The sequence below is a fragment of the Astyanax mexicanus genome, chromosome 13 (genome assembly GCF_023375975.1).
Source record: "Astyanax mexicanus isolate ESR-SI-001 chromosome 13, AstMex3_surface, whole genome shotgun sequence".
In the NCBI taxonomy this organism is placed as follows: Eukaryota; Metazoa; Chordata; class Actinopteri; order Characiformes; family Acestrorhamphidae; genus Astyanax; species Astyanax mexicanus.
The window spans coordinates 46,925,080-47,069,258 of NC_064420.1; the positions used below are offsets into that span (position 1 = coordinate 46,925,080).

A 144,179-nucleotide genomic window follows, 5' to 3' on the forward strand; every position below is an offset into this window, starting at 1 on the left:
CTGGTATGTTTAAGTACTTTAAAAGGAACATAATTCAAATTTAAAGAAAAAAAAAATAGGGCAGGGGTCGGCAATAGGCGGCCCGTAAGCATGAAACATCTGAGAGAAAGAGAGAGAACGAAAGAGAGAAAGTAAAAATAGAGAGAGAGAGAAAGAAAGGGAAAGAGAGAAAGCGAGATAAATTGAGAGAAAAAAGGAGAAAATAGAGAAAGAGAAAATCAACGATAATGAAACAAATAATTAATAAAAAGCTTCTCTGGAGAGCTTATGTTTACATTCCTCCCCTATAGTCTCTCTCTCTGTCGCTCGGTGTGACTTTAGTTTCCACTCATTCTCGTTTTTTCCGGCTATTCTCGGGCTCCCTATCTCCTTAAAAGGGCGTTTTTCCCGGCCGTGTCCCAATTTGCTAGCCAGGGCAGTGGTAGTGTATTGGAGCGCGACCCTGACGACACGTGTTCAATCCCGCGTGAGGAGCGGTGTGTTCATTTATTTATTTATTTATTTTTTCCTTTCTTCTTGGGTTTACCTGATTTGAGATCAACTGTTCTGCAATTGGGTTCAACAACCCTCTGGGCTGGAGAGCTACTAGTCTGTAGCACTCCATCACATTATACTTCATTTTACAAAACAGACTTTTATTTTTTTTTGTGGCCACCATGTAATGGCTTGCGAAATATCTGTCCCGCAGCCAAACTTAATTTCAGACCCCTGGTTTAGGGTTTAGTGGCTCTTTAACCTTTAAACTGCAGAGCAACACAGAAATGCAAATGTAGAAGAAGAACTACAAGAAATAAAAAATCAATAATTCACTGTTCGATTTAATATTTGAAATAAAACTCAAAATCCTGTATTTTAATAAGGGCATTTATTTCGCAAAGTCTGGATAAACAAATATTACAAACAAAGCATCTTATAATGTGGATTCTTAGAAGGCAGGAATCGTATAGTCTGATATACACACACACTTACACACTCTTATCACACACTCCTTCTTCACGAGATGAGGGACTGGCTCTCTGCCAATAAAACACAAAACAGAAACTCGCACAGAGGAGAGGAGAAAAAAAAAAAAAAAAAAAAAAAAGGAGCGATACATAAGCTGAGGCTGATCATTAAAAACAGAGAATTAAACAGAATTAATGAAGCGATTTCCTCATTTTATACCCGACGCTGCAGTCTCACGGCCCACAAATCAGATTATGGCTCCAGAACCCCGCCCACTGAGGTGAGCGGGAGAAAAACGAAACTAAAAATAATAACGATATTTAAACAAATCAAATACAAAAATGAAAATAATTCACAATTCACAAAGATCGTACTGCGAGAGATCACTTCTGCTGCACGGCTCGAACACACAGCACTGTGCACAAGCTTCAGGCACCTGTACATTTAATATATAATATTTAACATTATTAATATGAATTTCTCTCAGTAATATGAGAGTATTAATAGTTTGGCACCACTCTAAAGACGATTTTATATAAGACTACCCTTACAATGGCTGTATAAATTAGATTATTATTGTTATTTAGATTATAAATCATGAATAACCATTTAAATCATAAAAATAGAAGTAAAGTAATTGTGAGCCATCATTCACCAAATAGTGAACACTCATTCATTTATCCTGTTTTTTTTTTATCTTAATTCGTCTTTACCATATTAGTTAATAGGTTTTATTAAATGTATTTTATTTAACTGCCCAGATCAATTATTTAATCATTAATGTGGTCTACATTCACATATTAAAAGATCAATTGACTTTATTTATTATTTGTATTATTATACTCTATATTATTATTATTATTATAAATAGCTATTAGTGAGTTTTAAAGCATTTATAACCCAATTAATAACCATTAATAAGCTCCTTTATAAACCATTTATAAACTCTTTGTAGGCGTAGACTTATTTTAAAGTGGTTTAAACTGCAGAAACTTCAAAATATAATTAGAAAAATTTAGAATATAATTGAAAAAAGTTACTTTATTTCAGTAGTTCAGTTTAAAATGTGAATCTCATATATTATTTTATAGACATATTAAACACAGAGAGATCTATTTTAAGCTTTTATTTCTTTTATTGTTGATTATGGCTTACAGCCAATGAAAACCCAAAAATCAGTGTTTAAAAAAAAAATTAAATATTATATAACTAAGACCAATTGGTACTTTTGGCAGTGCTGTGGGCAGTGTGCCAAGTCCTGCTGGAAAATGAAATCTGCATCTCCATAAAAGTTGTCAGCAGCAGAGGGAAGAAGCATGAAGTGCTGTAAGATTTTGTGGGAAAACAAAACTGCACTGACTTTAGACTTGATAATAAAACACAGTGAGATGTGGATTTCATTTTCCAGCAGGACTTGGCACACTGCCCACACTGCCAAAAGTAGCCATACTAAGCCATAATCATCAACAATAAAAAAATAAACATATAAAATAGGTCACTCTGTGTTTAATACGTCTATATAATATATGAGTTTCACATTTTGAACTGAATTACTGAAATAAAGTAACGTTTCAATGATATTCTATTTTTTTTAAGGTAAAAATATGCGAAAATTAACTGGAATCTGTAATTCTGAGGAAAATAGTTGATACTTGTGATATTTTGTGAGCTAGAGTCTAAAGATCAAAGCTTTGGAGATGTTTTAAGGAACACACCGATGTAAAATCACCAGTTTTCGTATTAATTTTTATTCAATTTTTTTTTTATTTTTTATTCTAAGTCATGCATTGCCACGGGACGGCTATGTGGTTTTAGTAAACTGATCATGTGATCCAAGTGTTGCCTCAGCTTGGGACGGCTCGGGAACACCCACAGCTGTTTAAGTTGTGAGGTGCTATCTTGTGAGTGAGGTTGAACACCGGAACACTGGCCAGTGTGCTCATGGCAAGGCGACATGAATTATGGGAGTTGGAGGGCATTTCAACAGATCACAGTGTACAGTAGTGCAGTGCGAGGGGGTGGTAACGATGGTGACCGGCAGTATCTGGCTCGAATTTTCCATGTGAATGGATAAGAGGTTTATATGCCCGACACCAAACACACACATATCCCACAGGTTAACGTTGCTTTCTTTAGCTTTTTTTATTGGATTTGGCAAAAGTCATGGGACAGGATACTAGTTCCCAGTCCCTAGTCCCATGACTTTTGGCATGTCAGTTTTTTTTTTTTTAAATAGGTGCCTGAGACTTTTTCTGCACAATACTGTATATGTCCATATATACTGTATATTCTCCTTTCCTTCAGAAGAACTGCTAGTGTGATCCAGTAGTAGCAGTAGGTGATGTTTAGTAATCTGGTGATTATCACAAATCAAGAATCGTACTTCAGTCGTTTCACATCAGTCGAGGAGGGAAGCTGCACAATTATTGGCTCAAAAAATCAAACCCAAAGGCATTTCTGGTCTTCCAAACAAACAGTAGAAACAATATCACAGGTTAAACAGACTGGCCGAAGTTTTTTTTTTTTTTTTCTCGCAAAAAGTTCGTAGCTAGGACGGATTCAGTGGTGATACTCTTCACGATAGAACGCGCTACACCGCGGAGATCAGACAGTGTAACAACAGTGTCGATATGCAGTGGTGAGCACCTTTGCTGCACTGGAGTTAAGATTTATCCTGAGTTTCAAAAGATTTCACCAAAAAAAAAAAGAAAAAAAATTATAATCAATCAAACATTATATATAAAAGAATAAAACACACTGCAAAACTAAATAAAATTAACTAAGGCTGCGTCCCAATTGAGCACTAATTAGTGACACTATCCATATACATTATAAATGAACACATAAGGAATCATGTAGTAACTTAAAAAAGTGGTAAACCAAAATACTAGGTGCTCTTATCTGTGGAGCTGGTTAACTCTTGCTCTTCCTTTCCTGAGGCAGTCCTGATGAGTGCCAGTTCCATCATCATAATGATTTTGGTGGTCTTTTTTGTGACTGCACTTTAGAATACTTTCAGAAGTATTAGAAAAATGATGCATATATAATGATGCAAGCTTCACCACTTACTGTCAGTACAAAACCCGTTATACAGTCTATACTTTACTTTATAGCACTAGTGTGTAGTGCACAATTGGGACGCAGCACAACAAACTAACAAACAAAACGAACAAAACCAAAAAACGATAACATTTGCTATCATTGGTTATTGGTAATACAATGCATATGAAGGCAAACGCACACAAAACATACACAAACACACACACACACACACACTCTCTGACATAGTACAGATCTGCAGTGCATCGACACATCCTTATAAAACACACTGAAGCTCTAATTCACAATCACTCACTCTACCAGTGCAAGCAAATACCCTCAGCTCCTCTCTTCACACTGAAGGCACTTCTGAATGACGGACGCTTCTGTCGCACGAGTCTCGTGCTCATCTGGAGTTGTAGTCCGGTGAATACAGGCGTAACTTCGGGCTGCTCTTCACACTCGACGCCATGCTGTGGTTAAATGGGTTCGAGGCCGGAGAGGCTGGACCAGAAAACAGACGTGAAATGATCAGTTATGGCGTCACATCAGTGTCAAAAGTGGGGGGAGGCAAAAAGTACCAAGTGAAATTTTTTTTTTAACATTTCGTATGTGTACATTAACTTCTCGTGAGCACAAATGTGAAAGTTACAAGCAAAAAAAGGGAATTGTGTGCGTTCCCAGTCCCTAGTCCCATGACTTTTGGCATGTCAGTTTTTTTTTTTTTTTAAATAGGTGCCTGAGACTTTTTCTGCACAATACTGTATATGTCCATATATACTGTATATTCTCCTTTCCTTCAGAAGAACTGCTAGTGTGATCCAGTAGTAGCAGTAGGTGATGTTTAGTAATCTGGTGATTATCACAAATCAAGAATCGTACTTCAGTCGTTTCACATCAGTCGAGGAGGGAAGCTGCACAATTATTGGCTCAAAAAATCAAACCCAAAGGCATTTCTGGTCTTCCAAACAAACAGTAGAAACAATATCACAGGTTAAACAGACTGGCCGAAGTTTTTTTTTTTCTTCTCGCAAAAAGTTCGTAGCTAGGACGGATTTTTGTGGAGGCAAAAAGTATGTGAATTTTTTTTTTTAACATTTCGTATGTGTACATTACCTTCTCGTGAGCACAAATGTGAAAGTTACAAGCAAAAAAAGGGAATTGTGTGCGCGCTAAACAGAAAATCGCTTGAGCTTTTTTTTTTTTCATTTTCCGCTTGAATTATTCAGTTGTCCTCTCGCGCCATAAGAAATGACCTGTGGCTGCAGTTTTACCTGCGCTTGAGTGAGTTTTTAGCATTCGAGTTTTAAAAGAGGTGGTTTTGACAGTTTGGGGGCTTTCCCCTCCGCCTCATGCTTCTCAGGCAGCATCAGCCCGTCACTCACACAGAGACTACTACTTCTACTTCTTGTGTCAAGAACCAAAACATTTCAACATGACATGTTTAATTTAACTGGCTTAAGTGACATCGAACAGCTTGCGATGTGACTTTTGCGCATGCGCACATCACGATGACGATGCTTAAATGATATACTGTGCAGCACTAATATAGTAGGCCTAAAATGAATCTGATAAAACTGTTGACACACAATCTCAGATCCTGAAAACTCCACTGTGTAGGCTTTAAAAATGACTGATCTAACTCAGAGCTGATGTATTTGTAGCTCAAAATAGATTTTCTTCGTTGATGAACAGAAACACAGGCATTTGTAGATCGAATTTCCATGACTTTTCCAAAGCTTCCTGGGTATTTTTATTTTTCCAAAACTCATCCAGGCCTGGGAAATGCTATTTTTAAATCCAGGTTTTTCATGACTGTATATGAATAATTAAGTAAGTAAACAGACCCTATTAAAATTACAAAAAAAAAAAAAAAAAAAAAAAAGCCTTGGCATGGTGGGGATGTGTTAGGGCTGTCATTCATTGTACACTACTATGGTTAGTTAGTTGTTTTTTTTTTAAAAACACTGTGTTCTTCTTGCTGTGTTTATTTTCTTGTGCCTGCGCTAGACAGCCCTGGCCAATCAGAAAAGAGAATATAATTGCGTGGTCTATTGGGGCCCATTTTGATGCATTTAACTTTTGTCTTTGTGTGAAAACAAACCAAATCGAAGAGGAAATGCTCCAAGTAAAGAAACTCATCTATTGGTTAGGAGCAGAGCTTCAAATAGAGAAACTGAAGACACTACCAGCTTGTTGAGTACCTGGTGAAGGCGGAGAGTTCTGGATGAAGGCGGGGTGAACTGCCTGGTCTCTCGGGGAGAAAACTGCATGGCACACTGAAAGAAAAACAGACACACACATCCCTTTCATTTAATACAGGATATAATGTAAAGTGTTGCACAATATACCGATACTAGAAAATTATCTCAATACTTTATCATTAAAAACGATACAATACCCCATTTATTTAGTAGTCGTAAACTAATCAACACACAAATCACACATTGTTGTTTCTCGTCTTAAAAAAGAATGCCTCAACACAACAGCATAAAGCATAAAAAGGGCTAGAAATATCTAGAATTAAATCCTACCGTTTGTAAAAACTGCAGCTCACCGGTGAGGATCCGTGATTACGTTTCTTTCACAGTAACTTTCCTGTGGCTGTGTACTGTGTACCGTTTTATTTCTCAGTATAACCCAGTGTCTGAGGAGAGCTCTGTGCCGTCTCTGAGTTTCCCCCGCAGTTGTGTTCATGTTTACACCAGTTCAGAGTTTCATATCAACACACAGGCTTCTAAACAATCCTTTGAATCATTGATACGAATTTGCACTCGATTCCTGAACTGATTCATTCAGTGAGTCGATAGATTCTACACTCAACCCATCAAATAAGTTCCTCGAAGTTTCCAAACTCCACACAGATCACATGATGATTCATTCGAAATGTGAGCAGATTTTTATTTCATTTTATTTTTAAGTTTAAATGTACCTTATGTTTTAAATGCCTTCTTTTCTAGGTTACCCTAACTGCTAAAGAATTAAATGTGCCATATAGGTGCCCTTACATTGTATGTAAATTGTTGTCAATAATGGCACAAAGTTAAAAAACTCATTGCATTTAATCCACGCATTTATATTGTCAGACCACACGTGTAAAAATGTTATAATTGTAATTTCATGCCAAGTTTTGTAGAAATCCAGGTGTTAAATATACTAGAGCATCTTAAAAACCTAGAATGTCATTGAAACTTTACTTTATTTCAGTAGTTCAGTTTAAAATGTGAAACTCATATATTATATAGATTAGTATTAAACACAGAGTGATCTATTTTAAGTGATTATTTCTTTTATTGTTGATGATTATGGCTCACAGCCAATTGCTTCCCTCTGCTGACAACTTTTACAAAGATGTGGATTTCATTTTCCAGCAGGACTTGGCACACTGCCCACACTGCCAAAAGAACCAACTGGTCTTATTTATATAATATAAACATTTTCTGAGAGACTGATTTTTGGGTTTTCATTGGCTGTAAGCCACAATAATCATCAATAATAAAATAAATAAATGCCTAAAATAGATCACTCTGTGTTTAATACATCTATATAATATATGAGTTTCACATTTTGAACTGAATTACTGAAATAAAGTAACTTTTCAATGATATTCTGTTTTTTGAGATGCACTAGTATTTAGTAGCAACTGTAGGATAGAATCTGGACTAGACTAGACTATCCTACAAAGAGTTTACAAAATGGTTTATAAAGGAAGTTGTTAATAGTTATTAATTGTTAGTAAGAGTTCAGAAATCAATATTTAGTGGATTAACCCTGGTTGGTTTTTAATCACAGTTTTAATGCATATTGGCATCATGTTCTCCTCCACCAGTCTTACACACTGCTTTTGGATAACTTTATGTTGCTTTACTCCTGGTACAAAAATTCAAGTAGTTCAGTTTGGTGGTTTGATGGCTTGTGATCATCCATCTTCCTCTTGATTACGGTATATTTCAATTTGGTAAAAGACTCTTACCGAGAACAATCACTGCTGTTCCAGCCAGAAGAGCGAAGAGGGTGAAGAGCATCACTTGGTAGGAGTTCACAAACTGCTGAACGATTCCGGCTCCTTCACCTCCAACAGCAGCAGAGACTGTAGAACAGAGCAGCAGTTATTTAAACCTGTTCCCCGAGCGATACAACTGACCTTCCCTTTACAACCAGCAGCTTATATATATCATATATACATATAATCATATATCTCTAAATTACGATCAAATAAAGACATTTATTCAGGCATGTTTTTAGATCACAGGCCAAAACTGTCTAAAACAACATGCTGGAACATGTATTTTTGCTCCAGGGCTCCCCCTACTGTGTAATTAAGTGAGTAATTCACGTTTACTCCACTGCAATAAATACAAAACATGCTTTAAAGGAGAACTCTGATGTAAAATTGACTTTGGGTGTAGCAAAACATGATAAAGAGTACTAAACCCCTCCATTCTCTTGCAGCTTTCTGAGATTTAGCAGCACTTTTATTCAGTTTGTTCAAACAGGCTTTAGAATGGGTGATATGGGGCATATTTTTCCCCTGCAGACAAATCGCTTTTTACACCGTTACCCCAGGCATTTAGCTTAGGCGACAGGTTGTAAACAGTGTTTTTCAAGTTATTAATGAATCATTTTAAATGCCAGAGCTCTCTGGATTCTACCAATGATTTATGGAGCTACTTTGAGCTGGATAACTGTGTAAAAAGTGTAAAATTATGCCCCATATCATCCAGTCTAAAGCATGTTTGGACAAACTGTAAAAAATTACTGGATCTTAGAAAGCTGCTGGAGAACTTCAACAAAGTTAAATCTAAGTAAACTCCAATATGTTTTACAAAACACTAAAAGTAAATTTTACACCAGAGTTCTCCTTTAAGAGTTCTTCCCCCAGTAAAGAGCGCGCTGTACACGTGCATTTGTTGACAAGCTGAGAGATAAGGAAGCAGCACCTGATGTTTTAAGGTAGAAATTATGCATAACTTGGCAAAACTCAGCATGAGAACTTAATTATGTGATTATTATTATAAAATAATATGTAATGCACCTAAAATTCTTTAATTTTCCCCAAAAATCAAGAGCGCACCTTATAATCCGGTGTGTTTTATGTATGAATTCTAACAGTCAGTGAAGTTTCTCCAGCACTAAGGCTGGGTGCAGCAGCATTAGCATTAGCCGCAAACCACAGCGCTAGCTCTTTCACAAATTCAGAGGCGAGTATAGTGGATATATATTGTAGTCTGAGTGCTTGCTGCATTAAAACAAGCTATGTGGTACGAGCTGATAGCGCCCTGAGCTACCAGAACACTCAGGGTTCCTCAGTCTAGGTTAGTGGCTAATGCTAATAAGGCTAGGTGCAGCAGCATTAGCATTAGCCACTAACCTAGACTGAGGAACCCTGAGTGTTCTGGAGAACACTCACTAAAAACTCACCCTTAGACAAAATATTGGAAATCTAAGCTTACTGTAAATAAACTGAAGTGCTTTAATCAGCGTTTTCAGGAAGTAAAAACTATACAGCGTTATAAGGGTAAGTTTTCAGTGAAGTTTCTCCAGCACTAAGGCTGGAGCAGTATTAGCATTAGCATTACTCACTATCCGCAGCGCTAGCAAATTCAAAGGTGAGTACAGTGGATATATATTGTAGTCTGAGTGCTTGCTGCATTAAAACAAGCTATGTGGAACAAACCGCTAGATGATGGCACCCTGGAACACACAAGGCTCCTCAGTCTAGGTTAGCGGCTAACGCTAATGCTGCTGCACCCAGCCTTAGTGCTGGAGAAACCTCACTGAAAACTCACCCTTAGACAAAATACTGAAAATTTAAGCTTACTGTAAATAAACAGAAGCGCTTTATTCACCCAAATAAACAGTTTTCAGAAGAGAAATCTGTGTAGATTAACATCCAGCACTCGTTTGACTTTGAAAGAAAATGTTTTTTTTTTAAGAATTACAGTTTTGTTAATTAGGCGCTTCTTTTCCCCAGTTTCACCATTAGAAGGGAAACATGGCGACACCCTTGCTCACTTCGATGTAGGCATCCTTACTAGTGTCACTTAATGCACCTTTTTATCAGTCAGGTATTAAGGACCAGTAAAGCTGTTTCGCTGAAGTATAGAGTTATAAGAGAGTTTTCAGTGAAGATTCTCCAGCACTAAGGCTGGGTGCAGCAGCATTAGCATTAGCTGCTAACTTAGGCACTTCCCCCAGTTTTACCATTAGAAGAGAAAACATGGCAACACCCTTGCTCAGCATCCTTACTTGTGTCGCTTAATGAGCCTCATAATCCAAAAAAATACTTATTAGCTGTAATGCTAACAGCTAGGTCTCTGCAGGGTTGAAGTTTTCTAGTAAAGCCTCATTAACTGAACTGTAAATGAATTTAAAATATTCACAAACCTTTCATGGAGGTTCCCATCTCTCCTGTGTGTATGATGGTAACAGGTATAACCAGCACCTGGCCGGTGGAGGAGCTGGATATAGACACGGTGGCAGACGTCGCCCCCTGGGGGCTGAGCAGGTAAACGGTGTATTTGATGAAGCTCGGATAGCTGTTAGAAACCTCCTTCTCCTGAACCAGAACCGACGAAGAGCTCGACTTTACCTGATAATAAAAGAAGAAAACAAGAAGAGGAGGAGATTTAAACACGGCTCAGATTAAGAACTTTAAAAATATGCAGATACTGGATGACAGGCCACACTTGAGACCACTACCTTACTTAGCAACACCATAGCAACCAGCACAGAAAATCACAACAACCACCAAGGATACCATAGCAACACCTTAGCAACCACCTAGCAACATCTTTGCAACCACCAAGCAACCAATTTGAAACAACATAGCAACCAACATGGATACCATAGCAACCACCTAGCAGCCACTTAGCAACAATGTATTTGTAATCGGATTTATGCCAATACCATACTTAGCAACCACCTAGCAACACCATAGCAATCGCCAACAATATCATAGCAACACCTTAGCAACCACCTAGAAACACCTTAGCAACCACCATGCAGCCACTTAGCAACACCATAGTAACCAGTACGAACACCATAGCAACACCTTAGCAACCACCTAGCAACACATTAGCAACCACTCAGAAACATAGCAACCAACATGGACTCCATAGCAACACCTTCGCAACCACCTTGAAACCGCTTAGCAACAATGTATTTGTAAAATTTGTAAATCGAATGTCTACGTAGCAACCACCTAGCAACACCAAAGCAACCAGCACAGTTGCAAACGCTTTCCTCATATTTTGGATGAATTTAGTATTTATTTACAATGCAGATAAATAATTAAAACAAGCTACATAAATAATTTATAAATATATAATAATTTATAAATATATACAACATATAATTCATTTAAATAATTACAAACCACTGAATTTAAGGTGTGTCCAGACGTTTGACTGGTACTGTATGAAATATGATACAAAATAAACATCCCATATAGTGTTTCTTATTAATTTTTTTAAATAATTTCTCAAATAGACGCCAAATAAAGTTACTAATAAAGAATAAAGATATTCTTTGAAATTATTATTTGTATTATTTTTTTAAAATTAGAGCTGTTATTGTTTAATAAGCACATGTTGTGGGCGTGCACTATATATATATATATCATATCATATATATACTCTCAGACTGCACTGCAGATCTAATGGTTCAGATAGATAAAGGACAGTTAGATCAGGTACCTCCAGGTGCTGCAGAGCCGCCGAGGCTCCGTAAACGGTGAGGTCAGCGGAGCTGTGCTGGCTGCTCAGGATCAGCTCCGTCTGATCGGCGTAGAATCCCGGATTTACAGGCAGCTGAGCGGAGAGCTGCTCGCCGGAGAAATGACTGCCCTCCACCGCCGCCCGCACCACCACGTTCGTCATGGACATGCTGAGAACTTTAATCTGCTGATCCGTCATGGACCGGAGGTTCAGCACACAACTGTAGAAACCTGCATATAAACAACAGAAAATCAACAGAATGATAAAAAAGGATACAGTACACTGAAAATAACTCTCATTCTTATAATACTTATATTATCGATAATTTTATTTAGATATATTTTAGTCAACTATCAATTTATGTTCTTTTGCTGTCCAACTTTGGGTTGGAGAGTGACGCAATTTCATTCCTCTGTTTGTCCTGTACATATGCAGTATTAACAGTAATCTACCTAAAACTTAAAACTGGAAACTTAAATATATATATATATATATATATATATATATATATATATATATATATATATATATATATATATATATATATATATATATAAATATTTAAAGCAGCATTACGTGAAAATTGGTGTTTCCTGCTCCTCGACTCCCCCTACAGTAAGAAAGTGGAATTCGCACTTGGAGCCAACACTACAGGGCATGTTGAACACATGCATTTCTGGACAAGCTGAGAAATCCAAAAGCAGCATCAGAAGTGGGTGACGCAGAGATGTGAAATGTGGTAGAGTATAGCGTAATATTGCGTAATAAGGATTTTACACTAATATGACACAGATTAACACAGTTCTCACAAGTGTTGTCCCATCCACTTCACCAAAGTTACATTGTGCTGTTAGCAGTGCTTTGAGCTTCGGAAGCAGCAATGATAGAGATCCTACTCTCACAATTACAAGTCACTAATGAATAGGGGTGTGCCATATCGTATCGTACACGATAATATCATCAAAATGTTTAAATATCGCGAACGATATTATACCCTAAAATATCGTGCAGATTAAATCTGTCCAGTATCATTTATTTTACTTTAATCCTGGATATATGGATTATATATATGGATATATTTGGAGTGTATTATTATTAGTATCATGACATTCTAGATCATTGACATCTGTTACAAATCTGATACAATACTTGTATTTTTTCCTCACTTAGGGGTGTGCATATTATATTGTATGTATTAATTAAAAAATATATATTTTCTTGCAGTGTATAGTGTATTTTTGTAATTTTTTTTAAAAAGTGTTTTGTCATATCGCCAAGGGCCAGTTGTTCAAAGGTAATCTGATCGGATTTTGGTTATCGGATTGGATCAAATCTGGAAAACGGGTTGTTCAAAAGGGAAAGAAGCATTCTGAAATCGGATCAGATCACGTAATCCAATCCTAGTTTGTAAATGGATCAAACCTTCAGTTTCTGTTGTTCAAAACTTTTCAGTAGGATTTGGATAACTTTGATCCAAAAAAACAGGATTACCCTGATCCCAACAAGGAGTAGGATTTCAAGGGGGATTTCAGGAAGTAAATGTGGCAAAACTTTCAAATCAAAGTTTTAAAGTAAAAAAAAAAATACATTTGTACAATTTAGTGTATATACATTTACTTCTATTTTGCACTTGACCTGTTTAACCGTTACAGTAATAAAGTAGACATTGGCTACCAATTAAGCCTTTTACTATAGTAACGTAAAAATAACGTAAAAATAACGTAAAAATAAAAACAATAAACCCCCCAAAAGATTTCAATAACAAACAAAAATAATATATTCATTTTTTCATCTACGTCACTGTCATTCATCACTGTATATTAATGTCAAAGAAACATTTATCAGATATGAAGCTGTCAAAAAATATTTCGAACAATTGCAAAGAACTCCAGAGTTTGGTCTGGTTCTTCAACAGGCTCAGGTGCATCATGAACATCACAGAGAGGGACATTGCGTCTGGTAGCAACATTGGGCAGGACAATACATGCAAGTGTTATGTTGCATGCTCCCTGTGGTTCGACTCGCAAATAGTTAAGTCATGCAAAGCGTCTCTGCAGAACGCTCGATTGCTCGTATTGTTTTGCAATAAGCAGTATCTTGTTACTGCAAGAAAAGGAGTCATCAACCCCCGTTGGTTCTTCTATCTGTTTTTTACATAGCTAGTAATCCGGATTAGGTAATCCTGAAAACTGTGTTTCTGGATCAGGTTGATCCAATCCAATATTGCTTTGAAAAACTGGCTTAAAAGTAAGACAGATCACCTGATCCTGGATAGCAAAAAATGTGATTACCAAATCTGGATAATTTTGATCCGGATTACATTTTTTGAACAACTGTCCCCAAAAGTATCGTTATCGCGAAAATACTATCAAGTATCGTGATATTATTTTAGGGCCATATCGCCCACCCCTACTAATGAATCAACATGATTCTTGAAGCAGCTTTTTTATGTCATGTCAAAATGCTACGTAATATTGCTTTCAAAAGATATATGAACAGAAATACACTAATTTAAAGAAACAACGCTGACTGAGAAAATCCAGCCAAGATGTGCAAAACTGTCTAATCTAAGCAAGAGGTGCTACTTTGAAGAACATAAAATATAAAAAAAAAAACATATTCTGGTTTGTTTAACATTTTTTTCTTTACTAAATTATTCCATGTTTTTTTTTATTAATAGTTTGAATGACTTTAGTATTAATCTACAATGCAAAACATTTTAAAATAATTTAAAAACACTGAATTTAAGGTGTGTCCAAACTTTTGACTGGTACTAGGGGTGGGCGATATGGCTCTAAAATAATATCACGATATTTCAGGGTATTTTTGCGATAGCGATATACTTGGCGATATAGGAAAACTAAAATAATTAATTCATTTCAGGAATATAGTATAATAGTATAACAGTATAATCATAATGTGGCAAAATAAATAATATAGCATAAAATAATATAATGCAGCAAATAATATTGCAGAATATTTAGTGCATGCATATAAACTGCAAACTAAAACAATTATACAATAAATACACCTAAAGCTTCACAGTGAATAATAGACTACTTTTAAGACAGAACATCCCTATTATCACGATATGGATTTTTAATATCATGATATTTCTGTGTCACGATATATTGTATATGATATAATATTGCCCACCCCTTACTGGTACTATAACTGCATGCAGTTTTTCAGCAATTCATGGTGCATCGTGTTTTTGTTAACTCGAGAACAAATCAGAAGATAAAGAGTGTCCTAATTTAGAAGTTCAGTGTCGACTGCTTTGTTAATTAATCTGTGCTACAGCTCAGTACAGGCTGGATTTAAGAGCTTTCTGCACACAGCGTTCAGGACTTTAAATAGGCTGCACTCCACTGCTTTAGCCCCCTGTGTGAGCTGCACTTAGATTAGCCAACGCAGCACAAAAGCCCTCGCTAACACAATTAGCTCTCCCGCAATCCGGCGGCTAAGCTAACGCCGCTATTATAACCCTGCAGCGCTCGCTCCACATGAGGCCCAATCGCTGCCATTCATGAGCCGCTTCAAACCAGTTACTCGCCTATAAAACCATGTTTCTATAGACAATGCATGGCCATTTTATCAGAAACACCTGCATTATTAGGATGGGATTGTGAATACTGAATACCAAATATGGATTTTCACAGGTGTTCATTAAGTTTTTTTTTTTTTTTTTTTAATTTTTCACCAATTTGTAATACATTAGAACGCCAAAATGTAATGATAATTTTTAACATACAAGCAAATACAGATAACAAAATATATGGTCGATTGCTCATTATAAAGTACCGTTTTTAATTTTTTTAATTTTTATTAAATGCTTTAATTTTCCCCAAAATCATCAGTGAGCCTTATAATCTGGTGCGCCTTATGTAATGTCTCATCTCACGTCTCATCTCACGTCTCATCTCACGTATTATCTCACGTATAATCTCACGTATAATCTCACGTATTATTTTACGTATTATCTTACGTATTATCTTGTCTTCAGGGTTATACTGATTTATCAGCATAGGATATATTCTTAGAGTTTAGTCATATAGACCAATAAAATAAAGACTAGAATAACAACAAAATTACTACATTTTGCGCTACTAAGACATTTTCTATATAGACGTAAAGTATTAAGACACCCACTTATTCACTGCTGCTTCTAAAATAAAGGGCTTTAAGTGGAGTAACTGTTTCTAATCTCTAGAGAAGGCTTCCTAATAGCCTTTTCAGAGCATTATTGTGAGGACCTAACTGAACTCACAAGAGCATTAGTGTCCCTTTCAGACAGCTTCCTCTTACAGCGTCCACAGTTAATCCTGTTGGATGTGGTTGGTTCTTCTTGGTGGTATGCTGACATTACCCTGGATACCGTGGCTCTTGATACATCACAAAGACTTGCTGTCTTGGTCACAGATGCTCCAGCAAGACGTGCACCAACAATTTGTCCTCTTTTGAACTCTGGTATGTCACCCATAATGTTATAGTGTGTATTGTAATATTCTGAGCAGAACTGTGCTCTTACCCTGCTAATTGAACCTTCACACTCTTACTGCTCTTACTGGTGCAATAATGTGCAATTAATGAAGACTGAACACCAGGCTGCTCCAATTTAGACATGAAACCTCCCACACTAAAATGACAGGTGTTTCAATGTGTTTGAAGTTGTGCTGTGGATCACAGACCTGTTGTGGTGTCGAAGGCGGTGTGGATCTGGTAAACGTCGTGAGGAGAGAAGTGCACCGAGTCGCTGGTGAACTGCAGATTGCAGCTGATGGAGTTTTCTGGGTGCAGTGAGCCGATGCTGTCCATCTGCGCAGCCGAGCAGCTTCCTGCATCAGAGAGAGAGAGAGAAATAAACAGTATTCTCATTAAAACAACAACAGGATCAGCAGAGATGAGAGAAAAACATTCATCCAGAACTGTTATGATTCTGCCACTGACCGCACATTTTTTACATTGAAATCTTTTCCCCATTTTCTCTTAATTTAGCTAGGCTACTCAGCTGTATATCCATGTATATCAACACAATTAAGGTAATTCTCCGACACATGTGAAGTCAGCCACCGCCTTTTTTCAAACTGCTGCTGATGCAGCACTACCGAGTAGCATCACAGTGCTAACGCTCGGAGGAAAGTGCAGCGACTCGGTTCTGATACATCAGCTCACAGACGCAGCCTTGTGCTGATCCACATCACCCTAGGAGTGATGAGGGGAAAGAACAGCACCATCTACAGTACCCAGAGAGAGAGCAAGGCTAATCGTGCTCTCCCAGGGCTCCGGCAGCTAAGGGCAAGCTGTATGACCGGGATTCGAACCGATTCGAAGCGATCTCCCGCTGTGTATTGAAGGGCGCAGACTGGTCCAGTGCGATAAAGCATTGCCACTATGATCATTATCACCTTCATCCACTTTATCATTGCCTCAGTTCTTTTTCTCTATTATCATCTACATTGTCTTTATTATCTTCACCACCTTCTTCATTACCATCCTCTTCTTCTACAAACCCCTTTATCTTCATTATGAATCATTATTATATCTTCATGAATATCATTACCATCACTTTCTTCATCACCCTCTTCATCACCATCGCCACCTTCTTCATCTACTTCATAATAACGTGTTCTTTTCTTCATCCTCTTGATAAAGTTGATTCTTGATTGTACAATACCATATCAGAATGCTGACTATTGATGACTAGAGGTGTAACGGTACGTGTATTCTTAACAAACAGTCATTGTACGGGGGGTCACGGTTTGGGGGTCACGGTTCGGTTCGGGTAAACACACGCAAAATACACAGTACAGCCTTGAATGTAACCCGGAACTAATGTTTGCTGCACTGAAATCGCGCCCTCCCATAGGACATGAATAGTCGCCTGTTGCTTTCCAGTGTGAACGCAGGGTTAGGCGCTCGTACTCTTGCTTTCTCTCGCTCGCTCGTTCTCATTTCTGCTTCCTCTCTCTCTCTCTCTCTCTCTCGTTCCCATTTGTTCTGCCTCTCTCTTCATCATGCGCTTGCTCTCTCTGTCTTCTCTTAAACAATATATAAAAAAAACATGATTATAATGAAGATTCGTTATTATTAAGATAATAAAGGTGAAGCTGTACACAATTCCCAGCCTGTTTATTTTTCCCACCAACCGCAAACGAAAAAATACCGAACCCAGTGGGGTTTATACCGAGGTGTGAATTGAACCGTGTATTTTCTGTATCGTTACACCTAATAAGGACCTCCCTAAATTAAATAATAATCATCACCATCATCCACTTTATCTTTATTATCTCCTACATAATGATCATCTTGACCACCTTCTTCAGTGCCATCCTCTTCTTCTACACCCCTATGATTTTCACCACCACCACCATCACCATCACCATCATTATCATGCGTACAGTTTTGTATAGTGCAGTGGATAACACTCCCTGTGTCCTTCTGTTGTTCAATTCCTTTACTAGAAGAGTCTTTAAATAACATCTTTAAATCTCCTGTCTGTGTACTTAAATATACTACAGGGACGTTTTAAAGCATGACCAGCTGATTCAGCACTTTATAATCACTTTAATATGATTCTTACACTCCTAAAACCATAAAACAACTATCCAACAAAACAAACCAACAAACAGCACATAAATAACACAGCTAAAAGCTGGAACACAGTGCTGACGCTGCAGTTTTTAGGGTGGGAAGTTACTCACCAATCAGGTTGGTTCCTCGCTCTCTGGTGGTCAGCAGCACTCTGGTCTCTTTATCAGTTTCCATGGCCCCTGAGGGAACCATGACTGCAGTTCTGGAGGCGCTGTTAACGACGACCTGTAAAACACAGAGAAACACAGAGATACAGAGATTCACAGAGATCAGGACCTCCAGGAATAATACAGTGAGTATTCTGCAGGTCCTTATTACACCATTTATACCTTTATAAAAATACAGGACAATACAAGACCTCAGCAGAAACAACAGGAGATAAACTAAAAGCAGCTAATTCTTTTCAAGGATGGTATAGTATCCCCCAGGTGGTTGCTGTGGTGTTGCTATGTGGTTTCTAGAAGGGTGCTGTAGTGTTGCAATGTAGATTCAGTGGCATGGCTTAACAGTATTTAGGATGCTATGGTTTCCCCCAGGTGGTTGCTGTGGTGTTACTAAGTGGTTTCCAGATGAGTGCTACAGTGTTGCAAGGTGCCTGCTGTGGCATTGCTAAAAAGTCACTAGATGAGTGCTATAGCATTGAAAGGTGGTTGCTGTGGTGTTGCTAAGTGGTCACTAGATGAGTGCTACAGTGTTGCAATGTAGATGCAGTGGCATTGCTTAGCAAATAAAATCAAATTTATTTGTAAAGCGCATTTCACAACTGGTGTTGGCACAAAGCAGCTTTGCAGTTTTTAGGATGGTATGGTTTCCCCTGGGTGGTTGCTGTGGTGTTGCTAAGAGGTCACTAGATGAGTGCTATAGTGTTGCAATGTAGATACTGTGATGTTGCTTAGCAGTATTTAGTATGGTATAGTTTCCCCCAGGTGGTTGCTGTGGTGTTGCTAAATGGTCACTAGATGAGTGCTATAGTGTTGCAATGTAGATGCAGTGGCATTGCTTAACAGTATTTAGGATGCTATGATATTCCCCAGGTGGTTGCTGTGGTGTTGCTAAGTGGTTTCTAGATGAATGAGAAAGTGTTGCAAGGTGCCTGCTGTGGCGTTGCTAAATGGTCACTAGACGAATGCTACAGCATTGCAAGGTGCCTGCTGTGGCGTTGCTAAGTGGTCACTAGACGAATGCTACAGCATTGCAAGGTGGATGCTGTGGTGTTGCTATGTGGTTTCTAAATTAGTGCTATAGTGTTGCAATGTAGATGCAGTGGTGTTGCTTAACAGTATTTAGGATGCTATGGGTTTCCCCAGGTGGTTGCTGTGGTGTTGCTAAGTGGTTTCTAGATGGGTGCCATAGTGTTGCAAGTTACAGGTAGTGGTGTTGCTTAGCTGTATTTAGTATTGTATGGTTTTCCCCAGGTGGTTGCTGTGGTGTTGCTATGTGGTTTCTAGATGGGTGCTATAGTGTTGCAAGTTAGAGTCAGTGGTGTTGCTTAGCAGTATTTAGGATGCTATGGGTTCCACCATGTGGTTGCTGGAGTGTTGCTAAGTGGTTTCTATATGGGTGTTGCAAGGTGGTTGCTGTGGTGATGCTTAGCAGTACTTTGGAGACTGCTAGCAAGCAGTAAACTGCAAAAACACCAAATTACATCTATAGAAGAGCTGCTGTATATTCTGCTGTATATTCTGCTGTATATTCTGCTCCTCCACAGCTGTGATACAATCAATCAGTGTTTGAGTGCTCCGGTTCAGACTGCAGAGTGAAGATAATTAAAGCTATCTGTGTAATGCTCGTTGGGAAACAGGGGATTCTGGGAAACGGAGAGAGAGAGAGAGATATATATATTACACTGCACTGATAACATCAATCCTCTCGCTTTACTGTAGATACACACCTCTACACACACCCCCTGCTCAGTGTAATGATCTGCAGACAGTTAGAGACGTTCTAAAAGAGCAGGTTAGAAACTGAGTTTAATGTGTATGAGGTCATTTCCCCTGTGATTATACTGTATTAGAGAGACCAGGACAGGTCGGGTGTCGCAGCATCTCTCTAATTCCTCATAACGAGCCTCTAAAGACTGGTTCTGCTGATGATCCAGGTCTTACCTCTCTGTAGGTGCGCAGCTGACCTGCGATCTCGTAATAAACCGTCACAGTTCCCGTATCTCTGGCTACAGCTGTACCAGTTTTCGGATGAATCTGCAGAACAGCATCGGAGGAGGAGCTCCACGTACCTGAGAGACCTGCAGAACACGGACACATGCACAGAGATAAGAGACACTGCACAGTCTGGATGGACAGGGACACTTAATTATATGGATTTAACCTCATTACTGTATTTTTCGGACTATATGTCACACCTAAAATCCTTTAATTTTCCCAAAAATCAAAAGTGTGCCAGGTATTAAGGAGCATTATACCATAGTTAGGTTAGTTCTGACCCTGCAATGTGATTGGCTGAAACATGTTATATGAATGCCGTTATCAGCCGGTAATGCACTGCAACCGAAGCTCTCTATGTACAGTATTACTCCGCCACATACAGGTAACCTAGGAACCTAGTGCAGCGCTTACAAACCAAACAGCGCAGCTACAAACAGAGCAGCAATGGAACTATTTTAACTCAGGGGGTGTTTATTTTATAATCAAACAGATCCTATTTTCTCCTCCTCTTTAACTCAAAATCTTTCAATAAACAGCAATAATAGAACTGCGGTATAATCGCAATAATGTCGCAGCCTCGTGCCTACGACCACAGCACAGCAGCGCCAATATTACACGTTATAGCACCTCGAGTGTAATGTTGCTTAAGTAAAGCCACACTGCTGAAGTACAGCTTTATAAGGGTGAGTTTTCAGTGAAGTTTCTCCAGCACTAAGGCTGGAGCAGTATTAGCATTGGTGGCTAACCGCAGTTCAGAGGAGAGTACAGTATATTGGACTGTAGTCTGTAGCATGTTTGCCGTGTTAAAACAAGCTACGTGGCACGAACCGCTAGCTGATAGCATCCTGGATTAGCAGAACACTCAGGGTTGCTCAGTGTAGCGCTTTATTTCCTCAGTCTAGCATTTACATAGTGCTAATGCTGCTGCACCCAGCCTTATTGCTGGAGAAACTTAATCGGAAACTTACCCTTAGACAAAATATTGGAAATCTAAGATTACTGTAAATAAACTAAAGTGCTTTATTCACCCAAATAAAACGTTTTCAGGAGAGAAATCAGTGTAGTTTAACATCCAGCGCTCGTTTAAAAGAAAATGTTTTTTTAAGAATTATAGTTTTGTTTACTTGTTCACTCCGATGTAGGCATTCTTACTAGTGTCGCTTAATGCGCCTTATAATCCAGTATAATCTGGCTCCCAAATTACAGCGGTGGTGCTCAAGAGTTTGTGATTCCCTTTAGAATGTTCTGTATTTCTGAACAAATATGACTATTTCCCTATTTCCCCGTTCTCGGCCTCCCTACCTCCTTATAAGGGCGTTTTTTCCTGGCCGCGTCCCAATTCACTAGCCGGGGCAGCCTTTCTTCAGCCTTTCTTCTTGGGTTTACCTGTTTTGAGATCAACTGTTCTGCAACTGGGTTCAACAACCCTCTGGGCTGGAGAGCTACTAGTCTGTAGCACTCCATCACATTACACCTTTTTTTACAAAGCAGAATTTTTTTTTGTGGCCACCACGTAACAGCTTGTAAAATATCTGGACCGCGGTCAAACTTAAATGCGCCCCCTGGTGTGAAGTCCTCACCCTCAGGACTGATGATCTGAGCTGAGAAGCAGATGACGTCTCCCACAATGAGGCTCTGGGCGTCGGCCGGGTGGATGGCGTGCTGAACGGGCAGAGCGATGTAATCAGCCAGACCGGCCTGATCAGAGTCCCACACTCCCAACAGAGTCAGACCCACGTTCACCGTCCGAACAGTCAGAGTACCGTTACTCTGCCCTTTACCCACCTGCACCAGATCATCCCTGCAGAACAGACAGAGAGAGAGAGCGAGAGACAGAGAGAGAGAGAGAGAGAGAGAGAAACAGAAATTCAGCTCAGTTTATTGTATATACACTTCTTCGTTCACATGTCCGAGACTCAAAGCAAAGTGGTTGCTATGGTATCTGTGACATTGCGGTGTTGTTGCTAGGTGATTTCTAAGGTCTTGCTATGGTATCCGTTGTGGTTTGTAAGTGGTTGATAAGGTGTTGCTATAGTATCCATGGTGGTTTCTATGGTGTTGCTAGGTTGTTGCTAGGGCATTGCTATGGTATTCATAGTGGTTGCTATGGTGTTGCTAGGTCATTGCTAAGGCATTGCTATAGTATCCATGGTGGTTTCTATGGTGTTGCCATGTTATTGCTAAGGCATTGCTATGGAATCCATAGTGGTTGCTATAGTATCTGTGACATTGCAGTGTTGTTGCTAGGTGGTTTTCAAGGTCTTGCTATGGTATCCGTTGTGGTTTGTAAGTGTTTGATAAGGTGTTGCTATAGTATCCATAGTGGTTTTTATGGTGTTGCTAGGCTGTTGCTAAGGCATTGATATGGTATCCATGGTGGTTGCTATGGTGTTGCTAGGTTATTGCTAAGGCATTGCTATGGTATCCATGGTGGTTGCTATGGTGTTGCTAGGTTGTTTTTGCTAAGGCATTGCTATGGAACCCATGGTGGTTGCTATGGTATCTGTGACATTACGGTGTTGTTGCTAGGTGGTTTCTAAGGTCTTGCTATGGTATCCGTTGTGGTTTGTAAGTGGTTGATAAGGTGTTGCTATAGTATCCATGATGGTTTTTATGGTGTTGCTAGGTTGTTGCTAAGGCATTGATATGGTATCCATGGTGGTTGCTATGGTGTTGCTAGGTTATTGCTAAGGCATTGCTATGGTATCCATGGTGGTTGCTATGGTGTTGCTAGGTTGTTTTTGCTAAGGCATTGCTATGGAATCCATGGTGATTGCTACGGTGTCTGTGATATTACGGTGTTGTTGCTATGTGGTTGCTAGGTGGTTTCTTAGGTGTTGCTATGGTATACGTTGTGTTTTCTAAGTGGTGGCTAAGGTGTTACTATGGAATCCATGGTGGTTGCTATGGTGTTGCTTAGCAGTTGCTAGGTGGTTGCTTAGGTTCTGCTATGGTGTCTGTGGTGGTTGCTATGGTGTTGCTAAGGTGTTGCTAGGTGGTTGCTAAGTAACATATTTGCATAAATTGGGTTATGATATGTTTGAATGTTGCTGCGCAATGAACAGCAATAATAATAATAATAATATTAATAATATTAATAATAATTAGAACTCATTCTAACTCCGATAAATCATGCTATCTTAACATGAGAACACTGGCCAGCGGTTAACTCCACGAGTCATTCCCTGAGGTAACAGTTCATGAACAAACTCTCACACTGCTATCCCATGACTTCTGGCACACCTTAAACTTAACTTAACCTCAAAAAAATGTTTTCAATCAGAAGAGGTTCATAAAAAACCTGAGCCTCTTAAGTCCAGACCAATCAGAGCCAGTTTAAGAGCTGGAGTCAGAAAGCCATCATCATCACCACAGTGCCGGGGGTCCTGAGGGGGCTCATCACGGTCAGACCCCCACCCATACTGTCCTGCTGCTCTCATTCTGATTTGCTCTTCCTATGGGCTGCCGGGGGGCTTCAGAGAGCAGACTAATAGAATGAATTTAATTTAACGTCGGTCAGGTTTAGGGTCTCCCCTCGCCTGCAGTGTGGTAATACCTCTTATCTTCCTCACTTTTTTCCCCATAGACTTCCATTCACACTTTTTTCAAACTGCTCTAAAAGTCACAATTTTCAAGCTAGAACCACGAAATTCACAAGACATACAGAACTTGCAGAGGTGTTTCAGACGATATGCTGATCTCACCGATACGATTTACGGTTTTCGTAAAATTATCGTACGAACTTTCCCCATAGGAATGAATGGGCGGAATGTTGGCCATCTCACACACACCAGCCGATCCTGCGCACGGCCCCCCTCTCTGCCCTGCTCCTCAGTACTGTATCTGTATGGAGAAGAGACTGCTGAACACAACCCACACCAGAACCAATACAACACTACACACACCCCACACCACACACACGCACACACCACACACACTTCAAACCACACATACCCCACACCACACATACCCCACACCACACATACCCCACACCACACATACCCCACACCACACACCACACACACTCCACACACTCACCACACCACACACTTCACACCCCACACCACACACACTCCACACACTCACCACACGACACACAGTCCACTCCCCACACTCACTCCACACCACACAAACTCCACAGTCCACACCACACACACTCTACACACCACACACAGTCCACACCTCACACTACAAACACTCCACACCACACCCTACACACATTCCACACCACACATACCCCACACCAAACACACTCCATCCCACACACCATACACACTCCACACCACACAAACCCCACACAACACACAATCCACACCACACAAACCCCACACCACACACACTCCACAGCTCACATAGCCCACACCACACACTCCACCCCACACACACTTTAAACCACACACACTCCACAGCTCACATAGCCCACACCACACACACTCCAACCCACACATACAACACACAATTCACACCCCACACCACACACACTTTAAACCACACACACACTTGATAGCTCATATACCCCACACCACACACACTTCACACCACACATACCCCACACCCCACACACTCCATACCATACACACACTCCACAGCTCACATACCCCACACCATACACACTCCACCCCACACATACCACACACACTTCACACCCCACACCACACATACCCCACACTCTCCATACCACGCATACACTCCACACCACACATACCCCACACCACACACACTCCACACCTGACACAAACCCCACACTCCACCACACCACACACAGGCCACACCCCACACACAGTCCACACTCCACACACACTCCACACACATTCAACACCCCACACCATACCCCACACACTCCATACCATACACACACTCCACAGCTCACATACCCCACACCATACACACTCCACCCCACACATACCACACACACTTCACACCCCACACCACACATACCCCACACTCTCCATACCACGCATACACTCCACAGCTCACATACCCCACACCATACACACTCCACCCAACACACTTCACACTACACATACCCCACACCACACACAAACCCCACACTCCACCACACATACACCACACCACACAGGCCACACCCCACACACAGTCCACACTCCACACACACTCCACACACCACACACATTCAACACCCCACACCACACCCCACACAGTCTAGACACCACAACCCACACACACCACACCCCACATTACACACACTCTACACACCACACCACACACACCCCACACACAGTCCAAACGACACCCCGCACCACACACCCCCCACACCACACACAATCCACACCCCAGACCACACACAGTCCACACCCCACACACACCTCACTCCACCAAACATACACCACACCACACACTCCTTACACCACACATACCCCACACCACACACACTCCACACCACACACCCTCCACACCACACACATTGCACACCCCACACATAGTCCACACTTCACACCCCACACACAGTCCACACTCCACACCTCACACACCCCACACTCTCCATACCACGCATACACTCCACAGCTCACATACCCCACACCATACACACTCCACCCCACACACTTCACACCACACATACCCCACACCACACACACTCCACACCTGACACAAACCCCACACTCCACCACACATACACCACACCACACACAGGCCACACCCCACACACAGTCCACACTCCACACACACTCCACACACCACACACATTCAACACCCCACACCACACCCCACACAGTCTAGACACCACAACCCACACACACCACACCCCACATTACACACACTCTACACACCACACCACACACACCCCACACACAGTCCAAACGACACCCCGCACCACACACCCCCCACACCACACACAATCCACACCCCAGACCACACACAGTCCACACCCCACACACACCTCACTCCACCAAACATACACCACACCACACACTCCTTACACCACACATACCCCACACCACACACACTCCACACCACACACCCTCCACACCACACACATTGCACACCCCACACATAGTCCACACTTCACACCCCACACACAGTCCACACTCCACACCTCACACACAGTCCACAATCCACTCCACACCCCACACACTCCACACAGTCCACACTCACTCCACACCACACCAACTCCACACACCACACACACTCCACACCCCACACTCAAGACACCACACCCCACCCAGTTCACACACCACAACCCACACACCCCACACAGACTCCACACCACACCACGCACACTACACTCCACACCACACTCACAGTCCACATACCACACACTCCACATCCCACCCACACACTCCACACCACACACACTCCACAGCCCACACCGCAACCAGTTAGCAACACCTTAGCAACCACCTGGAAAACGTTAGCAACTGCCTAGCAACCACTTAGCAACCATGTGGAATACGTTAGCAACTGCCTAGTAACCACTTAGCAACCACTTTAGAAATGATAGCAACTGCCTAGCAACAACTCAGCAACCATGTGGAATATGTTAGCAACTGCCTAGCAACCACTTAGCAACCACTTTAGAAATGATAGCAACTGCCTAGCAACCACTTAGCAACCACTTAGCAACCATGTGGAATATGTTAGCGACTGCCTAGCAACCACTTAGCAACCACTTTGGAAATGATAGCAACTGCCTAGCAACCACTTAGCAACCATGTGGAATATGTTAGCAACTGCCTAGCAACCACTTTAGAAATGATAGCAACTGCCTAGCAACCACTTAGTAACCACTTAGCAACCATGTGGAATATGTTAGCAACTGCCTAGCAACCACTTAGCAACCACATTAGATATGATAGCAACTGCCTAGCAACCACTTAGCAACCATGTGGAATATGTTAGCAACTGCCTAGCAACCACTTAGCAACCACTTTAGGAATGATAGCAACTGCCTAGCAACCACTTAGCAACCATGTGAAATATGTTAGCAACTGCCTAGCAACCACTTAGCAACCATGTGGAATATGTTAGCAACTGCCTAGCAACCACTTAGCAACCACTTAGCAACCATGTGTAATATGTTAGCAACTGCCTAGCAACCACTTAGGAAATGATAGCAACTGCCTAGCAACCACTTAGCAACCATGTGGAATATGTTAGCAACTGCCTAGCAACCACTTAGCAACCATGTGGAATATGTTAGCTACTGCCTAGCAACCACTTAGGAACCATGTGGAATATGTTAGCAACTCCCTAGCAACCACTTAGAAACCTTGTGGAATATGTTATTATCTGCCTAGCAACCACTTAGCAACCACTTTAGAAATTATTGCAACAGCCTAGCAACCACTTAGCAACACCTTAGCAACCACCTTGAAAATGTTAGCAACTGCCTAGCAACCACTTAGCAACCATGTGGACACACCACACACACTGCGCACACCACATACACTCCACACACCACACACACACTCCACACCCCACACACTCCAAAGCCCACACCACACACACACTCCAGACCCCATACACACTACACACCCCACACCACACACACACACCACACACTCCACACACCCCCACCCTTTACACACTCCACACCCCATGCACTCCACACACACACACCACACTCTACACACCACACCACACACACTCCACACCACACACACATACTCCACACCCCACACCACACTCTCTACACACCACACCACAAACACTCCACAACAGACACACTCCACACCTGATACACACAACTCACCACACACTCCACCACACATACTCCACACCACATTCCAAACACTCCACACCACACACACACTCCACACCCCATGCACTCCACACACACACCACACTCTACACACCACACCACACATACTCCACACACCACACCACACTCTCTACACACCACACCACACTCTCTACACACCACACCACAAACACTCCACAACAGACACACTCCACACCTGATACACACAACTCACCCCACACTCCACCACACATACTCCACACCACATTCCAAACACTCCACACCACACACACACTACACAACTTAGTAACTATTTGACAAGCCAACTTAAAGTTCGTTCACGAACTTTGCCTTTTCTAGTTCATATAGTGATTTTTACTACTGATGTTCTGAAAAAGCAGATTCACAGAACATACAACATACAGCAAATATATATATATATATATATATATATATATATATATATATATATATATATATATATATATATATATATATATATAGTGTATGTTGATTACACTAATTAAGGCAAGCAGACGAAGTTTCATTCTGGGAAAAAAAATCCTTTTTTTGTTTATAATTTTATTTCAAATTCTTCCCATTTTTCTCCCCAATTTATACGGCCAATTACCCAACCCACTCAGTAGGACTCCCCCAATCACTAGTAATACCCAGCACACCAGGAGGGTGAAGACTAGCACATGCCTCCTCCAATACATGTGAAGTCAGCCACCACCTCTTATCGAGCTGCTGCTGATGCCGCATTACCGAGCAGCATCACAGCGCTAACGTTCTGATACATCAGCTCACAGACGCCCTGTGCTGCAGACATCACCATAGGAGTGATGTGGGGAGAGAGTGCCATCTACCCACCCGGAGGGAGCAGGGCCAATTGTGCTCCCTCTGAGCGCCGGCAGCTTGATGGCAAAGCTGCATGAGCGGGGGTTCAAACCTGTGACCTCCTGCTCATAGTGGCAGCGCTTTAGACCGCTGGACCACTCAGCGTAAAAACTTACTTTTAACTATTTTTCCTAGATTTTCAAACTTTAAAATGGGTTTATTTTTAGCCATTTAGCTCCATTTACCCTCATTCATTGAGGACTTATTTAAGGGCTCCCTCCAGCAATTTAAAGTAAAGATTTTTAAATATAACAGTGGAGACAGGAAGTGATGGATCCTCCATTCCACTAAAACTGGTGCACACACAGACTGGTTTACGGATGATAATGCAAGTCTAGGAATAGTCTAGGAATGTACCTGTTGGTGGAGAAGGTGAGGTGGGAGTTGTGGGCGTGTAAAGCTTCTCCAGTGCTGTCGTGAAAGTGAACGGTGAACGTCAGGACCGTGCCCAGCGGGACGGCGGATAACGTCTCTCTGTTCGCCGTGTGCAGCACGGGACTGGTGCTCAGCCTCATGTACGACACCGTCACCACCTGTATGCAAAAATATAAAATTTAAATAAAATAAAACTCTAAACAGTCCGAAAAATACCTTTTTTATTATATTTATTAAAGCAGTGATATACTGGGATCTTGCTTTTCCATTTTTGCAAGAATTGTAGCCGTGAATTTGATAGATAATGTAAAAATAGATCGCACAACACCAAGCCCCACTACTAGTCCTGACGTTTAACATGACATTGCTGCTGTAGGAACCCAGACTTTATCAATACAAGGAATTATTACCTTGACGGCGAGGATGATGGTCTGATTGACCCCGAATGTTTCCTGAGAGGTGATCTGCAGGGAGGCCATGCCGGTCAGAGAGCCTGAGGACAGATATCCCTTATCATCCACCTGAATCAGCGCAGCTTTATCTGGACAGTCCAGCACCCGATAGGACAGCGCACCCTGCCCATCCCTGATCATGAAGAAAAAAATATATATAAAAAATGTATTTAGATTAATCATGACAATATTCTGTGATTAACTGTTTTATGTTAGTGGTGTTAAAGGGGAACTCTGGTGTGAATTGGACTATTTTGTAGTAAAACATGATAAAAAGTTCTTATCTTGGATGAATAGCACACGTTCTCCCACAGCGTTCAGAGATCCAGAAATTTTAACAGTTTGTCCAAACACCCTTCAGACTGGGTGATACGGGGCATAATTTACCCTGATAAATCTCTTTTTACACCGTTATCCAGCTCAAAGTAGCTCCACACTTCCTTACTAGAATCCAGAGAGCCCTGACATTTAAAACAAGGCATTAATAACTTAAAAAGTGCACAAGAAGCTAATTAAACACCTCTGTTTACATCCTATAACGCTAGCTTTAGCTCTGAGCGCCGCCATCACTGTACTGATAATGTCATAGACATATATATATATACATAGACTCCACATAGCGTAGCAGCCGGCGCCAGGAGGCAGGCTATGCAGAAGCTATGTATATATATATATATATATATTAATATATATGTCTATGCCATTATCAATACAGTGATGGCGGCACTCGGAGCTGAAGCTGGCATTGTTATAGGATCTAAACAGTGTTTTTTAATAAGCTTCTTCTGCACTTTTTAAGTTATTAATGCCTTGTTTTAAATGTCAGAACTCTCCAGATTCAAGCAAGGAGGTGTTTTAGCTACTTTGAGCTGGATAACGGTGGAAAAAGTGATTTATCAGGGTAAATTATGCCCCGTATCACCCAGTCTGAAGGGTGTTTGGACAAACTGTTAACATTTCTGGATCTCTGAACGCTGTGGGAGAACAGAGGTGTGCTATTCATTAAAGTTAGGTACTTTTTTATCATGTTTTACTATAACAAAAGTCCATTTTACACTGTTACTAAATACAAATTAATCACATTTAGCTTTAACATCGAAAGCCCCAATAAAAATTATTATAAATAAACAAGTAAAAATAGCATTACTAATTACTAATAGCAAACTAACTATTTATCTTCCTATTATCACCACAGATTAACAAGAATGGTGTAATACCGTATCATCACTGAATTATAACGAGTCATTGTTTAATATATGCTGTTTCCACAGGAGAAACCATAAAGAAAAACTCAGAATGCAGTTCTCTAGCCTTTAGCCCGAATCTCTGCAGTGCATTTACCTGTTAGTCTGGAGTTTTAATAAGGAGTTCGGGGACATCAGAATCTCCTCAGCCGCCACTTCTGGGTTCAGGAGGTGTAATTTCTCATAAACCTTATTAAAAACAAGATATAAAAAACAAATGTTCAGTTTTCTTAGTAAAAACATCACCACAAAACCTCATATAGAAGCATTTATTTCTCTATAGAAGTTACTTACTACAACTGGGTGTTGTCCCAGACCTAGTCTTAGACTAAACAACATTTTGAATGGAGATTTTCCATAGGAAGAGAAAGAAGAAGAGGAAGAAGACGAAGAAGAAGAGGAAGAAGAGGAAGATGAAGAAGAAGAGGAAGCAGAAGAAAAAGAAGAAGAAGAAGAAGAGCAAGAAGAGGAAGATGAAGAAGAAAAAGAAGAAGAAGAAGAGGAAGCAGAAGAGCAAGAGGAAGACGAGGAAGAGAAAGAAGAGCAAGAGGAAAAAGAGCAAGAAGAGGAAGATGAAGAAGAAGAGGAAGCAGAAGAAAAAGAAGAAGAAGAAGAAGAAGAAGAGCAAGAGGAAGAAGAGGAAGAGAAAGAAGAGCAAGAGGAAAAAGAGCAAGAAGAGGAAGATGAAGAAGAAAAAGAAGAAGAAGAAGAGCAAGAGGAAGATTAAGGAAAAGAGGAAGAAGAAGAATTATGAAAACCCAGAATTACATCCAACGTCTGTTGCCATTAACAGCTTCTTTTCTATTGGCTTCTGTCACAATCTATTTGCATACTGGGCATGTCCAACAGTTTGTGACTAACACTCACCATCAGTGTGTAGTGATTCCCCCTGGGCTCCCTTAGAAATAAATCAACTTCCCCTTTAGTTGTAATAACTTGATGTTTTAATTTAAAATCAGCTTCCTTAAAAAAGTTAAGTAAACTCAACTTATCTGGTCTTACAGTATAACTAAAATAAAAAAAAGTTAAATCAACGTCTTTTTTAGTTGTAATAACCTGATGTTTTAAGTTATGCTAACTTAAGTTTTCATTACCCATTACTTAAAGAATGTAAGGAAACCGGTTGCCTTAAAATATTTAAGTAAATTTAACTTATCTGGGCTTACAGTGCACAAGCAAGTAAAAAAAAAAAGAAAGATGAGACAGAAAAACGTATTAGTCTGGAGTAGGGGTGGGCGATATGGCCCTAAAATAATATCACGATATTTCATGTTTTTTTTTTGCGATAACGATACTCTTGGCGATATGACAAAACACTAAATTTAAAAATGATTAAGAATACACAAAATAAAAATAAAATTGTATTATTACATACAATATGATATTACACACCCCTAACTGAGATATTAAAAAAATACAAGAATTTTATCAGATTTGTAACAGAAGTCAATGATCTAGAATATCATGATACTAATAATAATGCACTCCATATATCTCCATGAATCCAGGATTAAAGTAAAATAAATGATACTGGACTGGAGTGGGTGATATGGCACGATATTTAAGGGTATAATATCGTTCAAGATATTTAAAAATGTTGACGATTTTATCGTGATATGGCACACCCCTAGTCTGGAGCCCATGTATTTTCATTGCACACCATACACCGTAAACCTCCTTACTGCTGCAACACCCTTTAAAGCAGCATTAGGTGAGATCAGAGATAAGTACCTGTATCTGAATCTCATCAGAAAGCTCCACAGCGTTGTTCTCCAGGTGACTGGCCTCAGGAGCCACCGCCCTCACCACCACCTTCAGACCCGTGCGGCCCTTACTGCGCCCCACCACGCTCATCGCAAAGTTATGCTCAGCAGAGAGCTGCAGAGACGCCTGCAGAACACATCACAGAAACAGGGTTACACTATAGTTCAGAAAAAAACTCAGAAAAAACAAAGTTAAAGCAGAGGAATGATGTAGTAAATGTAGACGTTTAAAACTAACCAAAACACAGTGGATCAACACCAGCAGATGACATGTCTCTCCAAACCATCACTGATCATCAGTAAATTTTACATTTCATTTAAAGTAAATCAAGGGAGCAGAGTCTGGAGGAAGAGTGGAGAGACACACAGTCCAAACTGCTCGAGGTCTAGTGTGAAGTTTCTACAATCAGTGATGATTTGGAGAGACATGTCTGTCATCTGCTGGTGTTGATCCACTGTGTTTTATTATCAAGTCTAAAGTTCAGTGCAGTTTTGTTTTCCCACAAAATCTTACAGCACTTCATGCTTCCCTCTGCTACTGACAACTTTTATGGAGATGTTGATTTCATTTTCCAGCAGGACTTGGCACACTGCCCACACTGCCAAAAGTACCAATTGGTCTTAGTTATATAATATTTAAACTTTTATAGATGCTGATTTTGGGGTTTTCATTGGCTGTAAGCCATAATCCATAATCAACAATACAAAAAATAAACGCTTAAACTAGATACAAGTTTCACATTTTGAACTGAAATACTGAAATAAAGTAAATAAAATAAACGGTGTTACTAATGCGTTACTTTTTTCAGTAAGGAGTAATCTAACTAACTACTCTGACTGTAACTATAACGCTGTTACCATTACCCCATTACACCCCGTTACTGCACGTTACTTTAGCCGCTCAATTAATTCTTTTTTTTAACTTCGCGCAAACAGACAAAGGCGCAAGTGTGTGTTTGTACGTTGTGTGTGTGAGTCACAAGGGAGGGGAGGATGAGATAGCCGCTTAAGCAATGATTGGCTAAGGTATAGTAAGATTACGTCTTCAGCCAATCAGAGGAAATAGGTGGGTGGGTGTTTAGAGCGTATGCATAGTGGCATGAGTTTACAGCACATAGTGAGAGATGGAGAGTGAGGAGGACTCCAGTGGAAAAACAGTTCACATTATGTCCCCAAACGAAAAATGTATCATGGACAAACCTCTATGCAGGTACTTGTCTTTGCTGTCATGCACTCTATTCATCTGGCTGATGAAACACGCTCTGAGAAGGTGGGGGCCGGGGGTGGGGGTTACGGGGGCGAGTAACACAAAAGTAACGAAATAGTTACTTTTACTGGTAACTAGTTACTTTTATAGTGGAGTAACTCAGTCAGTAAGTCAGTTATTTTTATTTTTATTTTACAGTAACTAGTAACTATAACTAATTACTTTTTCAAAGTAACGTGCCCAACACTGCTAGTATTAGGGCTGCACGATATTTGAAAAATTTGACATTGCATTGTTTTTTTCGGCAATATATATATATAGCGATATTAAACAATGCTGGAAAACAGCAAAGCAATAATAATCAGGCATTTAAACGGCTTTTTAAAAGGTAAATAAGAGCGTTTGTTTTTCTGGGATTAAAAGCGTGAATTCAGCTGTAACTGGAAAAAATATCTGTGCTGCAAAACTGTGCTGGACTGAGGTGCACAGCTTTCAACACGTGCTCACGTTTACAAGCACGTGCCCAACCATGTGGATGAAGGAGGCCATGCGGTTACCTCAGAGTGGCGAGTGTGGAGCTCCAGGATGTCTCTCTTGGTTACAGACCAGTGGAAGGTGAGGCCGGGCAGAGCGTTCCCAAACGAGAACGGGGTCTGAGTACTGGTCAGACCCATCACATGAACCGGCATCTGAAACAAGATTAAACACACACACACACACATAGGCTTACACACAGATCTCCAAAATAGAGGCTTTACCTGGACAAAGGGGGTTCCATAAATTATTTTTTTTGACACAATTAAAATCCTTCATGTCGTGATATTGCGACATTCTTGAACACAGTCTATTACGTATTGGCTTTCTGTATTGGAAATGTAGTGTATTTGTTTTTACTTGTTTATATGCACGCACTTTAGCATTGTGATCGTTTTTCTTTTCTTTTTTAGGTATTTATTTAATTATATTATATTTGTATACAAAAAAATAAAATAACGACAAATATCACTGTTTTCGAAATAGACAACACTGTTTCTACTCAACGTAATATACTCTAATATTTACACTAAATCAAGCATATTAATATTTATTTTGTTGCCATAAATATATGGGTAACACTTTACATTAAGTGTTGACTAACTAACATGAATTAATTCGTTAGTTACCATGAATAAGACATGAGGTAATACATTAACAATGCTTAGGTAATGTTAATTAAACACGGAACTACAGCATTAATTAATGTTAAGTGAATCATTAGTTAAGATGAATAATAAATCATATACTTTATTTTAATATACTTTACTAATGTTAGATAAACAAGTAACAACTGCAGTTGATATTAGTTTATCTTCCTGTCATTTGCTTGTATACTGCAGTTATGCGTACAGTAATCGTTAAATATTTATATTTAAAGCTCACCTTCCGCGAAAATCCGATTTTTCTTGTTTTTTTGTGGAATACAGTAGGTCTCTCCGAGTTGAATGTGTACACCTGCACATTAAACTGTTTTGCAGCCCCCATTGTCTGCAGGAGCTAAGCAAAGAAATCCCCCCTCCCCCCCTCCGAAAAACGGGTGAATTTTGAATGATCTTTCTGCCTACGTAGGCAGAAACTCACAGACCAGCCCACCTTGGCTCGAGAAACTCCCAGAGGCGGAGCTGAAGCGACGCAACATCACCGCTCATCAGTTAGGAGGTGGGAGGCAGTGAGCGGCAGAGCAGCGGAGGGGCGTCGCAGTGCTCCTAGCCAATCAGAGGAGAGATATTTGCATGCTGTTTGCATGTATGAATATTCATGAGCAAAGCTGGAATCCGGTCATTTTGGACACACCCCTAAAACAGTCCATTAAAAAAGAGCTATACAGAGACACCTGAGCACTTTTTTTTTTACAAAAACGGCTCACATGTCATTCATTCATACTAGAGACCACAACTAGACATTTAAAAATGAAAGAAAAAACGACGGAAGGTGAGCTTTAAGTAAATCTATTCTGGATGGTGCTTATGCTTCATTTCATCGTTATATATAAATATATATGTGTGAGTGAGTGTTTGTTGGAATTCAACTTGCATGTAGAAAATTGTAAATATAAACCATGATTAACCAATGATGCCTTCGTTAAGCATTATTAACATCTGCTAAACATTAAGCACTTATACAGACAGCTCTGTTCAGAAAAGAAATATACCTGATGTAAAGTGAAATTAAAATGATTCTAATTCATGTAGAGATGTACTGTATTTCCAATAGAAGTTAAAAATGTAAAATATATAATATTATATTAGTTAACTGACATCAGTAAATAAAGCAAGTAACTGCATAACCACTGCATAAGTGTCATCACAAATATATTTATACCAACTAATATTTAATTAATAAATATTTAACAAATACTGTATGCATAACTGCAGCATAAAAGCAAATGACAAGAACAGCAGTTGTTACTTGTTTAATTAAGATTAGTTAACATTATTAATGAAGTGTATGATTTATATATTTATTGTTCATTTTAACAAATGCTTTACTTCTAACGTTTATGTGAAAGTATCTAAGCATTGTTAATGTATTACCTCATGTCTTATTCATGGTAACTAATGCATTAATATAATTCATGTTAGTTATTCAACACTTAATGTAAAGTTTCGACATATCTTTAAGAATATCGTTATCAAAAAAAAAAATGCCTAAAATATTGTGATATTCTTTAAGGGCATATCGCCCGACCTCACAATGGACATTGTGTTTTTTCTACTTTCTTATTGTAGATTTGCTCTTAACACTAATTGAGACCTGATATCCACACACTCGTTAGTATCTCAGGGTGTTTGTTTACCATGGTGCCGGATTTCAATCTAGTGATCGGAGCTCGGATACGGATGGCCTTCAGCTGGATCACCTCCACCTCCACCTGATCCTGTAAAAAATAACAGAATATATATGTATGTTTGTTTATTTTATGTTTATTTTATTTTATTATTATTTTTTTTTTGTTTGTTTGTTTGTTTTTTGTTTAGTTTTTTTTTTTTCTTTCTTCTTCTTGTACCCCCCTCCTGTACCTCACACTCCGATCCTTCCAACCCTGAACTCCCATAACTATATCCACACAAAATATATATATATATATAAAAAAAAATATATAATAATAATAATAATAATAATAATAATAATAATAAATAAAAATAAAGTATTAATTGTCCTCCGAAGAGGGGGGGGGGTGGTGGTTGGGCCAAAAAAAAAAAAAAAAAAAAAAAACAGAATATAAATTACAGGAAATAAAATCTGAAGGAAAACAGTGACATAGGGAAAATTAGACCAACAACAAAAATGATTTTAAATAAACCTTTTTAAACTATTAATTATCCAGCAATTTAAATAAAATCATATAAACTCACTTTTTTAAAGGCGCTTTCACACCTAAAATCCCCCCAAAAAATTTGCACAAAGGTATGTCTGTTTTTGTTACACTGTATTTACCGTACCTGATCTGTTTAGTTTCGGTTTCACACTGTAATTTAGTGACTTATTTCCCCATTCCCCATGAGGTGATTATAATCGGCCTGTAATCTGCTGTTAACCCCTGGATAGCACTGCTGGAGCAGCATTAGCATTACCCGCTAACCACACTAAGCGTATTATACTCTTATATTTACTTAGATTTACTTATTATTATTATTATTTACTTATATAACCGTACAGAGGTGAGTATATTTTGGCCTGTATTCTGCATGTTTATCGTGTTAAAATAAACTATGTGGGACAACCCGCTAGTCAATATCACCCTAGGTTACCAGAACACTCAAGGTTCCTCAGTGTAGAGCAGTATCACAGCACTAGCCACTAACTGCTAGCACTTAGCCGCTAATGCTAAAACTAATGCTCCAGCCTTAGTGCTGGAGAAATTTGGGAATCTAAGCCTACTGTAAATAAACGGAAACACTTCACTCACTCAAACAGTTTTCAGGAGAGAAATTTGTGTAGGTTAACATCCAGAACTTTTTTTTAATTACAGTTTTGTTTACCTAGCTTATCTTTAGTTAACTTCCTTATAGTGTCTGTTATAATGCGCCTTATAATCAATTATCACCTTATAAAACTAAAACTAACATACTAAAAGTCTTTAATAAATTACATGTACACTGTTCCACTGGTCCATTTTCATGGTATTGGTTGTTTTTGTGATAACTATTTTTTTAAATAAGGGACAAATAATTTGATTATTAATATGGTTTATACTAATAATAATGATAAACTGCTCTACAAAAATTTCAGTAATTAGCAGATTCAGTAAAAGGTGATATCTGTCATCAAAAATGTTCATGTTAACATTTACAGTATATCTAAACCAGTATATCCAAACACAAACATCTACAGAACAGAATTGCAAAAAATATTTTGCTTTATCTTTTTTTCTTAAATCTATCTATCTAAATATTATACAGGGCTACGGGAGGTTCAGCAGACTAAGGTGCTATATCGCTATGATCGGGAGATCACTGGTTCGAATCCCGGTCATGCAACTTGCCATCAGCTGCCGGAGCCCTGAGAGAGCACAATTGGCAGGCCTTGCTCTCTCTCTGGGTGCGTACAGTAGATGGTGCTCTTTCTTTCCCCTCATCACTCCTAGGGTGATGTGGATCGATTAGCACAAAGCTGCGTCTGTGAGCTGATGTATCAGAACAGAGTCGCTGCGCTTTCCTCCGAGTGTTAGTGCTGTGATGCTACTCGGAGTTCAAAAAGAGGTGGATAAGGCGTGTGCTAGTCTTTACCCTCTTCAATTCCCCAGATAAATACAAAGAAAAACTATATAAAATTATATATTTATTACAATTACCACACTATTCTGCAATTTCCAAACACTTTGATAAAGTATATGATACAGAAATCTTTTAAAAACCTTTGTAGTCACGATTTATTGTATGTTTTAGACAAGCTATCCCAAGACAAGCATCCTAAATCACTCTGTAGTCTCAATAGATAAGAAATGATTTTTGTTATAAAGTTATTAAGTTATAAAGTTATTATAAGCAAGGTTACCTGTGAAACCACTACGAGTTTTCCGGACTCCGTGTCGACCGCCTGCACGACTCCAGTTACAGTCATGTTCCCCACAGCCACCCCCCGAACCAGACCCGTACTGTTAACTGAGGCGATCTCAGCATTACTCAGAGAGAACAGGATGTTGGACTGGGGCTGAGGACCTCCTTCTGATGTGATCTATAAACAACATATAGAAACTCATCAGCAGGGAATAGATACTTCTGGTGCTTTCTGAGACTAAAAAAAAAAAACAAAAAAAAAAAAGATTGTATTAAACAGCAATACATATTAAAGTCATATTTTAAAGGCCAATCTGTAAGTCCAGTCAAAAAAAAGAAAAAAACTGCAAATAAGTTAAACTTATATAGTTCTTTCAACACTTCACTGCTTAAAAAATTAAAAATAAGAATATTAAATATATATTATACTATCCAATGTGATAACATACAATACAATAAAATACTAATGCTATACTATAATATACTGTACTATATAATACCATACAATGCTATAATACACTACACTGCACTACACTACACTATAACATGTATTATATTATACTACAATATACTATATTATACCATACAATGCTATAATTTCATATAATTTACTATTTATAACTATAACACTATATAATACATTATACAATACTATACATATTACACAATATATTACTATAATTAATATACATTGTATACTATACTATACTACAACATATTATTATATAGAGTTCAATGATGGACACATCCACAGAGATGCTGGCTTAAGAGAAATCTGGAACTGAGTTTTATTCTCCAGATTGGATTATTTCTACCTGCATCCGTTCTAATGGGATGTGAAGTTTCTACACACTAAACTCTTTCTCTCTCTCTCTCTCTCTTTCTGCATTAATGAGATAAAGAGCTGCAGTGATGATTAATTAATGAATGTTTTTTAGGGGAACATCTGTCCTTCACCAACACAAGTAAACAGCAGATTACCTGCATCACTGCACCGATAATCAGAGTGACTTTTCTCGGAAGCAGCCGGAACGGAGGGAAAACCTACAGAGAGGGAAAAAGCCCAGCAAATTAGATGAATTTTACATGCTAATCAATTAGAAAAAGTGTTATGTATTTATTATTTATTATACCACAGTTAGTTTTGGCTGAGAGGCGTTCTATGAGTGCCATTATCAGCAGTTAATGCACTGTAATCGAAGCTCTGTAATACTGTGTAATATGGTGGACCTTTTTCTCCCAAAGACTGTATATAGCTGGACAGAGCATCGTCTCTCAAAAGGCCCATCCCCATAGGTTTCAATGGCAAAACAGACAAATTCCAATCACGATTTTTTTTCCCCCCAATATACTGTAATTCTACCTCCATTATTAAATGCAGCAGCTAGTGTAACCTCTGCTTATATTGTCCAATTTTTATATCCCCACAGAATTCGTTTTTTAAAACGTTATTCAGCTCTGTTAAAAAAGGTGTGGTTATTGTTAAAGGGCTGGGTTACACCAAACCTAGGGTGGGACTAATGACTGTATGGGCGGGACCATAGACTGAGAGCTCTGTGGATGCAGCCCTCAGGGGCGGGGTTATTTAAATGAGTAGGCTGTCTCTCCACAGTCTTTCTTCCTCTTCTGGGGCCTCATGTACTAAGACTTGCGTGGACTTCCTACTAAAATGTTCCGTACGCTCAGATCTGAAAAGTTCCGTACGCACAAAAAAATCCGGATTTATCAAACCGTGCGTAGGCAGAATTCCACGTACTTTCTCTTAGTACATCACAATCAACTTGAAATCAAGCGCAAATGCACGAAAGCATCACACTTGCCACGACTCCTCCCTCAATTACGCAGAGTATAATGTTATATTATTATTATTATTATTATTATTATTGTTATTATTATTAATAACAATAATAATAATAATAATAATAATATTATATACGCATAGCGTATAATTACCATGTTTTAAGTTTTATTATTCTAAGATAAATGCTTTCATTTAAATGCTTTAAATGAGTTGCCTACCAAAAAGACACACGTCACGCACTCAGCTTGTTTTCTTATGCTCTTGGAAATCTAAAACTGTTTATAAGCCAGTCATCATCATGGGCCAAAAAAAACATAATGGTCACGGAAAATGCGCGCTCAATGAATTCGGCCATTAGCAATATTTTCCAGTAATGCCAACGCTGCATCTCCAACAACTCCAGCGCAAACCTGATCTAGGCTAAGTGGAAACACGTTAAACGATTATTTCTGTAAGACAATGAAACTGTCTGATTAATTTACTTTATTTTACCCAATAATGCTTACTTCAATGTGTGCATAGAGGATATCTTAATAGTTGTAATTTCAATGCATCGCCTCTAAGTGTCGCCAAATGACAAAAACACAATACATACGCACAAAAAAAAGGCGTACGCCCAAAACAAAACTTCCGTGGGGGAACGCACTTTCACACGTTCAAGTCAAATTTAGTACATCAGACCGTGAGCGTGAAATATGGCGTACGCAATGTTTTTGTGCGTACGCACCTTTAGTACATGAGGCCCCTGGTCTCTACTGCGCTCTACAGACTCGGGTTTCAGGATCGCCAACATGGAGGAAGATTTTAGCTTCATTTCATTGAATGAATGGAAACAGCGACACGGCATCCATCTTTTTTACAGTCTCTGTTTTCTCCATATCTGTAGCCAATTTATTTAATTTTATTTAGATATATTACCATCTGTTTAGTGCTAAAGCAGCAGGAATGGACGTACCTCGATTTGCTGTGGTGCAGATGTAATTCTCCTGCCGTTCTTGTCCATCACCACTGCAGACACGCTGGTCTGTCCAATCACGAGGCCTTTCACCAGGAACGTGGCCGTGTCCTTCTCAGAGTACTCCAGCAGAGGCCTGACCAATCAAACATCACCAAGCGCTCCCTCACACTTTGTTTTATACTAGTGCATCTCAAAGTATTATCAGCCAATAAAAACCTAAAAATCAGTGTCTCCAATCAGAAAATTTGAATATTATATGAATAAGACCAGTTGGTGCTTTTGGCAGTGTTGGCAGTGTGCCAAGTCCTGCGGGAAAATAAAACCCACATCTCTATAAAAGTTGTCAGCAGCAGAGGGAAGCTGTAAGATATGAAGTGCTGTAAGATTTTGTGGGAAAACAAAACTGCACTGACTTTAGACTTGATAATAAAACACAGTGGATCAACACCAGCAGATGATCAGCATGTCTCTCCAAACCATCACTGATCATCAGTAAATTTTACATTTCATTTAAAGTAAATCAAGGGATCAGAGTCTGGAGGAAGAGTGGAGAGACACACAGTCCAAGCTGCTCGAGGTCTAGTGTGAAGTTTCCACCAATCAGTGATGGTTTGGAGAGCGGAAAATCCCTCTGCTGATAACATTTTTTTATGAAGATGCGGATTTCATTTTCCAGCAGGACTTGGCACAAGTATCAATTACTCTTATGTAGTACTCTAATTTTCTGAAACACTGATTTTTGGGTCTTCATTGGCTGTAAGCCATAATCAATAATCAACAATAAAAGAAATAAATGCTTAAAATAGATCACTCTGTGTGTAATACATCTATATAATAATATATGAGTTTCACGTTAAATTGAACTGAAATAAAGTAACTTTTCACACATCCCGCTCTAAACTCACTGCAGAGAAACGATGGATGATGCTGCTTTCAGCTTCAGGTTCATGTGGGAGAAATATTTGGCGAGGAAGGGCTTCTTATTGTCGTCCAGAACTCTGACGTACGCTCTGACCGACTTCCCAATCTCCACCTGAAACACACAGCAATACAGCACACAGCTTTACTATCTTATTTATTGTTTTCACTACTGTGTAGTTATATATTTAGTAGTCGACTAATTGTTAAGTTAGTCGATTAGTCGTGATTATTTTGTCATGCCCTTTATCAGTACTTCCTACTGGAGAGGGTCCCAAACCAATGCCTATATATATATGTATATATCTTCCTTTTCTATTTCTCCATTCTTTTTCTGTAAATATTCCGATCTATTTTTTGTTGTTTCCTAATATTTGTATCTTGTTTGCTATAATCTGTTTTTTTTTTTGTTTTTTTTTCTTCTTCTTTTCCCCTCTCCTTTTTCTCTTGTGGTTTACAAATTGTTCAGTTATTATTATTATTATTATTATTAATTCTCTTTTTTCTATGTATTAATTTCTTTTTTCTTTTTCCCCCCTTTCTCCACTATCCCCCACTTCTTATTTTTTTATTTATTATTTATTATATATATATACATACATATATATATATATATATATATATATATATATATATATATATTTTTTTTATTATTATTATTATTTTTTTTTTTTCTATTATATATTTTTTTGTTTTCTTCTCACAATGCCCACAGTACCAAAAAAAAAAAAACTCTGTATAAACACTAATAAACAATAAAGTTAAATTGGTCCTCGGAAATAAATAATAATAATAATAATCTATGTGTGTGTGCGCGCACGTGTGTGGTTACTATAACATCATTTTAATGGAGTTGAAAGAACACAGAATCTCTTTAAAACACAGGGGTCTCAAACTCGCAGCCTGCAGAACGAATACAAATATTATAGAACTACATAAAAAAATCTTAAACTTATGATTGACTACATCTGTTGCTTCATTGAATCAAAAGGTCCCGAATACGCCCACGTGGATACGAGCCGAAAGAACCGGTGTTCTGTCGAGTTGTGCTACCCTGTCAAACTGTGCTACCCTTTTGTGTATATTTAAAGGTAAAAATATAAAAAAGAAGCAAAATATTAGAGCATATTTCAAGTAGAGGTTCATGTACTATTTTTGAAAGGCCTAAATCACTGTATCAAAGTAAAGCTATGGTACTAAGGGTTTATTATAATCAGTTTATTTTTAGGTAATATTTTATCATTATTATTATTATTAGGATTAGTAGTAGTAGTAGCAGTATTATTATTATTATTATTATTATTATTAATTGTCATTAAACTCAGACGGTGTAATGACAGTGAGTCCAGTTTAATAAATGCACAAAGAATACTAGAAAAACAGAATTTTTAAAAACACATGAGAAATAATAAAAATATATATATATTGTGGTAGGCCCCTGGGGTAGGGGGGCGTGACCACTGTGACCCGGAAGGAGGAAGCTCACAGAGAACACAGACACAGGGAGTAAATGAAACTCAAAGCATACCTTTATTTTCTTTTGACGCCCTCCACCACACCCAAAATAACTCAAATAAACAGAGCTAGGCCCTATGGGGCTCTAGAGTCCGTAGAATTACTTAGTTGTCGGTTAAAGGTCCGTGCGGCCTCAGCTCACTCCTCCCAAGTCCAAGTCTCCCCGAGTGTGAGCTGAGGCAGAGTTTTTATGCCTGTCCCAGCTGGCGGCTTAATCAGTCCTGATTAACCGGCTGGGACAGACATGGCTGTGAGTTCCAGCGTGGGGCGGACCCACGGTTCCCCCGCCTCCTCACGCCACAATATATATATATATATATATATATATATATATATATATATATATATATATATATATATATATATATATATGTAGGTTAGCGCATGCGCAGTGTCTTTAGGAAGCACATATCAATAGGTAGTATAATTCAACAGAACACCGGTATGGCAGAACACACGCAAAATTTTAAAGGGTTTACAAATATAGTGCACCACTCTTTTTTTATTTAAGCTTTATATAATATTAGTAATGCAAACACAACATAATCGACCCCCCCCCCCCACCCCCACCAAAGAACAGAGACGCCTACTGACCTTATCCACCACCCGGACGTAGACCTCCAGAATGTCCGAGACGTGAACCGTAGCTGTGGCGGGGGCGGGGAAGGTCAAGCAGAGGTCATGAACCATCACCTGCAGGACGCCTGGTCGCACCGGCACCACCTGCAGAACATTACAAAGCATACAAAACATTAAAAACTGGTGGGTTTTTTTTTGTCACTTCATAGAGCCATTAAAATACCTACAGGCATTCCAGCAGTTCAGGCTCATATAAAAAGGGGTGGAGCTTTTTAAGCTATATGGGGAAACGATAGGATTTCGGCTCTTGCTCATGAATACTCATACATGCAAACATATTGCATCTGATCCAAACTTTTGACTGATCAACTTATTGTACACGACAGACAGAAATGAACTGCTTGAGTTTATTTTTGCACCAGAAGTGGTATTAGATCACCCAAAAGCAGTGTGTAAGACTGGTGGAGGAGAACATGATGCCAGGATGCATGAAAACTGTGATTAAAAAACACCAGGGTTATTCCACCAAATATTATTTTCTGAACTTTTAAAACTTTAGTATTACTGTTTCTATGTGAATATGAACTTGATTTTATTTGAAAGCACTGCTGCATCTTTTTTTTCCCTCTTATTTTAACCATTTCCTCTTTTTTTCTGCTAATAAATTTCTTGAATGACAATTTTTTTATTTGGAATTTGGGAGAAATGTTGTCTGTAGTTTATGGAATAAAACAAAAATGTTCATTTTACTCAAACATATACTATTAAATTGGAAAATAAATAAAGAAAAATAAATAAAGATAAAGTGGTATCTTAATCGGGATGATCGGGAGATCGCTGGTTCTAATCCCGGTCATGCAGCTTGCCATCAGCTGCCTGGAGCCCAGAGAGAGCACAATTGATACTTGCTCTCTCTGGGTGGGTACAGTAGATCAGGCGCTCTTTCCCCTCATCACTGCTAGGGTGATGTGGATCAGCACAAGGCTGCATCTGTGAGCTGATGTATCAGAACCGAGTCGCTGCGCTGCTTTCCTCAGAGTGAAATATTATAATATGATACTTTAAGGTAATGATTTTCTTTACCCAAGCAGATATAAATGGGAGTCTCCACATAAATAAAAGCAGAATAAATAAAAATAAACAGTCTAAAGTTACAAAACAGGTCAGCTAATCAATTCCCAGAGCAGTGAAGAGTTCTGAACTCTGGTTCTGAAAAGTTCAGTAAAGTTGTAAGGCGCTCCTGCAGCCTCTCGGCCTCTGGCAGTAATAAAAACCCACCTCAGCAGTTCCCTGAGACTCCTGAAACACGACTTCAGCTATTCCCCCCACACTCGCGTTCACGAAGAAATAACCCGAGCCCTCCTGCAGGGTGAGGTCAGCCTGCAGAACAGAGAGAGATAAATGAATAAATTACAGACAGAACCAATCAGATCAGAGGAGGATGCAGAGCTGCATGATACAGACACTTACATCCAGAGAGATGGATAGATATGCACTGATATATATACTAAAAACATAAGTGAGTATTAGGGGTGTCACGATTCTCTAAATCCTCGATTCGATTTCATTTTCGATTTGAGGGTCACGATTCGATTCGATTCTCGATTTTCTTGTTTTTTTTTCTTGTTATTATTTTATGCCTCATAAAATTTAAATAATATATTTATTATTATTATTATTATTATTATTATTATAAATATTATAAATATTATTATTATTATTTATTAAGATATATATGGTAATGCCATCTAGTGACTTTTTTTGGTAGCAACAGTGTGCACTATTAAAACAAGCAGTTTATCAGAGCTGTGTGTGGATGGCTGGTGAAACTGCTCATTACATGAAGCTGCAGTTCTTCATCCAACCACTAGCAGCAGCAGCACAAGCCCCGCTCTCTTCACTCAGTCACTACTTCAGTACAGCCCAGCCACGGGCTACAGAGCTCAGCCAGTCCGTTTTTACTGTTTCTGTAAACAAATAAAGGTTTTAACCCCACTAACCGGATAATACAGCTCACTACAGTTCATCTTTCAGCCCAAGCAGCTAACAGCAGCAGGTTAGAACAGCCGACACGGAGGCACTGCTCGGATTACATTAAAAACAGGTCAGTTAGCGCGCTGCTAACCTCAGGATGTTTATAACTACGGAGTTTAGTGGACACACCACGGCCGCCAGGTAAGTCTTTTAAAGGCTACTGAAGACTATTAAAGGCTATTAGAGTGTAACCCCTGGCTCCCAGGGGTTACAAGAGGTTACTGAAAGCATTATTGGGGGGCAGAAATCAGTACAGGCTGGTTAGATAAGTGATGTGGGTATTGTCTTATAAATATTTACACATAACTTATATCTCTCCTGAAAAGCTTTTATTTTAGTCAGAAACACGCTTGTGTTTACTTTATCTGAGAGAAAGATGTTTTTTTAATTCAATGGAAAGCAACAGGTGTAGTCAATTATAAGTTTAAGATTTTTAATCCACCTCACTGTGATCTATAGTCAGTGTTCTCAAGTCACACTGACACACGCATTTCAGCGAGTTCACACGCTCTCACCTGCGCGCACCCACCCCTCCGTTAGATACGGATACAAAACCTGCGCGCCCAACCCCCGCCCCCCCTCCCCCGTTGGACAGATAAAAACAGTGATCACACTCCCGCCGACTGCGCTCATGCAGTGGCTATCTCTATTTAAATGAATAGGATGCGCTGTGTTGGTGCCGCGCCATTTGCGTAGCGCGCTGCGCTATTTGCGTAGCGCGCGCGGGAGGGATCGTCGATCCTCTTTTTGACTTCGATACTCGAGATCGTGACCTCATTTCGATTCGATTTCGATAAAATATCGAGATCGTGACACCCCTAGTGAGTATACAATGTGCAATGCTAATGAAATAAACAGGATTACAGATAGAACGCAAGTATAATGTGTTAATTTCAATTAAATAAATAATCAGTATTTTTATCTTAATCAATATTTAACATGATTAATATCTTATCACTGCTTAATTCTTTTCAGTGATTCACATATAACCATGGATAAAAAATCATATGTGCATGTGATGTGTGTGATATGTGCTTTTAATATTTGTGCGTGAGATATGCGCGTGAGATATATGTGCGTGCAATATGAGCGTAAGATATATGTACATGCGATATGTGCGTAATGTGTGTGATATCTTGTGCACATCCCACGCACATGTGAGCGTGAGATATATGTGTGTGAGGTATATGTGCGCAAGATATGTGCGAGATGTGTGCACATCATGCACAACTCATATGTGCATAAGATATGTGTGTGGGACGTGCATGAGATATGTGCGTGAGACGTGTGCGAGATATATGTGCGTGTGATGCGTGTGCGATATGTGTGCGAGATGTGTGCACTTTGTGCACATCTCATATGTGCACAAGATATGCGTGGGATGTGTGCGAGATATATGTGCGCAAGATTTATGTGCGCAAGATATACAGTATGTGCGCAAGATATATGTGCCTGAGATATGTGCGTGCGATGTGTGTGACATATATATGCGTGAGATATATGTGCGAGAATCTCATATGTGCATATGTGCGTGGGATGTGCTCAAGATATATGTGCACGAGATATATGTGCATGAGATATATGTGCATGAGATATGGACAGGATGCGTGCGTGTGATATATGTGCGCAAGATATATGTGCGCAAGATATACAGTATGTGCACAAGATATATGTGCCTGAGATATGTGCGTGCGATGTGTGTGATATATATATGCGTGAGATATATGTGCGAGATGTGTGAACATCTCATATGTGCATATGTGCGTGGGATGTGCACGAGATATATGTGCACGAGATATATGTGCACGAGATATATGTGCACGAGATACGCACGAGATGTGTGCGTGTGATATGTGCGTGTGATATATGTGCGCAAGATATACAGTATGTGCGCAAGATATATGTGCGTGCAATGTGTGTGATATATATATGTGCGAGATGTGTGAACGTCTCATATGTGCATATGTGCATGGGATGTGCACGAGATATATGTGCACGAGATATGCACGAGATGTGTGCGTGTGATATATGTGCGTGCGATATTTACACAAGATATATGTGCACCTCATGCACATCTCATATGTGCGTTGGATGTGCGCGAGATATGTGCAAGCAAAATATGTGGGAATGATATATGTGTACGAGATATATGTGTGTCAGATATGTGCAGTACGTTTTAAAATGCAATGCATTTTAAGGCTTTGGGAGATTAATTAATGTCTTTTTGATAAAAGGTTTTGACTTAAAAGTCCTGTAAAATTACTATTTTGGTGATGATTGGGAAAGTTTATGCTCGACAGTATATTTAGATAAATCTATATGAAAAGTCAGTCTCAGTTATCAGGACAGATATATGTGTGTGTTTAGTGTAGAGCAGACGCAGGCTCTTAGTGAGTTGTGTAGAGATGAAGAGAGCAGCTCCTACCAGAACTCCAGGGTGGTTGTATATGGTGACGGATTCTGGGCTCACGCGCACGTCCTCCACCAGCAGCAGATCCAGCGTAGCGGAGACGGGCGTCAGAGGCTCGAACTGAAACAGAGGAGAGTACGTTAATATATCAGGATAAACAACAGCAGCACAGAAACTGTACATATATTCATAATCAGTCTTTAATATAATGTAGAACTGTACACCAGACTGTGTGGAGTCCCACAGGGCTCTATTTTAGGGACTATGGGACTATCAAATGCATTATTATGATTATTAATCTGAGCTAAAGGCTAAAGCTGCTGTTTTCATGTGGGTCAGCCAGATGTGACTCTTCCTGTAGCAGTTTTTTTCTCCAGTTTCTAAGAGTCTTTTTTTGAAAGGAAATATATATATATATATATATATATATATATATATATATATATATATATATATATATATATATATATATATATATTTTTTTTTTTTTTTTTTTTTTTTTTTTTTACTTAAATTACTTTTTTCAGTTTTTAGTTCATTTACTCTGTACATTGGATTTGGTACAATTTCTAATTTAGTGGCTGTTATAAGTTGATAACCAATTACTTGATCTTTGATTTTACCAAATTGAAAACCTCTGGAAGATGGATGATCACAAGCCATCAAACCAAACTGAACTGCTTGAATTTTTGCACCAGGAGTAAAGCAGCATAAAGTTATCCAAAAGCAGTGTGTAAGACTGGTGGAGGAGAACATGATGCCAAGATGCATGTTTAAAACTGTGATTAAAAACCAACCAGGGTTATCCCACCAAATATTGATTTCTGAACTTTATAAATATTAACTTGTTTTCTTTGCATTATTTGAGGTCTGAAAGCTCTGCAAATAAATGCTCTAAATGACATTTTTATTTGGAATTTAGGAGAAATGTTGTCTGTAGTTTATAGAATTAAGTAACAATGTTCATTCTACTCAAACATAAACCTATAAATAGCAAAACCAGAGAAACTGATTCAGAAACTAAATGGTTTCAACTTTTCTCAAAGCTGTGTATATATATATATATATATACATATATATTTATTTATTTATTATTATTTTTTTAAATATATATTTTTCTAAGTTTTACTTAACTCTGACAGTTCACTACTAACTTTTGTCTCATTTAAGTTCTTGAGTTTTGCACCATTTCAGGTTTTTACTGGACCTGAAGAGTCTTAATGGTAAAAATAAACGAAAAACTAATTTTGCCCAGTAGTGTGATTCCAGCTCTAGGTTCAGTACTGTCCTCGTCCGCCCTGAGCTGCATCACTGAGTCTCTTAATGATCAGGATTGGTTGGTTATGGTGCTGATGTTACTCTGCTGGTTACTCTGCTGTTTGTTGTTGTGGTCCGTTGGCATGGCGACGCTGAGGGAGCGTGGCGTGGTGAGCACACTGCGGCCCCACCGCTTCCTCCTCCAGCTTCAGAGGAAATTAAACTGAGCTCCTGCGCTAACGGCGTAGCGCGCTAGCTGAAGGAGCTGATGCTGAGTGTGATGAATCAGCTGAGTGATTATAGATATGAGTTATAATAAAGTATCTGCATACCCCTCTCACCACTCCCGCTGCCGCCAGGTGAGACGACTGGTAGCCCACCGCCGTCACGGTGATCCCAGCGACCCCCGACTGGTGATGGACCAGCACTGTCTGACGACCTACAGACAGATTACAGACAGGATTACAGACAGGATTAGACAGACAAGATTAGACAGACAAGACTACAGACACGATCAGACACAGATTACAGATAAGACTACAGACACAACTAGACAAGATTACAGACAGATTACAGACAAGACTACAGACAAGATTAGACAAAATTACAGACAGATTACAGACAGAATACAGACACGACTACAGACACGACTACAGACAAGTTGGAACGGCCAAAATTAGACAGACAGATTAAAGACACGACTACAGACAAGATTGAACAGACAAGATCAGACAGACAGAATACAGACACGACTACAGACACGACTACAGACACGACTACAGACACGACTACAGACACGACTACAGACAAGATTAGACAGACTACAGACAAGACTACAGACACAACTAGACAAATTTACAGACAGATTACAGACAAGACTACAGACACGACTACAGACACAACTAGACAAAATTACAGACAAAATTACAGACACGACTACAGACACGACTACAGACACAACTACAGACACGACTACAGACACGACTACAGACACGACTACAGACACGATGGAACAGCCAAGATTAGACAGACAGATTAAAGACACGACTACAGACAAGATTGAACAGACAAGATCAGACAAACAGAATACAGACACGACTACAGACACGACTACAGACAGGATTACAAACAAGACTACAGACAAGATCAGACAGACAGATTACAGACAACTATAGACAAGACTACAGACAGGATTACAAACAAGACTACAGACAAGACTACAAACAAGACTACAGACAAGATTAGACAGACTACAGACAAGACTACAGACACAACTAGACAAAATTACAGACAGATTACAGACACGACTACAGACACGACTACAGACACGACTACAGACACAACTAGACAAGATTACAGACAGATTACAGACAAGACTACAGACACAACTAGACACTAGACAAAATTACAGACAGATTACAGACACGACTACAGACACGACTACAGACACGACTACAGACACGACTACAGACAACTACAGACACAACTAGACAAGATTACAGACAAGACTACAGACACAACTACAGACACAACTACAGACACAACTACAGATAGACAAGACTACAGACAAGATTAGACAGACAGATTACAGACAAGACTACAGACAAGATTAGACAGAGACTGCAGACAGGACTAGACAAGATTACAGACAGAGACTACAGACAAGACTACAGACAGATTATTGAGATTCTCAGTAATTTATGAAAAATTTTTGTCCTTAAAATGCCCATCCTAAAATATCAATAAAAAAAGAAAAAATAATGAATCGCCGGATTTAAAACAAGCTGAAATTAAATGTTATTATTAAAATGACTGTTTATTTACAGTAAGTTTAGATTTCCAATAATTTGTCTAAGGGTGAGTTTTCAGTGAAGTTTCTCCAGCACTAAGGCTGAGCGCAGCAGCATTAGCTTTAGCCGCTAACCGCAGAGCTAGTAAATGCCACATGATAGCGCTAGACTGAGCTCTATTAGCTAGCGCTTCGTCCCACGTAGCTCGTTTTAAAACGGTAAACACGCTACAGACTACTATCCGATATACTCGCCTCTGAATGGCAAAAGAGCTCTGCGGTTAGCGGCTAATGCTAATGCTGCTGCACCCAGCCTTAGTGCTGGAGAAACTTCACTGAAAACTCACTAATAACGCTGTACTTCAGTGGAGTGGCTTTACTGCTCCTTAATAACTGACTGGTAGCATTCATACATAAGGTGCACCAGATTATAAGGAGTAAATTAAAGAATTTAAAGTGTTCATTTTAGTCCCAAAAACACAGTAACCAAATATTTATCCTTAACTAAAGAGAAAAAAATATTTGTAATTATTTTTTACATATAAGACTACAGACAAGATAAGACAGAGACTACAGACAAGACTACAGACAAGATAAGACAGAGACTACAGACAAGACTACAGACAAGATAAGACAGAGACTACAGACAAGACTACAAACAAGATAAAACAGAGACTACAGACAAGACTGCAGACAAGATTAGACAGAGAATACAGACAAGACTAGACAGAGACTACGGTAAAAACTACAGACAAGACAGAGACTACAGACAAGACTAGAAAAGACAAGACTACAGACAACTACAGACAAGATAAGACAGAGACTACAGACAAGATAAGACAGAGACTACAGACAAGATAAGACAGAGACTACAGACAAGATAAGACAGAGACTACAGTAAAAACTACAGACAAGACTAGACAAGACAAGACTACAGACAACTACACAACTACACAACACAACTACACAAGATTACAGACACGACTACAGACACGACTACAGACACGATTAGACTACTGTAGTCTACTGTAGACTACAAATTACAGACTACTGTAATTTCCTCCTTTTTTTTTTTACTTTTTTTTTTTAACAAAAAAAAACAGCATGGTGGAGAGCTGTAACTACCGTGAAGCTTCTTCTGCTTGTTGCTGTCCTCCAGCAGGTGCAGCTCCATGGGCTTGGTGGGCTCAATACTGGCCAGGCCCACTTTAGAGGACTCCCAGACCATGCTCAGAGAGCTGAAGTTATCAAACTTCCTCCCCTGCTGGTCAAAAGCTGCCAGATCCAGCTCAGGATTGCGGTAATTAGACACAGGAACCTGTAAAATGCATAGAAAACACTGTAATCATCTACTTCCTGTACGTACAGGAACTGGAAATCAATACAGAACCGATCATGGCTGCTTAATGCAGCGTTTGTGAATAATTTAAATGTTGCTATATTGGCTTTAATGGAGCCTTAATAATTTTTTTTTGAATATTCACTGCATGTTGAGAACATCCTGGTAGACTCAGACCCAGTAGTTCAGAATGCTACTGAATAGTGTGGGAGAGAGACAGCAAACGGCATGTTTAAGTTCATTTTTACATACTTTACACATATAGAGCTCAGTATCACTTTACACTCAACATACTACCTCGTCACTAACTCTCAGTTACTCCAGCTGAAATATGGAAGCTGTACAGAACTAGGATAGTAAATTTATCTAAGCTAACTTAGCTTTAGCATTGGTTTGGTTACCAAAGATTTGGTAAATTTTACTCACATATGACTTGAGTAATATGTATAATGAGGTATTAGAATAGCGCTACTGAAATAAATATATAATTAGGACAGCAGTTCTGAGGTAATCTACGACTATAATAGCACTGCTTGGTAAATATGTTGTGCTGTGTTGGTACAGCTTTTGGAATATAAAAAATGTTCAGCGTTTTTACTAAGTATTTTTAAATTGTAGCTTTTTCATTTGCAAATATATTTTTCATTCGCACTATAAGGCGTATTATGAGGTGCACCATCAATAAACGTCTATTTTCAAACATAAGGTGCACTTGATTGAAGGGCCATTTTAAGAGACACTCTAAGGAACTTTTAATTCAGCAACTAAGCCAAGTAAACAAAACTGTAATATAATAAAAATAAAAATAATAATAAAAATAATAAAAATAAATCTTTCTTTCAAAGTTAAGCGAGCACTGGATGTTAATCTACACAGATTTCTCTCCTGAAAACTGTTTATTTGGGTGAGTAAAGGTACTTCAGTTTATTTAAATTAAGCTTAGATTTCCAGATTTCCACTAAGGCTAGGAGCAGCAGCATTAGCATTAGCAGCTAACTGCTAGCGCTAACCGCCCCAAAGTGCTACACTGAGGAACCCTGTGTGTTCTGGTAAGCCAGGGTGATATTAGCCCACGTAGCTTGTTTTAAACAAGGGTAAACATGCAGACTACAGTCTGATATAGTGAACTCTGAATGATGTTAGCGCTTAGCACGGTTAGAGGCTAATGCTAATTCTGCTCCAATCTCAGTGCTGGAAATCTAAACTGAAACTCCTGTATAACTCTGTATCTGACTGATAAAATTCATACATACGGCACACTGATGATTTTTGGGAAAATAAAGTATTTTAAGCGTGCCTTAATAGTGTGAAAAATACGGTAAATATGTTGTGCTATTTTTGAATTGTAGCTTTAATAAAAAAAAAAATAATTAAAATCAGTACAAAACTGAAAAAAGTATTGTTTGCATCTCCAGTTTTGTTGAATCATCGTTTTCACATGATTAAAAAACGGTAATGTAATTTCATAACATCCTCTTTCATCACACTGATCAGCAGTAATATAAGTAGAAGCACAGTGAAGAGCCTGTGCAGCTACAGTTCAGGAACAGCACAGGTATCTACCACTTGTTTGTTCTGCTGGAGCAGGGGGCAGGACAGGTCCAGCTGGGGGTTGGTGTAGACGGGGACGAGGGTGAGGCGTGATGGAGGGGCACAGATGAACTTCACCACAGCTGGCTCCACAGCTGGAAATGGGTTGGTTACAGTGGGCTGATTCCCCACGGTCACAGCTAACACCTGAAACAGCACAGAGTACCAGCACAGAGATTAAAACTGCAAAAAAAATGTAATTAAAAGTTAAAATATGCATTTACTGAAGGAAATACAGAATAGTGGTTGCTACTTCCAGCCAGGTCCAGGCATGACTGTTTTCTATGTGCCTGCTATGGTATTCCAAGTGGTTGCAATGTTCTTGCTAGGTGGTTGTTATGGTATTGCACCCCACATGGTCGCTATGATGTTGCTTAAAAATTCCACATGGTCGCTATGACGTTGCTTAAAAATTCCATTTGGTCGCTATGGCATTGCCTAAAAATTCCACATGCTTGCTATGACGTTGCTGAAAAATTTCCCATGGTCGCTATGATAATGCTTTAAAATTCCTTATGGTAGCTATGGCGTTGCTTAAAAATTCCATTTGGTCGCTATGGCATTGCCTAAAAATTCCACATGGTCGCTATGACGTTGCTTAAAAATTCCATATGTTCGCTATGACATTGCTTAAAAATTCCACATGGTCGCTATGGCGTTGCTTAAAAATTCCATTTGGTCGCTATGGCATTGCCTAAAAATTCCACATGCTCGCTATGACGTTGCTGAAAAATTCCACATGGTCGCTATGACGTTGCTGAAAAATTTCCCATGGTCGCTATGACGTTGCTTAAAAATTCCACATGGTCGCTATGACGTTGCTTAAAAATTCCATATGGTCGCTATGACATTGCTTAAAAATTCCATATGGTCCCTATGGCGTTGCTTAAAAATTCCACATGGTCGCTATGACGTTGCTTAAAAATTCCATTTGGTCGCTATGGCATTGCCTAAAAATTCCACATGGTCGCTATGACGTTGCTGAAAAATTTCCCATGGTCGCTATGACGTTGCTTAAAAATTCCATTTGGTCGCTATGGCATTGCCTAAAAATTCCACATGGTCGCTATGACGTTGCTGAAAAATTTCCCATGGTCGCTATTTGTAACACTGTGATGGCCATAGTTCCTAAAGTTTCTAAATTAATTAAGAGTGTGCTCACCTGTTCTCCGAGGGCTCGGCAGGTGGCCTGCACCAGGTGTCTGAAGTAGCTGCGGGAGGCGGGACCTGTGAGGGTCAGGGTGACGCTGTTGGGGTCCTCAGCCGTCAGGTTCCTGAAGAATTTGGACGGTTCCAGAACCCACGGCTTCGGCCCGCCCTCAAACAGCATGTCTTTAGATGAGCCGAGGGTTACCACGGCAACAGAGGGAGGATCCACAGCCTGTCATATTACAGATTAAAGATGATAAATTAATAATAACTTATTTAAATAATAGTAAATAATTTAAGGTGATAATATTATTGGCAATATAAAAAAAAAACACTGAAAAATATATAATTAATTTCTAGAACATAGTACTGCAGCTAAATAAATGAAAACGTAATTTATTTGAATAGAACATTAAATATTAATTAGAAACCATTATTTGTTACAGTAACAAAGTCTGATTTTGTAGCAAAATATAGCTGGACAATTTATATTTAAATTTACTGATATTTTATTGTATTGTGATACATATAAATTTTATCGTATGGACAGTAGCCAGGATATCATTAGTGCTTAAAGGACACTGACCCACTTGCACATTTCATTACAGATAGTTTAGAAAACCCTGTTAAAATATTCTGATGTTTAATCAGAAGTTTAATATGTACTATACATGAAGGAGTATTTATATAGGAGTTTTAAAGAATGCTACGGCTACTGCTGGTGCATTTTATCTGAAAGTTTTGTCAAACACAAATATATACTGTATTATCACTTTAAACTGCTCTCAAAACACGTTAATATTATCATAATATAAAAATATTTAATTGTTTTATTTTTATCATAACGATATTTGCTGTGAAGAAACCGATATAGCACACCCCTCATCCAGACTAGAGTAATGTAGTAACTTAAAGAGCCACTAAACCCGAAACCATATTTATTTTTCATTAGGAGCTAAAATGTGCTCGCCTAAACCCATACATCACCTAATACATCACGCATACATGCCCCTCCCAAATACCCATCACATTTTTTAGCTGTGGATGGAGTCAGCTAAAATCAGGGGGTTAAGATACTCTTTAATTCTCTATTTTAGGGGTTTATATACTGTAGTGTACAGTAAAGTGACTCACTTTGAGAGGAGGGTAGGCGGCGATGGTGATCTTGGCGTTGAGGTGAACGTTGCCGTGGGTGTAGCTCACCAGCACACTGGTGTATCCTGGAGCCAAAGCCTGGACTCGTACCCCACTGCAGTGGTCCTGACCTGGGGGCACTCTCTCTGAACACATACAAACAGAACACACTTGGGGGCACTATCTTACACACTGTGCAAGGTGTATCACAATGCTTATTGCTATCTTACACCGCTTCTTACTCACTTCTCTATCCTTTAAATAGCAACAGTGCTTGTGAATATAATAATCTACATTGATGGGCGTGGTGGTCTGGAAGTGAGGTGTGTTCAGGTAAATTTCTGACGTATTGCTATCTTGGCAGCAGAAAACACAGGTGCTCCACTGACTGATTAAAACCCTGACAAAAGTCAGACTTTCATATCATGTCCATGCACGTGGTTCTTAAAGGGAATGGTAAGTGACACACTGATTGGTTTATTTCAGATTACACCCAAAACACATGATTAATGGAATTAAGAGAATTAGTACATGGCTTTTGTGTTTGTTTCGATCTGCGCAAGGTGCACTTTTCCCATCGTTACGATGGCAAAGATACTTTGACACAGCCTAAATCAAGCTGTACTAGTGAGCAATTAACGACTCACCTATAAATAGGGCCCACAATATTTAAGCAACTTGGAAATTAAATTTAGTTTAATTTAATAATGCAGTGCAAAAACACAATCACACCCAGTAATTAACACCTGTAGAAACCCAATTTCTCCCAATTGTTTTTTTTATATTTTTTTCAAATTTCTCTGTATATCCTCCATATCACTAGTGATGCCCCAACACTAGGAGGATGAAGACTAGCACACGCCTCCTCCGATACAAGTGAAGTCAGACTCCGCCTCTTTTTTAACTGCTGCTGATGATGCATTATAGTATAGTAGCATCATAGCGCTAACGTTTGGAGGAAAGCGCAGCGACTGGGTTCTGATACATCAGCTCACAGACGCAGCCTTGTGCTGATCCACATCACCCTAGGAGTGATGGGGGGGGGGGGGAGAGCACCATCTACTGAACCCACCCAGAGAGAGAGCAAGACCAATTGTGCTCTTTCTCGGGGCTCTCCGGCAGCTGATGGCAAGCTGCATGACCGGGATTCGACCGGGACCACCTTAGTCAACTTAGTCAATCTGGAGATATCCCTATGACCATAGGGATAAGGTAGATGGTCAGTAATGGATGCTGGTGATCTTCTAGCCCTCAGGTGGCACTTCACTTATATATTAAAACCTAAGTTTATTTAACCTATTTTTTATCGGTATAACTGAATATATAAATCCATATATAAAACAGTCTGACTGGCAGTGGGTTTGGTTGTACGCGGCTCACCCTCCAGCAGCTGGAAGATGCCGCTGTTTTCCATCTCCACCTGCAGGTCGAAGTGCGAGCAGTCGCTCAGAGTCACCCTCTCTCCAGCCTCCCAGCTCAGCTGACCGAAGATCCGCAGAGGAAGCTCCAGCCCGAGCCCCACCCTCGCCTCCACCGCACACGGGCTGAACTCCATCCCCACCGGCTCGATCACAAACACCTGCAGCAGCAGCAGCACAGAGAAACACGGCGGTGACCTTCATTTCCTGAAGTATTTTGTTCTTTACTTGATAAGTAGTTTTTGCCATAATATGGATCAGAAGTTGACAACTGATGCTCTAAAACACATTAAGAGGCAAGAAATTCAAGTAATTAACTCTTGATGAGTTCAGCACAGCTGTTAACAGCTGTAAAATATAAATCATTTTTTACTAAATAATTTAAATGTGGTTTTTTTTCATAGTTTAGAAAACACTGAATTTAAAGTGTTCAAACTATCAACTGGTACTGTACATTTAATTATACCACAGTAAGTGGCTGAAAGGCATTCTATGAGTACCGTTATCAGCCGGTAATGCACTCCGCCGCATACAGGTAACCTAGCAACAATGCAGCGCTTACAAGCCAAACAGCGCAGCTACAAACATATATACATATATATATACATATATATACATATATATATATATATATACGTATGTATTACACGTGAATATTACATGTATTACGTGCACATGTATTACGTGTATATTACAGTGGTGTCGTTCGATTAAAATATTTGATTAATCACAACAAAATTCTGTGATTGACTGCGATTGATTGCATTTTTTTTCTTCAGACGCAAGTTTTTATAGTGGATATTTGAAAGTAAATAAAATAACGAATGTAAGAAATGTAACATTTCTTTTAACGCAATTATATGTATATTAGTGGTGTCAATTAAAATACTAGTATGTTTGAGGGGAGAAGAAAAATCAACGCAGGGTGCCGGAATAAAGTATGCATGAGAATGACTGAGTAAGTGACAGAGAAGCTGCCTGTAAGTGTGAGTGTTCTGAGCAAGTGCTAGATTTAGCTGGTTAGCAATAACGTTAGCTTTTTGTTGTTTTTCGTCGTGGTTGCGGCCAACAGCAACCAGTGCTCCAAGTATGCAATAAAGCGACTTAAAACTGCCCTCTCGGCCCTTCTTTCAACGTCCAGCCGGATTCTACAGTAAACACTGTCCCTTTAAAAGACTCTCAGGCTAAATTCATGCTTAATGCTAAATTAATGCTGCATTGTTTCATGTCTGAATTAAAGAACAAGATAGTGGAATACCGCCAGGGCAAGTCCGAGTGTCCTACCTCCTGCCCTAGAGCTCTCTTCATTGGCGGAGAAAAGAGGGAGTGAGACAAAGAGAGAGAAAGAGGGAGGGAGAGACAGAGAGAGACAGTCGCAGAGAGAGAGAGAGAGAGAGATACAAAACAAAGCGTAGAAATGAGAGAGAAAGAGAGAAATAGAGGGAGAGAAATCAAACAAAGCTCTTTAACTGGGTCGGAGCTGGAGGTCTAAACTGTGTTACTGCTGGACACCGTAAGAGCTCGCCGTTCAATCAATTAGCCAGAAAACAGATCAGTGTGTTGGGCGGGGCAGATTACAGCTGAAGTAGGGGTCAAACTTAGTGCCTTAATTAACTTGCGTAAAAAATGTCTAAATAAAAACTGGGTTTAGATCTGAGATCTCACCTTCATCTCTCCGTAGTGCAGGGGGTTCCGCAGGTCGTGAGCGTAGATGGTGCTAACACCGATGTCTCGCACCGTGGTCATCACTCCTTTAACTGTGACGGTGGCCACGGCTGTGTTGGAGGAAGACCAGCTGAAGTTCCCACTTCCTCCTGTCGCCTGAAACACAGAGAAAAGAAATGAACTAAAGATAAATAAACAGATTTATATATTTACAGAGCACACATAGTGGAACGCTCAGACCCTTGATAAACTCTACCTTGATGGTGTACTGGTACGCTCCCTCTTTGGGCTGCCAGGGGAAGGTGAGGATGGAGGGGGTGAGGACGATGGGGTTGTAGATCTCCACGTCCTGCTCGTTCCTCACCGGAACAGGAAGCAGACGGACGCTTCCTCTCTGAGGAGAAGATCTGATTAGAACAGTAAACTCAGCCGTACACGAGTTCCCACAATCCCACAGTCAGAAACGCTGTGACACACTGATTTATCTGCTTCTCTCAGCTGTAGATCATCCTACCTGATCCACCACGGACTTCAGCGTGCCGTCGATGACGGTCTGGCCCTGTTTCAGAGCTTTCACTCGGTGGTAGGAGCCGTTCTGAGACGACTCCAGAACCTCGAAGTACTCCTTGGGGAAGGCGGTTTCGATCCGAATGTTCTGGTGGAGAAGAGGAACATGTGGTGGGTTTAGAAAAGCCGCTGTAAAGCCCTGTAAAAGATTCTTCTCTCTTATAAACCTCTTTTACAAAACACAGACGGAGAACCCTCTGTTCCATAACCATTTCATGGCCCTTTCAAGCACCTTTATTAATAAATAATAGGGAGGTAACGGTACAGAAAATCCATGGTTCTGTTCTTTAAGATATATCAGCATTAGATTGATAAAAATAAATATATTATTGATGTCAATCACTTAAATATGATTTAAAAATCACGATTAATTATTTTAATGCTGGAATTTCTCAGTATTATTGTGAGGGACAGTAATAGAGAGTGAGAGTGAGAGAGAGAGAGAGAGAGAGAGAGAGAGAGAGAGAGAGAGAGAGAGTGAGAGAGAGAGAGAGAGAGAGAGCGAAAGAGAAAGAGAGAAATAAAGAGAGAAAGAGAAGTGAGAGAGAGATAGAGAGAGAAACAAAGAGAAAGAGAGAAAGAGAAGAGATAGAGAGAAAGAATTAAAAAGAGAAAAAGAGAAAGAGAGTGATACAGAGAGAGAAGAGAGTGTGTGAGAGAGAAAGAAGAGAGAGAGAGAAATAAAGAGAAAGAGACAGATCGAGAAGAGCACAAGAGAGAGTGTGAGAGAAAAAGACAGAGAGAAAGAATGAGAGAGAAATAAAGAGAGAAAGAGAAGTGAGAGAGAGAGATAGAGAGTGAAACGGAGAGTGAGAGTGAGAGAGAGAGAGAGAGAGAGAGAGAAAGAAGAGAGTGCATGAGAGAGAGAGCGAGAGAGAGAAAAAGGCAGAGAGAAAGAGAGAGAGAGAGAGAGCGAAAGAGAAAGAGAGAAATAAAGAGAGAAAGAGAAGTGAGAGAGATAGAGAGAGAAACAAAGAGAAAGAGAGAAAGAGAAGAGATAGAGAGAAAGAATTAAAAAGAGAAAAAGAGAAAGAGAGTGATACAGAGAGAGAAGAGAGTGTGTGAGAGAGAAAGAAGAGAGAGAGAGAAATAAAGAGAAAGAGACAGATCGAGAAGAGCACAAGAGAGAGTGTGAGAGAAAAAGACAGAGAGAAAGAATGAGAGAGAAATAAAGAGAGAAAGAGAAGTGAGAGAGAGATAGAGAGTGAAACGGAGAGTGAGAGTGAGAGAGAGAGAGAGAGAGAGAGAAAGAAGAGAGTGCATGAGAGAGAGAGCGAGAGAGAGAAAAAGGCAGAGAGAAAGAGAGAGAGAGAGAGAGCGAAAGAGAAAGAGAGAAATAAAGAGAGAAAGAGAAGTGAGAGAGAGATAGAGAGAGAAACAAAGAGAAAGAGAGAAAGAGAAGAGATAGAGAGAAAGAATTAAAAAGAGAAAAAGAGAAAGAGAGTGATACAGAGAGAGAGAGAGAAGAGTGTGAGAGAGAGAGAGAAAGAAGAGAGAGAGAGAAATAAAGAGAAAGAGACAGATCGAGAAGAGCACAAGAGAGAGCGTGAGAGAAAAAGACAGAGAGAGAGATAGTGCGAGAAAGAATGAGAGAGAAATAAAGAGAGAAAGAGAAGTGAGAGAGAGAGATAGAGAGTGAAACGGAGAGTGAGAGTGAGAGAGAGAGAGAGAGAGAGTGAGAAAGAAGAGAGTGCATGAGAGAGAGAGCGAGAGAGAGAAAAAGACAGAGAGAGAGAGAGAGAGCGAAAGAGAAAGAGAGAAATAAAGAGAGAAAGAGAAGTGAGAGAGAGATAGAGAGAGAAACAAAGAGAAAGAGAGAAAGAGAAGAGATAGAGAGAAAGAATTAAAAAGAGAAAAAGAGAAAGAGAGTGATACAGAGAGAGAAGAGAGTGTGAGAGAGAGAGAGAAAGAAGAGAGAGAGAGAAATAAAGAGAAAGAGACAGATCGAGAAGAGCACAAGAGAGAGCGTGAGAGAAAAAGACAGAGAGAAAGAATGAGAGAGAAATAAAGAGAGAAAGAGAAGTGAGAGAGAGAGAGATAGAGAGTGAAACGGAGAAATAGAGAAAGAGTAGAGATACAGAGAGAGAGCGCAATAGAGAGAAAGAGAGATAGAAGAGAGAGTGAGAGAGAGAGAAAGCTGATCACAAAACTGTGATTCTGAGATACTTTAAGTACAATTCTCTACAATACTTTAAAATACTCCTGAATAAGAAAATACCAGGAATTATGGATTTATTGGTGTCAGTTTCATATAACTGCAGGTAGAGTGCCTATAATTCAATAAAATATCCAAATTTGATGCCACATAGATACAATACAACTAAAACAATACAATATATGGTAATAGATATATTATTCCACCCCTATTGTTCTGCATTTCCCCGATTGACTTACATCAGAGAGGTAAATCTTGTTGCTGGACTTGTCGAACACTTCAATACTGATTTCATAGATTCTGCTGGTCTCCAGAATCCAGCGATCTCCAGGATGAATCTTAAACACTAACCAAACAAAGAAAAATCAGGCAGATATAATATATTGTAATCTGATGTGGGATAAATAATCTTGAAAATAATAAAATAAGTATATTGGTTAATACAAACCTAAGTATCCAGGCTCGACTACGTATATTGTACCGTTCGGAAGCCGAGATGCTCCCTTCATACCCAGACCTGAGAGGTTACGATTAAGGAAAACAATATACAGAAAAATAATAAACAGATAGATACAGGCAGAGACACAGGCAAACAGACAGACACAGAGACAGACGGCACACAGACAGACACAGAGAGAGACAGAGAGACAAAGACAAAGGCACACACAGACAGAGATGCAGAGAGACGCAGAGAGACAGACACAAATAGACAGAGATAGACAGAGGCAAAGGCGCACACAGACGACACACAGGGAGACACAGAGAGACACAGAGAGACACAGAGAGACACAGTGAGACACAGTGAGACAGACAGATTGACAGAGACAGAGGCAAAGGCGCACACAGATGGCACACAGACAGAGACACAGAGAGACAGCAGACAGACAGACACAAATAGACAGAGACAGACAAAGGCACACATAGATGGCACAGAGACACAAACAGACACAGAGACAGAAACAAAGGCGCACACAGAGAGACACAGAGAAACACAGACACACAGAGAGACACAGAAAGACAGACAAAGGCACACACAGACAGAGACACAGAGACAGACAGACAGACAGACAGACAGATGGACAGAGACAGCAACAAAGGCACACACAGACAGCACAGAGACAGACACGCACATAAATGCATCTAAAAAGGCAGGTTTTTCATTAGGAACCTTACCTGCACTGCTTTGCTTTAATAATCGTCTGAATCAAATATTAAAACACATAATAAAATTCAGCAAACAGTTATATCCATCTCTTCAGCACTTTTTTTAAAACTATTCTCACACAGTTTTCCTGCTTCATATATTCTGAAACCAGTCTGATGTAAAATGAGGAGAAATTCACCTAAAAACAACTTGAGAGTGCTTCAGAGTAGATATGGACCGATCTGTGTTTTGGGGTCGGTCACCTGCTGACCTTCAACTCGATTAATACCAATCTAACCTTTACAGGCAAATTTAATAGCTTCACCTCATTTTGGCCACCTCTAAACAAACTTAAGCTGGGTGTAAATAACTGGAAGTGATTTGGTCACCCAAATAATATATATATATCTATTTTTTTTTTCTTTTCAGAATAGGTGTGTGTAAATTAATGTTCAAGTTAAAATATTTTTACTGCATGAATGGGGAGAGGAGCTTCTGTAATACACTGTGTATCATCTCTCAACATTAAATATATGTTTTACGATCAACCACATTAAAAACAGTGCAAGTCCTACACTGTGGAGATTAGAGAGGAAACACAACCGAAAAGAGCTTCTTGTCCAGAGGTAAAAATGTTTGATGTGGTTAGTGGTGTTTGTTAGCTCTGCTACTCTGTTAGCTCAGTCCGGGCTGATAGCTGCTCTGTTAAGGAGGGCTGCAACTAATGATTATTTTGGTAGTCGACTAATCTAATGACTATTTTTCCGATTAGTCGATTAGTCAACGATTATTTCTGCACTGTCCTCCACCTCTATGCTAGAATGATAAAACGATAGAAACATAGAAATGTCTAGATGTTGTTAAAATGTGGAAATTACTAATATTTAGGGGTTAAAAATGTAATCTGTAGAGTTTGGGCACTTAGCGTGTAGTGTGCTATTGTCTCCAGCACTTTGTGTAATGCACTACTGTTACAAATTAATGATAAGTCGACAATAAAATTTGTAGTCGACAAATTGAAATAATCGATATTGTCGATTATATCGACTAATCATCGTAGCCCTACTGTTAAGAGCAGTATTATTGGGTTGTTGGCCTCAATGAGTTTTAGCTACACAATCCACAAATATGAACGTCAGGAACTCAAGACTGGCTGAGCTAGAGCTGGTTGCTCCAGCCCTGATTGGCTGCTGACAAGCGAATAGTAAACCTGATAATTAGCCATTACCAATACATAGCCGATCGATTTTTCCATCTCTACTTCAGGGTGAAAAGCAATTAAAAAAGGACAAACGGGTGAATGCTACAGCCAGCCTAGCGATTATAACAGATACAGGGTTCATACACCTTTCACAAGGTAAGATTCAAGCACTTTTTAGGGCCCATTTTCAAGTTTTTCCAGCACCTTTCAGCTGTGGTAAATTAATGATAACGGTGATAAACTATTTTCCACACCTTACAGTGACTATGCTACTGAGAAAAAAAAAAAGTAAGTAAAGTAAGTAGCAGGAATTTTGGATTTAGTGGTGTCAGCTCCACACAATCTAAATACCAATATTCATTTGATTGAGCTGTTACTGTAGTATGTCAAATTTGGGGGTGAGTTGAGAGCATTTATACACATGTATAAATACACTCAATTATTACACAATTATTGATTTGCTTTTTGTCACACTGCAAGAGGTGGTATTAGAGATGGTAATAGCAAAAGGATAAGAAATTAAAGCCTTTTTTTATTTTACGCTCTGCATTTTTTTTTGTTAACCCCTTAACGCCTGTTGTTGCAAATATGCGACTAACCGTTTGATTCAATCAACCTGCCAAGATAGCGCCTGCATTCCCCCAATGCCTGTTAGTGCATATTCGCCACGGACCTAGGAACCTTTGACAATTTACAATTCAAATGAATCTAGAATTCAAATGAATGAAATGTTTCCTGTAATATTTGTGTATATTGTGTTGGTGACAGTAATTGGTGTTATTTATTATTGAATGCCTGCTGTTGGGTGCATAAATAAAACATTGATTTTTCACTGTTATATTACTCTGTTATTGTTATCTTAGTATGGACCATTATGTCTGCTGTAGCAAATTTGCAACATACCAAATTTACCCCAAATAGACCATATTGCCTGTTGTTGCAAATTTGCAACATACCAAAATTTCTATTTATTTTTGTGCAAAAGTGAAATTAATAATCTCAACAATATTTACTATCTACTTAAAGGTAAAACACACATGAAACATTTTTTCATATACAGCTACATTAATTCAGGCGTTAAGGGGTTAAGCAAACTTATTTAGTCAGGTAGTTATTTATTGTAAAGTAAATGTAGTTAAAGTTTCAAGCATTTTCAAGCACTTTCTCCAAAATTCCAGCACTTTTCAGGCCTGGAAAACAGAATGTTAAAATGTAAGCATTTCACAGGATTTCAAGCACCCGCACGAACCCTGCAGACAGATTCCTGTAGTGAAGGATACTCTTGTGGTCTAGGACGATGTTGGTGTGTCCGTGCTGCAGGGCGAGGACTGTGGAGCTGCTCTGCTCCAGTTCTGCTACAGCTGCATCCGGGTTTCCTCCAGCAGAGACCACGCTGTTCTTCAGGTGCAGCTCATACTGATCGCACGGCATCACCACCTCTGAAACACAGACAACCAGGAGGAGTCTGAAAATATCATCCATAACAATATATATATCATCAAAGTGAATAAACAAGATGTTAAAAAAAATGTTTTTACATTATAAATGAATAGTGAAGTGATCTATCAGACTATGAAGGAACACATAAGGAATCATGTAGCAACTTAAAAACAGTGTTAAACAGTGCTCTTATCTGGGGAGCTGTTAACTTGTGGTTTCTTCCTGTGCAACAGAGGGAACTCTCGCTCTTCTGTCCTTTCCTGGAGTGGTCCTGATGAGGGTGATTCTACCTCATAAAACTGACTGAGAAAATCCAACCAGACGTGTCTAAACCAAAACTGTCTAATCTAAGAATTCTGGTTTATTTAACTCTTTTTTTTTGTTTAGTAAATAATTCCATATGTTTTTCTTCATAGTTTGGATGACGTTTAAAATAATGAAAAAACACAACATTTAAAGGTGTGTCCTAACTTTTGACTGGTACTGTATACTAGTTATCTGTAATAACCTCACAGCACCAGTATAAACTACAGTTAATCATACCTGTGATCTTCCCCTGGCGGATTTTCTGGACCTTGTACTGGATGGAGGTGCCGGCGAGCAGGTAAATGTCGTAGGCGGGGCTCAGGAGGATGTTCTCCAGAATCAGCAGCCTCACTTCAGCAGCTCCAACGTTCTAATAAAAACAAATAAGATAAATACATGCATATGATGACTGCTTAGATCTTACAAATGTTAGGTATTAGTTTGCATCATTAGTTTTTTTTGTTGTTGTTTCACATTTGTATTTTTTGACACATTTGATGCAAATCCAATTTAAGACTTAATTCTGTGATTCTTTCTACATTCTCTGCAACATGTAAACGGGGGGTCGGCAATTAAGTTTGGCCGTGGGCCAGATATTTTCCAAGCCATTATGTTTTGTAAAATGAAGTGTAATGGGATGGAGTGCTACAGACTAGTAGCTCTCCAGCCCAGAGGGTTGTTGAACCCAGTTGCAGAACAGTTGATCTCAAAGCAGGTAAACCCAAGTAGAAAGAAATAAAAAAAATAAACACACCGCTCCTCACGCAGGATCGAACCCGTGTCCTCAGGGTCACCTTATAAGGAGATAAGGAGCCCAAGAACGGGCGGAAAAACGAGGTGGAAACTAAAGTCACGCCGAGCGCAACAGAGAGAGAGAGAGACAGGGGAGGAATGTAAACAAAAGCTCGTCAGAGAAGCATTTTTCATCTTTTTTTTATTTAAATAATCGTTCATTTTAGTTCAAACTACCTCAAGTCCCTACATCTGACGATAAAAATGTAGAATTTGATTGAACTGTCTCTAAATTTCTCAGAATTTGTAATTGCAATAGAGAAGCTTTCTTGCATGCTTAGCTTCTTTCTTTCTTTTATTTTCTTTATAGTGACTCAAATCTTATCTCTGCCTTAACATGACGCATATCTGATTTTTTTCAGGGCTGTGTAGACATGTCAAATCAGATTTACTAGTGCATCTCAAACTACTAGAATATCTTTGAAAAGTTACTTTATTTCAGTAATTCAGTTCAAAACATGAAACTCATATTATATAGATGTATTAAACACACAGAGTGATCTATTTTAAGCTTTTATTTATTTTATTGTTGATGATTATGAAGCTTACAGCCAATGAAATCCCCAAAATCAGTGTCTCAGAAAATTTGAATATTATATACAGTAAGACCAACTGATACTTTTGGCTACAGTGTGGGCAGTGTACCAAGTCCTGCTGGAAAATGAAATCTGAATCTCCATAAAAGTTGTCAGTAGCAGAGGGAAGAAGCATGAAGTGCTGTAAGATTTTGTGGGAAAACAAAACTGCACTGACTTTAGACTTGATAATAAAACACAGTGGATCAACACCAGCAGATGACAGACATGTCTCTCCAAACCATCACTGATCATCAGTAAATTTTACATTTCATTTAAAGTAAATCAAGGGAGCAGAGTCTGGAGGAAGAGTGGAGAGACACACAGTCCAAACTGCTTGAGGTCTAGTGTGAAGTTTCCACCAATCAGAGATGGTTTGGAGAGACATGTCCGTCATCTGCTGCTGTTGATCCACTGTGTTTTATTATCAAGTCTAAAGTCAGTGCAGTTTTGTTTTCCCACAAAATCTTACAGCACTTCATGCTTCTTCCCTCTGCTGCTGACAACTTTTATAGAGATGTGGATTTCATTTTCCAGCAGGACTTGGCACACTGCCCACACTGTAGCCAAAAGTACCAACTGGTCTTATATAATATTCTAATTTTCTGATTAGAGACACAGATTCTTGAGTTTATCAATATCAAAATAAGTAAAGAAATAAACACTTAAAATAGATCACTCTGTGTTTAATAAATCTATATAATATATACACATTTTTTCACATTTTGTACTGAATTACTGAAATAAGTTACTGACAGTAACTTTTCAATTATATTTTGATTTCTGAATGATTTCTGCGATGCACTGACTGAATGATGATCTCAGAGCTGATCTGGATGTTCTATTCTCTACACATTCAACCAACATTTTTTAGAGAGAAAAATGTGGAGCCAGTAATACTAAGAAAGACCAGCTATTAATAGCAACTCATCCCACTGGGGAGGAAAAAGCCCAGAACTGAGATTTTACAGAAATAAAGTTTCCCTCTCTCTCTGATGCACTCGTTCTCTCTTTTTCTCTCTTTCACTCTGAGAAGAATCAGAAAGGATAGAGCTTTAAAAATTCAGGAGGAACAGGAAACAGTGAGGAAGACACTCAGAGGACAGAGAGAGAGAGGAGGAGGACGTACCGAATAAAGCGTCTCCTGGATTTTAGCTTTCAGTTTCGCATGGCCAGTTTTGATTCCGGACACCAGGATGATGTCCCCCTGCTTTCCCACCCTCTCCATATCCGAAATGTAGCTGGGAGGGGTGTAGGTCGACTCGGAGAATTTGAGGACTCTGGAAAAATAAGTACATAATCAGTTAATTACATATGAATCATGCATTTAGCTGGTACTTTCTCAAATGCTCATAGTGACCACGTATCTACACAGCCACAGAGAAACACACACACCGATTTATACTTTAGAACGCAGATTTTTAAAGGGAAATTGAGAAATAACGCACTAAACGAAGTGCACACAAAAGAAACTTTGAAGGAGAGATTATTATTGTTTTTCACAATTAATCAGAGATCCTCAATGGAAAGTGATGACGCTGCACTTTTTAGAAACGTTAGGATTTATTTCTAGATAAATATATCTAAAAAGTTCTAGAACAGTGCTGTAATTTGGTTTTTCGTTACAAGCTCAGTCCTCTGACGAAATGTTTAGAAAATATGCGCGGGTTAGTCTGTGTGAGGCACTGATAACCAGGGTATGATGGATAAACACTTCAGAAATGACGAGCGTTTTCAGGTGTTTTAGATTAAAAAGATGAAATGTCTGTATGCAAAGATGTAAAATCGCGATTACTCAATTTCGAAAATCACATTGAAACTGTAATTCATATTAACCAAATTAATCAGGAAAATCGCCAAGCACTAGTTCATAGCTATGCACCTGAACAGCCGTTTAGCTGGCGTCCTGAGGGCTCTGATGAAGGACTACAAACTGTGCAGCATCAGATTCAGATCTTCTTTCTCTCCATTGTCTAGACATAACACCACCTACACCACCACCCACCACGCCGCCAGTGCAGTCACTGCAGTGCTGAAAATAATCACCTACCTGCACTTGTACACTTTTTACAACAAAAGATGGACGATCTCTCAATACTTCCCTAATTATCAGATCTTGAGAGCTGAAGTTTACTGCAGTGTCGTAGTGGCTCACTGGCTACAGGAAGCTGCAGTTCCTCATTTAACTGCTAGATGGAACTGTGGAGGTCCTGCGGTTCATATTTGTGGAGTGTGTAAAATTTGTGGAGAAAAGAGAATAAAGGCTTTTATCCCTAATAACCGGATAATAGCGCTCTCAATAGTCCCTTTTCAGTGCATACTGTGAGTTCAAGAGCTAACAAACATCACTAACCGCACCAAACAGAAAGCAAACATTTTAGCTCCGACTAACCAGGTCTTTTACGGATGTGTTTCTACTTTTAGCTCTACAGTGTTGTACCTACAAGAGATTCTCAGACTCTCTCGGCTGTCCCTTACAAGTTTCACAGTGTTTTTATTGTGTTTGATTGTAAAAATTAAAGAGCATTTCATGCTGAGAGACGATGCGTGGCATGTCGCACTAATGGCACCCAAGTAAACGAAATCATAATTATCAAACAAACTATTCTGTATCGGCAATCGGCCGATAGAGTAAAAAGACAATCTGTAATCGGCCACAAAACACAGATCGGTCCATCTCTAACTGCAGATAAAATCCCAGATTAACGATATTTACATACCTTAATGAGTTGTAGGAATCAGGATACGTAGCCATCTCCGTCCCCTTCACCAGACTCCAGTCGAACACCAGACCAGCTAACGTACTGAAGGTGTTTCCTGCACAAATACAAACAGTGAACATTTACATTTAACATAAAAAAAAATCATAAATCTAATAATCTGAGTCGATTGAGTTCACTTCTGACACCAATCTTTACATTTTAACTAATAATTAAAAATCAATGCCCTTTTTTTTTTTTAACTGTATAGTATTGCAAAACAAGTTATTTTTACACTCCCACTCTGTATGTGGTGTAGTTTATTCAACCTTTTTCTCAAGCCAACGCAGGTTTATTTCTATACAAAAGTAAAGATTTAAGACATAATAGAATAAATAATTAAGAACAAATAGAAATGTAATTTTTTTTAAAAAATCGCTTAACGTGAAATTTAAGAATTTAATTTATAGATATTTATAGATATTTAAATACAAGAAATACATATAACATGCTAGGCGCTAGCTCTTTTGCCGTTCAGAGTATATCAGCCTGTAGTCTGCGTGTTTACTGTATTAAAACCAGCTTTATTAAAACAAACCGCTATCTTATATTGCCCTGGGTTACTGAAACACTCAGGGTTCCTCAGTTTAGTGCTATCGGGAGGCATTTAATTGCGCTAATTGCGGCTAGTGGTTAGCCTCTAATGCTAATACTGCTGCACCCAGCCTTAGTTGAAATATGGAAATCTGAGCTTAATCTAAATAAACAGAAGTGCCTCACTCACCCAAATAAACAGTTTTCAGGAGAATAATTTGTGTGGATTAACATGCATCTCTCGTTTTACTTTAAAATAAAATGTTTTGTTTTGTTTTAAACAATTACAGTTTTGTTTACTTAACTTACTTGCCTTAGCTTTACTTTAGTTACACCTCCACCACCAACCAGCGGTGAGAACTGCTGAATTAGAAGGAAAACATGGCGACACCTCTGTTCCTTACTAGTGTCTCATAATGCACCTTATAATCTGGTGTGCTTTATAAAGCAAAAATATTGTACTAATATACTACTTGTGCAAAGTTGGAGTGAGTTAAACAGTGTGGTAAGCACAAGTAAACATATGTTGAAACTGTAGCCTCTTTTAAAAACAGGCTAAAAACATAACTTGTCTTTTGTAACACTAGCATTGCTTTACTTTACAGCAGGAACACACTGATGTATTCGTGTGTAACAGCCTGACAGACTGTTCCTCAATAATTAAATTAAATAAAGAAACTTCCTTTAAAACTGAATATGAAAGAGAAATCTGAGCAGCTGGTGAACGAGCCGTCGCACGAGCCAGACTAGTTAAACAGGTGTGATGATTATAGAGCAGAGACACAGGATTACTACACACCCCAGCACACAATACACGGCTTTAACCTTATACACTCTATACACACTCTACATACACACTCTATACACCCGTCACTGCAGAACACTAACACCACAGCTCTGATCACTAGTGCACAGAGCAAACACGGCTAAACTCAGCTAATCTCACTGCCCTGAGGCTAACGCTCAAAATCCCTCGCTTCAGGACATCCTATTCACTACTCAAACTCTCTAACACACACACAGACACACACACAGACTGCACCCGAATGAATGAATGAATGAATGAATGAATGGCCATACTCAGCTGTATATCCCCCCACACTAGTAATGCCACAACACAAGGAGGGTGAAGATTAGAACAAGCCTCCGCCTCTTTTTGAACTGCTGCTGATGCAGCATTGCCGAGTAGCATCACAGCGCTAACACTTGGAGAAAGGCGCAGCGACTCGGTTCTGATACATCAGCTCACAGACACAGCCTTGTGCTGATCCATATCACCCTAGGAGTTCTGGTAGCTGAGGGCAAGCTGCCTGACCAGGATTCAAGGGAGAGGGATCTAGAAGGAGATGGATCTAGAGGACCTGAGGGAGAGGGATCTAGAGGGAGATGGATCTAGAGGACCTGAGGGAGAGGGATCTAGAGGATCTGAGGGCGAACAACCTGAGGGAGAGGGACCTAGAGGGAAATGGATCTAGAGGATCTAGAAGGAGAGGGATCTAGAGGGAGAGGGGTCTAGAGGATCTGAGGGCGAACAACCTGAGGGAGAGGGATCTAGAGGATCTAGAGGGAGAGGGATCTAGAGGATCTAGAGGGAGAGGGATCTAGAAGGATCTGAGGGATCTAAAAGGATCTGAGGGAGAGGGATCTAGAAGAAGAGGGATCTAGAAGGATCTGAGGGATCTAAAAGGATCTGGGGGAGAGGTATCTAAAGGGAGGGGGTCTAGAAGGAGAGGGATCTAGAAGGAGAGGGATCTAGAAGGATCTGGGGGAGAGAGATCTAGAGGGAGGGGGATCTAGAAGTAGAGGGATCTAAAAGAATCTGAGGGAGAGGGCTCTACAAGACGAGGGATCTAGAAGGATCTGAGGGAGATGGATCTAGAAGGAGAGGGATCTAGAGGGAGAGGGACCTAGAGGAGATGAGGGCGAATGATCTGAGGGCGTAGGATCAGAGGGCGAGCCCCTCAGCTGTGTCCATGGTAACAGAGATAACAGTGTAATTATAAGATGAGTCAGACAGAGATAAGGCTGTGCAGAGCTGCTGTTCTCACCTTCTGAGTCCAGGGCGTGGATCTTCAGCTCCAGAGGAGAATCCTCCAGGTACAGCTCTCTCGTGGTGGACACCACCTGGATCTCACTGATAATATCCACTATAGCATCACAGCGCAGCACCTGACCCGTCACTGTGATCACAGCCAGGGGAAAAGAGGAGATTAATAATCAATTAGTAAATAATTCAATGAGAAAAAAAACTTCTACTTTCAAAGTGACAAGTTTAGAGAAGAAAGAAGAAACTTTTCGAACTTTCAGTGAAAGAATTTTTCTTTTTTACAAAAAGGGTACATTAATAGTACTCATCACAGAATGTCAACTAATTATTAATTGTTACATAATCATTAAAAATTACAAGTTTTCTCACTACATATAAGCGCTTTTCACATTTAAAAGGCATTTTAAATCCCACATTCATTATTTCTATTGAAACACAGACACTATAATCAAATAAATAGGATAAACCTGTGCTGAAGAATATTGGTTGTGAAATTCTGTTAATCCGACACCAACAAATCCATAATTCCTGATATTAGATTATTTAGAATTTCAGTTAGGCTAATTGTCCCACCCATTCAGCTGCATTCAGCTAGATTTATATCCTCCATCACTAGTGATGCCCCAACACAAGGAGGGTGAGGACCAGCACACGCCTGCTCCGACACATGTGAAGTCAGACTCCGCCTCTTTTTGAACTGCTGCTGATGCAGCATTTCCGAGTATAATCACAGTGCTAACACTCGGAGGAAAGCGCAGCGACTCGGTTCTGATACATCAGCTCACAGATGCAGCCTTGTGCTGATCCACATCACCCTAGGAGTGATGAGGGGAAAGAGCACCATCTACTATACCCACCCAGAGAGAGCAAGGCCAATTGTGCTCTCTCAGGGCTCCGGCAGCTGATGGCAAGCTGCATGACTGGGATTTAAACACAGAACACTCACAGATGTCCTCAGCCAGGATGATGCTGGTGAGTCTGGAGGGCTGAGTGGACCGGGCCTGGAGAACAGCTCTCTGAGAACACTGGTTTTCATCCACATCCACAGCTTCAATACTGGCAACCTCCGGCCTGTTCGAGGACCTGCAGACAAACAACAATGACAACAGAGTTAGATGTTTATGAGTTGTGAGGTGTTATCTTGTGACTGAGGCTGAACACTGGCCAGTGTGCTCATTGTAAGGTGGGGGTTAGAGTATTTAACCTACATATTCATTGTAGGAGACCCCACCCACATATCCCACAAGTCACTGCGTCGTTCTTTAGCTTCTGTGGGATACGGCATAAGTCATGGGACACAAGACTAGTTCATGTAGTTTAGTGACAAAACAAAACTAACTAAACCTAGTGGCGCTATAAGCAAATGAATAGAGTAAACTTGGCGTATCGTGGAGAATTGTCTTGTGATATATTGAATTTCGCAGAAACACAGTATTGTGATATCCTATCGTGAGATATACACACACACACACACACACACACACACACACACACACACACACAGAACAGTAGAGAAGCAGGTTACGAGTTCAGATCTCTGGACTGTAGTAAAAGGGGTAAAATCTATTTATTCCTTTCCATGCTGTTCATAATACATGTTTATTTACATCAACAGACAATATAACAGGCGTGGGACAAAAATAATGATGTAGTGATATTTCATATCGATTTGATTTTGCGATGCATTTTTTTATTATATGAATTTTTGGTTCTGTAACGTGTTTTTTGCACTATATTTGCCACTTTTTTTTACATTTATTTTCATATATAAGGCGCACTGGATTATAAGGTGCTTTATATTATGTAACACTAGTAAGGAACAGGGTTTTCGCCATTTTTTTCCCTTATAATTCAGCAGGTCTTACCTCTGAGTGGCAATGGGTAACTAAATTAAGTAAAGCTAGGCCAAGTTACGTGAACAAAACTATAATTCTTAAAAAAATAATAATATTAATAAAATAATAATATTTTCTTTTAAACAAGCTCTGGATGTTAATCTACACAGACTTCTCTCCTGAAAACTGCTTATTTTGGCAAGTAATTTGTTTCAGTTTATTTACAGTAGCCATAGATTTCCAGATTTCCTCTAAGGCTAGCTGCGGTTAGTTAAAGTCAAGTCTCGTTCTGGACAACACACACACATACACAGCCGTGATCTGAACAGTAGAGAAGCAGGTTATGAGTTCACATCTCTGGACTGTAGTAAAAGGGGGGGCAGGGTGAGTGAAAACATGCCTCAACGTTTACAGCCGAGGTGTCGGAGCAAAACACCCAACCCCCCTGTAGCCCCCAAACCCTGAAGCCCCTGCCCTTACCCCAGGTAGGGCTAGCTGTGTGTGTGTGTGTGTGTGTGTGTCTGGTAAAATAGCTGGTAAAATAGCTGTAAAGCCACTCTGCTGAAGTATAGCGTTATACAAGAGTTTCAGTTTAGTTCTCCAGAACGAGACTTGACTTTGGAGCAGTATTAGCATTAGCCGCTAACTTTGCTAAGTGCTAGCTCTTTCTCCCTTCAGAGTTGAGTATATCAGAACGTAGTCTGCCTGTTTATCATGTTAAAATAAGCTACGTGGGATGAACCATTAGCTAATATCGCCCTGGCTTACCGGAACACTGAGGGTTCCTCAGTGTAGCTCCGTATGGCGGCATTAGCCGCTAACCGCAGCTAGCCTTAGAGGAAATCTGGAAATCTATGGTTACTGTAAATAAACCAAAGCATTTTACTCGCCAAAATAAGCAGTTTTCAGGAGAGAAGTCTGTGTAGATTAACATTCAGAGCTTGTTTGAAAGCAAAAAGATTTTTTTTTTTTTTAAGAATTACAGATTTGTTTACTTAACTTGGCCTAGCTTTACTTAATTTAGTTACCCATTGCCACTCAGCGGTAAGACCTGCTGAATTATAAGGAAAAAATGGTGACACCCCTGTTCCTTACTAGTGTTACATAATATAATGCACCTTAAAATCCAGTGCGCCTTATATATGAAAATGGATCAGAAAAATAAGGTGCGCCTTATAGTGCAAAAAACACGTTACAGAACCAAAAATACATTTAATTAAAAAATGCATAGAAATTAAATATCACTACATGATTATTTTTTTTCCCACCCCTGTTATATTGTCTGTTGATGTGAATAAACATGTATTATGAACAGCATGGAAAGGAATAAATAGATTTTACGTGTACCAATGTTAGTGGAGACCGCTTCTAATGAAAACATTCAATGACTCCACCCACCCAAAGATGCACCCATTGCTGACAAAGATGTAAAAATGCACACCCCCAACTCCTATAGACGCTGTGAAAGAATACTGTCAATAGAAAAGGTGCAGTACCAACATTTTCTGTAAAAAGAGTGTGTAAAATAACGTGAGCAGCGTTTAGTGCAGTAATGTCTGTAGTCACTGCACCATCATTTCAAAACACCACAGGAAATGATGCACACGCTCAGCCCCACAGCCCAGTTTCAGCGGGAACTCTTTTACTGAATGTACAGCTCTATTATACACATAACACACACAGTGTTATTTGAGTTAGCTAGTTATAAACTTAATTATAAGTTAAAGCAATTATTAAAAGTCAGAAACATCAGGTCAACTCAACCAATTGAACTGAATTAATCACGAACATGTACAGGTCTACTAAACCTTTATAGAACAGCCAGCATCTATCAGTCCCTCTTAGTACTTCCACTATTTTGCACCTTTTAGTGCTTTTCCTGCTTTATTACACCCACTTTAACTTAATAATGGTCTGTTAAGAAGCAGAATTGCGAGAAACAATGGGTATGCCAATTGTTTGCTACACACTAATACTATGAGTTATATAATTCACTATATGCTAATCTTGATTTTCTACTAACAGTAAGCAATGAAATACATTCATGCCAACTCTGATACATTTATCTATATTACATATCTAAAAATGCATTAATAATCTTCGAATGAACACTGAGGTTAGGCGTTATGACAGCTGTCATATTTCAATCAGTGATTTGTCTATTCATTAATAATGTCTCTGACTGAACGCAGAATAGGTATTGTGGTGGACTTAATATTCTCAATTTTAACACTTTTCTGCAGAATATATACACTATATTTGGCAGCACGGTGGCTTAGTGGTTAGCACGTTCACCTCCCAGCACTGGGGTCTTGGGTTCAAGTCCCTATCTGGGTGGAGTTTCCATGTTCTCCCTGTGTCTGCGTGGGTTTCCTCCCACCGTCCAAAAACATGGAGATCAGGTAAATTTGATACTCTAAACTGTCCAGAAAAATAGATTACTCTAAATTAATCTGGTGTGTATGTGTAAAGTGTGTGGTATGTATGAAAGTTTGTGTGTGTGTAAATGTGTATGTATGACTGTGCCCAGATATGGGCAATTAGTAATATTATATTTATTAGCTAAGTAGTAATATTAATAGGTTTTAGTATATAAAAATGAATGAATTTCAACTTATATAGCGCCTTTCTATCCATATCTGGGCACTCTGTCCTGGGTAAATGCTGTAGTGCCCGATACAGTCCTCCAGGTGGACGGTGGTTGTTTCCGGTTGAGAGTACGCTGTGCGCTATTGGCTGCTGCTTCTCACTGGAGTGTGGATGAGTGTTGATGTGTAATGTGCTTGTGTATAAAAACGTGTGAATTGTAAAGCGTCCTTGGGTTTCTAGAAAGGCGCTATATATGTTGAAATTCATTCATTTATATATACTAAAACCTATTAATATTACTAATTAGCATGCAATTTGTACGCACCCATCTTTGTATATCGTATATCTTATGATCAGTACATGCAGGATCTATCAATAAAGGAACTGAGCTCAGTTTGGTTCTCTTTTTTGGTTCCTTTAGGTATAAAATGAAATGTTGACATTAGAGCTAAAGTCAGATGATATTTGGCCTAGAGTAAATATTAATCACAAGAACACACAGAGGATCTTCCCACTTCAGAACACAGTCAGAGGTGAAACCAGAAAGGGTTAATCTTGGGTTCTGATTGGACAGTGATTACATTTCATTTTGGAATTGCAGCTGATTACATTTTAAGAAGAAAAAAAATGTAATTCTTAATAATATATTTATTTATTTTTTTAGAAAAAGAGTGATGTAATGTAATGTAATAGTGATTTTGCATTTCATTTTGGCACATATTCTGCATGTTAGTGTGGAAAAGCAACAGATCTTGTGGATTACGTTTACATTTTTTCCACATTAGATTGTTTGCTTTTTAATTTGGCACCAATTCCTTTCCCTGTGTTTGGGAAACCAAACCTGCACCAAACACCATAACAGTGATTTTCAACTGGTGGGTTGGGACCCAAAAGTGGGTCATGCTGGACGGGTCATATATAGCTTGTATATAAAATAATGAAAAAATAAATAAGAAAATCACTAAAACGTGCTCAGTGTCCTCATGCTATTTAGCTATTTTTCATGTTCTTGCTAATTCTACACTAAAAAGTCAGCCCTGTTACTCAAAACATAAAAAGTAACAGGACTGAGTTCCAGTAACAGGATCCAGTACTGACACACACACACATACATACAACAAAATAAGCAGCCTCTTAAAAATGATGAGTTTTACCAAATTAAGAACCTCTGGAATATAATCAAGAGGAAGATGGATGATCACAAGCCATCAAACCAAACTGAACTTCTTGAATATTTACACCAGGAGTAAAGCAGCATAAAGTTATCCAAAAGCAGTGTGCAAGACTGGTGGAGGAGAACATGATGCCAAGATACATGGTTTTAACTGTGATTAAAAACCAGGATTATTCCACCAAATATTGATTTCTGAAATCATTTCCTATCATATGAATAATACACAGAACTCTGTTCCCCAAATAGTAATCTAGCTGTTTTTCTAGCTCATATTCTTGCAAGTTCTCATTTTTTTATTCTTCTTATAAGCGCCATAATCTATACATATTGAACTCCTTGAATTTTTGCACCAGGAGTGTAAAGCAGCATAAAGTGATCCAAAAGCAGTGTGTAAGACTGGTGGAGGAGAACACGATGAACATGATGCCAAGATGCATGATTTTAACTGTGATTAAGAAACAGGGTTATTCCACCAAATATTGATTTCTGGACTCTTAAAACTTGTGAATATGAATATGAACTTGTTTTTTTTTTTCCTTATTTGCATTAATTAAGGTTTGAAAGCACTGACAATTTCTCATTTTCTGCAAATAAATGCTCTAAATGACAATATTATTTATATTTGGAATTTGGGAGACATTCTGTTGTCTGTAGTTTATAGAATAAAACAACAATGTTCATTTTAATCAAATATATACCTATAAATAGTGAGTTATATATAAATATATAGAGCTATATCTCCACTTACCATCTGTAACAGCCTTCAGTTGCCTCCAGTGTGAAGTTGATCTTGGTGCTCCTGGCCAGGGGCAGCAGCACCTTGGGGATGTTGAGTTTAGCGGTCTGGGAGCTCCAGCAGGAGCAGGAGAGCAGCAGGAGGACCAGCACAGCTTCTTCACATGTGGCCATGCTGCTCCTTCATTCAGAAACACAGCTTAAAAACTCCCTGTTAAACTGCAGCACAGGCTCTCAGTCACCTCTGCTGAGTTACAGCTGTGTTAAACAGCAGCTTTTCACACAGTTCCAGCAGCACACAGCCAGCATGTCCTGCTTTAACCCGGGAAAAAGGCTGTAAATAAGAGTTTCACAGTAAAATAATGCCCTAAAATAAAGCTTTAACCTCACCGTTACAGTCAGAACTACACTTACTCCTCTAAAGAACTACAACTACCGCGCGTGCTCAAACCGGCAACCCCAATAAAGCAAACAAAAACAGCCTATTTGCTCCTAAAGCCGACTTTATATTAATCTATTCCCCCTAAAATTATTACTATCTCCGCACGAGTCGCGTGGAAATACCCGCCATTGGGTTACCCGGTATGAAAGCGGCCGCGGTGCATTCTGGGAATCGTAGGCCGGAGGTCAGGTAGCGGATGACGCGTTAGCTTAAAGACACACCGTCCCCTAAAGCTATAATATATATGTCTCTCTGTTTTTACTATTTATATATATTTTTTTTGAGTAAAATGAACATTGTTGTTTTATTCTATAAACTACAGACAAAATTTCTCCCAAATTCTGTAATTTTATTTACAGAAAATTAAAAAATGACAATAAATGAATTTATATATATATATATAGACATTGGTTTTTGAACTCTTAAAACTTTATGAATATGTATTATTTGAAGTCAGACAGCTCTGCAACTTTTTTTTGTTATTTCAGCCATTTTTCATTTTTCATTTTCTTCAAATACATGCTCTAAATTACAATATTTTATGTGGAATTTGGAAGAAATTTTATATATATATATATATATATATATATATATATATATATATATATATATATGATAAAAGTAGATATTTTCCTGTGATATTGCATGAATTTGACCTAGAATAACAGCTTGATTCTGTGTATTATTCATATGAGAGGAAATTATATTATATCACAATTCAATATTCAATTCAATTCAATAACAATATTATAATATATTTAACAATATTCATTGTTAATACCTACCTGGCCTACGTCATGTTTAAATATATATATATATATATTAATGTAATAATGTGCACATGATGACATTTTAATATTAATAATAATTGTTTGTTTTGTTTTAAAAAAATAAATGAAATGTTTCTTTTATATATTGGAAATAAATGATTGTGACCTCCTATCAGATGTGCATTTTGGTGTGCACTGTATATATATATATATATATATATACTAAGGTTTATGTTTTGTACATGCATATTTTATTCAATTGGCACTGGTATTAATACCAATATAATTATCTAATCTAATCATATCCAGTATTAAAAGCTTTTGTTTTAGCAAGTATGATTAATCTCTATTAATCGAGATTTTGCTTTTGTTGAACATGTTTAAAGTTTAGTGGAGAAATTCTAACATTTATTCATTAAATGGTACATTACACTTAAATATAAGAACATTCAGAAACACTTAAATATATGTATGAAATAATAACATAAATTGCAAAGGATGTTTAATTTCCTTCTGAGCTTTTTATAAAAAAAAAAAATAATTTGTTATAATATGCAAGGGATAACTCTTTATTAATTTATAATAATGCACTTGTAGATATTAATAATGTGAATGATTGAAATATTATTGTAAACAGTCTCTACAGACAAATTTAAATATCACTTTCTTCAACAGTTTCCTTTAGAGAGTTCATATCCGACACAAAACTCTCATATTTCAATAGTATTCAAATATGAACAGGCAAATATAGATATTCAAATTCATACTCATCTTATCTTGTCTTGTGAGGAAGCCAATCAGTGCCTGCAAACATTTTACTGCAAACCTGGTTTCCTTATCTATGTTTGTGGTTTTCATACAAGATTTATTCAAATACACTCAGAACTGAAGATTGTAATTCAGTTTAATAACCCAGATATATTAACTCCAATATAATCAGAGATTATAACAGCAGTATTTAACAGAGTTCATTCAGCCCATCTGCCCCTAGAGGTCACTGACAGCCATCATAACACAGCTACAACCGTCTACACACACTTACTGAAACAGAGAAATACTGTATAACACCATATATGACTTTTGTTCATGTTTGTAGTACTATCATAGAACTTTTATCAGATATAATATAATAAAATTATTGGATAATATTTAGTAAAGACAGCATTATATTACTCTTACAACATTTCTATGGTAGGTTTATTTTAACAGAGAAAGACAGACAATCAACAAAAAATCAGATAAAAAACATTAAATAAAGATTAAAAAATAATTTATATTTAATTATGTGAAAAAAAGTTTTTGATCCCCTACCAACCATCAAAATGTTTTACCCCCATAGTCCCTTTAAGAAAGCACTCCTAATCTCACCTTTCAAACCTCAAAAGTTCATGGAAAAAGCAGGATGGATGGAAAGCTTGATGAAAATGAGACCACTGTTGGTCTGATAAAATGGAAGAAAAACAAGACAAAAAAAACAATTTCCTTGAATCTGGAGCTCCATGCAAGATCTTAACTCATGAGAAAAGGATATTTTTGCGGAAGGAGGGAGGAGATCGTTAATCATCTCAAGGTAGCTGGGAGCACAGTCAACAAGAAAACCACTAGTAACACACTTCACTGTAAAGACTGATAAACAGGGCCATGTAGCGTAAAATCTTAAATGAGAACCTCAGACAGTACTCTAAATATGGGTTTGGGTTGTGGATGGGTCTTCCAGCATGACAATGACCCACAACTTACAGTCATAGCAACAAAGGAGTGGCTTAAGAAGAAGCTCATTAGGTAAAACCCCATAAATTAAATAAATTTGTTGTAACATAACATATATTTCTGTAATATATGTTTTAAGTACAGTGAACTTAACACACACATTTATATATATATATATATAGATCTTTCTGAATTTATATATTCAATTTACAATTTTTTTTTCAAGTACTGTATACTACATTGGTTTCAGTAAGAATTGCATAATTAATTAAAATGTTGCCAACTTAAACAGATGACCAATTATATGATTTTTATATATATATATTTTTTGTTATATCAATTGCTTTGCAAAATAACCCTAATTTAAATGTGATGGTCAGGTGAATAAAATGTGCAGATTTAGTTTTAGTCTCCATTTTGACTTTATTTAAGTATTTATTTTATATTCATAGAAATTTAGATGATGAAATTAAAATCTATAGAGTGAACACTATTGAGAGCACAGCCAACATAACAGAGTTACTATAGCAGCTATATACAGCCTATAACAAATAGATCAGACAATTAATCATAATACTATATATGATCTGCAAGTTTGCTTAATGTAGCTCAGGGGGGAATGACTACACACTGATGGTGAGTGTTAGTCAGAAACTGGGGGACACACCCACTCTGTATGCAAATAGATTGCCAATAGAAAAGAAAATGCCAATGGCAACAGAGTAAACTCAGCATTTATAAGATAATTCAACTCAAAATGGTTGAGTAATGTTTGGAAATATCCAATTTTTATATAAAACATAATAATAAAACTTAAGGCAACCCTTAACAAGTAATAGAAGTGGATGATGCATGTCAAGCATGTCTTGGTTTAAGAAACTTAAAAAATAATAATTTTGAATTTTGAATTAATTTTCACACATGGGTTGGACAATGAAACGGAAACACCTGTCATTTTAGTGTGGGAGGTTTCATGGCTAAATTGGAGCAGCCTGGTGTTCAATCTTCATTAATTGCACATTATTGCACCAGTAAGATCAGAGTGTGAAGGTTCAGTTAGCAGGGTAAGAGCACAGTTCTGCTCAAAATATTGCAATGCACACAGCATTATGGGTGACATACCAGAGTTCAAAAGAGGACAAATTGTTGGTGCACGTCTTGCTGGAGCATCTGTGACCAAGACAGCAAGTCTTTGTGATGTATCAAGAGCCATGGTATCCAGGGTAATGTCAGCGAGTTACCACCAAGAAGGACCAACCACATCCAACAGGATTAACTGTGGACGCTGTAAGAGGAAGCTGTCTGAAAGGGATGTTCGGATGCTAACCTGGATTGTATCCAAAAAACATAAAACCACGGCTGATCAAATCACGCAGAATTCAATGTGCACCTCAACTCTCCTGTTTCCACCAGAACTGTCCGTCACCACAATCAATTATTGTGTCCATTGTCCATACCCCTTTTTTTTTACCAAACAATTCCATTAAATTTTGAACATTTGCAAGCCTGTGGTGCTTTCCAGTGATGTTCGGAGGACATTACAACTGTGCTTAAAAAAGGTTTTTACATCAAGCCAGAAATCTGAAATGATTTATTGGTTCTTATTCCGTGTTCTCAGTGATGTAATCAGCCATCGCTAGCGTTTGATTACAGACAGTGAAACGCTTTCGAGGCCTGGTGCTCTAAAGTGCTGTTCTGCAGTGTGTTGGAGGGTGTGGGTGTGTGTTGGAGAGTGTGTGAAGTATCCAGGAATGAGGTAAAATATTGGAAACGGCTCCAAATGACAAATAACGCTCGCGAAGCTCAGCGACCCTCTCATGACTCAAAAGGAACTCATGACCTGAATACAAAAGGCCCTGATGTAAAGCTGACCTCATCCGCGGGGAGCTCGGGGGGGCTCAGGCTTTCCAGAGGAGTGTGTGAGATGGTCTCGGGCTCGGGCTCCGGCTCCAGCAGCGCGGGGGGTTAAGCTGCGAAAGAGATTCGGAAAAGTGATAAAATGGAAATACAAGGTTTTGTTCCTATGAAGCGAAGCGACTATGAAGTCATCGTGGTCTCAGTGCATGAAACATTAGCACATTAGCTGATAGGAAATGTTCTGGAAATGACATTAAAATCCAGTATGTTCTATCATTAATCACCATAACATTAAAACCACTGACAGGTGAAGTGAAAAAAAAATAAGAGATCACTTAAAAATGATGAGAATCTATCAATTTACCAAACTGAAAACCTCATATTTATGGAATATAATCAAGAGGAAGATGGATGATCACAAGCCATCAAACCACCAAACTGAACTGCTTGAATTTTTGCACCAGGAGAAAAGCAGCATAAAGTTATCCAAAAGCAGTGTGTAAGACTGGTGGAGAAAGAGAACATGATGCCAAGATGCATAAAAACTGTGATTAAAAACCACCAGGGTTATTCCACCAAATATTGATTTCTGAACTCTTAAAACTTTATGAATATGAACTTGTTTTCTTTGCATTATTTGAGGTCTGAAAGCTCTGCATCTTTTTTTTTGTTATTTAAGCCATTTCTCATTCCTGTACGTGTGAATTGTCCATGGGAACAGACAAGCTATAGAAAGCCTTAATCCACGTTCAATGCTGGGGACCCCACCCACATATCCCACAGATCACTGCAGCATTCATTAGCTTTCTTGAAATATGGCAAAAGTCATGGGATACAATACTTATACAGCTCTGGAAAATAATAAGAAACTGCTTAAAAATTATATGTTTCTTTAATTTCACCAAATTGAAAACCTCTGGAAGGCATAAAGTTATCCAAAAGCAGTGTGTAAGACTGGTGGAGGAGAACATGATGCCAAGATGCATGAAAACTGTGATTAAAAACCACCAGGGTTATTCCACCAAATATTGATTTCTGAACTCTTAAAACTTTATGAATATGAACTTGTTTCCTTTGCATTATTTGAGGTCTGAAAGCTCTGCATCTTTCTCCTTTTCTGTAAATAAATGCTCTAAATGCCAATATTTTTATTTGGAATTTGGGAGAAATGTTGTCTGTAGTTTATAGAATAAAACAACAATGTTTATTTTACTCAAACATAAACCTGTAAATAGCAAAATCAGAGAAACTGACAATAATAGCTTTAGGGTACAGTGTGTCTTTAAGCTGAAACTGATTCAGAAACTGAAGTGCTCTCTTTAATGGGGCGGAGGCCATAGTCCTATAGAACAAACTTTATTTAGTACAGTTGAAAAACAATATAATCACCAATAAACAGTGGTTTTTCACATGTAATGATGGCTCACTGGTGGAGATCCTTGTCTACCCTTCACCCCAACACCAAGCTCAAACACTACACCAGAAGAACCACCACACCTGAACCAAATATCAGTTTAATGGATGATTCCGGTACACAGTGGTAAACAGTACCAACCAAAGGAGCATAAAGGAAGGACAATCAGTGATCTAGGGACAGTCATGGAGGCCCAAATCATAATTTACACGACTTGTCTTAGAGCCAGATACCACAGAACACCTTCAGGAGGTCTTGTTGAATCCATGTCTCATAACAGTTAGGCCAGCATATTCATTATATTAAAATTTCCTGAATTAATTAATACTAAAGATTAATACTAAAGTCATCCAGACTATGAAGGAAAACATATGGAGTTATTAAAAAAAAGTATTAAACAAACCAGAATATGTTTTATATTTTACATTCCTCAAAGTAGCTCCTCTTGTTTAGATTAGACAGTTTTGAACATCTCTGCTGGATTTTCTCAGTCAGCTTTATGAGGTAGAGTCACCTGGAATTCAGGCTTTCAGTTAACAGCTGTGCTGAACTCATCAAGAGTTAATTAAACTTGAATTTCTTGTCTCTTAATAAAGTGTTTGAGAGCATCAGTTAAAGTAAAGTAGTGAAGAGGTAGAGTTACAGGTATACAGTGATTAGTGAATATTTGAGTAATGTTCTAATACATATTATGGCAAGAACTACTCAACTAAGTAAAGAAGAAAGTATCTTCAAGGGCGGTCACGGCAAAGGCCATTAAAAAGCATTATGATGATGAAACTGGCACTCATCAGGACCTCGCAGGAAAGGAGAGTTGTAGAGTTACCAGCATCAGAAACTGCAAGTTAACAGCTCCCCAGATAAGAGCATCTAAAAGCTTCTTCACAGAGTATTTTGGGTTTTTTAAGTTACTAAATGATTCCTTATGTGTTCCTTTATAGTCTGGGTCACTTTACTATTCATTTTTAATAAAGGAAACAAAAACATTGAATAAGAAGATGTGTCCAAACCTTTGACTGGTACCAAATAAAAAGGGTCTTTAAAAAAACAAGCTAATTTTGATTAATATGGAATATATTAAAATTATAGTGTGTGTATAGATATGAATGTGTGTGATGGATGTTGTAATGCTTCTCTCTGGTGGGTGGTAGAGTGTCACGGAATACCCAGGCAGGGAGACGAGGAGGCGGACACAAGTGCAGGTAGGGTGAAATCAATAAATAATAATTTAATAAATAAATAACAAGTAACAAAAGAAACAAGTAAACACTAAAACACGGAACAGGGAGATATATACAATGAACTAGGGAAAAAAAACTAAATGTCTGAAAATAACCAGAAAACAAACGAGAGGAACCAGAGAACTAAAACAAACAAACTAGAGAATATAATAAAAATAAACAAACCAAACAGGGCAGGGAAATAAATACAAGGGAATAAACTAATAAACACAAAGCAGGGTTAAATACAAGGAGTTAACGGAAATAAACAAGGGACTAGAAACATAAACTGGAGATAAACAGAGAAAAACACGAAATAAGGAGCACAGGAAACAAACTAGGAATAAACACGGAGCTAGGGTTATAGAAACGCGGAGAAACACAGAGAGACAAAACAACAGAGGTTAGTGCATAGACCGACGGAGACAAAGTGGCAGAGGAGTGCTTTTTATAGTAACATGAAACACACTAGAATTGGAAACACCTGGGGAAGGGGCGGAGCTACAAATGAGAAACAGGTGGAAAAGTACTGAGACGGGAGACACAGGGGAGCACAGGTCACGTGGGGAAGACACACAGAGACACGAGACGAGGCCAAGACGTGACATAGAGTGGATAACTCTGCTCTGTAGCTTTAAGTGTTTAATGTTGGGAATGTTTCCTGTGTAGAAATCTGCTGTACCAGCTCTATTAGAAATAGCCTGCAGCGAAACCACCGTACGGGTTCTTTACAGGCCTGTCTTACTTCCTCTCTCTCTCTCTCTCTCTCTCTCTCTCATCCCTCCATCACAGACCTTCAGCACTAAGAGTTAACACTCCTAACCCCTGCAGAACATCTTCACAGCCTCGTTTCAGAGACCATCTGCTCCATTATCACTCATTAAAAACATGCAAAGAGTAAACAGTGTAGAACTTTAAATAAATTTGAAATAGTCAAAATTAATTGCACACATTCTATAAATTTAAAAATGACTGATTTACACAATTTCATATATATTTTTTTATATTTCTTTCCCAACTTTTGGCATTTGCACGTTTTTATTCACTTTACATTACAATTCATCAACCTCTTTTTCACTTAAGACTGATTTTGCATTGTGGGCCTGTTGGCTGGATATTTCGGATATTCTCATCCAGTAGTGACACTTAAGTGTTTAAAAACTCCAGCAGCACTGCTGTGTATAGAAAATATACATACATTTTACACTTACCAGACACTTAATTAGGTACACCTTGCTAGTACTCGGTTGGACCTCCTTTTGCTTTCAGAACTTCCTTAATCCTTCGTGGCACAGATTCAACAAGCTCCTGGAAACATTTCTCAGAGATTCGGATCCATATTTATCAGCTGCACATCCATGATGAGAATCTCCCGTTCCACCACATCCCAAAGCTGCTCTATTGGATCTATGAGATCTGGTGACTGTGGAGGAAATTCCAGTACAGTAAACTCAGAACTCATTCTCGTGTTCAGGAAACCAGTCTGATATGATTCAAGCTTTATAACATGGAGCATCATCCTGCTGGAAGTAACATCAGAAGATACACAGGTGCACTGTGATCATAAAGGGATGGAGGACATGTGGCTGTGGCATTGATGTGACATGATGCTCAATTGATACTAATGGACCCAAAGTGTGGCAGGAAAATCTCCCCCGCACCATTAAACACCACCACCAGCGTGAACCAGCTGTTGATACAGGGCAGGATGAATCCATGCTTTCTTGCTGTTTGACGCCAAATTCTGACCCGACCATCCACTAAAATGTAGCAGCAGAAATCATCAGAGACTCATCAGACCAGGTAACGTTTTTCCTTCAATCTAATCTTCTATTGTTCAGTTTTGGTGATTCTGTGTGAATTGTAGCCTCAGTTTCCTGTTCTGATCTGCAGGAGCTGCACCGGGTGTGGTCTTGGTCTTCTGCTGCTGTAGATATTCATCCTCCTCAAGGTTGGACGTCGTGTTGTGATGATGTTCAGAGATGCTCTTCTTCTGCAGACCTCGGTTGTAACGAGTGGTTATTTATAGAGTTACTGTTGTCGTTCTATCAGCTGGAACCAGTCTGGCCGTTCTCCTCTGAACAAGGCCAAATTTACTTCCACAGAACAGAACTGAAGCTCACTGGATATTTTCTCTTTTCTGGATCATTCTCTGTAAACTCTAGAGATGGTTGTGGGTGAAAATCCCACTAGATCAGCTTCAGTTTCTGAAATACTCCAACCAACAACCAACCATGCCACATTCAAAATCACTAAAATCACCTTTCTTCTCCAATCTGATGCTTAATTTGATGGTTTGAACTGCAGCAGATCATCTTGTGAGATTATAGTAGCATTAGCATGCATTTTTTTCCATGCTAACTCAAACCCAGTCTCAACCTTTCTCCATCTGGCTGCTGGTTTTAATTCTTATCAGCTGTTATCTTCAGAACTAAGCTTCACAGAGCAGCTCATCAGTGATCATTACAGCAGGAATCAGTCCATTCTCCAGTCATTCCACTCTAAACCTCACTGTTCTCCAGATCCTGGTCCTTCAGCAGGCCTGCAAAAATACCTCCAGCTGAATGAAGCTCATTGTCTGCAGAACGAAGGGGGGGGGGGGGGGGGGGGGGGGGGGCAAACAATGAGGACAGAGTTTATTGGAAGCTGTTGGTCTTCACTCAATATATCCATAGCCTGAAGGCCTTTAGCCCAGTTTCTGATCAGGAATGTTGAAGATCTCGAGATATTTCTAGCTGTCTGTCCGTTTATCTACTGTACCTACCAACCAAACATCCACCAAACCTCAATCTCAAGTCTAGGGCATCATCTTAATGTCTAAGATAATGTCATAAATATCATGTGTTTATGGTTTAGGATGACATCTGTTGGTTTGGGACACAACTAAGTTTGTGATGCCACTTCAAGATCTGGGATGCCATTTCAAATGTTATGATTATGGTTAGGGGTGGGCGATATGGCCCTAAAATTACATCACGATATTTCATGGTATTATCACGATAACGATACTCTTGACGATATGACGAAATATTAAATTTAAAAAAATGATTTCAAGAATACACTACTGCACCAAAATGAATATTAAATGTTCTTATTGCATATGATATGATATGGCACACCCCTAACTGTGATATTAAAAAATACAAGAAATTTATCAGCTTTGTAACAGAAGTCTATGATCCAGAATGTCATGGAACTAATAATGCACTCTACATATCTCCATATATCCAGTATTAAATAATAAAAAAAAATGATACTGGACAGATATAATTTGTCTCTAATAGATATATAATGGGAAATAAGAACAGTGTGAATTTTTCTTTTAATAAAAACAGCGAAAGTAGTACCCTGATGTGATAATGTGGGGTGTGATAATCAGGGGTGGGTGATATGGCACCATATTTCAGGGTTTAATATCGTTTACGATATTAAAAAATTGGCAATATTATCGTGTACAATATAATATGGCACACCTCTAGTTATGGTTATGATCTCAAAGTCTGGGTTATGATTTGAAAGGCTGGGATATGATCCCTTAGTTTCTCAGGGGGACGTCTGTAAAAAATATTTCAAACTTCTACTCAGTGATAAAACTCCTGCATCCAGACTGCAGTTGAAAAAACAGGAGGACCAGTGAGTTCAGTAGCTCCTCCATTTCCACTCGCTGTTGTGTTTTTATGTAGATCTCCAAGGAAACGTGCACCCAATAATAACGGTGTGCGGCAGTGGACAAATAGCTATTTTATTCAACACGAGGAGACGAAACTCAGAGATATGCATCCGGACGATACTAAAAGTACTGGAGTTCAGCGAAAAACAGTAGATAAATCAGCCTGTCATTTTTTTTTAGAGAACATAATCTCAGAGACACGCACATGGTCGTTCTGGACAGGAATAAAATCACAGAGGATAAAAAAAACCCGTAAAAAAGAAAATTACCCCAGAACCCCCTGAGAAAATAATTCTGTCCAAATAGGGCTAAAGTCTGGGATATGATCTTAAAGTCTGGGTCATAATCTAAAGGTCTTCAATATTCTAGCTGGAGCATCTGTGACTAAGACAGCAAGTCTTTGTGATGCATCAAGAGCCACGGTATCCAGGGTAATGTCAGCATACCACCAAGAAGCACCAACCACATCCAACAGGATTAACTGTGGACGCTGTAAGAGGAAGCTGTCTGAAAGGGATGTTCGGGTGCTAACCCGGATTGAATCCAAAAAACATAAAACCACGTCTGATCAAATCACGGCAGAATTCAATGTGCACCTCAACTCTCCTGTTTCCACCAGAACTGTCCGTCACCACAATAAATTATTGTGCTCTAAAACCAGGTGTTTCAGTTTCATTGTAGTATATTTCACAACAAATGGAACATGTTTTAAAAATATATATATTTTTTTGTTTGTGCAGACGTTGTGAAACAATGGTGCTCACCGGTTGGTTAGAGAGTGGCGTTAATCCTGAGAAATGTGGAGAGGTCAGCGAGACGTCGGCCCCCTGCAGGGCCATTAGGTGGATTATGAGGAGGCGGGGAGCGAGGCGCAGGGTCGCAGCAGTAATACTGGCAGAAGTCACGATTAGGCCACGCATGAATGAGAAATAACAACAGAGCTGAGGGCAATTACCTTCTCCCGGGCAGAGCGCGTCAGATCGCATTACTTGCGTCCAGACGTTTCTGCACAGGCAGAGACTGACCGGCCCTGAGGACCCGCGGACCAGCCGGTCACCCAATACCCCGTCCAGATACTATCTGATCTTCATCTGCAGGACCTGCTGTGGGCTTCAGGACTGTGTCTGCACAGCACACTTCCTCTTCCTCTGAGAGAGAGAGCACTATAAACCAGCAGAACTAAAGAGGATAAATTCACCAAATCCGATTAGACTTTCTCTCTGTTTACATATTCAGAGTTCATTCAGACAGAAACAACAGAAATACTCTAAATACACCTGTGATTAACCCAACTACTGAACTGAGAAAACTCTACACCTGATATTTTAATATTCATTCATAAGCAGTAAACACACAGGACAGGACTAATTTCAGAACATGTGCTTATTATACTGTATCTATTGTTTAATAAAAAGTGAACTTTCAAGAACATTTGGGAAAACTTTGGAAGAACTTTTAGAGAACTTTTAAAGAACTTTAAAGGACATTGGAAGAACTTAGGGAGAATTTGGGAGAACTTTGGGAGTTCTTTTAAAGAACTTTAAAGAGCATTGGGAGAATTTGGGAGAATGTTTAAAGAGCATTGGAAGAACTTTGGGAGAATTTGGGAGAATGTTTAAAGAACATTGGAAGAACTTTGGGAGATCTTTTAAGGAACTTTAAAGAGCATTGGAAGAACATTGGGAGAATTTGGGAGAATGTTTAAAGAACATTGGAAGAACTTTGGGAGATCTTTTACAGAACTTTAAAGAGCATTGGAAGAACTTTGGGAGCACTTGGAAGAACTTGTAGAGAACTTTAAAAAACACTGAGACTTTTTTAGAGAACTTTGGGAGAACTTTTATCTAGATAACTTTGAAGAACATTGGGAGAACTTTTAGGGAAATTTGGGAAAACTAAGAGAACTTTAAAAAACACTGAGATAACTTTTTTAGAGAACATTGGGAGAACTTTTATCTAGATAACTTTGAAGTACATTGGGAGAACTTTTAGAGAATCTGGGAGAACTTTTAGAGATTTTGGGAGAACTTTTAAAGAACTTTGAAGAACATTCAGATTTTGGGAGAAATTTTAGAGAGCTATCAAGAACATTGGGAGAACTTTCAGAGAACCTCTGGAGAATTTGTGAGAACTTTGAGAGAACTTTGAAGGACACTGGGAGAACTTTCAGGGAAATGTAGGCGAACTTTTAGCTAGAGAACCTTTGTAGAACTTTTAAGAACATTAGGAGATTTTTGGGAGACGTTGGGAGAACTTTTAGAGTACTTTGAAGAACTATGCTGAGGTGTTGGTCCTCTCATCTATTATTTAATACACTCTAAAAGGTGATTTTTTTTATGTTTGGCCACCTTAACTAATATCATCATGTGGAGTAAACTTTCCAAACTGTACAACCCAACAATAGAATAAGTTCAAAGAACTTTAACCCAAAAACATGTGTATACATAGTTAATACACTGTGTATATATTGTAAATTAATAAAAAAGAATTTGGGAGAACTTTTGGAGAACTATTAGAGAACTTTGGGAGAATTGTAAAAGAATTGGAAGAACTTTTAGAGAACATTTGAGACAACTAAGAGATTTTGGGAGAATATTTAGAGAACTTTAAGAGAACTTTGGGAGAATTTTAAGAGAATTTGGGAGAACTTTTAGGGAACTTTGGGAGAACTTTTAGAGAACATTTGGGACAACTAAGCGAATTTGGAAGAATATTTAGAGAACTTTAAAGAACATTGGGAGAATTTTAAGAGAACTTTAGGAGAACTGTAGTTGTAGATCATTGCTAATTGATTGTGCTGAGGTATAGGCCCTGTTTCTTATTCTTTCTCAATTTCTTTCTTCCTTTATGTCTCTTTTTCTCTCTCTGATATTTTAATAGTCATTCATAAGCAATAACACACAAGACATTTCTTTCAGAACATTTATTTATTATACTGTATCTATTATTTAATACACTCGAAACACTGAACTTTAAAGAACATTTGGGAGAACTTTTAGAGAACTTTTTGGGAGTTGCTCCCTTTGCTGACACAGATATGCAAATGCACACAAACACCGTGTCTAGTCTCTGTAGAGACATATCGCCAAAAGAATAGGACTCCCTGGAGCAGATCAACCTTAAGGACCCTATTGGCACCATGCCTACTGCCAGATATGGGCTAGATAGAGGGGTATAAATAAAGCCCCCCAGCATCGCCCAATACTTCTTATTGAGTTCTTATAGAGAAATGAGTGAATGAAGCACGCGCCCCTCCCACATAAAACATAACACAGCGTGAATATTTCCCCCACCTGTTTTCATAACAAGTTCTCTGATTGGCTAGTAATCTCCCTCCTTACCACTGCTGTGCTAGGATTGGTCAGTTGGGTTCACCCTGCAGTGCTGTGATTGGTTGCTACTATGTATCCTCTATCTGCCCACCCACTTTCCAACTAATAACCAATCCGAGCGCAGTGGGCGTGGCTTTCCGGAATACCGGTGTGAAACAGCGCTGAGCTCCGGGTTTGAAAGAGAAGCGCAGCGCTGCGCTCAGAGAGAGAAGACCACCCGAACGGAGCCCACCACCACCACCACCAGGACCACCACCACCACCAGTAGCTCCACCACTGCGGGCAGGTAGGCTCTTCTGCTGCTTTTTCTGCAGGAATCACAGCAGTTAGAGAAGTACACTGAGCTGTTCTTTGGGTTCAGAATGGAAGGAGAACTTTAGGAGATCGGTGTTGATGGATTATGCTGAGATATAATCACCGCAAACTCTCTCTCTCTCATTCTATGCCTATAACTCTCTCTCTCTCTTAGTTGATGCATCTTTCTCTTTTTCTCTCATTCATCTCTTTGGAATGCTGTGAGAACATTATGAGAACTTTAGGATAACTTTAGAAAAAGACTGAGTGGGAGATGTTTAGATCTTTGTTTGAACTATGAAGAACCATTAGGAGAATTGAGATAATTTTGAATAACATTTGGGAAAATGTTGGGAGAACTCTGTAAGAACATTATGAGGATTTTAGGAAAACTTTGGAAAAGACGGAGTGGGAATTTTTAGGACATCTTTATTAAAACTTTGAAAAACATAGAGAACTTTGGAAGAACTCTGTGAGAACATTATGAGGACTTCAGGAGAACTTTAGGAAAGACTGAATTGGAGATTTTTGGGAGATCTTTACTAAAACTTTACTAAGAACTATTAGGAGCATTAGGGGATTTAGAGAACTTTGAAGAACATTTTGGAAATTAGGAGATCTATGGGAGATTGTTGGGAGAAGTCTGTAAGAACATTTTAAGGACTTTAGGAGAACTTTGGAAAAGACTGAGTGGGAGATTTTTAGAAGGTCTTTGCTAGAACTTTAAGGAACATTTGGCAGAACTTTGATAGAATTTGGGAGAACTTTCAAGAACAATTGGGAGAACTTTGGGAGAATGTTGGGGGAACACTGTGAGAACATTATGAGGTACTGAGGTACAGACCCTCTCACTGTCTCATATTCTCTCACTCTCTCCCTTTCTCTCTTTCTCCCTCTCTCTCTCTCTCCATTCATTGCTCATCTCTCTTTCACTCTCTCACTCTGTCATCTTTCTCTCTCTCTCTTTCCCTCTCACTCTGTCCATTTTTCTACTCTCTTCGTCTTCCTCTCTCACTCTGTCTAACTGTTCATTTTTTTTCTACTTTATTCATCTTTCTTTCTCTCTCTTTCTCTCCCACTCTGTCCATTTCTCTCTCTCTTCGTCTTTCTCTCTCACTCTGTACATTCAATTCTCTCTCTCTCTCGCTCTCTCTTTATCTCTCACTCTGTCCATTTCTCTCTTTCTTCCATTCTCTTTGTTTTTCTCTCTCACTGTTCATTTCTCTATCTTTCTCTGTCTTTCTCTCTATTTTATTTTTCTTCTTTCCACTCTTTTAAGATTTAAGATGTGTAGCTTTATTGAGGTGGCTCTTATGAGCATAATATTACCGAAGTTTTACAAAAACAGTGACAATTAAAGCAACTTCGTGTGTAATTCTTTCTGAATGTATGTTTCAGTCTTTGTCAGCTAGTTTCTCTTTGTGTTTCTTTCTCTCTTCGTATCACCCTCTGTCTGCATCTCTTCCACACTTTCTCTCCTCTGAATCACACACTCCAAAAACACACTCCACCAGACAGTACACATAATGCACTATATTTCCTACACCCAACATGCACTATATGTCCAAAAGTATTTGAACAGCTGCTCATTCATTGGTTCTGCTCAACATTAATATCATATGCTTCTGTTAAAGTAACTGTCTCTAGTGTTCTGAGAAGAGTTTCTACTAGGTTTTTCGAGAATTGCTGTGAGGATTTGATTGCATTTAGCGACAAGATAAACAATAGTGAGGTCAGGATGTTCGGTGATAACTAGTGCTGCACGATACTGGAAAGAATTTACATTGCGGTGATATATATCGCAATATTAAACATTGCAGGGCCCATGCCATCACCAGCCCCGCCCCCACCCAAGCGCCGTCTCGCGTCCGGACCAATCAAGAGCTGAGTCGGCACAGGGCTCAACTCAAAACCCGAGGAAAACAGCAAAACAACAGAAATCGGCCCTTTAATCAGGCATTTAAATGCCCTTTTAAAAGGTAAATAAGAGCATTTGTTTTTCTGGGATTAAAACGTAAATTCAGCTGTAAATGGAAATATCTGTGCTGCAAAACTGTGCTGGACTGAGCTGCACAGCTTTGAACATGTGCTCACATTTACAAGCACGTGCCCAACCATGTGGATGGAGGCCATGCGGTTACATCGCGCTCCCCCTCCCCCTCGCGCTTCTCAGGCAGCAGCAGCCTGTCACTCACACAGACACAGAGACAGCACTGTGTATCTATTTCTTGTGTCATGAATCAAAACATGACGCAACATGACATGTTTAATTGAATTGCCTTAAGTGACATTGTACGTCCTGCGATGTGATTATTGCAGAGAACACAGGGTGTCCTATTCTATTGGCACTACTTTTCTACAGGGACTACACAAGCTGTGTTGTGCATTTGCACATCAAGGGTCAGCAACGGATGCACATTAAAGCAGCTGACTGTATTCATTAGAAGTGCTGTCTACAAACATTATAGGAGGTGTTTTTGCAGTATGTAGTGCTGATGAGTTAATATCAGAGGGCCTGTAGAAACGCTGCTTGTATAAATATATGAGTTGTAGATTTCTGAGCTGCTTTTCTTTTCAGTGGCATGCTTTAGTTTGGCTGCTCCTCTGACGTCTGATTTATTAAGAGTCCGGGAGGCATTTTTCCCTGATTTAGTCTCAGCAATTCTTCTGTGTGTGTTTATAGTGGACGTCAATCTGAGCAAAACCTCAGATCTCAGAAAAACAAAAGATCTGAGAGAGAGCTTTTACTGCACACATACACTTTCTGGCCACTTTATTAGAAACACACAATAGAACCATACAAAAGAAAAAAGAACCAACATTCGGTTTAAGCTAAATAACTCAATCTTTGCAATGTGTGTCTGTGTGAGCCACACTAAACATGAAGAACAGAAAGAGGTGAAGAGAACTGTTCAGGACTGTTCATGGGTCTTGCAACAGGACAATGACCCTAAACAAAGAGCTGGAGAGTTCTGAAGTGTCCAGCAATGAGTGTGAAAAGGTGTTTTTAATAAATTGGCCAATGAGTGAAAGTAGATTGTAGAATGCTGAAAGTGGAAGTCAAGGAAAGCTGTTTTTAATAAATTGGCCAGAGAGTGGAAACAGAGTGGAATTGTTTCTAATAAAGTGGCCAGCATGTGGACCTCCAAGGCAAGTGTTTATAATAAAATTACTGCTATTGGAAGTATACTGTACTAGTCGCTAATAAAGTTTCCAGGGATAAAGCACAAGTTAGATGTTTCTAATAAAGTGGCCACAGATGGAAGCACAAGTTAGGTGTTTCTAATAAAGTGGCCACGAATGGATCTATGATGGAGGTGTTTCTAATAAAGTGGCCAGAGATGGTAGCACAAGGTAGGTGTTTCTAATAAATCGGCCAGCAAGTGAAAGCACAAGGAAAATGTGTTTCTAATAAAGTGGCCAGTGAGTAGAAGCACAAGGGAAGTGTTTCTAATAAAGTGGCCAGTGAGTAGAAGCACAAGGGAAGTGTTTCTAATAAAGTGGCCAGTGAGTAGAAGCACAAGGGAAGTGTTTCTAATAAAGTGGCCAGTGAGTAGAAGCACAAGGGAAGTGTTTCTAATAAAGTGGCCAGTGAGTAGAAGCACAAGGGAAGTGTTTCTAATAAATCGGCCAGCAAGTGAAAGCACAAAGAAAATGTGTTTCTAATAAAGTGGCCAGTGAGTAGAAGCACAAGGGAAGTGTTTCTAATAAAGTGGTCAGTGAATTGATATTTGACGAAAATGTTTCTAATAAAGTGGCCAGTGAGGACGAACAAGTTAGGTGTTTCTAATAAAGTTGCCAGTGAATTGATGTTTGACGAAGGTGTTTCTAATAAAGTGGCCACAGATGGAAGCACAATGGAGGTGTTTCTAATAAAGTGGCCATGAATGGATCTATGATGGAGGTGTTTCTAATAAAGTGGCCAGAGATAGTAGCACAATGTTTTTTTTGTAATTAAGTGGCCAGTGAGGAAGCACAAGTCAGGTGTTTCTAGTAAAGTGGCCAGTGAGGAAGCACAAGTCAGGTGTTTCTAATAAAGTGGCCAGTGAGGAAGAACAAGTTAGGTGTTTCTAATAAAGTGGCCAGTGGATTGATGTATGTCGAATGTGTTTCTAATAAAGTGGCCAGTGAGCGGAAGCACAAGTCAGGTGTTTCTAATAAAGTGGCCAGTGAGGAAGAACAAGTTAGGTGTTTCTAATAAAGTGGCCAGTGAGTGGAAGCACAAGGTAGGTGTTTCTAATAAAGTGGCCAGTGGATTGATGTATGTCGAATGTGTTTCTAATAAAGTGGCCATGAATGGATCTATGATGGAGGTGTTTCTAATAAAGTGGCCAGAGATAGTAGCACAATGTTTTTTATTTAATAAAGTGGCCAGTGAGCAGAAGCACAAGTCAGGTGTTTCTAATAAAGTGGCCAGTGAGTGAAAGCACAAGTTAGGTGTTTCTAATAAAGTGGCCAGTGAGTAGAAGCACAAGGTAGGTGTTTCTAATAAAGTGGCCAGTGACTAGAAACACAAGGAAAAGGTTTTTCCAATAAAGTGGCCAGTGAGGAAGCACAAGGCAGGTGTTTCTAATAAAGTGGCCAGTGAGTAGAAGCAAAAGGAAAAAGTGTTTCTAATAAAGTGGCCAGAGAGCCGAAGCACAAGGAAAAGGTGTTTCTAATAAAGTGGCCAGTGAGTAGAAGCACAAGTTAGGTGTTTCTAATAAAGTGGCCACTGAGTAGAAGCACAAGGAAAATGTGTTTCTAATAAAGTGGCCAGTGAGTAGAAGCACAAGGAAAAGGTGTTTCTAATAAAGTGGCCAGTGAGTAGAAGCACAAGGGAAGTGTTTCTTATTAATAAATAATAATACATGGAAAAAGAAGGGGTTAGGGTTTCTAATAAAGTAACCAGTGAGTGAATGGATGTATGATGGAGGTGTTTCTAATAAAGTGACCAGAGATGGAAGCGCAATGGAGGTGTTTCCAATAAAGTGGCCAGCTTTTCAGGGAAGCAGCACAGTGGAGGTTTCTAAAAATTTGGCCAGGAACTGGAAGTCGAAGGGTTGTTCCAGTTTATGGATCTTTTTAATTGAATTAATAGAATAGAAAAACAGACTTTTATTAAATGGAAATAAATGTTTATACGCCAGAGGATCGACCGTGAATAATTTATTGAATTATTCACTACTTTAAGAAATGATGAGAATGATATAAATTCATGAGATAAGCATTAGCCTGTAATTAAGATATTATTGCAGGAATAGTTTCGATCTCTAATTTCTCCTCCCGGAGGCGGTAAACCCTGAGTTTACGCTGTAATGTGGAAGTAAAGCGAGGCTATAACCTGAGGACACGTTCCAGCAGGTCTGACTGTACACAGATCAGTGATCACAGCAGAGTGTCTATAGAGGAGAATATAAGATGTCAGCGGGGGATGACTCCTGGCCTTTGTGTTACGGCTCTGATAAAAGCTGTCATCTGCTGGCTGACATGCTGTTACATGGAGATGAGTGGGGTACTGTCTGTGCTGAATGTTGAAACACTGTGTTTGGGATGTTTTTCCATTGCAAAGCCTTTACAAATTTAGATTAAAGCTGCATTCCATTTACCTCAGACGTCGGATGTTGGATTACTGGATTACGGTCACATTTAAGTTGGCTACGTTCCGATAATTTTACTCGATTTCAAAAACAACATTCGCGAAAACAGTTAACTATAAAGACTTTGGAGTTTACTGCAACAATGAGCTCATTGCTATCTTACACCCTGACAACAGTCTATTTTCACATCTTGCACCCATGCCGTTAAAATACAGCCTTAAAGCAAGTTTAGGAATAAATCTAATACACTGATGGTTTTGTGTGGTGGTCTGGAAGTGAGGTGTGTTCAGATACATTTCTGCCGTGTTTCTATATATTTTGGTGGTGGAAAACACTGGAGCTCCACTGGCTGATTAAAACCCTGACAACAGTCAGTCACCAGAGTCCATTCCTATAGGTGCACAACCCGACTTTTAACAATAAAATTCTATACACAGAATTAACATGCCAATACAGAATAATAAAAATACTAATAATAGTAATAATGATAACCAAATATGTTACATCATTTTAAATATAATATAAAAGCATAATAATTAAAAGCATCCAGGAGAAATCTGGAATCTCTACACTTTGTTCTTCAGCTCGGCTCACAGGATATAACATACGCAATTCTTGTTGCGTTTTACTGTATTTATGTTTATTTGCATCTGTTTAAATCATATGTGGTGATTTCTCAGGCAAAAACACTCATATTTCTGAGATAAAAAGATTAGTGTCATTTGCTTTGTGCCTAAAACGTTTGCACAGTTCTGTATATATAATTCAGACTTTGCACACATCATTCTTTATTTGCTTTGATTCATTTTAGCAAATGTGTCCCTCCCTATGTCAAACCCACTCCTGTGCTTTGTATAAACCTAACTGAAGGCCTTGTCTTAAACTCTGAACTAAAACAAGTCCAATACCTAAAATTAATCCTGAAGTGATTACAAATGATTACAAATTTAGTTATTTTTTATTATTTTAGTATTTTTACTAAACCGAAAGTTATAGGATAGACTGGACACTCAGAGAGCAGGCCGGCTGCAGATCTTTACGGCTGCAGGTACGGGTGGTGTTTATTATTGTAACTGGGGTCTGGTTTCCATTACTGGTCTTATACTGGGCTCTGCTCAGAGCCTGGCTCTCATTAATATTAACCCTGAAGTCAGTAAAGTTGAATGAGCTGGTTACCAGAAGCGGTGTCTAGAGGTAGAGTTGCATCATGGAGTTGAGTAGAGTCAATCTAATTGGTGGAGCTCATCGTAAACTAAGGGTAAAGCGCTTAGTAGCCTTCAGAAATTACTCATATATTAATATGTTATGTATTATAGATCTTACATAGCACTAGAACAGCAGTTACAATGTAGATTTTGAAGACATAATATTTATTTCTTAATTTCTTACTCCTTATTTTGTTTCATAATGTTCGTTATAAACGCAAACCCTAACCCTAGTTCTAACCCTAAATTTAACTTAAAGGAACATTAAAAAATTAGTAATAAATAAAAGTGACTGTGCTCCAGACGGGAAGCTCACATGGGTTGCCAGATTGACACACAGTATCAAGCAATGACAAGTATTATTCTGTAGCTGATCATAATCATAGTAATTTAATAACTTAATAAATAAGTCTTTAACTATTATTGTTTTTTTTTTCATTTTTCTCTTTTCTTCTATCGTTCTTTCTTTTTTCTTTATTGATTTTTTTATACTTTATTAATTATACTGTAATAGATATTGTATTATGTATTGACTTACTGACTGAATAAAGAATTATCATCATCATCATTAAGCTGAATTATCGAAATGCAAATTCATCAAAGTTTCAGTTCTTATTGCCTGAAACAGCATAAATAAAATCTCCACTCTCTAAAAGAACACTGTTCCTGCCATACATCCCGCGTGAGTTACGACGTGTTTGAACTGCCACGTGGTGCATGTGAGGTTTCATGTTAAACATATGGCTGCGTGTTATCTTAGGTCTGGTTTACAGTGCAGGCCTGCAGGGTGTGAGATGTTGATGTTATGTCAGGCTGGATGGACGGCCATGTTTAGGGTTTTATTTTACTAATAGCCCCTTTTTACTAAAAGCCTTTAGAAAGCTTTAAGAGACTTTAAGATTTAGGCTGGATGAAACGGCATGATGGGAAATGTGCTGGTAAAAATAATAACAAACATTTTTTTTTTATATTCTATATCGTAGGTCAACTAAACAGCTGCCAGAACATAAGGTTTCCAATCGTAAGGTTGTAATGACTGGTGGGAATAGCAATAATTAGAGCCTGGCTCTCATTAATATTAACCTTGAAGTTGAGTAGAGTCAATCTGATTGGTGGAGCCCATCGTAAATGCAGGGTGAAGTGCTTATTTTTTTCATAATGTTCTTTATAAACATTAATCCTAAACCTAAACCAAACATAACCTCAACCCTAAATATAACTGGATAGAGTTTCTGCTCCAGACGGGAAGCTCACATGGGTTGCCAGATTGACACACATCAAGTATCAAGTGATGACAAGTGTTATTTTGTAGATGATCAGTGAATATATATATGATTCAATGTCCAAAATGCCCGTCTCTACTAGGCTAGTGGTGGTGATAAATTACCCAGCTATTGTTAGCAACCTTACTGAAGCTCAGTGATTATTATGTTGTGTTCTATACCTGGCAAACCTGAGTGTGGAAATGGGACTGGGAGAATGGCATTGCGCAGATAAGAATCTAATAGGAAAATACTGGCTAAAGCTCTGCTGACAAGAGCTGCCAGTGCTGACACTCAGCATGTTTTAGGCTGGATGAAATGGCATGATGGGAAACGTGCTGGTAAAAATAATAACATACTTTTTTTATATTCTATATCGTAGGTCAACAGAACATAAGGCTGCCAGAACATAAATGTTTCCAATCGTATGGTTGTAACGACTGGTGGACGCTGAAGGATTCCGTAGGACTAGGCTACAGTGCAAAAATGGACAAGGACTTTGGACAAATTTGGGCTACTTTGAGAGTCTTCAGCTGTGGTCTTCTACTGCTTAGTCTCCAAACATGCTTTGGTCAGAAGGACTGCACAGGAGTTGACTGTCCAGTTCTGGACAACTGCATCAAGGAGGTTCTGGAGAAGGGCGCCTGCTGTGCGACTTGTTTGCAGCGTGGCTGTTCTTGTGAAGGATATCAGTATTACGACTGCGTCAGTGCGGGATTCAAGGAAGGGAAGGTACCTGAAGGACAGTCGTACCTCGTGGACTTTGGCAGCACTGAATGCTCTTGTCCAGAAGGTGGAGGGAAGATCGGATGTGACTTCATTCTGTGCCCGGAAATCCCGGCAAACTGCATCGACTTTTCGGAATCTAGCGAACGTTGCCCTCATTGCCTGCGGATCGGTTGCATCCACAGGAACCAGCGTTACGAAGCTGGCCATTCCTTCCACATGGATCCCTGTCAGGTGTGCCATTGCCCAAATGATGGCGGTGACCTGATGTGCTCCCCTATTCCCAACTGCGACCCTGAAGAGGACAAGAAACCCTTGAAGCCAACAGCAGAATCGGAAGAGGAAGCACAAAACTGGCACAATGAAGAGCACAAGAACGAACTTCCTGATTACGTTCCATCCAAGGACCTTCACAAATTCCCCAGCAATTCGTTACCCCACTACACTGAGAACTCGTCAGAGTTCGACGAGACTGAAGACTACGACTATTCCCCAGAAACTGCGCCAACTTCAAGTCCAGGAGTTCCTGTAGGTGCCGCGTTGCCAGCGTTCATTCCCGAATCTCAACCTTCTTCCAATTATGATGATGGTCTTCGAACAGACCCAAGAAAAGAGCTTCGAGAAAGGGTGGGTACGTATGAGGCAACTGAAGCTACCAAAGAAAGCCCAGCTTCTCCTTTGCCAAAAGTTCCCACCACTACAACTCAAGAACTTCGAGAAACCCAGACGTCAACCTCCAAGAGAGGCTTAGTTCCAGAAACTTCTAGTCAACAGACCACACAACGCACTCAAACAGAGCAACAGAAAGTTCCCTCAAGGACTACCACCCATACTGCCATGGTGGAAGAAAATACCCGCAACAGCATTCAACATACTCAGCATCATACCCACAGGGAGGAGGGCCACGGCAACCACCACCGAGGCAGCGGGAGACACGTGAAACACACTGATAGTCACCTTGCAAGCTCAGAACACAACGCCAACACCAGCCCTAAAACACAGTCCATCCCTACCACGTCTCCAGCTACGACTGGGAAGGAACGAGCAACCCAAAGAACTCCTCAGGCAAGGGGCCGGGAGGAGAAGGATGGGGACAGGAAAGATCTTTTTGCGGAATCAGAGGACCAGGGAGGTGAGTAAAGTGTTTTTTAATCCCAATTCCAATCCCAATACAGATATTTAGGGTCTTTGTTTTAACTATTTTAACCACAGTGTACACCTGCATCATCTAGTGTCCTTAAGGCTCTGTTATGAGACATTTTTGTCCAGCCAGCAGCTCGCTGTGATTCTCATTGCTACATTTTACCCCATTTTCATACCCTGTATTGTTTAAATAGCAACAGCTCTTGTGAATACAGTATATCTACACTGATGGGCGTGATGGTCTGGAATTGAGGTGTGTTCGGGTACATTTCTTACGTATTGCTATCTTGGCAGCAGAAAAAACAGGTGATTTCAATGCCACTGTGTTTTCAATGTGTTCAGTTTTAATAAAAGTGTTTAGAGCATCTTTGTTTTTTTTTAAATATTGATATATTGATATTTAATGGCACATATTAAAAATGTATCACAGACGAAAAGGATGCAATACGGTATATCGCATATATATTTCGTGTGACAATTTTTTTTTTCAAATGAGGACAGTGTAGACATGATTTAAGTCTTTTTTTATATGTGGTCCTACATCATATCGGTTTTGATTATGGTTTTTTAGGCTGCACGGTAAACTCAATGAAAGCGGGCTGAGACACTTTTTTGTCTATTTTCAAGATCAGTATAGTTTAAATAGCATCAGTGCTTGTAAATATATCTACACTGATGGAAATGAGGTGTGTTCAGGTAAATTTCCGGTGTATTACTATCTTGGCAACGAAAAACACAGGTGCAACACTGACTGAATAGAACCTAGACAGACGTCAACAGCCAGACGTTCATTGTTATCTTGGCAATGCAGGCTCATCCCTAATGCAGGCATTTCCCTGAATGTCTCTTGAGACATCTGTCTCTTAATGTCTGTTAAGATACAAATACACCAAAGTCAGAGCGCAAATTATGTAATTAGTACATGCCTTTTTTGTACTTTTCCCGTTGTTACGATAGCAAAGACCACCAACAGATCACTAAAATAGTTCCCTGAATGTCTCTTAAAGTCAGAGCGCTAATTAAGAGGATCAGAACATGCCTTTTGCGCATTTAGAGTCACGCAAGGAGTACTTTTCCCGCTGTTACGAAAGCAAAGACTACCAACAGATCACTAAAATAGTCAGAGTCAGAGCACAAATAATATAATTAGTACATGCCTTTTGTGTACTTTTCCTGTTGTTACAATAGAAAAGACCACCAACAGATCACTAAAATAGTTTGTGTCTTAAGACATCTGTCTCTTAATGTCTGCATATGCTAATTAAGAGAATCAGTACATGCCTTTTGCACATTTAGAGTCATGCAAGCTGTACTTTTCCCGTTGTTACGATAGCAAAGACCACCAACAGATCACTAAAATAGTTCCCTGAATGTCTCCTAAGACATCTGTTTCTTAATGTCTGTTAAAATACAAACTCACCAAAATCAGAGCGCTAATTTAGATAATCAGACCATGCCTTTTGCACATTTAGAGTCACGCAAGGAGTACTTTTCCTGTCGTTACGATAGCAACAATAAATAAATAATAATAAATAAAAAAAAAATATATATATATATATATATATATATAAAGCAATAAAATAGGGCCTATTGTCATTAACTAATTCAGCTATTTTAAGTTGTATGCACTGCTGAAACAGATATGCAAATGAACACACACAGCTTGTCTTCTCTTCCAGTAAAAAGCTGTTTTTTCTCCCCCATAAATAAAAGACTAGATTTACTCGGCTGGTCCCTGCAGAGCTGTCAAACTCGTCGTCCTATCACACGCTCTGTTTCATACACACATCAGAGGAATGTCTGATTACAGTGGGCTGACATCCGCTTCCAAACAAACATGAACAGACAGTTCCACCATAAATCACAGTCTTCAGGAATTATGTGCAGTTAGAATGTCTAGATCAGGGGTGTCCAAACTTTTTTTGTTGGGGGCCAGAAGGAGAAATATATTTGAAGTCACGGGCCACAGACTCTGTAATAAAACAAATAATGAAATATACCACTTTAAATAATACATTTCCTGATTATTTCATTTACACACCATTTTACTTGACTTACTATCTTTATCTTTGACAGTGTTGTGTAAACTAAGATTTTTTAAATTGATGTTTCATTTCATGATGTCTCTTAATATTAAACTCCTTAATTACAGCAACTTTTAGACTCTTTGGCCCGTTTTTTTTGCGCTAGAAATTAGCACTCTCTCCGCTTTTAGACTCTTTTGCCCCGTTTTCTGCGCTAGAAATGTGCACTCTCTCCGCTTTTAGACTCTTTGCCCGTTTTTCTGCGCTAGAAATGCGCACCCTCTCCGCTTTTAGACTCTTTGGCCCGTTTCTGACACCTAGCGTTTGAATCTCACATTATAAAAACCTGCTTAATAGCGGGCCAACCTTCATTCTATTTCTAAAATACCTCGCGGGCTGCTCCAAAAAAGGAAACGGGCCGCAAATGGCCCGCGGGCCGTAGTTTGGACACCCCTGGTCTAACAGATGCAAGATGGAGTGGGTTATATTTAGGTATTTTGGATTATATTTTACACTTTTTAAGCTTAAAGGTTCTTTAAACTCACATCTTACCCATCTCTATTACAAACATGGGTCTTTTTAAGGACTGGGTTTTTTTATAAAATGCATGCAGGTAACCTGGAATCTTTAATGCAAAATTGACAGCCTGGTGACACATTAGCAGTTTTATTTCAATTAATCAATTAATAAATAAATCAACCCTTATTTTTACTCGGGAATACATTGAGGGTGACTAGGCCTGACATGATAACTATTTTAATAAATATTTTGTCCCAGAAATTATTGCGATAAACGATATCATTGGCATTTTTAGACATGGCATTTGGAACTAATAAAATGATAACATAAAATCATAACAAAGAAATTAATCCTTTTAAAGTCATACTTTCCATTCCTGTTCACAAACCTAATTTTGGAACCTGAAAGGTTCCCAGCTTGAGCCAAAGTAGGTTATAGTAGGTTCTTCAGTGTATATTCAGTGTATAATATATCGTCGCTGTCCAATGAAAAACAAGTATTTCCATTTTTGTCGTTTTTTTAGTTTACTACATAATTTTAACTGAAACACTGTCCCTTAGATTGTGCCAAAATTTCTTAATCTTAATCATTTTTAGTTCTAAATATTTGGGTGTTTGTAACAGCCATTTCAGTTTGATATATCTAATAACTGATGGACACAGTAATATTTCAGGATTGAAATGAGGTTTATTGTACTAACAGAAAATGTGCAATATGCATTAAACCAAAATTTGAGCGTTGCAAAAGTATGGGCACCCTTATTATTTTATTGATTTGAATACTCCTAACTACTTTTTACTGACTTACTGAAGAACAACATTGGTTTGGTAACCTCATTGAGCTTTGAACTTCATAGCCAGGTGTATCCAATCATGAGAAAAGGTTTTTAAGGTGGCCAATTGCAAGTTGTTCTCCTATTTGAATCTCCTCTGAAGAGTGGCATCATGGGCTCATCAAAACAACTCTCAAATGATCTAAAAACAAAGATTGTTCAACATAGTTGTTCAGGGGAAGGATACAAAAAGTTGTCTCAGAGATCTAACCTGTCAGTTTCCACTGTGAGGAACATAGTAAGGAAATGGAAGAGCACAGGGACAGTTCTTGTTAAGCCCAGAAGTGGCAGGCCAAGAAAAATATCAAAAAGGCAGAGAAGAAGAACGGTGAGAACAGTCAAGGACAATCCACAGACCACCTCCAAAGAGCTGCAGCATCATCTTACAGCAGATGGTGTCACTGTGCATCGCTCAACAATACAGCGCCCTTTGCACAAGGAGAAGCTGTGTGGGAGAGTGAGGCGAAAGATGCCATTCCTGCAAGCACGCCACAAACAGAGTCGCCTGAGGTGTGCAAAAGCAAGATGATGCTGCAGCTCTTTGGAGGTGGTCTGTGGATTGTCCTTGACTGTCCCACACCATGACGTGCAGCCCCGCTCTGTCCCAGCTGTTCCCGTCCATAAAAACGTTTTATTATTACAGGCCTACATCTGACATCTCACATTCTATATGATAACTCATTAAATATTACCCATATTAGTCTAAATTTTTAATAAATAACTTTTATCTTCTTTCTGAACATCACTGCAATCTGCCACGTCCTTCTGGTTGCTGCATCTTTTTAATGACGAGTTTAAGGAGCCCTAAAAAGTTTATTATAGGCGTTTTAAAACTACATTCTTATGTAAAAGTTAAAATACGGTTGGTGTCCAGCCCTGTGAGGCTGTTCAGACCTGTTCCAGCACCTGGTCTTTGTAGGAATGCAGGACATTTCTTCCACAGCGGCTCATCTTTACAGTCAGCGCTGTAATGCGGACTGTCATGTGCGTGTGGGGACTGTAAGGGTGAATCCCATTTCTCCCCTTGGCCCTACCCCTTACCCCTACCCCTCTGTTTTGCGCGTGCACGTCAAGGGGTAGGGGTGTCCCGATTCCTGTTAGGTTGAAGTGGTAGGGGTAAGGGGTAGGGCTAGTTAGCCCTTCAAACGGAGATTTTCCAGACCCACACTTCGTACCGAGGGGTATGAGAATGACTGGCAAGATGGCGGAACAAGCGACCAAAGAAAGTATTTTCCATGTTAAAAATTACGATTAGCACTGTATTACCTTAGTTTATTGTGTAGTTTTGATGTTTTATGGCTGAATTCTTCGTAACAAGCATAAAAAGTTCGCTAGTAGTTCGTTTCGGTAGCTAGCTAGCTAGCTAACTTTCCCGTTCCACCTTAAATGGTGCAACAGACGGCAGGCGCTACCGCATTTAAGGCGGAACGGAAAAAATAAATCAAATAAAAAATAATCAGAGCTAATTTCAGCTCCCCATCACAGAGGAATTAAGGAATGGACAATATTAATTAATTTCTGCACCTCCTGCCCCCTTTCTGTACACATACAATGCCCTAAAGTTAACTAGTTAACCAGCAGCTAGGCTACTGAACTTTAGCGCTCCACTGCTATCATCACATCAGCCCAGCAGGGTCACCTACACACCACCGCTAGTAGCCTGGTCATAAATCAGTGCTATTTATTTATGTATTTATTGTTCATTGACAAACATCATTGTGATATACCAGTGATTCCTCTGTCACTGAGGACCCATATTCTTGCACATTATATTGTTTTTGGAACACATTACCTGCTCCAGGACCAGTGTTGGGAACCAGTGTGATATACAATTTCTAGTATATTATGGAGGCTATTTTCAATAAGATTCACCTTTCACCGGGTGCTTGAAGGGTTGTCCCAATTCCTAGGGGTAGGATTTTACCCCTTCCCCTTGTAACTCCGTTCCAAGGGGAAGGATTACACTCGAAAAGAAGGGGTAGGGGTAAGGGGTAGGGCCAAGGGGAGAAATGGGATTCGCCCTAAGACTGTAAGACTGTAAGCTGTGCCTCCAGGCTCTGCTTTACAGGGAATGAAGGGATGAAACGGTGGGGAGGAGGTGGGGTTTTAGTGTCATGCTTATTTATGGTTTCCTGATGGAGTTATTAGACGTGGCGAGGGCGTTAAACACAGTGTAGTTCAGTTCGTTTTACATTAATTAATACAATAATAGCTGGTTCTGAATGGGTTCTAGTTGTCAATTATGTTTTTATTAACCCTTGTGTGGTGTTCATATTTTTGTTACTCGTTTACTTTGTTACTTGTATTTAATTCAGCAAAATTAAGCAATTTTACATTAAAATGCTTTACACATGCTCGCTTCACCTAAATTGCAAGCAATATAAACAGCTTACATGGTTAATATTTGCCCTTTACCTTTCTTATGTTACATTTCTTTTAAAAAGTGCTACTCTTTTTTTATTAGTTTTTTAAATAAAATGTAAAAGAAAATGAATTAAACTCAAGATATGAGTAGAAAATTGGTTTAGTTTCAAATTTACAAATGAAGCAATGTTTATTAGCCCTTGACCAAACATACTGTATGTAATATAAATGTGTGTGGGGGTGGGGGGGGGTACAGTGTGTGTTTATCGAAAATGTGTTTTGATATACATTTTTCACAAAAAATGAGCCAATGAGTTTGAGTTAGAGAAAATATTTTTTTAGTATCATTTGATGAAAAATGAAAACGGGTCCCACAGACCTGAACACCACACAAGGGTTAAACTTACTATCTTTGAACAAGATTAACTCATATAGAGTAAGCTCTTAATATCTAATATTTTTCATTATTATGTTATACTGTACAGAGGTGCACTAAATATCTAGCTAAAATAGATTGAATATTTGTACAAAAATGACAAAAAGCACTTAAATTCTTCAACAGAATAGGTCAAATGTTACACCAGAAAGACTCCAATTCCCAGCATGCACCCACACTGGACTTTCCTGACTCTGCTGATCACGTGACGCTACGGTGTTCATGCTCTCCCAGCTTCTGATTGCTCACACCTGGTCTATTTCCTTAGCTCCTGGCTGAGTATTGAATCTAGTTTGCTAGCTCTTCTACGATTTCTACATTACTTTTGATTGTAATCTTTATGTAAAGTAAGAGATCACTTCAATTTCTGAATCAATTTCTCAGATTTTGCTATTTATATGTATACGTTTGACTAAAATTAACATTGTTGTTTTATTCTATGAACTACGAACAACATTTCTCCCAAAATTGTAAATAAAAATATTCTCATTTAGAGCATTTATTTGCAGAAAATGAGAAATGGTTGAAATAACAAAAAAAGACAAGTTCATATTCATAAAGTTTTAAGAGTTCAGATATTCATTAATATTTGGTGGAATAACCTGTTTTTTAATCACAGTTTTCTTTATGCATCTTGGCATCATGTTCTCCTCCACCAGTCTTACACACTGCTTTTGGATAACTTTATGCTACTCACTCTTGGTGCACAAATTCAAGCAGTTCAGTTTGGTTTGATGGCTTGTGATCATCCATTTCCTTACCCTTCCTCTTGATTATATTCCAGAGGTTTTCAATTTGGTAAAATCAAGGAAAAACATCATTTTTAAGTGGTATAATTATTGCTAAAGCTCTGTTAGGAAGGGAAGGAAGTGGCGTGAGGAGCTCTGGCCGGGTCCCAGGTCTTTTCGGCTGGATTGGCACAGCGAGAGATCAGTTGTTGAGGTCAGTGGGTGAACGGATAAGTTCCAGGATGATGACATCCTGTGGAGCAGGAAAAGGCGTCAGCGATAATCTCCATGAGTAATGCTTTATATCAGCTCCGTCAGGAGGCAGGCGGGGTCACTGCCAGACCCCCTCGCTAACGGGCAGCCGGTCCAGTGAAGCTGCAGGACGGTTTGGACAGAGACGTCTCTGAAGACGTGCCATCGCTTCCAGATGTGTCCCAAAAGAGACGTTAATAAAAGGGGGATGAGCTGGTGTCTGTTTTTGATTGATGTGGTTCAAGTAGCTCCAGGGAAGGACCAGCCAAGCAGTGCTGACTGAGAATGAATGTACAGTATGAGATACACTATATGGACAAAAAGTATTGGGACGCCTGCTGTGGTGCTTTTGTTGGAGTAACTGCCTCTCATGTTCATTTGTGAAACATTAATAATTTAATTTATTATTTAATTTATTTATTTATTATTTATTATTATATTTAATTTATTTAATTTATTTTTGCTAATTCAATCCTTTCTTTTAGTAAACTTTACTTCATTTATTTTTACTTAATCAATCCTTTCTTTTAGTAAACTTTACTTCATTTATTTTTACTGAATCAATCCTTTCTTTAATTAAACTTTACTTCATTTATTTTTACTGAATCAATCCTTTCTTTAATTAAACTTTACTTAATTTATTTTTACTTAATCAATCCTTTCTTTTAGTAAACTTTACTTCATTTATTTTTACTGATTCAATCCTTTCTTTTAGTAAACTTTACTTCATTTATTTTTACTTAATCAATCCTTTCTTTTAGTAAACTTTACTTCATTTATTTTTACTTAATCAATCCTTTCTTTTAGTAAACTTTACTTCATTTATTTTTACTGAATCAATCCTTTATTTTAGTAAACTTTACTTAATTTATTTTTACTTAATCAATCCTTTCTTTTAGTAAACTTTACTTCATTTATTTTTACTGAATCAATCCTTTCTTTTAGTAAACTTTACTTCATTTCTGCATACAATATTACTTAATTACAATTACCTAAATACAATATTACTCAAATAATGTATGATACATAATATATTATAATTCCTGAAATTTAAATCTTTTTAGTTAAAACACACATATTACACTCAATATAGTAAATAGTGTAGTAAATAGTAATTAAGTAAAGTTTACCAAAATTAAGAATTGATTCAGCAAAAATAAATGAAGTAAAGTTTACTAAAAGAAAGGATTGACTGAAGTTCAGTTCACTTATTTACTCTCTGTAACATTTAAGTCTTGAAACCGAGTTGAATTTACTGAGTTTAATTTATCTGAAATTAAATTTACTTAAAAAAAAGCAAATGCAGAAAGTTGCGAAACTTTTTAAAGTAAATTTTACTCATGATATTTTTCAGTGCATCACATCCTCAACTGCCCAACTCAAATCCCAAAATCTTCTGGCCATGGAAGGCTTTATACTACATTTGCAGCATTGTTGAGAGGATTTGATTGTATGCAGCTACATGAGTGTTAGGGAGTTCACGATGTTGGATAGTCACCATCATTCAGCTCAGTACTGGGGGCTTTATACCCCTCTATCCCATGCCTGCTGCTCATTCTGCAACACTAACTCCACCCTAAGGGTGCCAATACACAACAGCGAGCGAGCGGTGCTGCAGCATGGAAGCTAGCAAGCAGGACTGGTTCAGCTGAAACCTTAGCTGCTACACATCCTAAAAAAGCCTCGGCATATCTCCAAAAAGCTCTGTGAAAAAAGAAAAGAAAGAATAAGTAAAACAAGAGTAAATATTAGCAGTGAGTTTGAAAGTTTTTCTGACTCTCTACCAGCAGAACCTGCCCAGTCTAAACTGGCTTCACTGGTCAAGTCATAACTGAGATCTAGATCAGGCTGCAACAAGATAAAAAATGGTAGGATACTCAAATATAGATGTATATTTTATCTGCTAAACTAAGCATATATTATTAAGACTTGTAAAGTAGTAACTCCATCTCTAGGGTGTTTATTTTTGGAGCAGTGGGATTTTGTTTCCAGTATAACAGGCTTGGCTTAGGCTAACGCAGCTAGCGGTGCATAAAGCTCGGTTAACTAACTACAGATAAAGTTCACATGAGCTGGTTTATAATATGCAAACAATAAACAATATAAACAATATGACTCGTCATTGCTTTCCATGGTAAAAGTTACTGTACTAATTTTGCAAAGGATTGTGTAGATTTAGCCTTCTTAACTTGGCAACCCGAGTGAGCTTTGCGTCATTTCCTTCTGAATTTCCTTTAAGCATGGTGCCAATAGGTTCCTGTTTATTATCTGTTTCAGAGATACCTTTCACTTGAGGATGCCCCACAGATGCTCAATAGGGTTTTTAGTGTGTGGAGACATATTTAGCCAGTCAATCACCTTTACAGACAAACCAAGTCTCCCTGAAGCTGCGGGAGTCTCCCGCATTTGGGTAGTGGCTCCCTGATGCCCGCGAGTCACATATAATCTCCCGGAATTCAGAACGAGCGCCCCAAACGCGCACACAGGCCACAGACTTTTATTCTCTAATCGCGTGTGGGAAGGAGAGAGAGAAAACAGAGAGGGTTCTGATTGGCCTGTTCTCTGCAAAGAGTCTGTGAGACAGCCAATCAGTTTTTAGTGTGGGCGGGCAGTGTTTTTCCCCCCTCCCGGACGGGATTTGTTCAGTGAGTGAGAGAAAGCAGATCATGGCGGAGGCAATATTAATAATTATTGTAATATGATATGAAAAGTTTTTGATGTTGTGCAATTTTATGTGATATTATAACTCTCAATTTTTGTCAAATAAAGGCTTATTTTTTCACCTCTGAATACTCTAAATTTAAATAAAAAAAACTAAAATTAATTAATATAAAAGTAAAGTTTCTTTATCCTTTGGTGTGTGTGCAAGGTTTTTTTTTTGGGGGGGGGGGGGGGGGGGGATGTAACCTCCCTGAAATCAACTTTTGCAACTTGGGATGCCTCCCTTTATCTTCAGCTTCCTGGAGCAATGCAGTCACCATCTTGAAGGAGTGTTTGTGGTCCATATAGTGTTGAAAAACTACAATTCTTTAAAGAGAGTTGCAACAGTCAGTTTCTTTTGATGATAAATGACTGAACAAGTATCTAGATGGCCATTTTTTAGAGATAAAACATGAAAAAATGTAGCATGTAGGGACAATCTTCATGACATAGTTGTACTCTACGTTGTTAAGAACATTCTTTTCAAAGCTTTAAACCTTAGTGTGTATTAAAACTGCCATAAAATGATAAGTGCACACTTCAGTCTTACCTCATTGACCTCTATGACTTTTACTCGAAGGGAGTACCACCTCATCCCATCTAATTTCTCCTCGTTCCATAAAACCCTCAGTGTGTTTAATTGCTGGTATGTTAAAGCATGACGGATTATGACCTCATGCTCCACTCCCTCACTTTCCAGCTCCACCTCGGTAAAGGTCAGACTGGGAGGACTGGAGCTCTGCAGGAGAACTGCCCTCATAATCAGATGCCACTTTATTAACCAGCAGATTCATCAACTTCATTATTCTTTATTCTGGATCAGGAGTGTCCAAACTTTTTTTGTTGGGGGCCAGAAGGAGAAATATATTTGAAGTCCCGGGCCACAGACACAGAAATGCGCACCCTCTCCTCTTTTAGACTCTTTTGCCCTGTTTTCCTGCGCTAGAAATGCACACTCTCTCCGCTTTTAGACTCTTTGGCCCGTTTTTCTGCGCTAGAAATGCGCACCCTCTCCGCTTTTAGACTCTTTGGCCCGTTTTCCTGCGCTAGAAATGCGCACCCTCTCCGCTTTTAGACTCTTTGGTCCGTTTTTCTGCGCTAGAAATGCGCACCCTCTCCGCTTTTAGACTCTTTGTCCTGTTTTTCTGCGCTAGAAATGCGCACCCTCTCCTCTTTTAGACTCTTTGTCCTGTTTTTCTGCGCTAGAAATGCACACTCTCTCCGCTTTTATACTCTTTGGCCCATTTTTCTGCGTTAGAAATGCTCACTCTCTCCGCTTTTAGACTCTTTGGCCCGTTTCTGACACCTAGCGTTCAAACTTTGAATCTTACATTATAAAAACCTGCTTAACAGCGGGACAACTTTCATTCTATTTCTAAAATACCTTAGTTTGGACACCCCTGTTCTGGATGCTCTAATAGACAGTCAAGTGGACCAGGCCTGATGATGATGATGATGATGTCACTGGGGGTATTTCCCAACACTCTGTGTATTTATAGCCAGGGGCAGATGACTGAGAGACTTGAGTAAGATGTGAGTAATGTTGCTAAGCTAAGCTAAACTGAGTTCTGGAGAAAAGCCACAGAGCTCTTCTAGGAAATATCTGTTGACGGCATTGTCTAGAAAAAGCTACATAAGTTAGGCAACACTTCCCACACTGAAACCAATAGTGAAGTGATCCAGACTGTAAAGGAACACTTAAGGAATCATTTACACTGAAAAAAAGATACTTTGGACCAACCTTAAAAAATTGCTTTAATTTGTTACACCTAAATATACTCGTTTTTTTTTTTCAACTTTTCAACTATATATGATTTACTTAGAATCTAACATTTTGATTTGAAATCAAAATCTTTAAAACAAAGATAAAAAATGATTTATGACAAATATCATTTTTTAACACATTTTTTTACACTTTCTTTTTCAAATCTGGAATAATAATATAATTTCCTTTTCAGCCAAAATGCATTATTTATTTATATATATATTTATTTATATACTATAGTCACAAGTATAATACCTACTAAATTATGTTAGAATAATTCAAAACGACTTAATATTTTAATAATAAGAAACAGTTGAAGCTGTGCAAACTTTTAAAAACTCTAATCAGGCTTTCATTTCTTAAGTAAAAGCAATATATATAAATATATATATAAACTTCACAATGATGGTGAGGGAGGTCACGCCCTTTACGTGTAATAGAGCTGACGGGAGCCAATGGGAAGAGAGTGAGATTTACTGACAGTAAAACTCCAAATTTACTGATAGAAAAACTCCAGGAGGAGTGATCTGATATGATGATGTCATAACCTCTGGAATGAAATAAAAAATATTATTTGAGTAAAATTATTTATTTTAAGTTGTTTTAATAGGAAATGGATTTGCTTTTAGGCAAACTAAGAAAAACAGGTTTAAACCAGAAATCATAATTTTTGATTAGACCAACATAAAAGTGCACTTTTTCAGAGTAGGGTAAACTTGTAAAAAGTGTTAAACAAACCAAAACACTCTGTGAAGCATTTAGATGATCTTATATAGGGAGCTGTTTTTAACTTGTAATTTCTGAAGCTGGTAACTCTGATTGCTCTTCCTTTCCTGGGGTGCTCCTGATGAGTGCCAGTTCCATCATCCTAATGTTTTTGATGGTCTTTTTTGTGACTGCACTTGAGGATGCTTTCAAAGTTTGTGAATTTTTTTTTTTCAAGTTGACTGATCTTCTGACCTTTCTTTACTTAATTGAAAAGCTCTTTCTTTCCATAATATGGATTAGATCACCTTTCCATTTGTTTGGTAAAAGTAGAGCCTGTCCTGCCTGTACAGTCTGTTCACTGAGTCCTGCATAATAAACACATGCCTAACATTTTACAGTTTTAAATACACCGATCAGCCATAATATTAACAGTATAATATTAGACAGTAGGTATAGATACCCTCCTCAGAAGAAGTCTGCTTGCTAATTCTGCTGTGTACTGTTTCAGGTTCTCAAACTCCTTCATCTGATATAGTGGGTGGGGCTCTGGTGGGGGTTGGAGCCAGGGTGGTTCTATCAACTTCTATCTAACACATCAACTTTAAGATCTGAGAGTTTTTTTGATTTTACCAAATTTAAAACCTCTGGAATATAATCTAGAGGAAGGTGAATGATCACAAGCCATTAAAACAAACTGAACTGCTTGAATTTTTGCACCAGTAGTAAAGCAGCATAAAGTTATCCAAAGGCAGTGTGTAAGACTGGTGGAGGAGAACATGATGTCAAGATGCATGATTAAAAAACAGGGTTATTCCACCAAATATTGATTTATGAACTCTTAAAACTTTATGGATATGAACTTGTTTTCTTTGCATTATTTGAGGTCTGAAAGCTCTGCATTTTTTTTTTGATATTTCAGTCATTTCTCATTTTCTGTAAATAAATGCTCTAAATGGCAATATTTTTATGTGGAATTTGGGAGGAATGTTGTTTGTAGTTTATAGAATAAAACAACAATGTTCATTTTAATCAAACATATACCTATAAATAACAAAATCAAAAAAACTGATTCAGAAACTGAAATAAAAAATTAGTCCCTTAGTTGAACCTGATGATAAAAGAAGAACATGAAAGAATTTTTAGTCAGATACAGTAAATCTCCTCTGAGGCCTTAAATAAGCAGGAATCCTATTCTAGCAAGACATCTCTCTCTCTCTCTCTCTCTCTCTCTCTTTCTCTCTTTCTTTTTCTCTCTCTGTTCTGGAATACTCCGGCTGTGCCAGGGCAGCAGTGTCCAATAGCTGGAGGAAATCTGAGCATTCCAGTCTGCATGTGGCGTTGTCGTGTCTGAGCTTGATATTGTTCTCAACAGTAACTCTTTTTATTCTGTTATATTATGTTATATTATATTATGATTGGTTGCTTATTTTATTCTACAGTTATATGTAAAATTCTGAACCTAGATACTTGGATCTGGTTCCAAATAAATGGTTTATTTGTGGTGTGAACATGATCAGGTCTCGGTCTGTTTCGAATGAGTGGCTTTTCAGGTGCAGTTTAACCTGATTAATTATCCAGATTTTTACCAAAGATAGGAACAAACATTGTCTCTGCTGCTGCTCCATAATAAGCTGTTTGCACACTGAACGAAGCATGTGCTGCGCTCGCTGCTCACGCCCATGCAACCCATGTGACTTTTAACTCAACAATAAACAGAATAAAGAATAAAATAACATTACTGTTCCTTTAATAAATGAGCTGCTGGTGTATCTTCACAGTGTGAACGCACAGGTCAGTATCTGTCTCTGCTGAATCGTAAGGTTGGGTTGGGTTGGTTTTGGTTTGATTTGGCTTGACTGGGTTGGGTATTAGTATGGGTTGGGTTGGGTATAGGTTGGGTTGGGTTTGGGTATGGGTATGGGTTAGGTTTGGTTGGGTTGGGTTAGGTTGCTTTAGTGTAATTTGGCTTGATTTGGTTGATTTGGCTTGGTTTTGGGTTTGGTTTGGTTTGGTTTGGTTGGCTTAGCTCCGTTTGGATTGGTTGACTGGGTTGGGTTTGGTTGGTTTTGGTTGAGTTTAGTTTGGCTTGACTGGGTTGGGTATGGTTTGGGTTGAGTTTAGTTTGGCTTGACTGGGTTGGGTATGGTTTGGGTTGAGTTAAGTTGGATTGGGTATGGGTTGGGTTGGATTGGGTTGCTTTAGTTTGATTTGTATTGACTTGGTTGATTTGGGTTGGTTTTGATTTGGTTCGCTTGGCTTAGCTCTGTTTGGATTGGTTGAGTGGGTTGGGTATAGGTTGGTTTTCGTTTGGTTTGGTTTGGGTTGGTTGACTGGGTTGGGTATGGGTTGGTTTTTGTTTGGTTTGGTTTAGTTTGGGTTAGTTGACTGGGTTGGGTTGGTTATAGGTTGAGTTGGGTATGGGTTGGGTTGGGTTGGGTTGCTTGGCTTAGCTCCATTTGGGGTGTTTGACTGGGTTGGGTATGGGTTGGTATTTGTTTGGTTTGGTTTAGTTTGGGTTAGTTGACTAGGTTGGCTTGGGTATGGGTTGGGTTGGGTTGAGTTGGGTATGGGTTGGGTTGCTTTAGTTTGATTTAGCTTGATTTGGTTTGGTTTTGGTTTGGTTTTGCAAGGCTTAGCTTCGTTTGGGTTGGTTGACTGGGTTGGTTTGGGTTGGGTTGAGTTGGGTATGGGTTGGGTTGAGTTGGGTATGGGTTGGGTTGATTTACTTTGATTTGGCTTGACTTGGTTGATTTGGGATGGTTTTGGTTTGATTTTGTGTGGTTTAGCTCCATTTGGGTTGGTTGACTGGGTTGGGTATGGTATGGGTTGGGTATGGGTTGGGTTGGGTTGGGTTGGGTTGGGTTGATTTAGTTTGATTTGGGTTGGTTTTGGTTTGATTTAGCTTGGCTTGCCTCTGTTTGGGTTGGTTTTTGTTTGGTTTGCTGTATTGTGCTTCTACACAATAATAAATGTTTTTCACTTTTGAATCAGGGTTTATTTATCTGTAAGAACCAGTAGAGCAGATTTGTGTAGAGGAAGTCGTAGCAGGTTTCAGAGTGGTGTTGTTGTTATTCAGTCACTTTCTCTGAACTCTCTCTCCGGTTGTTTTGAGAGAGCAGTGGTTTAGTAGGCTGTAAGCTCCTGGTGTTTAAACTCAGAGTAAATGAATGAGCTGCGGGATGAGGCAGCAATGTGGTAATAACACAGACTGCATGCAGCTTCAAAGCCCCGCTGAACGTCCTGTAACCCGCTTCCACCGCAGAGCCGCCGAGCTCCTGCAGCCTCTCATTCACACAGACATGAGTTACTGCAGACCAGCCTGCTGAAAACCATTAACTCCGGCATGAAACCAGCAGAGCAGGAATGCTGGAGCACCGCTGCACTGTGAGAGATAATGATGAGCTTCTGAGAACATCAGACTAAATAATAGATAAATACTGATACTATCTGATCCAACTGTCTGATATTTATTTTATATAAGTCATGCTGTCTACCCAACTCTCTATCTACTGTATCTGTCTGTGTGTCTGTCTGTCCTTCTTTCTGTAGGTCTATTTGAGCATCTGTCCATTCATTCATCTGTTTGTCTGTTTATCTATCTGTAAGTCGATCTATCCATCCGTCAGTCTGTCTGATTGTCTGTCCATCTGTAAGTCTAACAGTCCATCTGCCCATCCCTGTCTGTCTGTCTGTCTGTCTGTATATCTGTATGTCTAGCCATCCATCCATTCACCCTTCCAACCATGTGTTTTTCTGTCTATCTGTAAGTCTATCAATCCATTTAGCAATCCATCCGTCTGTCTATCTGTAAGTCTATCCATCCATCCATCTGCCCGTCCATCAGTCTGTCTGTCTGTCTGTCTATCTGTAAGTCTATCCATCCATCTGCCTGTTAACATGTCTAATTGTCTCGATATCTGTAAGTCTATCTATCCATTCGTCAATTTGTCCGACCGTCTGTCTATCTTAAGTCTATCCATCCTTCCATCTGTCTGTCTTTCTGTATATCTTAAGTCTATCCATCCTCCCATCCGTCCATCTGTCTGTGTTTGTGTCTATCTTAAGTCTATCCATTCTTTCATCCGTCTGTCTTTCTGTCTATCTGAAAGTCTATCCATCCTTCCATTCTACTATCCGTCCATCTGTCTGTTTATCTGTCTATCTTAAAGTCTACTCATCTTTCTGTCTGTCTTCCTGTCTATCTTAAAGTCTACTCATCTTTCCATTCTATTATCCATCTGTCCGTCTGTCTGTCTATGTGCAAGTCAATCTATCCATCCTTCAATCCGTCCGATTGTCTGTCTATCTGTAAGTCTATCTATCCATCTTTCCATCCGTCCATCTGTCTGTCTTTTTGTCTATCTGTAAGTCTATCCATCTTTCCATTCGTCCATCTGTCCATCTTTCTGTCTAATTGAAAGTCTATCCATCCTTCCATCCGTCTGTCTGTCAGTCTATCTGTAAGTCTCTCCATCCTTCCATTCATCCATACATCTGTCTGTCTACCTGTAAGTCTATCCATCCATTCATCTGTCTGTCTGCGTGTCTCTCTGTATGTCTACCTGTCTGCATGTCTGGTTGTTTTTCTTTCTGTAAGAAGTATATCCATATGTCCACCCATCCTTAATACTTCTATCCATCCATACATCCATCCACCTATCCATCTGTTTATATACTGCATATGTCCACCTTTCTGCCTGTCTGTACATCTATCTGTCTGTCCTTCTGTCCTTCTAACTGTCTGTCTGTCTGTTAGTGTAGATGTTATTTGCATCTTAAAGGCACAATAAGAAGAAGCAGCTTGTTTTAATGTAGGAGATAAAGAGAGGTAAAATAGAAATAGTTGTGTAAAAATAAATAAGAACTGCTTTCTCTGGTGAATAAAGACACATGGAGATTATAACTGGGCCCCGGGGAAAAATAAAATAGAGGAAAAATGTGAGATATGAGGGTTTTAATACAGTAATAACAATCATCTGCTCTCTGTACTCAACACCTGCAGCTCATTTACTGATGATGAATTAGACATTATATTAAACAGGATCATTTCTGCCAGGGTGTTTAATTGTTAGCAACAGGCTGTTTGGACTGTAGTCTTCTTTAATCTTTATTTGTTTTCTAATCTTTAGATTGGTGGTCTTGGGCTTGTCACACTGATGCAGCATTCGCTTTTTATTTGGACGCTGGCTTCGGTTCCGACTCATTTCCTCCTGTTTTTATACGAGACACAATAGAAATCATCTGTGCTGAGTTTCTCAACTATTTTAACCACTGGGAAAGTTTCATAAAGTACTCATCCAGCAACCACCTAGCATCACCATACCAACCATTTGCTACTTCCTATCTAGTAACCAATCAGCAATATCATAAAAAAGCATTTGGAATACCATCACGAACACCTAGCAACCACTAAGCATCACTATGCTTACCACCTGGGATGCAGCTGCTACCACCAACCTACACTGTAAGCCCAGATAAGTTGAATTTAGGAAAAAATTGAGGAAGCCAGTTGCCTTAAAAAAGTTAAGTAATGGTTAATAAAAACTTAAAGCAGCACTAGGTAGGATTTTCTTGATTTTTGATCTTTTTAAAGAAATACAATTACAGCTTGAAACTCACTGCAGCGCTGCATTGAGGTGTAATAGGAGGAATAGCGGTGCTCTCGTGTCTGTGCCGGAGCTCCTCTGAGCTCAAACCAGACTCTGTAAGTTTTCAAAGCGGCCGCGACCAACGCTTGTGAGAACTGCGACCTGCTTTCCGACCTTTAGTTCTAATGAAACATTCATTACACTCCACAACTGTAGGGGGAGTCCACGAGCACAAAATCTCAATCCTACCTAGTGGAGCTTTAAGTTAGCATAACTTAAAACATCAACATCAAGCTGATTTAACTTTTTTATTTTTGTTATACTGTAACACTGGATAAGTTGAGTTTACTTCATTTTTCAAGGCAGCTGATTTGCTCAATTATTTTAAGTAATATGGATGAAAATGTGAGTTAGCATAAACTAAAACATCAAGTTACTACAACTAAAGGGGAACTTGATTTATTTGTAAGGTAGCCCAGGGGGGAATCACTACACACTGATGGTGAGTGTTAGTCAGAAACTGTTGGACACACCCAGTATGCAAATAGATTGTGACAGAAGCCAATGGAAAATAAGCTGCTAAACAGACTAAAAGATCTTTGGTTCAACTCAAAGATCACAGTTTGAATAGTACAGTATATGTGCCCACAAATGTTTAACTAACTCAAAATAGTTGACTATTGTTCAGAAATTTCCAATTTTATGTAAAACAGACTTAAATCATTTGAGTTCAAACAACTTTTGTTTTTACAGTGTAGCAACCAATCAACAACATGATAAAAAACATTCTGGAATACCATCACGAACACCTGGCAACCACTTGACCACCTGAGATACTTTTACACATTGCATACATCAGAGGGACACTAGCAGCACAGTGATATATGCAGGACATCCTGCAGACACGTGTGTTGCAGGACTTCCAACTGGCATTTTTCAGCAGGATAATGCCCACCCACACACAGCAAGGGTTTTCCAGGAATGTCTTTACTAGATTACATCTCAGTTGGATTGTGGTAGATTTAATTCCATCACACAAAAGGCTGAGATATTAAAAATTGGCTCCACAACATCATCTTCTGTTCTATATCTCCACTGAGCTGAGAGACCACACAGAACTGTTCCACTCTGTAAAATCAGCTGCCAGTTAGCAAACACTGTTTAAACTCCCTGTTTAATCTGCTGATCAGTCATCTGATGGAATTAGAAAGTGCTGAAAGCTGAGTATGTTCATACTTTATTACTGGGATTAGAGCTCCAGCTGGGTATATCAGGAAATTTATGTTATTATATTGTATTTTCCAGTTGTTCACATGCTCATTTTGAGATGTTTTCATATGTATAGTTGCTCTGGTGTGTTAATTAGTATGTATATATTTTATTCTGTTCAGGTCTGATTTGGTCTGGGTTGGTTTGGTTTAATTTGGTTCGGTTGGTTGATTTGTTTAAATTGTGTGGGATTTAGTATGGTATTACATGGTATTGGTTTGGTTTGGTTTGGCTTGGTTTTGGCTGGGTTGGGTTGGTTTTGGTTTGGTTTGACTTGGCTTGTTTTGGGTTTTGTTTTTGTTTAGCTTTGCTTTTTTTGAGTTGGTTTTGGTTTGGGTTGGGTTTTGGTTTGGTTTGGTTTGGTTTGGTTTGGTTTGGCTTTGCTTGATTTGAGTTGGTTTTGGTTGGGTTTTGGTTTGGTTTGGATTGACTTGGCTTGTTTTGGGTTTTGGTTTTGTTTAGCTTTGCTTTTTTTGAGTTGGTTTTGGTTTGGGTTGGTTTGGTTTGGGTTTTGGTTTGGTTTGGTTTGGGTTTGGCTTTGCTTGTTTAGAGTTGGTTTTGGTTGGATTTTGGTTTGGTTTGGCTTTGCTTGATTTGAGTTGGTTTTGGTTGGGTTTTGGTTTGGTTTGGATTGACTTGGCTTGACAGTGTTGGCTTGGTTTTGATTTGGTTTGACTTGGCTTGTTTTGGGTTTTGGTTTTGTTTAGCTTTGCTTTTTTGAGTTGGTTTTGGTTTTGGTTGGGTTGGTTTGGTTTGGGTTTTGGTTTGGTTTGGGTTTGGGTTGGTTCAGGTTGGGTTGGGTTTTGGTTTGGTTTGTGTTTGGTTTGGCTTTGCTTGTTTAGAGTTGGTTTTGGTTTGGTTTGGGTTTGGTTTGGATTGACTTGGCTTGACAGTGTTGGCTTGGTTTTGGTTTGGTTTGACTTGGCTTGTTTTGGATTTTGGTTTTGTTTATCTTTGCTTTTTTTGAGTTGGTTTTGGTTTGGGTTGGTTTGGTTTGGTTTGGTTTGGTTTTGGTTTTGGTTTGGTTTGGGTTGGTTTAGGTTGGGTTGGGCTTTGGTTTGGTTTGTGTGAGTTTTGGTTTGGTTTGGCTTGGGTTGGTCTTGGTCGAGTTTGGTTTGGCTTGACTGGGTTGGATTGGTTTTGGTTGAGTTTTGGTTTGGCTTGACTGCTTTGGTTTTGGTTGAGTTTGGTTTGGCTTGATTGGGTTGGGATGTTTTGGTTGAGTTTGGTTTGGCTTGACTGGGTCGGGTTGGGGTTGGGTTGAGTTAGGTTGGGTTGGATTGGTTTTGGTTTGGTTGGGTTTGGTTTGGTTTGACTTGTTTTGGTTTTGGCTTGGTTCGGCTTGCGCTGGGCTGGGTATATGTTGGGTTAGTTTAGTTTGATTTGGCTTGACTGGGTTGGGTTTTGGTTTGGCTTAGCTTGGCTTTACTTTGTTTCAGTGTTTTTTTGTTTGGTTTGCTGTTTTGTGCTGCTACACAGAAATAAAATGTTGTTTTTTTACTTTTGTGAATTTGACAGTTGTTCTTTAATAATTAAAAAAGTGAATAGACCAATAGGAATACTCCAAAGTTACATTTTACTTTCATTTCCATTTTTTTCTCTATAGGAAAAGCACAGTTTTAGGTGGTTATAGAAGAAAAGAGTCAGCAGACTCATGGGAACAAACAACAAGTGTTCTCCGGCTTCACGCAGCGCTAATGTGTAATGTGAATAATGTCCTGCTTCTGGCAGCGTCTCAAATCCAGAATCCAGCAGACACTCAGATCCCCCTGATTAAACCTTTAAATGGTAAATTTCACTTATCGCCGAGCTGCCAGTGACACGCTGTCCGCTGTGTTTGATCTGTCTGTGTGATTTCACCAGGAACCTTCACCAGTCTACAGCCTCCAGCATCCAGACAATACTCCCACTGTTCCCTCTGCAGATATGATAAACTTATTTTAACTCCAGAAACTCAAGCACAAACGCACACAATAAACACAACAAAAACACACAATAAACATATATATATATATACAGGGGTTGGACAATGAAACTGAAACACCTGTCATCATTTTAGTGTGGGAGGTTTCATGGCTAAATTGGAGCAGCCTGGTGTTCAATCTTCATTAATTGCACATTATTGCACCAGTAAGAGCAGAGTGTGAAGGTTCAGTTAGCAGGGTAAGAGCACAGTTCTGCTCTAAATATTGCAATGCAATCAACATTATGAGTGACATACCAGAGTTCAAAAGAGGACAAATTGTTGGTGCACGTCTTGCTGGAGCATCTGTGACCAAGACAGCAAGTCTTTGTGATGTATCAAGAGCCACGGTATCCAGGGTAATGTCAGCTAGATACCACCAAGAAGGACCAACCACATCCAACAGGATTAACTGTGGATGCTGTAAGAGGTAGCTGTCTGAAAGGGATGTTCGGGTGCTAACCCGGATTGTATCCAAAAAACATAAAACCACGGCTGATCAAATCACGGCAGAATTCAATGTGCACCTCAACTCTCCTGTTTCCACCAGAACTGTCCGTCACCACAATAAATTATTGTGCTCTAAAACCAGGTGTTTCAGTTTCATTGTCCAACCCCTGTTTATATAGTGCAGCAAACATAAAATATGTTGGGTTCACAGTGTTTGTGTGTGTGTGTGTAGTTTCTTCTAGTCAGATGCTGGATGTGTGTTGTGGAGCTGGGGAGAAATGGGCCTCGGATCACGGCCACTGTTCAAACATGGACCCTGTGAGGATGAACCCGGTCTCTGTCTGCTGGTGAGCACTGCAGTAATTCCCTTTTACCGCACATTTAAAAATAAAATAAAATATATATTCATATTATTTTTATTATTATACTAAATAAATCAAATACAATCTAATAGAAATGGCTCATTAATGCTAAGAAATACATAATGGGCTTAAAAAGGGGCTAAAAACATTGAGGTCAGCAAAAATGATATATATTAGACTATATATTATTTGATAATTACAATACAGTACTTATATTCAGTACAGTACAATATAATGTAATTATAAGAGGAAGATGGATGATCACAAGCCATCAAACCAAGTTGAACTGCTTGAATTTTTGCACCAGGAGTGAAGCAGCATAAAGTTATCCAAAAGCAGTGTGTAAGACTGGTGGAGGAGAACATGATGCCAATTTGCATGAAAACTGTGATTAAAAACCAGGGTTATTCCACCAAATATTGATTTCTGAACTATTAAAACTTTATGAATATGAACTTGTTTTCTTTGCATTATTTGAGGTCTGAAAGTTCTGCATCTTTTTTTTTTTTTGTTATTTCAGTCATTTCTCATTTTCTGCAAATAAATGCTCTAAATGACGATACTTTTATTTGGAATTTGGGAGAAATGTTGTCTGTAGTTTATAGAATAAAACAACAATGTTCATTTTACTCAAACACAAACCTATAAATAGCAAAATCAGAGAAACTGATTCAGAATCTGAAGTGATCTCTTATATTCTTTTTTTTCCAGCTCTGTATAACTCACGTATGTCTGTTTGTTTTGTATCTCTCTGTGTATCAGGTCTGTTCAGAGTCAGTGTTGTCGGGGGTCTCTGAGAGACAGGCAGTGTGGGGCGGGCGTGAGGACAGCGCGAGAGGGCCGGACCTGTGGAGCTGCTGGTGATGATGATGATGATGTCTGTGGGTCAGATGTCTATAAGGTGAGTACTGTGACCCAGTTCTGAGAGTACAGTGTAAAAAATTAGCCCAAAACATTTGTGCCAACACCCTGCCTACAGAGTATTAGTATTCTACAGGAATCAGCACTAAGCTGCTTGTGCCAACACCCCCGGTTACTGAGTATTATATGCAAATCGACCCAGGCCACATGTGTTAATTCTCTGGTTACCGAGTATAATAAGAGAATGAACCTGAGCCACTTGTGCCAACACTCCGGTTACCAAGTACCACATGTTCCAGCTTTTCAGTTACCAACAATAATATGAAAATTGGCCCAACCTACTTGTGCCAACTCTCTGGTTATAGAGTATTAGTATTCTATGAAAATTGGCCCTAAGCTGCTTGTGCCAACACCCCGGTCCAAATTTTTGCAAATCGGTCCAGGCCACATGTGTTAAATCTCCGGTTACCAAGTATAATTTGGGAATCTAACCAAACCACTTGTGCCAAGGCCCTGGTTGACAATTATCATATAGGAACCAGCCTAAGATATTTTGTTACCAAGTATCTATGAAAATTGGCAAAACCTACTTGTGCCAACATTCCGGTTACCGAGTATAATATTGGTATCTGCTTGAACCACATGTACCAGCTTTTTAGTTAACAAGTATAGTATAAAAATTGGCCCAACCTACTTGTGCCAACTCTCCGGTTACAGAGTATAATATGTATATATGGAGTATAATATGGCTCAAGCCACATGTGCCAACTTCCTGGTTACCAAGTATAATATAGGAATTGGCCCGAGCCACATGTGCGAAATTTCTGGTTACCATGTTTAATACGAGAATCATCCTGAGCCGCTTGTGCCAACACTCCGGTTACCAAGTATAATAGGGGAATCGAACCAAACCACTTGTGCCAACGCCCTGGTTGACAATTATAATATTGAAATCTGACCTGAATCTTGTACCAGCTTTTGAGTTACCAAGTATAATATGAAAATTGGCAAAACCTACTTGTGCCAACATTCCAGTTACCGAGTATAATATTGGTATCTGCTTGAACAACATGTACCAGCTTTTTAGTTACCAAGTATTGTATGAAAATTGGCCCGAGCCACTTGTGCAAACTCTCTAGTTACCATGTTTATAATGAGAATCATCCTGAGCCACTTGTGCCAACACTCTGGTTACCGAGCATAATATGAGAATCTTTGCAAGCCATTTGTGCCAACACTCCAGTTACAGAGTATAATACAGGAATTGGCCCAAGCCACATGTGCAAACTTTCTGCTTACCATGTATAATATGATAATCATCAAGAGCCACTTGTGCCAACACTCTGGTCACCAAGTATAATACATGAATTGGCCTGAGCCATTTATACCAACTCCCTCGTTAACAAGTGTAATCTGAGAATTGTCTTGAGCCAGTTGTGCCAAACACTCCGGTTACCGGGTATAATATGGGATTTGACCAAAACTACTTGCACCAACACCCTGGTTGACAATTATAATATCGAAATCTGACCAAATCTTGTGCCAGCTATTCAGTTACCAAGTAAAATATGGGAACTGGCCCAAGCCACATGTGCCAACTGCCTGGTTACCAAGTATAAAAGGAGAATATTTCCAAGCCACTTGTACCAACACTCCTGTTACCAAGTATAATACAGGAATCAGCCTGAGCCATTTATACCAACTCCCTTGTTAACAAATGTAATATGACAATTGGAACAGGAAGTGGTTGTGATGGTGTTGTTAAAAGGTTGTTTCTGTGGTATCCCTGGAGGTCTCTAGAATGTTGCCGGGTGGTTGATATTTTCCCATTTCTCATGAAATTTGGACACAATATAAAGAATAACTCCCTAAAATGAGGAAACAGCTGGATTTTTTGCATACAAAACACAGTTTTCTCATTCATTTGGTCATTTGGACTTTTAGCCAGGTTTTCGGAGTCATTCGTTTACCTTCAGCGCCGGACGGCGAGTGTCCAAACCACAGAGTGTTGCGGAATTATGGCACGCTCAGACCTTCAGCACAGGAGTGAACTGAATAGCTTTCAGCACGCCCATCATGAGGGATCTGGCAAAGCCCAGCGCTCGGGTAACGAAATCTCTCTGCCCTACATCCCAACAGCCACCCATTCAGCTTTAAAAGAACTGCAGTCTCTTCATTTCCTCTGGCCAAGAGGGCAGCTCAGAGGTGGGCACTTGGCACAGGGTGCAACGGGCACTGATGAAAGCTGGTGAAATGCCTGCTGTTGTGGTGCTGCAGGGTGCCAGCAGTTCCCCACTCCGCCTGTGCTTGACCCCTGCTCACTAGGGCAGCACAATATATCGTTTAGGCATCGTCATCGCGAGGACGTGCGATGTCACTTAAGGCAATTAAATCAAACACGTCATGTTGATTTAAGTCAATGTTTTAATTCCTGACACAAGAAGTAGATACACAGCGCTGTCTCTGTGTCTGTGTGAGTGACAGGCTGCTGCTGCCTGAGAAGAGCACGAGGGGGAGGGGAAGGGTGCAGATATTTCCAGTTACAGCTGAATTCAGGCTTTTAATAAAATATAAAAACGCTCTTATTGACCTTTTAAAAAGACATTTAAATGCCTGTTTAATTAGCTGATTACTGTTGTTTTGCTGTTTTTCTCTGGTTTTGAGTTGAGCTCGGCAATGAATCAGCTCTTGATTGGTCCGGATGTGAGACAGTACGTGGGTGGGGAGCAGGGCTAGTGATGTCATGGGCCCTGCATTGTTTAATATCACAATATACAGAGGTTGGACAATGAAACTGAAACACCTGGTTTTAGAGCACAATAATTGATTGTGGTGACGGACAGTTCTGGTGGAAACAGGAGAGTTGAGGTGCACATTGAATTCTGCCGTGATTTGATCAGCCGTGGTTTTATGTTTTTTTGGATACAATCCGGGTTAGCACCCGAACATCCCTTTCAGACAGCTTCCTCTTACAGCGTCCACAGTTAGTCCTGTTGGATGTGGTTCGTCCTTCTTGGTGGTATGCTGACAGTACCCTGGATACCGTGGCTCTTGATGCATCACAAAGACTTGCTGTCTTGGTCACAGATGCTCCAGCAAGACGTGCACCAACAATTTGTCCTCTTTTGAACTCTGGTATGTCTCCCATAATGTTGTGTGCATTGCAATATTTTGAGCAGAACTGTGCTCTTACCCTGCTAATTGAACCTTCACACTCTTACAGCTCTTACTGGTGCAATAATGTGCAATTAATGAAGATTAAACACCAGGCTGCTCCAATTTAGCCATGAAACATAAAATCCCACACTAAAATGACAGGTGTTTCAGTTTCATTGTGCAACCCCTGTATGTCACTGAAAAAAGAACATATGCAGTGCAATATTTTTCCAATATCGTGCAGCACTATTGCTCAGTGTTTCCAGATGACGAGGGTCTGGAGTGGTCTTGTTTTAAGTGGCCTCTTCTGTAAGAGGTGGTTGGACACTGCTGCTGTGCTGTGATTTCTGCGCTAATCTCTTTGTGTGTGTGTGTGTGTGTGTGTGTGTGTGGTAGTGTTGTGGTTGAGTTGTGAGTTGGGGTGTGAATCTCTGGCTTTGCATGATTCAGTCCAATTACGATTCTTTAGGAAATTATTCAGATTTCGCTCTGATTCACTTTCATATTTTGGTACATTACAGAATTAATAAATCCACTTGTAGCCAAAAAAGGGTTGCTCAGATGTGCAGATGTCCTGCTCTGATGAATAGCAGATGTTCTGCTTTGGGCGAAACACAAAAAAATGCAGTCTCAAAGACCGTTAAAAAGTTATGATGAAACTGGCTCTCATCAGGACCGCCCCTGGAAAGGAAGAGCAAGAGTTACCTCTATTTTGGTTTGTTTAACACTGTTTTTAAGTTACTACATGATTCCTTATGTGTTCCTTCATAGTCTGATAGATCACTTCACTATTTATTTACTATGTTGGAAAAATCATTATTATAAACAGGTAATAACATGTTTGTGTTTATCTGGTTCAGGAGTGCTGCAGTTGCTGTGCGCTGGGTTTACGGCTGCTGAGGGACGGGACACCCTGTGAAGCCCCTCGGGGTTTGGGTCAGCCCTGCAGCCACGCCCTCCTCACCTGCTGCCAGGGTTCGGATACCTCTAACAGGAGCATGATCAGAGAGAGAGCCCAGCCCCACCCCACCAGCCCACCGAGGAAAGGTAATTGGTGATTTTGATCTTGGGCAAAGAAAATAGGGAATTTACTTTACTTTACTTACACTTCATTCATAAATATACGTAAATGTGGGCTCTTATCTAGGGAGCTGTTTTTAACTTGTGGAATCTGAGGCTGATAACTGTGATGAACTTTTACTCTTTGTTTCATGGAATGGTCCTGATGAGTGCCAGTTTCATCATCATAACATTTTCAAAGGTCCTTTTTTTGCACTTGAGGATAGTTTCAAAGTTCTTGAAATTCTTCTTTTCTGACTGACCTTCATTTTTTTCTTTACTTAGTTGAGTAGTTCTTGCGATAATATGGATTAGAACATTACTCAAATAGGGCTATTCACTATTCCTCATTAAGCGTGGGAATCTCAGGATACAATATTAATCACGATACACTGCACATGGTAACAATGATATCCTGATACTCTTATTCTGCGTTAACCCTTGTGTGGTGTTCATATTTTTGTTACTGGTTTACTTTGTTACTTGTATTTAATTCAGCAAAATTAAGCAATTTTACATTAAAATGCTTTACACATGCTCGCTTCACCTAAATTGCAAGCAATATAAACAGCTTACATGGTTAATATTTGCCCTTTACCTTTCTTATGTTACATTTCTTTTAAAAAGTGCTACTCTTTTTTTATTAGTTTTTTAATAAAATGTAAAAGAAAATGAATTAAACTCAAGATATGAGTAGAAAATTTGTTTAGTTTAAAAAAAAATACAAATGAAGCAATGTTTATTAGCCCTTGGCCAAACATACTGTATGTAATATAAATGTGTAGGGGGGGGGGGGGGTGTACAGTGTGTGTTTATCGAAAATGTGTTTTGATATATGTTTTTCACAAAAAATGAGCCAATGCCAATGAGTTTGAGTTAGAAAAAATATATTTTTTAGTATCATTTGATGAAAAATGAAAACGGGTCCCACAGACCCGAACACCACACAAGGGTTAATATATCACAAGACAATTCTGTACAGTACTTTATTTAATCTGTGTTACTGAAGAGGATAGAATACTTCTAAATAAGTAAATACCAGGAACTGGTATTGATTTATTGGTGTCAGTTTCACAGAAGCAATAGTGCCACCATGTAGAATAATGAAACAGTAAAATTAATAAGTCACATTGGTTGGTGAGTCTTAAGCCCTATTTGGACGGGATTAGTTTCTCAGGGGGTTCTGGGGTAATTTCCTTTTTTATGGGGAGGGTCCTCTGGGATTTTATTCCTGTCCGGAACAACCATGTTTGTGTTTTTACAGGCTGAATTATCTACTGTTTTTCGCTGAACTCTGTGGTCCTCCGGTAATTTTATTCCCGCCCGGATCCACATCTCTCACATATAATAAAATAGCTATTTGTCCACTGCCGCGCACCGTAATTACACCTTGGGCGTGCGTTTCCACGGAGATCCACGTAAAACACGGCATATTTTATTATATGCAATAATATAAATTCATTTTCATTTTGTTGCAGTAGTGTGATCTTGAAATTATTTTTCTAATTCAGTGTTTTGTCATATGGCTAAGAGCATTGTATCACGAAAATACCATATAATATCGTGATATTATTTTATGACCATATCGCCCACCCCTAGTCCAAACTAATTCAGACACTGGTCCAGACTTTTAGGTTTAAAAAAATGCCCTAATACTCCAAAAACGTCTTGGTTGATAAACTGCCAGATGGTAGTATGTGTGCTCTTCCAGCCCCCCTGGGATTGAGTGAATATATTGTATGTGACCCAGAGGATTTTCCCGCCTTGTTCCCAACGTTTCCAGATAACTAACTAAGGTGACTAAGGTGTTGCTATGGTATGGCTAAGTGGTTGCTAGGTGGTTGCTAAGTAATGTATTCGCGAACACATGGCGTGGCTATGGAGGCTAGGTTGCTCTGGACGTGCGGGGTGTCCAAACCTTTGACCGACAGCTGGTTACCGTGAATAGCTTTATTTGAGTAACACTCTAATCCATATATTATGGTAAAAACTACTCAAACAGGTAAAGAAAATTAAAAAATAAATATTTTTCCCAGTAGCATTAAGGTGCACACACTATGTGCATCAACACGCAAATTAGTACATTTACAATATACTTCAAGTGGATTAAAAATGATGTTTAAAAAAAGCAATCAAAAGCACATTTTCATACTTTTATATTGTGTTAAAATATATCTGCATTACAACTGAAATATACTTAAGTTGTCATTAGTTGTTCCAAACATCATACATTTAGTATGTATTTAAGTACATATTAAAGTATGTACTTTTTCATGTTAAGTATACTTAATTAAATAAATATTTAATACACTTAAAGGGACTTCCTTCCCCCCTGGGTTTGAGTGAATATATGTGACCCAGAGGGTTTTCCCGCCTTTTATGCCCAACGTTTCCAGATAAGCTTTGGTCTCTCCATGATTCTGAGCAGGAAGAGAAGCAGAAAAGCAGAAAAAGGAACCGGTTCTGATCTTATCACGGCAGGATGATGGTGGCATTTGATCTGAGCTCTGATATTTTCACTGTATTGATAAAGGTGGTGGGGTTGAGAGCCAGTCTCTGTGTAGATTAACATCAGCACTCGTCTGTTTTTTTTTTAAGAATTACAGATAGTTTTGATAGATAGATAGATAGATAGATAGATAGATAGATAGATAGATAGATAGATAGATAGATAGATAGATCCCAAAGGAATTTTAGCAGCCAGTAGCAGTTAAACACTTAGCTTAGTTTAGCTAACTAACTTAGCTTAGCTGAAATAGAAAGAAAAGCATGGTGACACCCCTGTTCCTTACTAGTGTCACATAATGCGTCTCATAGTCTGGTGCGCCTTATAACCCAAAAAATACAGTATGAGTTCTGATCTTATCACGGCAGGATGATGGTGGCATTTGATCTGAGCTCTGATATTTTCACTGTATTGATAAAGGTGGTGGGGTTGAGAGCCGGTCTCTGGGCTGTACAGGTCAGTGATGAAAGCTCTGAGAGATCTCTCCGGAGTCTCTCCGGAGTCTCCAGCCTGCTGTGGAAAATGTCAGACTCTCAGAGACGAGCTCTGAAACAGCAGGAGCGCCGGCCGACATGTGGGATGATATTTCTGACGCTATAAATCTGCCGCTGATCCGTATCAGAGGAAACCTGCATCTGAGCTGCAGCCGAGGAGGAATGCCCTGGAAATATCATACGAATACAGTATGAATACATTCCTGGAATTCATTCTGGGTTTAGACACTGGGATTATATAAAACAGAGGCTTGTGGAATGCATACTGGCATATTTCTCTACACTGTAAACCCACATGTTGTTTGAACTCAAACGATTTAAGCCTGGAAAAAGTAAAATTGGATGTTTCGAAACAATACTCAACTATTCAAACTGAGATCTTTGAGTTGAACTAACTTATAATAACTGAGTTTAGCCTGTTTTGCCATTAACAGCTTCTTTTTTATTGGCTTCTGTCACAATCTATTTGCATACTGGGTGTGTCCAACAGTTTCTGACAGACAGACACTCACCATCAGTGTGTAGTGATTCCCCCTGGGCTAGCATACAAATAAATCAACTTCCCCTTTAGTTGTAATAACTTGATGTTTTAATTTATGCTAACTCAAGATTTTATTCCCAATTACTTACAAAAATTGAGCAAACCGTCTGCCTTAAAAAAGTTAAGTAAACTCTGATCTGGTCTCACAGTTTAACAAAGATAAAAAAGTTTAATCAACTTTCCCTTTAGTTGTAATAACTTGATGTTCTAACTTTTTTAAGGCAAACGGTTTCCTCAATTTTTTTAAGTAAATGCAACTTATCCGGGCTTACAGTGCAACAGGAGGGGTACAGTCATCAATAATAGAAAAATGCTTTGTTTAGGTAAAAATAACAAAAAAAAATCCACATTTTATTTGAGACAACACCATTTCTGGATGGGTTATTTTAGCCAATCATGCTGTAAAAAAAATTAATAACTACAACTCTATTTAAATAGTCTTAAAATGACAATAATATCGTTTATTGCAATAATTTCTGAGATGATATATCGTCCAGAAATCATTATGATGATTGAACTGGCTCTTATCAGGACAAACCCAGGAAAGGAAGAGCAAGAGTGCCCTCTGTTGCACAGGATAAGTTTATAAGAGTTAATAAAAGCGCAAGCTCTTTTGCCGTTCAGAGGTGAGTAGCGCTGTCTGGCACCATTAGTCACCAATTGTAGCTAGCGGTTAGCCACTAATGCTAATGCTAATGCTGCTGCACCTAGCCTTAGTGGAAATCTGTAAATCTAAGCTTACTGTAAATAAATGGAAGCGCTTTAATCACCCAAATAAACAATTTTCAGGAGAGAAATCTGTGTAGATTAACATCAGCACTCGTCTGTTTTTTTTAAAGAATTACAGATAGTTTTGATAGATAGATAGATAGATAGAAAGATAGATAGATAGATAGATCCCAAAGGAATTTTAGCAGCCAGTAGCAGTTAAACACTTAGCTTAGTTTAGCTAACCAACTTAGCTTAGCTGAAATAGAAAGAAAAGCATGGTGACACCCCTGTTCCTTACTAGTGTCACATAATGCGTCTCATAGTCTGGTGCGCCTTATAACCCAAAAAATACAGTATAATTTAGGCACAATAGCTTGAAGTTATATAGTCTAAATAATTGAAGTTTTCAGTTATCATTACTTTAAAAAAGGAGGTAAAACAAATGGCCTCAAATTACAGTATTTTATTAAAACACTGAATTAATTCGTACAATACGTATATACATACAATATATATATTTCCACAGTGCTGAGAGCGGATTTGAGAGTGGATTTGAAAGCTGAAGCATGCGGAGGCTCATTTCTCTCTCTTTCAGCACAGATTACAGTGTAAAGCTCCTGCAGGTAATCCCTGTGGAAATATAAATCACTGTGTTTGTTTGGGTTGAGATCTGAGTTCAGAAGGCTGGTCTTTATCTGATAACCTGCTGCATATTTCAGAGCATCAGACCCAGCATTTCCATTTGTTTCTAATTAGCGCCCTGGATCAGCCCTGTAATGCTGAGAATTACAGAGCAGGAGACACGCTCAGCCTGCGACCTCGAGAATTTAGATAATAATACAGTGTACTGGGGATATATACAGTACCAGTCAAAAGGATAGACACAGCTTTTCTTATTCAGTGTGTTTTTTCTTTCTTTTTTGTGATTTTTTACATTGTAAATTTAATATTAAAGACTATATTAAAGATATACAGGAACATACAAGGAACAAAAAGTGTTAAAATAAACCAGAATATGTTTTCTACTTTAGATTCCTCTTCTTTATCTTACAAAAGTGGTCTAACTGCAGAAGGAAATCAATAAAAACAAAGCTTACAATAAAAATCTAAGAATATAAAATAGACTAAATATAAATATTAACAGCCGTATAAATAGAGCTCTGGATAAAAAATAAGAGACGTGAAAATGATGAGTTTCTTTGATTTTACCAAATTAAAAACCTCTGGAATATAATCAAGAGGAAGATGGATGATCACAAGCCATCAAACCAAACTGAACTGCTTGAATTTTTGCACCAAAAGCAGTGTGTAAGACTGGTGGAGGAGAACATGATGCCAAGATGCATGAAAACTGTGATTAGAAACCAACCAGGGTTATTCCACCAAATATTGATTTCTGAACTTTTAAAAATTATGAATATGATAAATGCTCTAAATGACAGTATTTTATTTGGAATTTGGGAGAAATGTTGTCTGTAGTTTATAGAATAAAACAACAATGTTCATTTTACTCAAACATAAACCTATAAATAGCAAAATCTGAGAAACTGATTTAGAAACTGAAGTGCTCTCTTATTTTTTTCTGGAGCTGTAAACTCCTTTACATATTTTTGCATGTATACATATTTTTATTTATGAACCGCTCATACGCCTTACTGTATTGGACGTTAGGTGAGGGCAACCTAATTTAAAATAGACTGTTAAAGCAGCACTAGGTAGGATTTCCTTGATTTTTGATCTTTTTAAAGAAGTAAAATTACAGCTTGAAACTCACTGCAGCGCTGCATTGAGGTGTAATAGGAGGAACAGCGGTGCTCTCATCTCTGTGCCGGAGCTCCTCTGAGCTCAAACCAGACTCTAAGTTTTCCGAGGCGGCCGCGACCAACGCTCGCGAGAACTGCGACCTGCTTTCCGACCTTTAGTTCTAACAGTTCTGCAAGCACTACTGGTTCATTCTTTACAAACTAACATACAGACACTCTGGCAGAAGCTGGAAAGAGAGCGAATATGTCTGTGAAAAACAGAAAACGAGAAAGAGAAACTAATCCACCTGAAACATTTATTACACTCTACAACTGTAGGGGGAGCCCACGAGCACAAAATCTCAATCCTACCTAGTGGAGTTTTAAATAAAGCAAAGTCCACCATCCAAAAGGAGCTTGATTTAAATATTAATCCCATTTAATTCCAGATACTCATTAATCCAGCTGTATATAAAAGCTTTATTACCGTGGTGTTGGTAGGTCTTTGCCAACCATTCATAAAAGCTTACAGGTGATCTGGAACGGAAATCTGTATTGATGCTGTTATAGTTGAATGAGTTCAGTATGAGTTCAGTATATGGATGTGATAAACTGTGAAGAAATTATTCCTTCTTTAAAATAAACTGTAGCAGAGTCAAAACAGGCCAATTCTAAAACCCCAAAACTGTTACATCACAGTCTCAACTCATTATATTTACATGTCTAAAATTACTATACACCCAGCCTGCAAGCAAAAGCCTTGCATGGCTAAATGTGGTGAATACTTCTTGGGCTGGACAAAAGGTATAACATATATGTTATATATGTATGTCATATTTAAAGCATTTTATCAATTTCTCCACACATATTGTCCCATTTTAAAGCGCCAGTCCGTATTATTTTGTTTGTAATTTTAAAGCAGAAGCATTTCTGAGTGGAGAAGAATATGGATAAAATATAGTGTTTAATGGCAACAGTGTGCTGAAACCACCATCCCTGCTTAGCCTAATGCTAATGTATTCATTCTAAAAACTGAGGTGTCTGGTCGCTTTTTGCACAAGTTGTTCTTCTGGTCACGTCACGCGTCTTTACGTGTTTACGTCACACGTACAGCCTCTAAAAAAAGAGGATCCGGCTCAGTTTTACTGAACACGAGCGGCTGGTGGAGCAATGGAGACTTCAGAAGGGGAAACTCAGAGCTCAATAGCTCCTCTATTCACTCATAGTAAAACCAAAGAAATGAAGGAGTGAAGTTTCTGACTGAGCTCTCTCTCTCTCTCTCTGACTGAACATAACCTGGAATTGGATTCATCCGCTCTGAAAGGAGACCGCATCACACCCGCCCAGTTTAAAATGATTCTTCTACCGCATGCTCGGTGCAATTACCCATTCTTACCATAGAGGGCACTAAATCACCTAAATCACAAAACTTACAGACAGCAGCTTTAACTGAAACAAAGAGTTGCGCTAAGAAATATTCTTTGTAAAATACAAATTAAACCTTTAATTAATGCATGCATTTGAACTCATTAACATTTCAAAGGCTTGTAGCAACTCACAAAACACACAAAAGACACAAATATACAGCTCTTATGTGGATTCCCTCGAGAGTTAACCCAAAAAACAGAGCTGTCCTTGGGAGCAAAAGTGGACTAAAAAAGATAATGGCCCAAATATTTAAACCTTCCCAGAGTTACAAAATCACAACACTGAATTTAATCAGTCAGATAATGAGATCTGATCTAAAATCAGAGTATAAAAGTATAATACAATCTTAACAGCAGTTTAATATTGTCCCTTGCAGTTTCAGACAGTCCGGACAGGCAGGCCATGTCTCTGGACGAGGGGACGGAGGTGGAGAACGCAGTGGACGGGATCGAGGGGCTGCAGGACGTGGACGAGTGTGAGGTGTATGAAGGTCAGCTGTGTCAGCAGGAGTGCATCAATACACCAGGATCCTACACCTGCACCTGCTTCCCCGGATACACACTGCACACAGACGGCATCCACTGCCTGAAAGGTACGCCTGATATATATATATATATATATATATACATACAGGGGTTGGACAGTGAAACTGAAACACCTGTCATCATTTTAGTGTGGGAGGTTTCATGGATAAATTGGAGCAGCCTGGTGTTCAATCTTCATTAATTGAACATTGCACCAGTAAGAGCAGTAAGAGTGTGAAGGTTTAATTAGCAGGGTAAGAGCACAGTTCTGCTCAGAATATTGCAATGCACACAACATTATGGGAGACATACCAGAGTTCAAAAGAGGACAAATTGTTGGTGCACGTCTTGCTGGAGCATCTGTGACCAAGACAGCAAGTCTTTGTGATGCATCAAGAGCCACGGTATCCAGGGTAATGTCAGCGAGATACCACCAAGAAGGACCAACCACATCCAACAGGATTAACTGTGGACGCTGTAAGAGGAAGCTGTCTGAAAGGGATGTTCGGGTGCTAACCCGGATTGTATCCAAAAAACATAAAACCACGGCTGATCAAATCACGCAGAATTCAATGTGCACCTCAACTCTCCTGTTTCCACCAGAACTGTCCGTTTCATTTGTAAATCAAGGGATCAGAGTCTGGAGGAAGAGTGGAGAGACACACAGTAACATATTGAGAAAATTTATGTACTTACTTAAAATATAGTAAAAGTACAATAATATTATGCTTTCATCAAATATTTGAAAGTTAACTTTGATCATAACTTTTAAAAAGTACAATATAGTGTATTTTAAACAAATATACTACTATACTACACTTTTAGTTCAATTAAATTCAATATACGTCTAAAATACTTATTTCCAAATATACTTTTGTACATTTTTAGCAAAGTGTGTTAAAAACAGCAACTGTTACAGTAGTTCACTTAAAGTACAATGTATCATGTAACTTTTTAGAAATCTAATTAAATGACTAAAATGTAATGTTTTAAAAATGTTTAAAATATATATTTAGGTATTACATTAATGTAACAGTTAAAATGTACTTCAATGCTGTGTAATTATAATTAGGAAAATATAAATAAGGGAATTATAGAATACAGTGGTAATTTAAATCATTAAAACATTTAAATGGCAAATAAAAAAAATAAGTACATTTGTAAACATTGTACACACTAAACATTGTAGTAGAGTACATTAAAATATATTTTTATACCCAATGAATTATGCGAGAAGTGTGCTTCGCTACTTACAAAAGACAGGAACAAGAAGCATATTTGTACTCTAATGTAAATATATCATATATATTTAACATCAATTTAACATCTTAGTACATTCCTAATATACTCAGTGTATAATAATAGTGATACAGCTGTTGTAATGCTCTATATTAAATGTATTATAATTTTACTGTAAAGGTATTTTAAATATATGGGGTTACATACATGTGCATAAACAAGTAGTTTAATTTAAATGTTTAAATGTTACTTTAAGTATATTTAAAATAGTTCCATTTTAGTACAGTTAAAGCTCACCTTCCGCGAAAATCCAATTTTTCTTGTTTTTTGTGGAATACAGTAGGTCTCTCCGAGTTGAATGTGTACACCTGCACATTAAACTGTTTTGCAGCCCCCATTGTCTGCAGGAGCTAAGCAAAGAAATCCCCCCTCCCCCCCTCCGAAAAACGGGTGAATTTTGAATGATCTTTCTGCCTACGTAGGCAGAAACTCACAGACCAGCCCACCTTGGCTCGAGAAACGCCCAGAGGCGGAGCTGAAGCGACGCAACATCACCGCTCATCAGTTAGGAGGTGGGAGGCAGTGAGCGGCAGAGCGGTGGAGGGGCGTCGCAGTGCTCCTAGCCAATCAGAGGAGAGATATTTGCATGCTGTTTGCATGTATGAATATTCATGAGCAAAGCTGGAATCCGGTCATTTTGGACACACCCCTAAAACAGTCCATTAAAAAAGAGCTATACAGAGACACCTGAGCACTTTTTTTTTACAAAAACGGCTCACATGTCATTCATTCATACTAGAGACCACAACTAGACATTTTAAAATGAAAGAAAAAACGACGGAAGGTGACCTTTAAGTACACTTAGCACAATTTAAGTAAGACTTTGTACTATTTTTATACTGCATTTAACCCTTGTGTGGTGTTCGGGTCTGTGAGACCCGTTTTCATTTTTTATCAAATGATACTAAAAAAAAATTTTCAAACTCAAACTCATTGGCATTGGCTCATTTTTTGTGAAAAACATATATCAAAACACATTTTCGATAAACACACACTGTACCCCCCCCCCCTACACATTTATATTACATACAGTATGTTTGGCCAAGGGCTAATAAACATTGTTTCATTTGTAAATTTGAAACTAAACTAATTTTCTACTCATATCTTGAGTTTAATTCATTTTCTTTTACATTTTATTAAAAAGCTAATAAAAAAAGAGTAGCACTTTTTAAAAGAAATGTAACATAAGAAAGGTAAAGGGCAAATATTAACCATGTAAGCTGTTTATATTGCTTGCTATTTAGGTGAAGCGAGCATGTGTAAAGCATTTTAATGTAGAATTGCTTAATTTTGCTGAATTAAAAACAAGTAACAAAGTAAACGAGTAACAAAAATATGAACACCACACAAGGGTTAAAGTATAATAAGTACAAAAAAAAAGTTGTTTCATTTTAGCTCTCTTTAAATATACTGATTAATATTAATGTGGCTACAAGAACACTTTAGTGCACTATAGCATCATAATGCTTAGTATACTTTAATCTACTTTTTTCACTAGGGAATGTACTGCATAACTTTTGTTAAATCGTGATTACACTGGACATTCATTGGAATTAAAAGCTTAAACATCAATCCAAAAAACTGGAAAATCAGGTATATTTTGACTGTTTTGACTCTGACCGGTGTTCTGTATCTAATGAGTACCTTCACTTCACCTCACTTTCTGCGGGCGTCTTTAAAGTGGCACCTTCCGTGCAGAGTCTCCTAAAGCTTCCAGCCGCCGTTACATCAGTTCTGTTTGAGTGAGGCCTTCAAACAGACGACAAGCCTGAACAGGAACGCCGGGAACGCCACCTTAAACAGGAAATTACAGAGAGTTAAATCCCGGAGTGATGCTGGAAAATGTTCCGAATGGAAAAACATGGATCTTTCTGCAGGTTTACAGCCGTTCCCCCTCAACAGCAGACATCAACTGCTCTACTGAAGCACATTTAAATCCACCATACACACACACACACACACACATAATCCATCACACACACACATACAGTACAGGCCAAAAGTTTTTAATGACTATTTACATTGTAGATTCTCACTGAAGCATCAAAACTATGACTGAACACATGTGGAGTTTTATGTACTTAACAAAAATATGTATATTCTAGTTTCTTCTAAATATCCACCCTTTGCTCTGATTACTGCTTTGCACACTCTTGGCATCATTCTCTCAATGAGCTTCTCTAAAAGAGGTGGCCACCTGAAATGAAAAGTTTTCCAACAGTCTTGAAGGAAGGAAGGAGTTCCCAGAGGTGTTTATTAGCACTTGTTGGCTCTTTGCCTTCTTCACTCTGTGCTCCAGCTCACCCCAAACCATCTGGATTGGGTTCAGGTCCGGTGACTGTGGAGGTTCAGCTCATTTTTTTGTTAAGTACATAAAACTCCACATGTGTTCATTCATAGTTTTGATGCTTCAGTGAGAATCTACAATGTAAATAGTCATGAAAATAAAAAAAACGCATTGAAAAAGAGGTGTGTCCAAACTTTTGGCCTGTACTGGATATCCATATATATACAGCTCTAAAAATAATTAAGAGAGCATTTCAGTTTCTGAATCCGTTTCTCTGATTTTGCTATTTATAGGTTTATGTTTGAGTAAAATGAACATTGTTGTTTTATTCTATAAACTACAGACAACATTTCTCCCAAATTCCAAATAAAATACTGTCATTTAGAGCATTTATCATATTCATAATTTTTTAAAGTTCAGAAATCAATATTTGGTGGAATAACC

The 144,179-nt window shown here is 38.8% G+C and overlaps 2 protein-coding genes across 3 annotated transcripts in view; one reads left to right on the forward strand and one right to left on the reverse strand.

The window, feature by feature from the left end:
• Window positions 1-846: 846 nt before the first annotated feature.
• nup210 (nucleoporin 210) lies at window positions 847-81,128 on the reverse strand. The gene is made up of 40 exons (XM_022676788.2): window positions 80,557-81,128; window positions 75,157-75,293; window positions 74,212-74,343; window positions 71,591-71,687; window positions 70,000-70,150; window positions 67,741-67,873; window positions 67,038-67,196; window positions 63,861-63,929; window positions 63,652-63,758; window positions 61,205-61,345; window positions 60,947-61,084; window positions 60,691-60,846; window positions 58,988-59,186; window positions 57,608-57,753; window positions 56,487-56,705; window positions 55,298-55,471; window positions 53,521-53,713; window positions 50,939-51,045; window positions 49,365-49,469; window positions 46,184-46,285; window positions 44,921-45,049; window positions 42,799-42,926; window positions 41,891-42,026; window positions 40,116-40,178; window positions 39,133-39,312; window positions 36,932-37,012; window positions 34,656-34,787; window positions 32,860-33,018; window positions 31,226-31,317; window positions 29,843-30,017; window positions 29,415-29,590; window positions 22,039-22,259; window positions 20,402-20,538; window positions 18,407-18,521; window positions 16,394-16,540; window positions 11,682-11,932; window positions 10,372-10,576; window positions 7,958-8,074; window positions 6,189-6,263; window positions 847-4,488 (listed from the first exon to the last, which is right to left on the reverse strand). The coding sequence occupies exons 1-40, from the start codon at window positions 80,715-80,717 to the stop codon at window positions 4,391-4,393; spliced, it is 5,643 nt and encodes a 1,880-aa protein (XP_022532509.2). The 5' UTR covers window positions 80,718-81,128; the 3' UTR covers window positions 847-4,390.
• Window positions 81,129-95,149: 14,021 nt separating this feature from the next.
• Window positions 95,150-144,179, forward strand: part of LOC103028753 (fibulin-2) — a 74,825-nt gene continuing 25,795 nt past the window's right edge. Inside the window, exons 1-7 of one of the 2 annotated variants that reach the window (XM_049463110.1) lie at window positions 95,150-95,244; window positions 103,681-103,741; window positions 103,778-105,156; window positions 126,998-127,112; window positions 127,890-128,028; window positions 132,005-132,191; window positions 140,002-140,217. In XM_049463110.1, coding sequence (XP_049319067.1) covers window positions 103,785-105,156; window positions 126,998-127,112; window positions 127,890-128,028; window positions 132,005-132,191; window positions 140,002-140,217 — 2,029 coding nt within the window. In that variant the 5' untranslated portion in view covers window positions 95,150-95,244; window positions 103,681-103,741; window positions 103,778-103,784. Of the gene's footprint in view, window positions 95,245-103,680; window positions 105,157-126,997; window positions 127,113-127,889; window positions 128,029-132,004; window positions 132,192-140,001; window positions 140,218-144,179 lie in introns of both variants that reach the window. The other variant, XM_049463111.1, reaches the window with a different exon arrangement.

What these genes read in the sequence shown, in the direction of transcription:
- nup210 (XM_022676788.2), bottom strand. Translation starts at nt 80,717, where the DNA reads ATGGCCACATGTGAAGAAGCTGTGCTGGTCCTCCTGCTGCTCTCCTGC. An exon ending in TCCAGCAGAACAAACAAGTG is followed by an intron (nt 53,714 to 55,297) that starts GTAGATACCTGT and finishes TGCATTTTACAG; the next exon opens with GTTCCTGTGTCTAATTACCG. An exon ending in GAACTCTCCGCCTTCACCAG is followed by an intron (nt 4,489 to 6,188) that starts GTACTCAACAAG and finishes TTTCTGGTCCAG; the next exon opens with CCTCTCCGGCCTCGAACCCA.